This window comes from Engraulis encrasicolus, chromosome 4 (genome assembly GCF_034702125.1).
Source record: "Engraulis encrasicolus isolate BLACKSEA-1 chromosome 4, IST_EnEncr_1.0, whole genome shotgun sequence".
NCBI lineage: Eukaryota > Metazoa > Chordata > Actinopteri > Clupeiformes > Engraulidae > Engraulis > Engraulis encrasicolus.
In genome coordinates this window covers 26,806,444-26,949,752 of record NC_085860.1, presented here as the reverse complement: position 1 = coordinate 26,949,752, position 143,309 = coordinate 26,806,444, and the positions used below count along the sequence as shown (strand labels likewise).

At 43.5% G+C, this 143,309-nt stretch overlaps 8 protein-coding genes and 1 long non-coding RNA gene across 16 annotated transcripts in view; 4 read left to right on the top strand and 5 right to left on the bottom strand.

Annotated features, from left to right (window-relative positions):
* kif21a (kinesin family member 21A) overlaps nt 1–14,265 on the bottom strand; it is a 65,693-nt gene extending 51,428 nt beyond the window's left edge. For all 3 annotated transcript variants that reach the window (XM_063197036.1, XM_063197037.1, XM_063197038.1), the window contains exon 1: nt 13,837–14,265. In XM_063197036.1, coding sequence (XP_063053106.1) covers nt 13,837–13,883 — 47 coding nt within the window. In that variant the 5' untranslated portion in view covers nt 13,884–14,265. The remainder of the gene's footprint in view (nt 1–13,836) is intronic.
* A 1,140-nt stretch (nt 14,266–15,405) lies between these two features.
* Nucleotides 15,406–17,185, top strand: LOC134446796 (trichohyalin-like). The gene is made up of 2 exons (XM_063196091.1): nt 15,406–15,658; nt 15,952–17,185. Exons 1-2 carry the CDS (start codon nt 15,416–15,418, stop codon nt 16,789–16,791), a joined length of 1,083 nt encoding a protein of 360 aa, XP_063052161.1. The 5' UTR covers nt 15,406–15,415; the 3' UTR covers nt 16,792–17,185.
* Nucleotides 17,186–29,195: 12,010 nt separating this feature from the next.
* On the bottom strand, nt 29,196–30,026 carry LOC134446795 (uncharacterized). The gene is made up of 2 exons (XR_010034498.1): nt 29,875–30,026; nt 29,196–29,687 (listed from the first exon to the last, which is right to left on the bottom strand). It is a non-coding gene; the product is annotated as an uncharacterized LOC134446795 (long non-coding RNA).
* A 43-nt stretch (nt 30,027–30,069) lies between these two features.
* slc2a13b (solute carrier family 2 member 13b) lies at nt 30,070–44,861 on the bottom strand. 2 transcript variants are annotated; one of them, XM_063197035.1, is made up of 11 exons: nt 44,777–44,861; nt 43,610–44,091; nt 42,899–43,058; nt 41,583–41,788; nt 40,413–40,521; nt 38,944–39,107; nt 38,477–38,594; nt 37,432–37,557; nt 36,472–36,593; nt 35,891–36,043; nt 30,070–32,626 (listed from the first exon to the last, which is right to left on the bottom strand). In XM_063197035.1, the coding sequence occupies exons 2-11, from the start codon at nt 44,055–44,057 to the stop codon at nt 32,409–32,411; spliced, it is 1,824 nt and encodes a 607-aa protein (XP_063053105.1). In that variant the 5' UTR covers nt 44,058–44,091; nt 44,777–44,861; the 3' UTR covers nt 30,070–32,408. The 2 variants fall into 2 exon arrangements, with proteins under 2 accessions (XP_063053105.1, XP_063053104.1); XM_063197034.1 differs by lacking the exon at nt 44,777–44,861 and having other exon boundaries at nt 43,610–44,370.
* A 273-nt stretch (nt 44,862–45,134) lies between these two features.
* lrrk2 (leucine-rich repeat kinase 2) lies at nt 45,135–89,554 on the top strand. 2 transcript variants are annotated; one of them, XM_063197033.1, is made up of 52 exons: nt 45,135–45,306; nt 45,569–45,651; nt 46,080–46,189; nt 46,394–46,482; nt 47,824–47,958; nt 48,288–48,422; nt 50,426–50,557; nt 51,036–51,155; nt 52,435–52,655; nt 53,129–53,214; nt 53,764–53,870; nt 54,524–54,653; nt 56,085–56,209; nt 58,014–58,141; nt 58,571–58,715; nt 59,259–59,398; nt 60,358–60,486; nt 61,216–61,386; nt 62,143–62,407; nt 62,986–63,168; nt 64,112–64,221; nt 65,237–65,309; nt 65,606–65,814; nt 66,780–67,030; nt 67,575–67,723; nt 67,979–68,072; nt 68,259–68,445; nt 68,833–69,014; nt 69,901–70,127; nt 70,695–70,822; nt 71,505–71,723; nt 72,187–72,388; nt 73,026–73,114; nt 73,639–73,826; nt 74,243–74,397; nt 74,717–74,863; nt 75,987–76,181; nt 76,527–76,673; nt 77,059–77,171; nt 78,559–78,752; nt 79,138–79,298; nt 79,848–80,018; nt 80,298–80,398; nt 80,856–80,957; nt 81,746–81,847; nt 82,416–82,609; nt 82,766–82,838; nt 83,554–83,744; nt 83,855–84,010; nt 84,752–84,981; nt 85,371–85,451; nt 87,654–89,554. In XM_063197033.1, the coding sequence occupies exons 1-52, from the start codon at nt 45,147–45,149 to the stop codon at nt 87,773–87,775; spliced, it is 7,737 nt and encodes a 2,578-aa protein (XP_063053103.1). In that variant the 5' UTR covers nt 45,135–45,146; the 3' UTR covers nt 87,776–89,554. The 2 variants fall into 2 exon arrangements, with proteins under 2 accessions (XP_063053103.1, XP_063053102.1); XM_063197032.1 differs by having other exon boundaries at nt 45,566–45,651.
* Nucleotides 89,555–90,243: 689 nt separating this feature from the next.
* On the top strand, nt 90,244–105,537 carry clpxb (caseinolytic mitochondrial matrix peptidase chaperone subunit Xb). 3 transcript variants are annotated; one of them, XM_063197030.1, is made up of 16 exons: nt 90,247–90,353; nt 90,460–90,560; nt 90,959–91,029; nt 92,832–92,995; nt 93,358–93,475; nt 94,163–94,317; nt 94,803–94,962; nt 95,818–95,859; nt 98,860–99,036; nt 99,527–99,691; nt 101,969–102,057; nt 102,885–103,049; nt 103,643–103,948; nt 104,310–104,402; nt 104,721–104,827; nt 105,363–105,537. In XM_063197030.1, exons 3-16 carry the CDS (start codon nt 90,972–90,974, stop codon nt 105,451–105,453), a joined length of 1,890 nt encoding a protein of 629 aa, XP_063053100.1. In that variant the 5' UTR covers nt 90,247–90,353; nt 90,460–90,560; nt 90,959–90,971; the 3' UTR covers nt 105,454–105,537. The 3 variants fall into 3 exon arrangements, with proteins under 3 accessions (XP_063053101.1, XP_063053099.1, XP_063053100.1); XM_063197029.1 differs by having other exon boundaries at nt 90,245–90,560; XM_063197031.1 differs by lacking the exon at nt 95,818–95,859 and having other exon boundaries at nt 90,244–90,560.
* A 3,941-nt stretch (nt 105,538–109,478) lies between these two features.
* Nucleotides 109,479–115,849, top strand: LOC134448029 (ubiquitin-associated protein 1-like). Its single transcript, XM_063197787.1, has 5 exons — nt 109,479–109,610; nt 110,347–111,159; nt 114,131–114,310; nt 114,752–114,853; nt 115,310–115,849. Exons 1-5 carry the CDS (start codon nt 109,479–109,481, stop codon nt 115,439–115,441), a joined length of 1,359 nt encoding a protein of 452 aa, XP_063053857.1. The 3' UTR covers nt 115,442–115,849.
* An 895-nt stretch (nt 115,850–116,744) lies between these two features.
* On the bottom strand, nt 116,745–130,885 carry prc1a (protein regulator of cytokinesis 1a). Of its 2 annotated transcripts, XM_063197027.1 has the most exons (15): nt 130,726–130,885; nt 129,957–130,089; nt 129,438–129,560; nt 127,427–127,660; nt 126,969–127,139; nt 126,111–126,260; nt 125,595–125,742; nt 124,869–125,005; nt 124,308–124,403; nt 123,807–123,953; nt 123,073–123,183; nt 122,791–122,901; nt 119,837–119,986; nt 118,606–118,640; nt 116,745–117,389 (listed from the first exon to the last, which is right to left on the bottom strand). In XM_063197027.1, exons 1-15 carry the CDS (start codon nt 130,734–130,736, stop codon nt 117,341–117,343), a joined length of 1,806 nt encoding a protein of 601 aa, XP_063053097.1. In that variant the 5' UTR covers nt 130,737–130,885; the 3' UTR covers nt 116,745–117,340. The 2 variants fall into 2 exon arrangements, with proteins under 2 accessions (XP_063053097.1, XP_063053098.1); XM_063197028.1 differs by lacking the exon at nt 118,606–118,640 and having other exon boundaries at nt 130,726–130,883.
* A 5,572-nt stretch (nt 130,886–136,457) lies between these two features.
* spi1a (Spi-1 proto-oncogene a) lies at nt 136,458–141,065 on the bottom strand. Its single transcript, XM_063196090.1, has 5 exons — nt 140,896–141,065; nt 140,460–140,550; nt 139,853–140,028; nt 138,232–138,376; nt 136,458–137,727 (listed from the first exon to the last, which is right to left on the bottom strand). The coding sequence occupies exons 1-5, from the start codon at nt 140,917–140,919 to the stop codon at nt 137,420–137,422; spliced, it is 744 nt and encodes a 247-aa protein (XP_063052160.1). The 5' UTR covers nt 140,920–141,065; the 3' UTR covers nt 136,458–137,419.
* Between the last annotated feature and the right edge of the window lie 2,244 nt (nt 141,066–143,309).

Here is a 143,309-nt window from a genome sequence, read left to right as displayed (position 1 = left end):
ATACTGTCTAACATTGTACAGAAGAAAAATGTAAAATATCCATTAAGCCAATACGCAATGCAAAAAAAATAAAGTAACCCAAACCATTTCACATTAGAAGATTGACGTTTACCTTCTGAACATTTGAGAGATTTCATGGACTATTTAAGGACTTAATGTGCCAAACCAAATCTCACTTTGCGTAACATAGTTTTTTTCCAAGGGTTAAGCCTGAGTCTTCATGATTAGCTGATGGAGCAAAGAGAAATTAAAACTATTAGGGCATGGATTTCCCCATGTGAACCCATTTCCTCTCCTATCCATCTTCTCTTTTTAAATTCTCCTCTTCTTAATCTCCTCTCCAACCAAACTCTTGCACGTACAGTATCTTTGAATTTCCTCCTCCATATCTTCAGAAGAAGAGACCAAAGCTTTAAGGATGCAACATAAGACATTAACATTATGAGTGGTTGGCTGCGATAACCTTTAACGACTGCTGTAAGAGAGCCATCAGATGACACTTTGATGGCTTGGCAATATTTCCAAGCTCTGGCTATGAGGACACTCAACATCTGATATCAGTCATCAAGCAGAGGTGCCAAACCAGTGGTGCATTTCTCGAAAGTGTAGTTGTTAGCAGTTAGCAACTTGGGTAGTTGCCAATAGGACACTGCATTGCAAACAACAAAGTAGCTAACATACAAAAGTAGTAAGCAACTATCATTTCGAGAAATGCACCCCAGTCTTGTACATCTACCGATCATTACAATCACTCAGTCCGACCATTTCCTCTCCCAGCTAATCCCACTGTGAATACAAAACACACCAGGCAGGTCAAATCAGCTCATTAGTGGAGTCATCTGAATCTAATGTGCACTGCTCACGCCCCAGTGAAACATAGTATTGTCTGATGGTGGGATGGTGGGAGCACACCTGTCCATCAAATTATGAAGACGTTAGTCACAGTGGCTAATGTGTAGAGCCTTAGACTAGTGTTTCTCAACCATTTTTGTCTCACGTACCCCCTAAACCTCTTAGTTGTGCCATGAGTACCCCCTAATTCATGTTCTATATCGCTTTCTCTGTCCTTATGTGACTGCTACATACATTTGTTATAAAAATAACATTTTTCCAAGTACCCCCTGCAGTGTGCTCCCATACCCCCAGTGGTACACGTACCCCTGGTTGGGAAACACTGCCTTAGAGAGACCACTTTTGATGAATGGGTAGCACTCAGTGCACCACAATGGACCATTTACTTTCCTTGCTTAGAGGATGGAAAGATATTTAACAGTTACGATTTGAAGCAGACAACATATTATAAAAAACTGGGGATAAACTGCAGATAAGCTTGCTGTGCCCACTGTATTTGTTAGGACTATAATTGTGATGTCACACTGCTAGAGCTATTCTGAGAGTTTCAGGCATAGTACAAACTGACAGAGCATGGTAATCAACAAACCAAACTAAAAACAACTGCATAGCGTACGTGGTTGCCAAGATGTACCAGTAGAGTTATCATTTTGGCACTTGCTAAAAGGGTCCCTGATTGATGTGGAACGTGTGTGTGTGTGTGTGTGTGTGTGTGTGTGTATATGTGTGTGTGTGTGTGTGTGTGTGTGTGTGTGTGTGTGTGTGTGTGTGTGTGTGTGTGTGTGTGTGTGTGTGTGTGTGTGTGTGTGTGTGTGTGTGTGTGTGTGTGTGTGTGTGTGTGCGCACGTGCGTGTGTGTGTGTGTGTGTGCGCGTGCGTGTGTGTGTGTGTGTGCGCGCACGTGTGGTGTTTGGGGGCGTGGGAGTAGGTGTGTACCTCTACCTCATGGCACATTGATGAGCAGGCTATTTGTACCTCAGCCAATCGCACACCTCCATTTCCAGGCAGCAAGTCAAAGGTCAAACATGGCGGCTGGTTGGGCCGGTTCAGATAGACGGCAGCCCCTTCAGAGTGGCAGCTCTATTTCAGTGCCAAGCCCCTCCAGCACAAAGGTCAGCCACAGTAGCCAAGAGTTAACGCATCATGTAACGTAACGCGCCATGCTTCATGTACTCTACTCTACTCTACTCTACTCTACTCTACTCTACTCTACTCTACAGTAGCCAAGAGTTAACGCGTCATGTAAGGTGAAAGGGAAAAACAGCAGCCTATCACACGAGAAAAGATTAAGCCTCCCCAAAAAGGATAACATACTATACAGTACTACTACTATCAAGACTTTAAATGTGTTTTCCTGGCAATACTTTTGGTAAATAATTTCATAATTGAGCAGAGGGAGAATCCAAAAGCACAACAGACCTTATATTAGACAACCAGGGATTGACTAGGGATTGACCAAGATATTGAGCCAACAACGGCTTGAAAAATAATCCTGCCATATAATCATTCTTCTTGCACTCCTACCACAGGTTCAGTGACCTAATGGGCTCAAGCAAAAGTGGGGTAGGGCTTTATTCTGAACCCAGGATATCTGCCTCAGCAAAAGATGTCATGACTAGAAAGAACCGGTAGTTCCAAAAGGTCTATAGTATACCCTCCATCCGGAACTTTCACAAAGCTCATATTGGCTTGAGCGCTCCTAGCATAGCAGGATGAGCAGAATGATGTTCTGCAATTTAGCTGTATGGAGTATCTTTACTCTGCTACGCAGTCCAAATACTAATGCTACAAAGGGAAGCTGAACCAAGCTATTTACGTCACTTTCTCCATTTGCCAAGACGAGTCTATTTTTTGTTATCAAACATGTGACTACACACTGTGTTAAGCAATAGGCATGAGTGTGTCACTTGCCTTAACATAGAGCTGGCAACATGATGTCATACCATAGACATGAACTGTGTAGTAGTGTAGTGGCTAAATAGTATACACAATGGTGCTTTATTTCCTGCCATTAACGCTTCCCGGATAAGCCTCAAATGGCTCAGTGTGTTCAGCAACATTATACCGTAATATACTGGCATTGGCTCTAAAAACTCTCACTCAGCAGGTACCAACAAGTCCATATTGGTATACAGGCAAAACCTTAACTCTTCATCCCCTGCTCAGGAGCGCATTCGCAAAAGAAAGCATCTGATACACATCCTGAGTCATGGATTGCAAGCAAAAAGGATGAGTGAGATTAGGGTATCTGACCTAATCTATGTAGGCTACTCCCTACTACATATCTGCATCAAAATGTTGAATGAACTTCAAATGTCATACCTCTATTAAGCGACAATGCAACAATTTTGTCAAGAAAGAAAGATTACTTGTAGTAGAAACCAATTACACCATGTATTACCAGCATACTGTAGAACTACAGTAGCCAACAAAAATACTCCTCATAACCACTAACTCCCAAAACACATGTACTTTGACATGTAACTACCACAACAAAGCAATGGAGCTGTTGTACCCTGTTCCCCCACAGTGACATTCAGACACGGAAAATCTGCTTCGCTCCTTAGCTTGCGTGTTCAGTGATTCAAAATAGCTACAAAAACCATGCTGAGTGCGGACTGCTGTGCAATATTATTCAGATGGACCTTCTGTAATCTGCTCTTAATCCGGTTGGTGTGGTGCGGAGTATGGGGATGAGGTCAGCAGAGCTGCTCCCAGGAGAGGTCCTGGCTACAATGTCCTCTCTCAGTAGCTCTTCTCTGCTCAGCTCCACTCAGCATGCTTTTAGCGCTCATTCATTACATTACATTACATGACATTACACTTAGCTGACACTTTCATTTATTCAAAGCGACTTACAACTATTATTTTTCAGGGTATTGGTTACAGTCCCTGGAGCAATGTGGAGTTAGGTGCCTTGCTCAAGGGCACTTCAGTCATGGATGGAGATGTAGAGAGAGGTCAGGGGGGATTAGAACCGGCAACCCCTAGATTGAAAGACCAACATTCTAACCACTAGGCCACGGCTGCCCCAGTGCTCATTGTGCTCATTGTACTCATTCACAATACTGGCCAACAGCCAGATGTCAGCTGTTAGGGTTCAATATAAAACAACAACAAGCACATTTAAGACTCATCTTTTCCAATCATAAATTGGGTACTAAGTTTACAATACTAACTTTATGAAGGCCATATAAGGCCTTCCATATTACCAAATGTGTTAATAGAGTGGAATATAATCTTCATATACTATTTAAAAAACATAAATAGCATGTGATGTAAGGTGATCTGCGCCAAGAAACATACCTACACTGTGTGCAAAGGGGAAAATGAGATACCAGTACATATTAACTATGATTAAATCATTCAATCGATCAATTGACAAACTATTGTACAACTAATCAGTGAAATAAAGCCTTAATCGGTAGAATGTACAACACATTTGCTTCAACTTGATTGACATTTTTATTTTGTCATTTCCACTGATCGGTTGCATAATGCTAAGGTTATTAAATATAGTGAGCACATGGGTTAGCAGCTAAGTACTGAACATGTGAACAGTAGCAGGGGTATATCCAATTGCACTATTGACGTTTGGAGAAGGCGTTGTTATCAACCCAGGAAATCCACACATGTACTGTGGCCAGGGTGGCTTTCAGCTTTTGCTGGGCCCAGGACAAAGTAATCTGAAAGAGCCCCCCATACAATATATACAATGTACAGTAATGGAAACCCAATTTTGGGCCCCATCTCCACCTGGGCCCGGGACACATGACCCCTTTGTACCCCCATGTCAGCTTCCTTGACTGGGGCAAAAACAAAACAAAATCAAAGCCAAAAATATATCGGCTAAGTGTAACAAGTGGAAAAAAGCATTGTTTTTTCACTGGGAAAATGGCTACACATTAAACATACGTAGCTTTGAAGACACAATACTTTATATGTTGTTCATAGTATACACGTTATGAGGCTGTGATTGTTTTTCAAGCTGACATGCTTACATAACAATGTCAAGCTTGCCAATTTGTGTGTGTGTGTGTGTGTGTGTGTGTGTGTGTGTGTGTGTGTGTGTGTGTGTGTGTGTGTGTGTGTGTGTGTGTGCGTGCGCACGTGTGTGTGTGTGTGTGTGTGTGTGTGTGTGTGTGTGTGTGTGTGTGTGTGTGTGTGTGTGTGTGTGTGTGTGTGTTCTATTGTTTAAAGAGGGGCCCGCCATTAAAAGCTGGAGCCAATGACACATGACATTGGTGGGCACGGCCCCAACTCACACCCAATCCGAGACGGAAAAGTTCACTACATTCACCTCCTTCACTACTGACTGCACAACAACATAGACTGAGAATACAGTAGTTCACAACATACAGTAGTCGGCTATGTAGGCTAGAAAAGAAAAAGTGCACATATGAGGTACGCCAGTCTCACAGACACAGGCAGGCCCTCAGTTCACACATATGTTTTAATATATCTCCATGACACAGGGTGTGAATTACATTGCTTTGACATAGTGGGCCAGTAAAGTACAAGTACACATGTGGCATACACTCCAGTGTCACAGACAGGCCTAGGCCACAGCCCTCCAACCAACAGGCAGGCAGGCAGGCAAGGCCTTCAGTTCAGCCCTACTCAAGCATGTGCTGTTGACAGAGCACTCCCATCTCTGTGTCAACAAGAGCCCCTGACACACCAGAGCTGCAGCAAGACACACAACACATCATGATCACACACAAAGCCAGCCGCTACCACCACGGGGGGTGGGAACGCTGTCACTGTTTGAAGGTCTGAACTGAAGGGTGTTCTTCACAAGTAGATAGAGGGGTCAGCAGGGCCGGATGAAGATGGCCTGGGGCCCCTAGGCTACAGGTTGCTGTGGGCAAATTTTGCACCAAGTTTACATAAACAGTTTCATACTGAACACAGCAGATACATTTTCCAATATTGCATGTTGTCACAATTCTGCACCTTTTCACTTTTGGCCAATCTGGGGAACCCTGGCAGGTGTGGGGCCCTAGGCTGCAGCCATATCTAGCCTGTGGGGGCCCCTGGCAGGTGGGGGGCCCTAGGCTGCAGCCATATCTAGTGTGTGCATTAATCCAGCCCTGGGGGTCAGACAGAGTATAGTACAGGTTGATACCTACTAGAGAGTAAACTGCTAACAGAGATTGAAATCCAATATAGTCTTGATGGATCACAGAAATTTCATCAAGTTCAACTTCATCTCTGAAGATTGGGCTCTGCGCTGCACTTAAAGACAGTCTGATGAGTCTTGATTTCCAGAAAATAAAATATTGTTGTGGAGAAGAATGTAAACTGGATGGACTGAAAATATTTTTCATTTTAAGATTGTCTGAATAGGTGTTTTGCTATGCAAATATTGCCTTGCCTTACCTCAGTAAGTGGACAGGAGGTGAACATACAGTATTTATGCTTTCATGGTTCAGAATGAATCATGATCAGGCTCGCTTGGAATAATAATTTGTGTGTGCTCAAATCAAACACAGGGCTTTGGCCCACCTACAAAGCTACTTTAGGGTCTGCTCCAGCTTATCTGAAGGCTATCCTAAAGCCTTACAGTATGTCCCTTCCAGGATGCTGCCTTTCTCCAATACCAACTGTCTAGCTTTGCCCTCTGACACAAGGCAAATCCCGTCCAAACGGTTCTCAGTCATTGTGGTGAAATAAGTGACCAGCTGGATAGGGTTATCCCCATTAACCTGTAAGAAGCTTGGAAAGACTCCTCTTCCGAGAGGGCTACCTTTCACAACAAAACAAATCATACTACATACATACAATACACTACACTACAATGCAACCTGTATTTATAAGCATCTGCTAAATGTACTGTAGTGTAATGCAGTGCTTCCCATGAAGTAATCCTGAAGATCTTCAATGTCAACAGGGATACATCCACACAACTGAAATTCAGTGCATGATCAGTTAAATTAAGTACATGATCAGACAAACCAACAAAACAACACATTGAGCTGCCAAGGCCAACGGAACTGGAATTCAGATCAACCTCCAACTCCACATCAAATCCACATCCAAGCCTACAACTCAGTCCTGATCAAAACAACCACTGGAATTGGCTCTACTGTGATCATGCTCAGTGCAGATGACACAGTGCGAGTACTGTATGTGCATACAGTGTGTACACCCTAACCACTCATTCAAACCAGAAGCACCTAAAGCCAGTAGGTCCTCATGGGGTCTGAACAGGCTATTCGCCCTAGAAGGCTTTTCTGCTGTATTTGCTCATGACTTGACATTGGGATGTTTGATTGACACTTATCACAGGGCAGCTCTGGCTTGTCAATCTGGGTCATTCAAAAACGTGTACATACGTACACACATCACAACTGCTTTTTGCTTAACTGTGCCACACCTAACATAAAGTTAACAGACTTTAAACTTCTCCTTTTTTGCTCTCTTTGTTCACCCAATTCGCCAACTATCCGTAGACAAATAATTACTTCCTTCTCTCTGGACGCTTTGGTCGCATCTGGTGTGTGAACAGACATACAGTAAGGATGTAGACAGCGGGCATATGAAGGCTCTTAGGTGTGTACAGTGCTTGAAGTGGAACAAAAAGAGGTGCAGGAACCCTGATCGTCCGTAAATACCATCCAAAAAGAAGTGCAGGAACCCCGAATTTCCGACAATCCCATCAGTACCAAATAGAGTAACCATGTCTGTGACAGCAAAAACAAGGCTGTATTTCTGGAGGTGGGGGTTGGGGGGTCATCCCCCAAGAAAATTTGCGCTTCTTAAATGCAATTTAATGCATTTGAATGCATTTTAATCAATTAATCAATTAGGCATCCGGCCTAATGCTGTGCCTTATGCCGGACAAGGTGCAGGAGCTCTGATGATGAAAAATGAAGAGGTGGGGGAACTGAGTTCCCCTGAGTTCCCCCCCCCACTTCAAGCACTGGGTGTGTAGTCTACTGAAGTGGTAGCTCTAAAGAGAGGTCAAAAGTTGAGTGGCGGGCTTAAGCTGGAATGTAGCCCAGAGAATGTCGGAAGCAGGATGAGTTAGCTGACATGGCACTGAACATCGACACACCACACAACTAAATAGGGTTAAATTAGGATAAACCCACACACCTAAACACATAAAACAATTAAACCCCCGGTGATAGTAATAGTAATAAATAGTAATGTACAGTTACAGTACATCATTTTTTTCACACTGTTACACATTTCAACTGCACACACAGCCTTTCTTTTTTTATTATTATTTTTAGGGGCTTTTTTATACCTTTATTGACAGGATAGTATGATATGCTGACAGGAAGTGAGTGGGAGAGAGAGATGGGGGAGGATTGGGAAATGACCCCGTCCGGACTCGAACCGGGGTCCCCATGAGCATGAAAGCCTAAATGTGGGGGGCTTAGCGCATTGCGCGACAGCGCCCCGTCACACACACACACACAGCCTTTCTGATAGGTGCTGTGTGACATATCTATGGTGTATGATATTCTTCAAGGTTTTACTGTATGTCAGCTCTTATTGTACTAATGTAACATCTGCTGTATTTGTACTGTACAGACATGTGCTGATGGTGTTGTTGACCTCAATTTGCCTGTAGGTGCAACACTGCTACTGTCCAAACTGCAAACCAGAGAAATGGAAAACACAGGGGGAGGGAGAGAGAGAGAGGGATGGATGGAGGATGGGTGGAGAGAGGGATGGATGGAGGATGGGTGGGGCATGCATGCCAGACACTGTATAATTATCCCGATCCGTTCAGAGAGAGAGGGGGGGGGGGGGGTCAGTTGTCCCGGGCCCAGACAGAGTGAGGGCCCAGATTTGGGTAGTCATTACAGTGCATGTGTTGGGTTAAGGAGCCCTTCGGATGACTTTGTGCCGGACCTGCTGTTGAGAATCAACTCCTACTGTGGCCCTGTAAAGGCACAGAAGCACATAAAACACTAACTCACTTCCCTCTCTCCCTCTCTCTTTCTCTCTCGGCCCCCCTTTTAAGAAAATGAGAGGAGAGAGAGAGGGAGAGGAGAAAAAAGAGTGAGAAACTAAATGTGTGGTTGACTGACAGACTACACACAGCTGCATAGTTTTCACACCATTAAGGGAAGCAACTGTCAACGTGCGTCTTCCAGGCTGGGCTAAAGTCAGCGGCAGGCGGCCCCGTCCCGTAGCCCCAGCCCCAGCCCCAGCCCCAGCGTCTCGTTCGGCAGAGGACTGACATCTATTTTAGCCTCCGAGTTCCCAGTTTAACTGTAGCCTTTTACTTATAGGCCCGCATCATAAGAATACACACAACGCAGATTACACACCAAAGAAAGACACACTACAAAAAGGGTGGAGGAGAGGGGGTGGAGGAAAGGGTAGGGGGAGGACGTCTACAGCATGTTGCACTGTGATGGACCGTAACTGGAACAAGGCCTCCCACCACTACTCTGATATAGTGTGTTATAAACAGATTATACACAGTGACAAGCAATAACCATAATAACCACCAATGTAGTACTCAGATTTCAAACATACCGTAGCCTACTGCCGTTATTTTAGACAATGGAAAGCCCACAAACATATTTTAATTCGTCTCATACACCCCAGCCTGGTGCTGTTTGATCCAAATCAGGCCGAATGTACAGTATCCAATGCATCATCGCTTCATGTAGTCCACAGATGACGTTTACCTTATTGAAGTCATGTGTGATTGTGTGACGTGTGTTAATGTGTAATTTACAATCAGAACATTGTATTAACAGAACATTATATTAAATAGAGTGTAACAGCCAGCAGGATTTCCATATGCGTTTTGAATGACAAACTGGACTTGGTTCATATCCGATACAACCAGCCATATACGGTCCAGATGTGAAAAAGTGCTGTATCTTGCACTTCATGTGTGATGACAAACATAAGTGTTTTGTTGTTTTCTTTTGTCGACCGTATGATTCGTTATATGACAGTATGACTGTATGATTCGTTACAAGCCGTCTGGCTCTGCCACCTGCAAGCTCTACTGTAGGTACTCCCAGTGTTCTCTGTAGTTGTTCCCCAGTGGTGGAATGGTCTCCCAGAGGCGGCAAGACTAAGCACAACTCTTGCAGCCTTCAATAAGCAAGTAAAGACTCTCTTCTTTCGTGACTATCTACTACACTAATGCTTGAGCTGCCCTAGCCCCAGGCCAAACTCTTGACGTGTGTGTGTGTGTGTGTGTGTGTGTGTGTGTGTGTGTGTGTGTGTGTGTGTGTGTGTGTGTGTGTGTGTGTGTGTGTGTGTGTGTGTGTGTGTGTGTGTGTATGTGTGTGTGTGTGTGTGTGTGTGTGTGTGTGTGTGTGTGTATTCTACTTTTTTTTTAACTTCTTTTCATCTGCCCTTGTTGTTCTGTATATTTCCTGTGCACTTTGTATCTGCTAGTGATGTTGGTTATGATTATGTCCTCGTTTGTAAGTCGCTTTGGTTATAAAGTGTCAGCCAAATGCAATGTAATGTAATGTAATGTAATGTTGATGTAATGTAATGAAATGCAATGTAATTGTTTATTATTCAATATGCCTTGTTACCTTCTTATTATTTAATGTTGCTTCTTTTACCTTGTGTTGGACACTGCTGTCAGTGTTGCAACTGCACACTGCATCTTGATGTCTTTACTTTCTGCCACTTTTAATGCATCTTATTATTTGCTACGTCTTCTTCTTTACTCTGTGTAGGACAATGCTATCAGTGTTGCAACTGTACACTGTGCCTTACCCTGTTCTTGTTTAAATTTCTCCTTGTAAGTCACATTGGCCAAAGGCGTCTGCTAAATGCCATGTCATGCCATGTAAAGCAATGTAATGTAATGTAATGTAATGCCCCTGAATGCAAGATGTCTTGATTAGCTAAATCTTCCAGTGACAAGAGACGCTGAGTCATTCAGTGACAACAGCCACACTGGGCCTGGCTGTGTCACCATCACAACACAAACTGCACCGTCACACCAACCCCCTCTAGTCAGCTAAAAAAAATGATGACTTCCTGATCTGGCACAGAGGATGTGGCTGTCTTAAATTACATTTCATTACATTACATTGCCGTCCAGTCCACTATGTTTTAGCCAGTCAGTGGTGGCTGGGCAGGCTAGTAGCTGGCACCAGAGACTGCATATTCCACAGTGCCACGTATTTGTTCCAGGAAGGGAGAGTATGCACTACTGAACAGCATGTTTAGCTTCTACAATAGTGGGGATGAAAAACAATATTTCGCCCCTTAATGCACGCCGTACCTCAGTGGCACACTGTAATAATCACTGAACAGTTAAAGTGCCATGGTACTACAATACTATGACATAACACAGGGCATTTAGTAATGCACTATGACTTGGTCATCGCTATTCTAGCAAGGGCAAATTTATAACGCCGTGTCTTAACGGGTTAAATCTAAAAAGTGGCGGTGCAAAATCGTCATATGTATTGCATGTTGTATGTGGTGCTTGATTGTTTACAGCACTACTACAGTCATGACTCAGTGGCGGAACAATTGCACACAGGGCCCCAGGGCAAAACACTAATAGGGCCCCCCATACGGCCTGCAAAGGTCATAATAGTGCCCCCACCATCAACACAGGAGGGCCCTGGGCCCAGGGGCAAATGCCCTGCTAAACCCCCGCCTACATCTACGCCCCAATCATGGCTTCTGAATGGAGGTTGCTCATCGCCTTTTGCGGTTGAATGGGCACTAGAACTCTGAATGCTTTCACTATCTCGTCCATTCATTGAGTCTTTTGAGATCTGAAGCCTTAAACTAAGTACTTAATAACCCACACCAGCTGGTCCAACCAGTACTGTCAAAATATGGTATTTACTCCACCTACTGTGAGCATACAACTGCTATACATTCTGCTCATGTCAACTCATTGTGTCTGTGCTTGTTCAGCAAGGAACAATTTGAAATGTGTTCGACAAAAAAGAATAGTCTTACTTAATAAAAGAAATGGTATTTAGTTAGGTGGGCTATTATCTTGTTTTGCCAAAAGATGCATACAAACATTTGTAGACATTCAAAACATGTGACTACTTCAAGAGGCAAACTTTGGGGTTATTCAATTAAGAAGCATCTGGATAGAACAATGCATCTTCTCTGTTGCAAGATCTTCATTTGTTTGTTTTGATAGGAGATTGAAACTAGCCTGGCAAACCAGACTATAACATGAATTACAGTGTATGCATGTAGGCTACAGTAGCCTATAGTCTGGGCTTGCACTATAGGCAAAATGCATCCCAATGACAAAACTATTCCAAGAGTCAAAACTATACAGAGCACTGTAATCAGGGGTCAGACCCAGGAGGATTATTGGCCCATATATGATTATTCCCTATGGTGCGAGGCTAGACCAACCCACCAGGCAAAAAACCCATATTCTGCCGGTAGGGTTTGAAATAGTTTACTAGGCTAGAATGAAGCCATAAAGCATATCATGGGAAGCGTACTTAACTAGAGTGAACTTTTCAGCATTAGTCAGTAAACCAGCCTCTTAGGTTACCCTCCAGGTGGCGAGGCGAGCCTGTGCAAAGGCCTGTGTGTTGACAGCTTACAAGAGGCTGTGGGGCTCAATGTGGAGGTCAAACAGGCACCACTGACATCCCCACAACACCACTGTTTTAAAGGCTCTATGGCCCACAGTCTACACACTTACTACTGGGTTGACTAGCAAAGTCAGTCCAGACATTACAGAAACCATATGTAGGCCTACTCACTTTCAATAGATTAATATGTTAATCGTGTTTTGTTCAAATGACAATATTAGAGCATGCAAAAAAAAAGATTTGTGGATTCTGTCCCCAATTAAGGCTGAATGACATGTCTGTGACAGCCTACTGTGCTGAATCACAACATGCCAAGTTGTATTAGAGAGAATATAAAAAGAGGAATAGTAGAATGTACTATCTAGTTATCCATCAAGACAGGCCTACATGTAATATGGAGCCTTTTGGTCAAATTGCATATGGTCCCCAAATCTACATGGACCACAAGGCCTAGTATCAGCATAAGTGCATGCTGTCGAAGCTGACACCGACCAGTAGGCCTATAGAGCGGGTCAGGTAAGGAGAGCAGTGCGCAGCTTCGACCATACATTCGGCAACCAACACATGTTTTTCACTCGAGGCTCTGATCGAGAGTGACTTGAGGTGATGAATTATGAAACCCACCAAGAGATTCCCTGAGGTTACAGCAGTTGTTGACAATGAATGTCTTCCTGCTGAACTTACAGCAAAGTCACATAATCATTCAGGAAAAAAAACACCCTCGTCCATTCAGACACCACAAAGGCAACAGAAGGAACAGGACTGATTTTGAAAATTGGACAGTAGATGACGGTTTAAACCCAGTTGGTGCTCAGGACAAGGTCGATAAAGCCGTCCTTTCATTGATTACCGGTCTGTCAGTGTGCGGCCTCACTGCTGTCTGCTTGTATTCACATATCCACATGTACCACAGTGACTGCACAACAGCTGTGTAGCCTATGGAATAGAAGAACTGAACATAAAATACATCAGTTCCACATTCAACCGACATGGCTTATTTAATGCGGTGTTGCGCTATGAACAAACCGGGGCAGGGCCCAGCTCCTGCGCAGAAGAGCGTACAGTAGGCTAGACAGGATGTTGACAGTCAGTTAATTTCTGGGCTGTGATACTTGTCCTGATAGCAGTGTGATGGACAACGAAGTGATTGGACATCGAAGATGTCCAATTATATGAGAAGTTGAGCAGCAGAAAGCTGCAGGTATCTGGGGAAGGAAAACGACGAGCAAAATTCACCAGACCCACTTGGTCGAAAGAGGGCAGGGGCTGTAAACCAGGGCTACAATTTATATCAACTGGTTTTGATGGTGGGGAAAGCAAATTTAGATTTAAGGCATTGATAGCTGAAAGCCGTGTTTAGCAATCGCATGTAGCCTACCCGATGATCTAGATACTCTGAAATATGCTTGCTCACGTCGCAGCATCACTGTGCAAAGGTGACAACAGCATCTTACCGTAGAGCCACACGAACGGAGCTCTCGTCCTGTCCCACAGACATCATTTCGGCGTGTTATTGTTTCGCAGGTGGAAAAAATGACCAGTCTGTCTAGGACGGCAAGCTGTGCGCCTCCCTGGCGTCAGACTGGCGAGAGTGCGCAGTTTCTGAAACACGGAGAGGGCAAGCAACAGTCCGCGCTCTCACCTCCTTGTTCTCACCCCACACATTGTCGAAAAAACTATACGTCTGCATTTAGCTCAGCAAATACACGACTGCTGTATTCCTTTGCAGTGGACAACATTTTGCAGGTACACGTCTCCCACCCTTCTCGGCGAGCGGAGTGACTGGCACTGGCGGACCAGAGCGTCTCATTTCAGCATGGTGTGCACTGGGCACCGGGGCCATAAAGAAAAGTCCTCTTTCACACTCATACACTTTCACTGTCTCTCTCTCTCTCACACACACACACACACGTTGCACTGGCTATGGCAACTGAACTGAGCCGCAATGCATCACATAACCACGCCCTCCAAGCCGGAGCACGGTTCAGAGTTGACATCATAGTCTATGTAAATTATGCCATATCATGCTTTTTAATATAGCACAGTGTGCAATAAAATAGTATACACTGTTATTTTACATTTTGTTTATTTACAGTATTAATCAGTTAGTAGGCTAGACTATAGACTTAGCCTGGTTGTTGGTCAAATAGCCAGCTATGACATGAGTGAAACACGTGTTAGGAAATTGTAGGCTATGTGATAGGTTCAGGTTTTTTTTTTCTTTAAAAAAAAAAAAAGATATGGTCATATTAAGATTATTTGTTTACAGAAGCAAATGAGCGATGCCATTGTGGGGAAAATGGGTTATGGGGAGCCAAAACGCGCCACCATGTGGCCATTAAAATGGAATACAAATGGGCTTTTAAAAAAAGTTGGAGAAAAAAGTGGTGCCTCTACATTATGTTAACAGGAGCTACCTTTTTAAGTAATTAAAATGTATCAGGTCAAGGCCGACATATTGCCTGCATTGGATAGCTATGCAGAGGTGCCCAAACATGCCGTAGGCCCCCATTAGCGACGCGGTAACAGGTGCGTCATGAACATTTCACGGAATATGATATGGAATGCTTTCATTTCGTGACCGAACGTCGTGGACGGTCAATCGGACAAATTAATGACGCAACAATGGTCGCCATAGCGCACGTCTATTGTACACAGTCTGAAGAAGAGAAACGTTCACTTCTGATATGAAATAGGCCTACAAATATTTGCGCTGAATACCTGACCTGCTAAAGTATACAGGCAAGTGTTCATTCTAAATGAACAGGATACTGAAAAAATGTCACAATCATATATTGTGCATTAATAAATAGACTACTTTATGTATGAGTGGTGCCTGTTGGATACTGCGTAAGAGTTTTTAATGGTTGTATTGTTGAAGTATAGGATTAAGTTACTGCACTTTTAGGCAGGACCCATAAGCATATATGCATTTATTTACCCTTAAAGTATTCCCAAATTGATTAGTACTGCACTAGGCATATGAGTTCATGGAAATGATTAACTGACCCTTTTAAAGGAGATGCTGAGGATATGGAGAGGAGGGAAAGAGAAAGGATGACAGAGCGGCTGTGGACAGCAGAGAAGATTGAAGATGAGAAGAAATGGCTCGAGGAGATAATGAGGTCCGAGAAGGAAAAGGAGGAGCGGAGGAGAGCCGAGGAGGAGCCAGATTGGCTGAGGGAACTCCTGAGCGCTAAACGAGTTGAGGAGCAAAGACCAAGGAGGGCTGGGGAGGAGGAGAGGCAGAGAGAGGCAGAGAGATACCAGCACCATGTGAGTGACAAGACTGACATTACTATTTAATATTAAAAATGATGTTTATATAAAATCTATCTTGGTCTAAGTCAACACCAGCATTATGCTCCCCGAAAAGTTGTAATAGTGGCTGTAATAGGCCTACCTTGACATTCTGCACATTTGACAGTTTAGAGTTTTAGACCTTTATAACATCTGATTGAGGTTTTATTGGTATTTTTTTTAATTGGCTATAGAATTATTTGAATGTAAGTATTGCGTTGTTCAATGGTTGTAATGACCATGTCCCAAATTATATTGTTTTGTTTTAGCTGATGAGTTTGGAGCATGAAGCAGCTATGGAGAGAGAAGTGGCGAAAAAGAAGCACGATGCCAGAATTAAAGAATTAACAATAGAGGTAGAGGCAAACTATCAGGCAGCTGTTAGAAAACTGGAAGAAGAGAGAGCATTATCTCAGAGGCGGGAGGCAGAACTGCGCAAACTTCTTGAACTGGAGCAACAAGGGTTTCAAGGGGTTCAAGGGGTTCTGAGACACGCCGATGGCCCACCAACCTGGACCTGGGACCAGAGGTGGCGAAAATTAAAGCGCCAACTTAGAGAGATGGAGCAGAGGGTAGATATGGCGCATGAGACAGAGATGGCTTTGCAGAGGGAAAATGAGGAGAGGGCAGAGATGGCGCTTGAGAGAGAGATGGCTTTGCGGAGGGAAAATGAGGAGAGGGCAGAGAGGGAGAGAGTTCTTGAGAGAAAGCTTGAGGCAGCGCACCAAAGGGAACTGGAGCTGATGAAGAAGATGTCGACAATGGAAAAAGATATAAAGAAACTGAGAGAAAAGCTAGTGGAGGACAAAACACAAGAGGAAGAGCTGACAGACAGCAGCCTCAATGCAGTGTTGAAACAGAAGGAGAGCCCAAGAGGTGAGAGGAACGGACTTTTCAGCCGTTTGACGAGAACCGGCAGCAAATTCATGAAACAGAAGAAACAAAAGGTGGCAAAGATGGAGAAAGAAGCAGATTGTGACGCAGATGGCAATGAAATACAGGATCCAGTGGTGAGAAGGAAAGGCCCGAAAAAAAAGGACCAGACAGCAAAAAGGTCTGGAAATGAAGTTGGAAGAGGAGATTCCACCAGACATGAGCAATCAAGATGAGGATGAGAGTATGGCAGGGGAGGAGTGTGCGGCGCCTGCTAGTAGCCTGAGGTCGAAAATGAAAAGGAAGTTGGAAGAAGAGATTCCACCAGACATGAGCAATCAAGGTGAGGATAAGAGTATGGCAGGGGAGGAGCGTGCGGCGCCTGCTAGTAGTCCGAAGTGGGTGGGCTGGATGAAAAAGAAGGCCAATGAATGGGAGACCAAGAAGGCAGAGTGGGACGCTAAGCAAATAGCTGCGCTGAAGCAAAGACGGCTGGATAAAAAGAAGAATTGCAAGACATAGAGAACAAGTACCTTCGACAATTACAGAAAATGGAAACGCCTGCTAGCCTTAAGTGGGAAATGGAAATGAAGTTGGAAGAGGAAATTCCACCAGACATGAGCAAACAAGATGAGAATGAGAGTATGGCAGGGGAGGAGCGTGCAGCGCCTGCCAGGAGTCTGAGGTCGGAAATGGAAATGAAGTTGGAAGAAGAGACTCCAGCAGACATGAGCAATCAAGATAAGAATGACAGTATGGCAGGGGAGGAGCGTGCGGTGCCTACTAGTAGCCTGAAGTGGGTGGGCTGGATGAAAAAGAAGGCCAAAGAATGGGAGACCAAGAAGGTAGAGTGGGATGCTAAGCAAATAGCTGCGCTGAAGCAAAGACGGCTGGATAAAAAGAAGAAATTGCAAGACATAGAGAACAAGTACCTTCGACAATTACAGAAAATGGAAACAACTTCACAATGAATGTCATGAGCTCAATCCCCTGCCTCTTAACACTCTGGTTCTCTCTCTCTCTCTCTCTCTCTCTCTCTCTCTCTCTCTCTCTCTCTCTCTCTCTCTCTCTCTCTCTCTCTCTCTCTGCCTGGTTATGACTGCTACTTTCACTCACCTGCCACTCTGCTCTCTGCTCAGTCTGCTCTCTATGATTGACCCCACTTGTCTCTGCTCATTCCATCTCGTTTACCACCAAACTGTATGGCATCTCACTCTTGATTCTGTCTGTTTTCCTGCACCTGATTCTGATCCTGAACCCAAACCTGAACCTCGACCTGTGTCTGAACCCAAACCTGAACCTGCACCTGCACCTGCACCTGGACCTGTGCCTGAACCCAAACCTGAACCCAACTCTGCTCTGCTTGACTACCCGTCAATGACCTGTATCTGTCGGACTCTCTACTCTCCAGCCTCGATAACCTGACCAGCTTTCCGTCTTTCCGAATCCGATTCTGCCTACTCCTATCTGTGCCTCTGCCTGCTCGTCTCGTATGGTGTGCCCCCAGAACTCTGGACCCACAGCGAGTGACCCCTTTGCCACCATCACTGATTCTTCTGCCAGCTGGGATACACACACACACACAGTGCCTGACCTGGAGTCTGACGCGGTCGCTGGTGCTACTCCTGACTTTCTGGTGGTCGCCCCAGATGCGCCCGTAGCCACCGCCCCAGATGCGCTTGTGCTGGCCAGCCCCCGACCCGGAGCCCGACCCGGTGCCTGACCTGGAGTCTGACGCGGTCGCTCTGGGTCGGACCCCCAACACGGACGCCGTTGATTGCTGATCCCGCCCAAGATGCTACAGGTTCCGCCCCTGTCACTAGCCCTTCCCCTGGCCTTACCCAACCCTGCTCTGCTTGACTACCCGTGATTGACCTGTATCTGTCGGACTCTCTACTCTCCAGCCTCGATAACCTGACCAGCTTTCCGTCTTTCCGAATCCGATTCTGCCTACTCCTATCTGTGCCTCTGCCTGCTCGTCTCGTATGGTGTGCCCCCAGAACTCTGGACCCACAGCGAGTGACCCCTTTGCCACCATCACTGATTCTTCTGCCAGCTGGGATACACACACACACTCCACAATTCAATAAGCTGCTGAACGTGATGCACTTGGGTCGGACCCCCAACACGGACACTGTCGATTCGCCCAAGATGCCCGACACAGACGCCGTTGCTCCACCTGCCTGCCCTGACGCCACCCCACCTGATCTGTCTGACCCGTCTGACGCCACCCCCCTGATATGCCTGACCCACCTGACACCGGTCCACCTGCAGCTGTCTTCGCCCCTGAGCCTGGTGTTGGCCTTGAGGTCACGCCCATGGCTTGCGCAGCCTCAGAAGAACCCAAACCTGAACCCAACCCTGCTCTGCTTGACTACCCGTGATTGACCTGTATCTGTCGGACTCTCTACTCTCCAGCCTCGATAACCTGACCAGCTTTCCGTCTTTCCGAATCCGATTCTGCCTACTCCTATCTGTGCCTCTGCCTGCTCGTCTCGTATGGTGTGCCCCCAGAACTCTGGACCCACAGCGAGTGACCCCTTTGCCAACGTCACTGATTCTTCTGCCAGCTGGGATACACACACACACACAGTGCCTGACCTGGAGTCTGACGCGGTCGCTCTGGGTCGGACCCCTGACGCCACCCCCCTGATCTGTCTGACCCACCTGACACCGGCCCACCTGCAGCTGTCTTCGCCCCTGAACCTGGTGTTGGCCTTGAGGTCACGCCCATGGCTTGTGCAGCCTCACAAGAGGACGGCTGTCCTACCCAGCCAATCTGCACCTGTGAGGCCCTGCCCATCTGTGAAGACAGCGCCACCTCTGGTCTGCCTGGTGCTACTCCTGACTTTCTGGTGGTCGCCCCAGATGCGCCCGTAGCCACCGCCCCAGATGCGCTTGTGCTGGCCAGCCCCCAGATGGACACTGCTGCTGCAAAGCCAGCCCCCGACCCGGAGCCCGACCCGGTGCCTGACCTAGAGTCTGATGCGGTCGCTCTGGGTTGGAACCCCGACACGGACGCTGTCGATTGCTGGTCCCGCCCATGATCCTACTGGCTCCGCCCCCTGTCACTAGCCCTTCCCCTGGCCTTACCCAACCCTGCTCTGCTTGACTACCCGTGATTGACCTGTATCTGTCGGACTCTCTACTCTCCAGCCCCGGTAACCTGACCAGCCTTCCGTCTTTCCGAATCCGATTCTGCCTACTCCTATCTGTGCCTCTGCCTGCTCGTCTCGTATGGTGTGCCCCCAGAACTCTGGACCCACAGCGAGTGACCCCTTTGCCAACGTCACTGATTCTTCTACCAGCTGGGATACACACACACACACACACCTGGACCTGGAGTCCGATGCGGTCGTTCTGGGTCAGAGCCCTAACGCCGCCCCACCTGATCTGCCTGACCCACCTGACGCCGGCCCCCCTGATGGCATGATGATGATGCTTTGTACGCCCTGCCCCCAGACTGAGGTCAAATTTTGTGCACAGTGCCCTGGTGACGAATCCTGGCTATGTTCTGAGCCCGGTGATCCCCCAGCGCTCGGAGGGCGGCGACAACAGCAGTGGGGTGAAGGTCTCCATAGAGATCTCAGACTCCCAGGAACCGGTCACTTTCACATGCGATGGTGAGTTCATTATCACACACACACACACACACACACACACACACACACACACACACACACACACACACACACACACACACACACACACACACACCAGTCTCCATAGATATCTCAGACTCCAAGCACCTTAACATGTGATGGTGAGATCATTATTCACACACACACTCTAACAATACAGTATTAATAACAAACATATAACCCTATTTATATTAAAGATCTGCTTGCCAACATCCAGAGCAGAGCAGCCACCTTGGGCATTCATATAGAAAACTTTGACATGTATAATTTTCAAAATCGAACTCCTGCATTTGTGTGAAACATGATACATTCTCTGCCAAATGCTGGCCGAAACTATTATGATGCAATTATGAGCAAAAGTGTTAAAAGAACGCAGGAGAATTACCAGAAAGGTACACCCAGTTCTCTTTCACACATCCAATTGTTTCCTATCACTAGATTGTGTAAATGGTCATTATGTTGAAATCTCAGATTTGCTCTTGAGACCAGCTAGCACCAAAGCGTTTTAGTTAACAATTGTGTGAACATGGGGTGTTCAATTAGAGTGTGTGTGTGTGCGTGCGCATTGTGTGAGTGTGTGTGTGTGTGCGCATTTACGTGGATGCTTTTGTGTGTGCATGCGTGTCTGTGTATGTGTGTAGTTCCTCTTTGGCTGCGTGCGTGCCTTGATGCGCCTGACGCCACCCCACCTGATCTGTCTGACCCGCCTAACGCCACCCCCCTGATATGCCTGACCCACCTGACACCGGTCCACCTGCAGCTGTCTTCGCCCCTGAGCCTGGTGTTGGCCTTGAGGTCACGCCCATGGCTTGCGCAGCCAAGAAGACGGCCGTCATACCTGCGAGGCCCTGCAAGGCGCTTGCGAGGCCTATCTGTGAAGACAGCGCCACCTCTGGTCTGCCTGGTGCTACTCCTGGTTTTCTGGTGGTCACACCTCAGATGCGCCCGTGGCCGGCGCCCCAGATGCGCTTGTGCTGGCCAGCCCCCAGATGGACACTGCCACCACAAAGCCAGCCCCCAGATGGACACTGCCACCACAAAGCCAGCCCCCGACCCGCCTAATCTGGGCAAACCTCAGTCTCAACTGGCTAATCCCGAAACCGCACCTCCTGCCCTGGCTGATGTCACTCCTCCCGCTGGTCACAGCCCTGCCTGCCCTGAGGTCGGTGTCACCCTACAAGGCCAGGCTGGCGCCACCCCTGATCCCATTGGCTCCGCACCGTTCCATGTTGACTCCGCCCCCGATGTCTGCTCCGATGTTGGCTCTCTCCCGTGCCTTACGGGCCCCGCTCCCTTTCCATGCTGATCCCGTCCATGATCCTGCTGGCTCTGCCCCCTGTCTCACTAGCCCTGCCCCTGGTCTTGATGGCTCCACCATTGGTAAGGACAGCATTGGTCAACCTGCCTGACCCAGACCCGGAGCCCAACGTGCTGCCTGACCCAGACCCGGAGCCCACCACAGCGCCCGATGCGGTGCCTGACACGGCACCCGACGCGATGGCCAACCCGGAGCCTGGCGCGTCACCCGACCCGGAGGCTGACCTCTGGTCTGCCTGGTGCTACTCCTGGCTTTCTGGTGGTCACCCCAGATGCGCCCGTGACTGCTGCCCCAGATGCACCCGTGACCGCCGCCCCCAGATGGACATTACTGCTGCAAAGCCAGCCCCCGACCCGCCTAATCTGGGCAAACCTCAGTCTCAGCTTACTTATCCCGAAACCGCACCTCCTGCCCTGGCTGATGTCACTCCTCCTGCTGGTCACAGCTGTTAGGTTCAAACCCTTAACATTTGTAAATATGAAACACCTGAAATGAAAGACACAGAGAATCCTTAATTAAGTTTCAAACCGGCTTGGAGAGCGGATGGGGAGAACCGTCAGCTACCATTTTCCCCACTCGTTCTAAACGATGTAATAGCCATAAGTCATATTTATTGGAGGATTTTCCCTGATAACAATTATCTCTATCCGCTAAAGGGAAAAGGGGGCGTACCCGGATAGAGATTAATTCATTCACACTCACACACACACACACACAAACACACGAACACACTAGCCAGGCTGCGCCCTCCTAGTGACGCAACACCTTCGGCGGCGCTGCAGATCGGATCTCGATTGCAAGTCTATGATAATCAGGCAACGAACACACAGTCCTTGGCCTGCCATGTGGAGATGCAACTCTGTTGTGTTTGTGCATTCCATTGTTCTGGTACAGATAAAGTCCTCGCACAGTCCAGTAATCTTCTGCAGCCTTGAACAGGAATTCTTGAGTGTGAAAGGGCACATTTGTGCCAAGGCAACATGTTTGCTCTCCTAAAGAATAAATTACAGTTCCAACATTTCCCCCTGTTTATTCTATATAGAGGCAAACATTAACATCATCCAGTGATGACTTCAAAAGATTTTTTCTTTAAATAGGTACACTTAGAGGCCCTGAGCATAATCCCCTGGGTCAGGGAACAGATCAGGGACCTGGATGGAATCGTCAGATTGGTGTGGAGGCTCATGGTCTCCACCAACAACATCATCTAGTGTCATCGACATCACTATCCTGTCTAGTTAGAAGAGCATATAGGTTTGACATTTTTTCTTCCATTTGTGCAATGGCAGTGGTACTAAATCTGGTGCACAACACTCTAATACAAAGAATACAACAACATCCACATAACGTGAGGATCGCCGCAAATATTGCAATAGACATGATTATGGACGCTGCCAACTGTCTGTATTTGCCAACATTTCAGAGAAACCATCCCACACTGAAGTGTCGACCCTGGAGTGGTCTTTCATTTTCTTTTTGGTTGAGGGATCCCAGTCCCTCTATCGCCCTGGTGACACTTTCGTCAGCTGCCGTATTGTTCGGTATGAAGGAACAACATTGATAACCAAGAATAGAGCACACACTCCTATCGGCCAAAAGCATATCAACCGCAATACGAGATTGGAATGCCATTAGGCAGGTTGCCTTCAGTTGTTCATGGATGGCCCTGAACCCGAATTCAGTTTTGTTGCCCAGCGCCTGCACATTTATAGTGGATGTTGTTCATTCTGTCCATATTTTTGTTTATAGTACACCACCAACATACAAATGATTCAAACCCTGATGCAATTTGATTCCACATTGTAGCTCTCTTATGTTTGTTTTAGGTTAGGTTAAGGGGTGAAGTTTCAGAACAAGGTTTCATTTAACATGTGCCCTATACACATATTTGTTTAATGCACTGATTAATCCTAAAATATCTCTCCTGTTTGAGACATGTGCCATCCACATGACTCAATAAGACTTAAGTAATTTCCGAAACAGACTTTGAGCACAGGAAATGATGAGAAGTAAACATCTTCCAACACCCTCCAGTTCATAGGTGCATGAGTGATTCTACGATTCCCCTACGCTTTTGGCAAAAGCAAAAAGTCAAATATCAGTATTTTTCCCAACTAAATGACCTAGATGTTTACATAGTGCCAAACAAACAAATTGCCAAGCTTAATCTTAATAGTTAGTGGAATTGGCAAATCAAATCCACGGACTTAAAAGTGTAGCCGAATCAGAGAATCACTCGCATAGCCTACATCAAGGCAGGCTTTTTCAAACATTTGTTTTAAAAAAATAATAAGCTCTCAGAAGTCAACTCATCCACACACAGACATTAGTGTGGAGGAGGTGCGCCGTTGTAACAGATTAGAGAGCATTATAATAGAGAAGAAACAAAAAATGTTTTGTTAGTTTAGACAAAACAAATCCCAAAGCCGCCCAACCATTCTCTCATAATCTATAATCAAAATAAAATAGATAGCTCTACATTCCCGGGGAACAACAATCTATCAAGAGCAAAATTATGAAAAAGAAAATTACTCTGGTCAGTATCTGACTATTGTGGCTCACGTTTACATTACAGTTCCTTACAGAATAGGCGATAAACGCAAACTGACAAAATGTGGTGTTGACCACATAGTTCATCCAATATAGAATGTAGAAGAAAAATTAAGAAAAATTAAGCATGCCGTACAAAATGACTATACCCATAGTATTGGCTGTCTTTACATGATAGTTAGGCCTGCATAAATCACTTTGTAACAGAACTGAAATATATTGGCATGCAGTCCTCACTGTCCTTTTGTCATGAGGTCATGGTGATATAGGGGCCTAGCCCAACTCCTGCCAATAATGTCAGTACATTCAAAAATGTATTTTGTAAAAATAAAAAATTGAGTATGAGTAATATTTGAGAATCCAAAAATATTTGAGAATCCTACTTTCTCACACCATTCCAAAGTTTCACTGTCATCACCCAGACATACAGATCACTAGATCAACCAATCAAAATGTAAGAGATAAAAAGAAAGAAAACACAACTGCCATTGTAAAATACGCAACTTTAAAAGAAAAATGAAACAAACAACCGGACAGACCCTTTATCTAAGGTATAAAGGTAAGACCTTGTCTAACTTTAGGTCAAACTTTTCATGGTTTGAAAGAAAGAAAAAAATAACAGTTGTTATTTTATCAAGTGTTATAACTAAAATTATTACCCAATTGAAACAAAACAAACTCTGGGAAAATCTTGTGAAACTTATCAAATTTAAAAACAAAATTCACTTAACCTAGCGATCATTGGTATTGTCTAGGTTCCTTCCATTCACATCAGCTGTGTTTCAGCTCGTTTCCATAACACTGGGCCTGTTCCTCAAAGAACACAAAAAAAAAGTATTATAGGGAAAACAACTTTCTTTCATGTACACTCAAGCCAGATCAATTTGAAATCAAATCAGAGCAAAAAAAAATGATTGACTTCATGTATCGGCTACATAAAACATTTGTAACGGAACTAAAACCTTATTGGCAATCAGTTTTCACTTTGATTGCAAGTTGACGACTGAAATGAAAAGACAGAGTTAGACAACTGTCTCTTTGTTTATAAATCAAACAAATGAAAATATAAGGATCCCAACGTCATCAAATTCAAACTTTTAAAAGCAAATAGAGAACATTGACATGTCTCATCACACACCATGTGAAGCAATGCTCACACTTACAGTAGGCCCTATTAAACTAATGAACATGATAGATATTTAACATATCTTTAAGCTTTGGTATTGTTTATCTAGGTCGGTGTTCAGATTTTTTTTAATTTTTTTTTTTTTTTTTTTTTTTTTTTAGTTCTTATTGTATTTTCAGTGACAAACAGGTGGTTTAGCATACACTGTTGGAGGTTTCAAAATTAAGTGTCTTTCTGTCTCTGCCACAGAAATTTGCATGTTGATGGCTGGGCCTGCTGTGTCTGATAAGGGTTGCCTGCAGAAGACCTTGGGCTACTTAGAGAGAGCCTCTGAGCCTTTTAATATCTATCCGAGCTAATGTAAACATCTACACATAGGACACTGTTATCTTTGCTGGGGTGATTTTGTCAAGCGCCTCTGTGTATTCAGAGTCTAGTTTTTTCTGGTTTATCAGAGTCAACATTGTCATTAAAATAAAGTTCCAGATCATAATTGCATTGGAAATGTATTTGAGTACTACTACCCAACTTTTAGGGGTTTTTTATTTTTTATTTTTTAAACCAAACCCATGATCCATTGATCAATAACTCATCAAAATAGAACATAATAAGGCAAGAAATTCGATGAAATAAAACAAAGAAATAAGTCATAGTTAAACGTCAATAAAAACAAAATGACAACCTAAATTTCTAGAAACGTTCAGCACATGTGACCTAACTCTCAGACCAGGTCCAAATTGGGTTTACTCACAGCACCTTTGGGCCATCAAATAACGCCTGCGTTATTTCAAGATCTCAAACCCACTGTTCTTTCAAAAAAAATAAGAACAAGGAGAAAGCTTCATCTATTCTTTAGAAGAAACAAAGACTTTTTTGTACAGTAAATCATGAAAGCAAACTCTTTTGCAACTACACTACACTACCATGACAGTGCACGGGGCCTTTAGTAATACATTATGACTTGGTCATTGCCATTCTGGTAACAGCTAATTTATAATGCCGTGTCTTAAAGGCTTAAACATTAACATGTTAACTTTCAATTGAAAATAGTAAAGAAACAACATAACTCCACAACCCCGTTTTCTCCTAATCAAAAATAAATGGGTAAGAATGTGTGGAAAAACAAAATCATGACAAAATCCTACACCTCAAAGTTGAATTGTAGAATAAAATAAAAGGCTTATTCTTATTTTAAAAATGTTGTTTCAACATGTGCACTCCCAAGCTCCAGCTAACTCTGAACACAATAGAGTACCTTCACTAAACACTCAAAAAAAATTCTTCCACTCTCAGACATATTTAGGCACTCACTCCACAGATACACACGTACACTCCACAGACACATATACAATCTTTCTCACACACACAGTGGGGTGTCCCACTAGGACAATTCATACAACAAATAGGGCCCACACAGACAGACAAACAGATATCCATATTACTTGCCTTGTATGACACAGTGTTATAAAATACAATTATTATTATTATTATTATTATTATTACTATTATTATTATTATTATTATTATTATTATATGGTAGGCTATCTGAGACATTAACTGCTCAGTGAGTAATCCAAATGGCTGTCATTTTCACACTAGTTTTGCTATTTTTGCTATTTCCTGCATTGCAGTGCGGCTAGCACCAGAGTCACAGAGGAAACGTACGGGGGTCCCTTTGACCAGAAGGGTAATTTCAGGTCTAATTTTTTTCTTGGTAAAACCAATCCCTCTAAGTTTAGAACGACGTCTACCTCTTCCACATCCCCGTCCGTTTCCTCATTATCATCAAACCAGTCATCGGCCGAGGGGCCATGCCCGTACGGTCGATACTGGTGCTCTCGGTCTAGTCAGGAATTTTGGTGTTGGCCTCGACGTTGGCCGTGATAGTTTTGGTGTTCATTGTAGTGTTCCTGTTGGCCCTGCTGGCCAGGCCATAAATGTTAGGTTTGTTGTAGACAAATTTCCATTAAACCCATAGTTTTTTACCGAGTAACACAGCGGTGCTACTGCACTAGGATTTTCTCTATGCACAATTTTCCAGTCCTTGCATTGCATTTCAGCAAGGAACTTTTCACTTATTTTGCTGTTACTGCCCCCCATTTTGTCTCTATGAATTTAGTCCAACGTCACAACACCTACAGTGCCTCTATTGTTGGATACACTTTTCAACAAGATAGCGATCAACGATCGTTTGTGGTAAGATTCACTTCAACCTCACAGGTGGAATCTTCTTGCATACAGGCTTCCACAAAGACTCGCTATTTGAACCTTGTTGTATTGGTATGAAACGTATTACCGAGTGGTAATACGAATCCTTTCACGCACGCTTTCTCTCAACGCAGAGAACACAGAATTTAAACTAGTTTCTCGTACTAGGGGAGTCTGCCCTCCCTTTACGTTTACCTGATAGAGTCTAGAATTGTCAGGGTTTTGTCTTCTCTTATTTTACCGTCTTTTCATTCAATCCTTTTTAAATAAAAATAAAAATGTAGGCCTACTCACGATTCTCTGGTCTTTTCAAGATTCCCGTCAACCGTCGGATCCCAGCCTGCGAGGGAGAGACCAGTCCCGGAAACGGGTCTTAGTGCTGTGGCCACAGACTTTCCTGGTTCCCTCCTCGCGTGCTGGAATCGTCGGGTATCTTGGGATACGGCTCTGAAGGACCAAGTAAATGTTAGGTTCAAACCCTTAACATTTGTAAATATGAAACACCTGAAATGAAAGACACAGAGAATCCTTAATTAAGTTTCAAACCGGCTTGGAGAGCGGATGGGGAGAACCGTCAGCTACCATTTTCCCCACTCGTTCTAAACGATGTAATAGCCATAAGTCATATTTATTGGAGGATTTTCCCTGATAACAATTATCTCTATCCGCTAAAGGGAAAAGGGGGCGTACCCGGATAGAGATTAATTCATTCACACTCACACACACACACACACAAACACACGAACACACTAGCCAGGCTGCGCCCTCCTAGTGACGCAACACCTTCGGCGGCGCTGCAGATCGGATCTCGATTGCAAGTCTATGATAATCAGGCAACGAACACACAGTCCTTGGCCTGCCATGTGGAGATGCAACTCTGTTGTGTTTGTGCATTCCATTGTTCTGGTACAGATAAAGTCCTCGCACAGTCCAGTAATCTTCTGCAGCCTTGAACAGGAATTCTTGAATGTGAAAGGGCACATTTGTGCCAAGGCAACATGTTTGCTCTCATAAAGAATAAATTACAGTTCCAACAACAGCCCTGCCTGCCCTGAGGTCGGTGTCACCCTACAAGGCCAGGCTGGCGCCACCCCTGATGTCTGGTCCAGTGTCGGCTCGCACCCGTGCCTTTCTGGCTCTGTCCCATGCTGATCCCGTCCATGATCCTGCTGGCTCTGCCCCCTGTCTCACTAGCCCTGCCCCTGGTCTTGATGGCTCCACCCTTGTTAAGGTCAGCATTGGCCAACCTGCCTGACCTAGAGCCGGAGCCAGTTACCACACCTAACCCAGACCCGGAGCCTGACGCACCGTCCGACCCAGACCCGCAATGCAAATGAAAGATAATGAAATAATACAAATAAATAAACAAATAAATAAACAAATGAATGGTGTTGTTACTCCAACAGCTTGCACCCTCGGCAATAAGATGCCTAAATCCAGAAGACTGTTGACAGTATCTGAAGTGCTAGTTAATCTAGTTAAATGTTTACACTGGGTAATTTTATTCATGGGGACTATGGGGGTCAAGCAATGGTAGCTTTTTTGGCTTTTCTTATAAAAACACTTTAAACCTAAAATCAAACTACCGAGTGCTGTTCTTGGTCTACACATTTCCATTGCCTTGTACAAAGTATAACTGACAAAAACACTGTTGAATCTTGAGTCTTCTGTTAAAAGTTTTTTTAAACGGTGAAAATGCTGTGCATATTGAATGAAATATGATCATGAAGCATAATGGATCATACGGTATCTCTCTCACACATGCAACCAAAACAATTCCCAAACAGCATCAATCTCGAATTCATTATGTTTATTGCAACTCATTTGGTCATCTTAACACAAATCATACAAAAAGTTGTACCATTACACATTACTGTAGTCACAACATATAATAATTGAAAAACAGTCATTTTCATCTCTACACATACAAACTTTCCCTTTGACATACAAGCTCAGAGCTTCCCAAATCTTGAGATGACACATTTACATGACGTTGATTGTACTGCACAATATGGTCCCTGATTGATAGACCATGAGAAGCCTATTTTCATGTTGATGGTCTGGAGATGTTGAGTCAACTTCATGTCGTGAAATAATGAATATAAATTCAAGGGAGGAAAACAAAACTATGGGCATTCCATCAAGCCAGCCAGCAAGTCTTAAATTAACAAACACTGTCTACATAGCTGACTAATGCGAAAAAAGTCATATCTTTAGATGAAGCCAAGTTGATTGTATGGTTTCCTCCGTAAAGCATTCCATGGAGATTAGTCTGTCTCGTTATGGCAACTGAAGACAGATTATGGTGTGAAACAGGACAAACAGAGTAGTTAAAATGCAAGTCAGCATGTCACATTTTGCTGTTATTATTCCATTTCATTACTGCAGTTATCAACCCAATTCAATTCCAACTGTTCCAAATCTAAACAAAACAACAAACCAATGTCTCCCCAAAAAATGTGCTCACAATACTCACTGTTATGTATGAAACTGTAGTACTCGCTCCCAATGATCCATAGTGCATTTGGACCAGCTCCATTCGAGACTGGAAAATGTAAGAAACATGAGCGGTGTACGCATTCTTCACACACACACACACACACACACACACACACACACACACACACACACACACACACACACACACACACACACACACACACACACACACACACACACACACACACACACACACCAGCGGAGTGAAGGTGTCCATAGAGATCTCAGACTCTCAACACCTTGTGAACATGTTAATATGTGAACCAGTGGAAGCACTTTTACACATGTACAGTGCTTGATTATGGTACAGGTAGACCTCATAATAGAAGTTGTGGCCTCATATTCATATTATTTCTCTGTTCTGTTAGGAGATGTATACAGTAGCTTATTTTCAAGTAGCTTGACCCAAAGTCATAGAGATGGCTAGAGTGCCCTCTGGCACCCACCAACTTAGCCTCAGCCCGTCAGTAGGGAAGTACAGATCAAAGCTTCTACGATTGATACCAATTGTAGAAATGTTTAGGATGACGCTACTGGAGCTACTTCTACAGTATTTTGAGGACTGTTTGTGAATACAGGCATCAATTTGGGTCAGTAAGTAAACCAGAAACATCCCGCCAGAGGTGTAGGTTTGGCTTGGAAAGTGGTGGGGACATTAATATTGTAAATTCTCCCGGTGTGCTATTTTTTGCATTATATTTATGAAAAAGTGGTGGGGACAAGCTCGGTTTACCTCAAACTGGTATGGACATGTCCCCACCATCCACACCTAAAATTACGCCCATTGGTCCCATGACTACGTCCTTTCATCTCTCAAAAATGTCACATTGTTCACTTGCCGTAGAACATTGGTGAGCAGCTCTTGCTTATTCAGTTCAAGTAAAAATACAGGAGACATAAATACCAGATACCTAGATCTGCACTCCAGAGACCAGCCATTTTGTGTTGCCATTTCTTTCTGTATTCTTTATAAAAGCAGGAGCAACATGAACGTTGATTGTTATCAGGAACCCATGATGCATAAAAAAACAGACACAGGCATGATCATGTGGCATTACCACTGGATAATGTCTTGAATTCTCTTTCAGAGATTCATGGACATTTACTGAGATTTTACATGTTGTGTGCTCATGTGACCAAAGGTGCTGATTGTGTAACAACTTGTGCGTGAGAAAAAGGTGCTGATTCTCTGGAATGCATATACAGTAGTTCAAAGGTCAGTAGAAAGGACAGCAGAGTCTTTGGTCACTCGCATGAGCCAAACCCGAGTTCTACCAATACCCACTCTTACCAGGCGAATACATCGGCCGCGACGCGATTGAAGCGACAGAGAATCGCTTCTGTGCAGCAAGAGCGATACGAGCGATTGAAGCGACTAGAGTTTGTTGGTTGAAAGCAGAACGCAAGCATTCCAACATTCCAATTGGCTGTGGTTACTGACCTCTATACAGTCATTGGCTGTGGCGCCTTGTCGCCGAACCGCATCATAGCTCATTTCCATTTTCCATAACATTCCCAGGAGTTCAACCAGAGATACTGTTGCTCCTTTAGAAACCATCTCTGGTTCAACTACAAACTGTTGCTCCTCTAGTCTCCAGAATCGCTTTTGTCGCGCGACTAAATACAAAGTCAATTACTTCCGTCGCTCGCCTCGTTCATGTCGCGCCCGGTCTATTCGCCCGGTTAAGGGGCGTTCATACATAAAATAAGATGCTCCGTAAATAAAATAACACATTATGGTTTGAATAGGAAAAAAAGATGAGCATTCCGCTAGACCAGGGGTTGGGAACCTATGTCTCGAGGGCCATTTATGGCCCCCAAGGCTGTTTTATCCGGCCCCCCATATAATTTTAATGTTATGCAGCCTCACATGAAATATGAAATATTTTGTAAAGGACTCATAGAAATTACATTTTCAATACAATTAAGTTATATTCAGGGGGTCTAGAGAAGATGGGGTCTGTTTTGAAGGTGGATGCCTTCAATATACAGGGGAAAATCTTGGTTTGTGTGCATTGTATGGCCCTTGGAGGACTTTTATGGCCCTTGGGAGGAATCTGAAGTGACCCCTCGAATGAAAAAGGTTCCCCACCCCTGTGCTAGACTAACAAGATAGACAATGGGAATGTATTGCCTAGTTTGAATCTACTAGTAGTGTGTGCCTGGAGCAGTCACACTCACAGAGTGGCAGTTTAGGAATGCACCCTAAATCACCCATTCACACCAACAGAACCCAGTTAGAACCATGGCCCATTCTATAAGGGAGCGTCTCAAGGTCCCCCACACCAGAACCACCTCCTCTACCATCCACGTGCCCTCCAGAGTGTCCAAGGAGGACAGAGGAGTGAAGACCAGCCACCAAGCCAGCCAGCCACCAAGCCAGCCCTTCTCAAGGCAACTAGACATCCGAATCTTCCAAGAGTCACCCAGAGTGTCCAAAAGAAAAAGGACAGAAGAAGAGTGAAGACCAGCCACCAAGCCAGCCAGCCAGCCCTTCTCTGACAAGGCCAACTAGTCATCCGATTCTTCATCACTCTCAGAGTTGAAGTTGCCGCCGTTTACCCTGGTATAGTGTGTGTGCGCGGAGGCCGCGGCGTCTCCACAGGTACACAGCTGCTGGCTGAACAAGCCCTCCATGTCCTCCAGACGCAGCCCTTTGGTCTCCGGCAGGCAGCAGAGGATGAAGACGAAGCCCAGCAAGGCCAACCCAGAGTACAGGAAGAACGCTCCTGATGAGGCAAATTACAGTACATTACAGGTTAACGCTTTACTTTACGGTACAGTTACCATACCATACCATTGTTTCTGACTATGCAGCACATAGGCTACTTTTTATCTCATAATACGTTTTATGTAAACATATTCTTCTTAATGTGTTTTTTGTACATTCATTTTCCTTCTTGTCTACGTGTTTGTCTGTGTCTGTGACTTAATGTATGCTGCTGTTTTAACCAGGACTTCCTGGCAGAAGAGACTAGTCTCAATGGGATAATCCTGGCTAAATTAAGGATAAATGAAATGAAATTAAAAAATACGTAATTGCTGTGTACTCTCTGGGTAACAACAGGGTAACTGAGCGAGGTTACATGCTATCTAACAGGTAAAAGGGGGTAATTACAATTTAAGTACCATTAATTGGGTAACAACAGGGTAACACAGAGAAGTTAGATTATTAGATGGTTAGGAAATATGCTGTAGTTTCATAGTAATTCTTGAGATATGTGTATTACACAGTTTTTACTTTGTAATTTCCACCTTTTTACCCATTACCTACCATGTAACTTCTCTCTGTTACCCTGTTGTTACGCAGAAAGTACACAGTAATTACTGTACCGTAAAGTAAACTATTACAGTAGTTAGGGAATGGATCACACTCAGTTTTTTCTTCTTTTTTTAAAAATTCAGACAGACGTTTCGGCTGCAAGAGCCTTCATCAGTGTGAAAAATCTCTGTCTACTTCCTGAACTTTTTAAAGCAACAGCCTCCTTGCCCACTGTTGTTAAATTTACAGTACATTACATTACATTATACTTTGCTGATGCTTTTATCCAAAGTACATACAATAATGGAGTAATTTGAGGTTGGGTGACTTCCTCAAAGACCCTTCAGTCATTACCTATCAGTAAGGCTGGTATTTGAACCTGCAAATCCTCTCACTCATACACCAACTCCCTAACCCAGGGATGTCAAACAGGCCCAGGGGCCAAATCTGGCCCGCACAGTCATTTTCTTCGGCCCGCAACATCATTTCAGATGTGTATTACAGTTGCCCACATACACCATTATTGCATAGTGAAGACAGGAAGATGGAATTTGATATGGAACAGGAATATGAGTGAACCCAGGCCAATAAAACATCTCACACTCATAACAGAATATGTGCAAGCACATTTTAACGATTATATACGATGGAAAAAAGTATGTGTAAAATTTAATGACGAGTGTTAAGTACATTCGCACACAATTTGTCCATTTTTTAAAATAAATATTGAGTTCGGCCCACAACTTCATTCCAGATTTAAATTTTGGTCCTCGGTCAATTTGAGTTTGACACCCCTGCCCTAACAATTACGTCACGGCTGTCTGCATTACACTACATTACAATCAGACACAACGGGATATACAGTGAGGAGAATAAGTATTTGATCCCTTGCTGATTTTGTTGGTTTGCCCACTAATAAAGACGTGATCAGTCTTTAATGTTAATGATAATATGTATTCTAATATGGAGAGACAGAATATCAAAAAGAAAATCCAGAAATTAACTGTAAAGAATATATAATAATTGATGTATATGTAATTGAGGGAAATAAGTATTTGATCCCCTGCCAACCATTAAGAGTTCTGATCCTGCAGATCAAATGGTACTTCCAATCAACTTGTTCACTGAATTGAACACACCTGTTAATAGTAACCTGCACAAAAGACACATTGAATCTGCAGAATCAGTCCATACAATCAGTCAATCAATCAAACTAAACTCGCCAACATGGGACAGACCAAAAAGCTGTCAAAGGATGTCAGGAACAAGATTTTAGAACTCAACAAGGCTGAAACGGGCACCTGGATATTAAAGAGCAAACTGTTGGTGCATTTCTTCCTAATATTAGGACATACAAAATGATCATCACTCATCAATGTTAGGCCTGTCTCTGGTTCCATACAAGATTTGACCTTGTGGGAATTTAATAACCAGAAAAAAAGGAGATAAAGCACCTTAAAACTGTATGGGAGGAGCTAGGACATGATCTCAAGGCAGCTGGGACCTCAATCACTAAGAAAACTATTGGAAACACTTGATACCACAACGGATTAAAATCCTGCAGTGCATGTATGGTACCCCGGCTTCAGAAGGAACCTGTTCAGGCTCACCTGAGGTTTGCCAATGAACATCAAACTGGATTAGGATATGATTGGGAGGTGCTGGAATCAGGTGACACCAAAATCAAACTGTTTGGCATTAACACAACTCGATGTGTTTGGAGGAAGAGAAATGCTGCCTATGATCCCAAGAACAACACCTTCTCCAACATCATAAATGAAAGTGGTAACATTATGTTTTGAGGTTGTTTGTCTGGCCAAGACACAGGACAACTTCACATTGTCAAGAAATGGATGGAGGGAGACATGTAAACGACATGCTGCATGCCAACCTCTTTCCCACCACCACTAGACTGAAGGTGGGTCATGGATTGGCCTCCCAATATGATAATAATCCATAACATACAGCCCAAGCAACGAAGGAGTAGCTCAAGCAGAAGCACATTAAGGCCATGAAGTGGCCTAGACAGTTTCCAAACATTAACCCTATAATAATCCTGTGAAGGGAACAGAAGCTCCCATTTGGCAAGCTACAGTCATACAACTTAAGTCATTTAGAGATGATCTGCAAAGAAAAGTGGACACAAATCCTTTCTAATATATCCACAAACGTTGTCATTAACTGAAAGAAACATCTGACCTCTGTATGAGAAAACAAGGGCTTTGCCACCAAGTATTTTGTCTTCTTTGACTAGAGGGGTCAAATACTTATTTTCCTCAATGGAATACAAATCAATTAAAATATATTCTTCAAAGTTATTTTCTGGATTTTCTTTTTGATATTCTGTCACTCCATATTAGAATACATTTTATCATTAATATTATAGAATGATCATGTCTTTATTAGTGGGCAAACCGACAAAATCAGCAAGGGATCAAATACTTATTCTCCTCACTGTATTGTGTAGAAAAACACTTTCTGCATTCAATACTCTTGAAGATTGTGTTATAGAGAATAAATCAGAGATGAATGTAAAAGGGAGCGTTATCACTTAACCCCTTTGCACAGAACTATGTAATAACCTTATCGTCGTCACCAAAATTGTAATGACCAAGGCGATGTTATAGCAGTGTTGATATGATTTAGTTGAGTCTTTTCAGCAGTGAACGGGCCCTCCAGCAGGCACATCTGCACAAAGACACTACATGGAGTAGTAGATTAAAAAACTCACCGTAGTATGTGAGGTATTCAGCCACGTGCAAGAACGTCAGAGACACCAAGACGTTGCAGGTCCAGTTGACCCCTGCGGAGCAGGCGTTTCCAGTACTCCTTGCCCACAGAGGGTAGATCTCAGAGTTGACGGTCCATGGCATGGGTCCCATACCTAACAGAGGATGAACCATGGAGACATCACAGTTACAGCACAGTCTGAATCTCCCCGTCATAGCTGGGGAGGGGTTGCCTTGTTACCACCAGACCTCTTCACTAATGAGATGTCTTTCGGATCGGGACGACTGTGCAAGGCAGCATGGGATTTCCCAGGCTAGGGGAGGTGGGTGGGGGGTGTAACATTGAACAGTGTTGGCACACTCTCCAACCCTGCAAATGGTGTCTCTTTTCAGAACTTGAATTATATTAATTATAATTTCAATATTTAGTACACATTTCCAAATCTGAAAACATATATACATAATAAAGTATATAACATACAGAGCTAGAAATGTGGCGAATAAGAACAAATGATCACGTAAATGAACGATAAGTGGAAAACTAATAATCAGATTATCACTAATTAATTGTAGGAGGCCTCACCTGGAGCAAAGAAGGCCAGGTACAGAATGAGTCCAAACAGGACAATCCAAGAGTAGCGAGTAGGACAATAATTATACGCCCAAAACATCCCCGAATTCTGCTCCTGAGACACATTAGAACACCTGTAGACAAAACAACATGACACAAACATCACAGCACAAAGCAATTAGATTGGTGGGAATGTTGATCAAGATACATATAAAAAAAGTTAACAGTACCACATTTTGTGGCCAGCGTAAAATCTAGGCACAGTGAAATGTCATTTAGCCATATTATTACAGCCAAATGCAAAACCAGCTGTGTTAAAATTAGAAATACCCCAAAAGGGGCTCGCTTTATTCACATCTCCATTTGATGAACTTGTAGAAGGTAGAAGGGGGAAACTTTATTGTTTTCTCCACTGAGGCGGGTCATCAGCGAACAACAAGGCCACAAATACAAGTCGAGGATTGGAGTTTGGATAATGGAAAGGACCCATTGACTACAGCACTCTAAGAGAAAGACAATCAATGCCTTAAGCTAGGTTTAGACTTTTCCTGCACCGAAGTTGACATAACAAGAACCACACTACCAGAGGTGGAGGGTGTTCATAGATCTGCCTTCAAGTCCGCACTCCCAGGACATTAGAACGCGTGACGCTTTTTTCGCGGTGAGAATTCAAGGACGCCGATGACGTCAATTCAAGGCCAATCAGGACCTTGCCCTGTGTATGGGCCGACGATGGACATTTCAGCCTGGGAGAACAATACATTCCGCTCCGCAAGGTGTCTGTTCACCTCTGCAGAGGGGGGCGAGGTGGCTCGTTTCTGTACGGTCACGGCCAGCTCAGTGCCAGTATAAACCCTGCTTTATCTTGATTGACAAATTGATGTGAGGTGTCTGGACTGTAGATACGTAATCGATTTAGCCCATCATTACACACTGGACAAGGTGTTAAGAGAAACTCTCTCAGCTTCCTACCTTCCCATAGCGGCTTCCTCTGGCTTGGCTTGATTGACAGGTATGCAAGACGTATCAAACACAGACGTGCCGTTCTCAACGTAGCAAAACCCACAGTCTGGGTCAAGCATGCAGGGTTCACAGAACCTGGAGGAAAATAAATAATGTACAAACTGAAATTATAACTAGAAATGCACTAAGGGAGTGAGAATATGTTACACCCACCCAATTTGACCATCCCGCAACGGTGAAAATTCTTTAAAAAAATTCCTGGATCCGGATTGTGATCCGAATTTTAATCATGGTCTTGTTCCTTTTGTCATTTCCAACAACGCCACAAAGTTTCACTAAAATCCATTCATGACTTTTTTAGTTATCCTGCTGACAAACAGACAAACAAACAGACAAACAACCGCGACCGAAAACAACCTCCTTGACGGAAGTAATAATGTACTGTATGTTCGTCAAAACAGTCCTTATCAGTAGGCTGACAGTTTTGTGTTTTTTGTTGATGAGAACAACCTGTTGTTTTTCAACTCGTGCCTGTGTCTATAGGCCGACGCTCTGACCAATCAGCGATGTTTCTCGTTGATGTGCTTTCCCAACGTTGCGAGCTTCGCCGCCACTCCCTCAAAACCCCGCCCGCTTTGATTCAAAACAAATCTCTGCGTTGAGATTGGTTTCGCCAGAGTCAGGGCACAGTGTTCAAAATGTTCGACGATACGAGGCTAAACGACCACTCGCAGCCGAAAAATGTCGGCGTCCAGCGGGTGGCGTTGGTTTACTAGGCTATACTTATTTGTCACATTCAGTAGAACTCTATAACCAGGTTTCATCTTCCTCAGAAGTAGTGCAACAGGGGGCGCTGTGGCGCAGCATGCCCACGGGGACCCCGATTCGTGTCCGGCCTGGGTAATTTCCCGATCCCACCCCATCTCTCTGTCCCACTCGTTTCCTGTCACCATCTCAAACTGTCCTATCAAATAAAGGCATAAAAGCCCCTAAAAATATTTAAAAGAAAACAAACAAAAAAACATGTTGTACAACAACTCTCTGTCTGTGGCACCTGTACTGTGTGCAGGAGGAGTTCAGGGCAGGGTCCACAGGATGCAGCGTGACCGGCGGAGACGTCTGGGCAGACAGTAGAAACCCAACAGCCAGCACGCCCAAACTCAAAGCAGTACCTTAAAAACACACACACACACGCACACACACACATTAAAATAAACACTACATAGTATATTCAATTCAAAATCCTGATTACGTTGACAAACAAAAGACTGTACAGCAAGGATTTTCAAATGTAAAAACATTGTGCAAATTCACTGTTTGGCTTTTTTTGGTATTTTCCCTCGGAAGGAGGAACAACACTTTTTAGCGTTATGAATTTGGTTACAGTGCCAGTTTTGACCACAATCTTACACATCAACTACAGTGTGCTACTCTAAAAGACCCCATATTATCCTCTCATTCTAGCCATGACATTTAATTTTCAATTAATTCATTTTCAGAAACTGGACAATATTGCCTTACCAACAATACTGCCCAACGTCAGCTTCCGACGCCCTACCCTCTCCACAAGCCACACCCCCACCAGCGTGAACAGGAAGTTAGTGCCTGCTGTGCCGGCCGCCAGCCAGATTGCCATCTTGTCATCGCGCACGCCAGCCATCTGCAGAATGGTGGCACTGTAATACCTGAGGGGAGATGATGAGATCGTGTCACTTCTTTTAGTCCACATTTACGCATGCTTGCATAAAACCCACATTTACAAGGGGGGTGCTGTGGGACAGCGCGCTAAGCCCCCCACATTTGGACTTACATTGCCCATGGGGACCCCGGTTCGAGTCTGGCCGGGTTCATTTCCCAGCCCTACCCCATCTCTCTCACACAACCGTTTCCTGTCTCCTCTCATACTGTCCTGTCCTGGTAAAGGCCAAAAAGCCCCAAAAAATACATTGAAAAAAGCCCACATTTACAAACGTACAAAACATGCATGGATGTCTGTACTGTATACATGCATGTTCTGTACGTTTGTAAATGTGGGTTTTTTTCAATGTATTTTTGGGGCTTTTTGGCCTTTACTCTGACAGGACTGTATGCAAGTGTTCAAACACCTAGACAGTTATAGTCACAGATAGTGGGCAACCCTCTGTTTACTCTACTGTACCAAGCTATCTGTCTATAAAAGGGGTGGGGAACCACTTGAGGCAATCTTATCCGGCCTCCGGCCGCTGACATAATTTAAATGTTGAGCAGTTTCACATGAAATATGACATGCTTTGTAAAGAAGTGTTTGAAATTACATTTGCAATACAATTCAGTTATATTTTCAGGGGACCTTGTAAAGGCGGGGTCTTTTGTAAAGGTGGTCGCCTTCGATATAGGCCTAAAGTGTCGGGGAAACCCTAGTTTGTGTTCATAGTAAGTCCCTTGGACTTATTAAAAATGTAAATGGCCCCTCGAATGAGAAGGTTTCCCACCCCTGGTCTATACAGTATTATATCACCGTATTGACTATAAGGTGATATCTGTATGCTCCCTGCATGCTAATTGAGCAACTTCCTGTTTGCTCTAAAATCTATACATTCTTGCAGCACTGCAATGATTCCCAGGAGAATATTCACATAACGGTTCTGATTCCCCAGGGATTCTTGCATATAAAAACTGTATGACCTTATTGACACTCACAAGATTTCAGCTGCACATTCTGTCACTTTGATCATAAGGAGGATACGCCTGCTGCTTACTCATACAACCATACTGTATACACCCTAAGCAGACTCACACACACACACACACACACACACACTCCATACACTTGCACTGTAAACAAAATGAATTCTCAAGGGCCTACACTACAAAGCTGGTTCAGGAGCTGATCAGGAGTCTTGAAGACTCCAGGGTCTTCTATTGGATGCTTTACCTCTTAACCTGGTTTACTCCTGAGCCAGCTTTTGTAGTATAGGCCCCAGGAGTTCTCCCAATACTCCAATACTCACATCACTGTATTGATGCCAGAGAGCTGTTGGATCATTTGAAGACCACATCCCACTATCAGGGCCCGGCGTGCAGGGGGACTGCTGAGGATCCGACACAGGACTGGACCATCTGCAGAAAAAGAGAGTCCATTAGACCAAATGTAACGGAGGCCAACTAGCAGAGTTCGGCGTGGAACGTTAGTAAACCTCCCTCCCGAAGCCTCAATACGGTGCAGTTGCGTTGGGCTACCAGACCGGCCCTTTAGCTCAGCGCGCTCGTACTGTGACTCCCATTGCCGGACCGATGCAGTTGACGAGGTGGCAGGTTCGCGCCCCGAACTGTGCAGGAACACCTCCGTCACACAAAGTTATATGCTTTAAAGTTATATAGTTAAACTCACAGTAAAAAAGTTGGTTGTAATGGCTTGTTATGTTGGCTGAAAAAATAAAGCTTCTAAAGTCACATTTGTTGTGGGTTAGCATCAATCAGCATGGGATTGGTCGAAACGCTGTGTACAATAAACTGGGAGCAGCAACAGTGTGCGGATCTTCTTTCTTTGTTGTCTGATCATGTTTAGTTCGGCACCTCTTTACTTGGATGTGCGTCCACTCCAAACGCATACTGTCAGCATCAAGCAGCTCAAAATAAGTTTTTAGAACACACTTTTCCTACAGGTTACCTCTAGTCAGTATCAAATGAGCCTGGTGGAGTGCACCTAGCCGTCCCCTTTTGTTTCTGGACATTCTCTAAAGCCATACGACTACAATACACTGTAGGCCTATTGGATGGGCACATTGTTGGATCTGTCGTCCATATCAGGTCAAAGGTTTAATTTCCCTGCATCTGTAATTGAATGAAATTACTGATTATATAACAAACCTGTTCCACCACCACTTATATTCAGGAATTCAAAAATACAACCTTACATTGTGGATGCATCTTGGCATTTACCATTGTCCAATCTCAACATTGTCTGAAATAGTGACTTATTGAGTGCCTTTAACAAACCTGATCAAGCAAAGTCTACCCAGTGGTCAATAAAGTGCAGAGTTCACTATTTATCTATTTTGCAATTTCTTTTTTGGTCTTTTTTTCGACTTTTATTTGATAGGACAGTGTGAGAGGTGGACAGGAAGCGAATTGGGAGAGAGACCGGTTGGCCACGGCAGGGCCCTATTTTGCTATTTCACCTCCTGCTGAAGCCATCTCCTCTTCGACGGTGGTCATAATGGCGTTGTATTCCTCGTCCACGTCCATCGTTCCGCGGATCTGGCCCAGCACCTGCAAGGCCTTCTGGGATTGCCCCTTCTGGAGGAGCCAGCGAGGACTCTCCGGCAGGAAAAGGAAGCCCACGAACTGAATCACCGCCGGCAACACAGACAGGCCCAACATGTACCTACAGTAAGACGGTTACACAAACTGCATCACTGCCGGTGTAACGCATTCCAACTAGCACAGTTCAGCATCATACAGTATCGGATTCGGTTAGCCTAGCGAGCCAGACCCGTACAGCAAAAAGCTGTCCCCGGGAGCAAATTCAATTTGTGGTCGCTAGGGGCGTCTAGATTTCTAGGCTAGGATTCGGTAGCACTGAGCTTTAGCGCAGTGGTATCATACTGGGCCTCCCATGCCGAACTGCAGTAACTCCAGATGGTTGTTGTGAAGCAAGGCGGGACCCAACTAGTATCTGGCGAGAGTCAGGTTCGGTCCATAGGCCTGCAAACGTCAATATTCCCAAAAACACAGAGAGATCTACACTATGCCTCAAAGAGTCAAAACAAAGATCTAGATTAGAAGATGCCCATAACATAAGCCTAAGAGATCTCTGCAGTACCACATGGGCCATATTGGCAGTCTTAGCATGTATTGTACCTAAGGAAGTCACGAATAACACATCACATCTTCAGTGCGTTATAGTCTAAATATAGAAAAAGGTTGATGGAAAAAGATGGTGGGAGTATTCAGGTGTTATCAAAGCCACACATCGCATCATAGCAGAGAAAGTAGCATGACAGTCGTCTGGTCTGACTCAGGGTCTTATGAACTAGCCATGTACTGTATGGACTATGTAATGGCAAAAATATATATTCAGCATCGTCACATGATGCAATCAGCATTTATTAAGCCTTGGCCCCTGTCTGGGTTATGATGTATGTATAGGAATGCAAGTGAAAAGAGAAGTCCGCGACACTGCTTGTCTATTTATGATTTAATCGAGCAACGTTTCGACCTTCAGGTCTTCATCAGGCAAAGACTTTGCCTGATGAAGACCTGAAGGTCGAAACGTTGCTCGGCATTTTTTTCCACTTTTGGGCAGTCAGGGGCCCCTTGGGCTCCAGCCATATCTAGCCTGTGTGTTAATCTGACCCTGCATATCATTGTAATACAAGGTGATGTGAATAACAACTCGGTAATACATTCAAGGTTGACACAGGAAAAAAGAGATCACTATCAGATGATGACTCTGCACGACCCAGTTTAGGTCCAAAGATTATTTTGTGAATACCTCCAGCCATCGTGGTGCAGGTAGCTGAAAGCCCCGTCTACGAGGCTGGCGATAAACTGGCCGCCAGTGATGAACAGGGTGTTGAGGGTGACAAGCTCTCCCCTGAGATGTGGTGGAGACACCTCAGCGATGTACACAGGTACAGTCATTGAGGCAATACCTAGGAAAACACAGAGGATACTCTCTGCCAGTCTTTCCCAACCAGGGGTACGTGTACCACTAGGGGGTACGCAAGCACACCTCAGGGGGTACTTGTAATAATAAATACAAATTGAATAATAACAAATATATGGAATGTAGTGACATTTGGATAGAGGAACAGATATAGAGCATGAGTGAGAGGGGTTCTCATCATATGACAAAATTGCTTAGGGGGTACGCACTACACAGGAAAGGTAAAAAGGTAAGGGAAAGGTAAAAAAAGGAAAGGTAAAAAAGGCTGGGAAACACTGTTCTAGGCTACTGACATTGTGTGTTTTGCAGTTTGATGCATCACTGTGTCACAAATTAACATCCTGATAAAATGGGAATCTTTGTCCCACCATCATGGGTGGGGTGAGGGGATGGTGCTCCATACTGACATGGGCTATTTGCTTAGGCCTACCTATATTTGTTATTCAATTATGTGGACAAGGTAGGCCTAAATAAACAAATTGATCTCCCCACCTCAGTAAGCAAAGCTGTGTAAAAATAAATAAAAAATAAACCTACCTATTCCAAGTCCAACAGTCAGCCTCCCAAGAAGAATCACCTCTTTGTTGGGACCTACACTTAATACAAGGCCACCGACAGCGAAAATAAAACTTGCCAGCAAGATGCACACTCTTCTCCCGTACAGTCCATTCAGGTAGCCGCCAGCCAGCGCCGACAGCGCCGCGGCGCCCACTGTGCTAGAGACAAGCAATTCTTGCCATAGCGCATTAAGGTTCATCTCTTTCTTGAGTAGGAGCATCGCCCCTGACACCACCCCGGTGTCATATCCAAACAGAAAGCCACCCAGTGCAGAGAAGAATGCCAACACGTAGACAAAAGAGTGAGTTTCACCCTTACATCCATCTACTGCGTCAGTAGGTTCTTCAGCCGTTTCTGGACTGTTGGTGTTCGAGTGCGCAGAGACTCGGATGAGACTCCGCTCGTCGGTGGTCTCGCTTGGCTCCATTGGTTTGCTCGTGTCAGCTTGTGTCCATTTTCACCTGCTTTGAGAAAGGCTTGTCAGCCAGTCTGTCTGACCGCCACAGCGAACACCAAACCAAACACCACTTGTCCTACTTTTCAGCACAAAAGGCATGCATGCAAGGCGGTGCAAAACACAAGACGGACACGCACACACAGCAAGAAGACGCTGAATGATCTAACTAGTCTCCTATCTGTTTTTCTACTAGTCCATTGATGAAACCTAAACTGTTTATATACGTCGAGGTGGGAGTGTCTACAGACTTGCGGAAATTGATATTTAAAGGCGCAAAGTATCCAAACCATGTGAACGCATCGCGCACTTTTCGCGTCTATGAACAGTCAGCTGACCACCTGTCAGTGCTTTTAGAAAATTGCAGAATGCACGAAGTTCCTACGCTGCTTAGACTGTCCAGTCAGCATGTTTTGCCAAATTTGTCAATCTGTAAAGGTTTTCTTATCTTTCATGTTTTAACCTTATCATATTTGAATGCATAGCCTACTACATACATTGTAGTCTATAACATTTCTATTAACCCCCTAGGCTACGTTCAGGCGGCATCAGTGTAGGCTATTTTAGCAGCAGGGGTAGTGCTAACCGTGGCTTCTGCATGTTCAGTGTACAAAGTAGCTTTGACATAAATACAGTAGCAAAATAAAACGCAACTTTAGGCTAGATGTTTGGGCTAGCAACATGTTTCTTACCTCTCGGCTCTCCCAAACAGGAAGTTCCGAAGTTACAGGAGTCATATGATTCATCTGGCGATAGATTCGGGCACGCCTGTCGTCTTCAGGGGCTGTGATTTTCGAAACGAAACCCCCAGACTGCTTCTAACAAACAGGAACTATGGCTTAAATGAATGTCCAAATATGTTACCATATGTTGTTTCCATTTGTGGAACTGCCGCGTTGAGTGGATTGTCATGTGGCGTTGAAGAAAACTTTCTGGAATGTTTTCCACATCTGTGTGTACATTCTGTAACAGTTTAGCATCGCCGCTGCTGCTGCAACAATGTTGCAAGGCGACCTGATTTAATCTAAACGGGGTTGTACATGCATTCAAAAACAACAAAGCATGAGCTCGACGAAGAGGAATATGGTGAATAAGGAGGACTTGGAGGAGAGACTCAAAAAGCTCCTCGTGAGACTAGGCAATCTACAGGAGGGGAAACAGCTAGGTACCATGGTTCAAATCATGGAGGATCTACTCTCCCTGGCACAGACAGATGGTTGTGGTAAGCTGTGGTTGTAGTAACATGATCTGTTTTCTGATGTTGTGGTTGCAACTCTCCCCTTCAAATTATGGAGCTTTATGTTTCAGTTGTTTACAGTTGAAATTGGCTTTGCAAGACATGCCACTGGTGACAACCAAGAGGCTCTGTAAAACTTTTCTATATCTGACCACGCTTTCGTTTCCAAAATGGGCTGAGCGTATGGTCTATTTTTTACTCGGTGAGAGCATGAGGCTTACAGTATGAATGGATTTATTTCCAGCAGCTGAACTTTTCGAGGATAAAGAAGCGCACATGCCACTGATGATTGTACTGACATCCTACTCCAGCAGCAAGGGAGTCCAACAGGTAAGCAGGCCGCATCATCACACCTGTCATTCATGTGGAGTGGTGTAGGGGGATTCCAAAAAGATGCTTCAGTAATCCAGGTTATAACCAGGCTAAGTAGTAGTCCCTAATCCAGGTTAAATTAACCTTGAGGTAGTGGGAAATCACCTAATAGAAGAGCCTTTGTCCTTATTTCCTTAGCTAAATGACACCTGTGGGCTATCTCTTATCAATTTTACTTACCACTGCATGGGGATTAATTTAGCCAAATAAATGGTAAATGAGATAATAAACCAGCCTCGAATCCTCATTTTTTATAAGCTGTATGACACTTGTAGGCTGTCTATTAGCAGGTTTACTAAACATCTTCTTGGGATTCCCAGTTGGGTAGCTGCCAGCAATAGCTCCGAAGACACTTTAGGGAAACTCTGACTTTCACATTTTTGCAGGTGGGTTGGTCGTTGCTTTGCCGGCTAGTGGAAATATGCCCGACCACCTTGGACAAGTTGGCCCGGCCTATGGCTCTATCCAAGGACTGGGAAGTCCTGGGAGTTCACCAGTAAGTTTGAGATTGATCCAAGTAGTCCTGGTAGTTCAGTAATTTACCCAACTCAGTTAAGTGTAATAGATGGGTAAAAAGCCAAAAAGTCAGGTGGAGTGGGAAATTACACAATGTGTAGTCATTACTGCAATTTATGAATAAATGTAAAACTAGCATTTTTTGGTGACTGTGTGTGTGTGTGTGCGTGTGTGTGTACGACAGGCAGGTCCTCAAGGTGCTGGCCATGCACATCACTGAATGTGGGATCGTCACAGTCACCTTGCGAGCTCTGACTGGCCTGCTGCGATCACGTAAGTGGGCTAGATCTACCACGTTTTTGCCGCATTGAGACGGCGGGCGCTCATCTCTCTACATGTGCTGAATCACATGTCCAAAAACAATTCGCCATACATACAACAACACAATACAGCTCAGTCAGCAGATATGTGGTTCTGCTTTGTTGGTCTGGTTCTGCTGGAGCAGGGCCATCCCTCTGCTCTTAACCCTCTCAAAGCTCTTGAAGAACCAACTTTTCCTGGGAACACTTTTCCGTCCTATCGCCAACCACTTAACGTCCACTTACGAGTTCTTTCCTGTACTTTGCACATTCTCTGTTAGGCACTTGGCTATGTTACACTCTTGTCCACTGCATATCTTCAGCTGTTTTTTTTGTCCACTGGCTTTAGTCACTGTAGACAAAAATCATTTGCAAAGTGTAAAACGGTATTTCATATTTTATTTCTCCTTATGTCAGTTTTGCCTGTAACAGTAAGGAATTGTTTAACCATGTTTTTGGTGTACTACTGCTAAAGGATGAATGGGAGCCTACACAGACTGGCTGCGTCCACTTAAGGAGACGTTCAGTAGTAGTAGTCTCATGTAGGTCAGATTTTGGTTCCTGGGATTTAATTTATCAACTGAGGCCATTAGATTACATGGACTAAACTAGCAGGGTACACATACAGATCCCGTATTGCATAATGCAGCAGCGTGCTGCACACTACAGCTATTCACTAGCTCATCCGAGCCCCAGACTCGCTGGCTATTAACTGCTGTGCCAGCGTACAATGAAAGACTTTGAGGCTGGCCAACACAAATCACTGACTAGTGCCCCAATGCATCCATCCCCCCTTGGCTGCACGATAAATAACACATTGCCATACAATACTGTAGCCTACGCATGAGGAAATGTAAACAGATTATTATTTTGGTTGCATTTTACATCTGTGAGGTACAGTGTAATTATGCATTTGTAACTACGTATTAGTGTTTGATTGTAGCCTAGAGTGTAATTGTACAATACTATATGTTGTTACATGTAGATGTACTAAACATGTTCAATCCCTTTTTGTCCAGCTGACATGATGCTGATTTCAGGGCCGGCAACTCAAATCACTGACTAGTGCCTCAATGCACCTCCCTTGGCTTCAAGATAAACAAACACGTTGTCATATGCTGGTGGAAATGTAAACAGATTATATTGTGGTTTGGATTATATTTCAGTTGCAGCACTTGGATTAAGGGTAATTGAATGTGTGTGAATATGAAACGTTATGTAGATACACTTTATCTTAGTAGTAGCGTTTGATAGGCTAAGTACAGGGTACACAGTGCTCTACAGTGTAAAAAATGTACTCTTCTTCTTTCACCAGCTGACATAATGCTTCAGGTGCTGGAGGAAGATGTGGATGTGTTTGACCTGGTCGTGGAAGGGTTGAAGACTTTCCCAGACAGTGAAGATGTGCAACTCTGGGGCTGTCGGGCACTGCAAGTGCTCCTTGAAAGAGGTTTGCTACTGCGACACTGCAAACATTAACAACATTCAAAACTAACAAAAAAAACATTTAAAAGACATGTTTGTTTTGTTGTGCTTGCTCAACTAATGATACATGCAAAGTGTGATACATGATATAATTCTGCCCTGTCGTGACCATAGCAATGTGATAGGCAATTGCAACTGTGTTACTAGCAATATTGATCTATTATGATATTTTTCATGTATAATGTGTTTAAACTTTGTGTTTGGATATTAGTAAATACGGTCTAATTCGCTTTAACCTATGTATATCTGGCTGATGGTGTGGCAACTTCATGTCTTTATGTCCTTCCTACACAGTGTCTGAGGAGCACCTGGTGGACTTTGTGGACCGCCAGGACCACAGTGTCATCCTGAGAGCAGCCCACACCTTCAGACACAACCAGGAGCTCCTGCTGCACGCCTTCAGGGCCCTGCTGCCACTCGCTGGACCACGTAAGCAGCATTGGAATTCGGGGAATAAGTACTGTTTGTTAAGGTTTTCTGTGTAGATTGTACGTAGGGCTTCATGGGTAAGCGGTTAGGGCGTCAGACTTGTAGCCCAAAGGTTGCTGGTTCGACCCGCCAGGTTGGTGGGGGGAGTAATTAACCAGTGCTCTCCTCCATCCTTCTCCATGACTGAGGTACCATCCCGCCGCACTGCTCCCTTGGGGCGCCATTGGGGGCTGCTCCCTTGCACAAGTGATGCATAAAATGCAATTTCGTTGAGTGTGGTGTGCAGTGAACACTTGTGTGTTGTGGAGTGCTGTGTCACAATGACAATGGGAATTGGAGTTTCCCAGGTGGGCTTTCATGCTTTCTCTTTCACATTTGTAGGTTCTCTGTGTCCTTGGTCGCTTGCAGCACAGTTCTGGGGGCCAGGCGTTTCAGCTGATTTGAGTTGTGTCAACATGGTATTAGAGCAGTGTTTCTCAACAGGGGTGCCGGGGCACCCTGGGGTGCCGCGGGGCCCCCTCTGGGGTGCCTTGGGAACGTGGCTGATGAATAAAGTATGTAATATGATACATATTTGTCTAAATTGATAAGTTAATGCTAGTCAGTGGAATCTTTCATCTGCCATTTACGCACAATAAAGTAAATATAGGTCGCCCCAGTCAGCTGCAACTTTGAATGTAGGTTGTGTGACGTCTACAAATGTGTTTGGGGTGCCTTGAAATTTTTCATGAATTGAAAGGGTGCCTCGCCTAAAAAAAGGTTGAGAAACACTGTATTAGAGGAGCCCTCAGAGGTAGTCCGTTAGCCAGCAGCTTGGCCCATAAAAGCTTATAGACTCATTTGCAACTCCTGTGGTGCTTTAACAAGCCATCCTACCCATGCTGTGAGCGAGTGCTACAGTGGCAGACAGTACAGAAGCTTGGTCATACTTAATGATTTTAGCAGTGTTTGGGGTTTTTATGTCAACTTGTAAATTAAGTTGGCTGTGAAGCTGCTTAATTGACTGTAGTTTGTGTAATTGTGTGCTTTGACATGAAAATGTTTCCATGTTTATAATCTGATATTTATAGTGTTTAGGGCTGTGTTGGAGGACAGTGGCTACCCAATGCTATGGCTGTCAGACATACAGCACAGCCTGGTTTTAAAGACAGAGCACCAGTTTCACTGGAAACCAGATTGCTTGCCCGTGTGTGGCCCGTATTCATACCATTTTACGAGCCAATGACGTGTCACTGACAGAGGACATTGCTGCTGAGGAAAAACACATGTTCATGGTTTAGTCAGAGAAACAAGTTTAACTTGTTGCTACCATTGATTTGTCATGTGCATTCATACATCGACCGGCTCAAGATTAAATGTGGGAGTTAGCATGGGCATGGTTCTCTGTCAGTCTCAACGTTGAGACAAGAAAGCTCCCGCACACTGTTCACATTTGCAGTGTTTTACCAGAGATTCTTTAAGTATATAGAGATATGCCATTGTAATAGGTTGCTATGGGCACCTAACGTGACCAGGTTCCGGTCTGCCTAAAGGGGCGTGTCATAATACTCCTAGCATTGAATAGAACAGTCCTTAGGTCTGCCTAGGTCTGCCTAAAGGGGGATTTCCCCCCCTCCCCCTTGCAACAATAGAACCCGGAAACAATGGGCCAGTGGAACCTCTCTCTCTCTACTCTCTCTGGTTTTACTGTACTTGCGACGTTATGCTCAATAGAATGTGAACAGTGTGCGGTAGCTTTCTTGTCTCAACGTCAGTGACCCAGTGGTTCCACTCCTACGCACCTGGTCTAAGGAGCTGTGCAAGAATCCTAAAAATAGCTCTCTGTCAGTCTCAAAAAGCTTCTACTGGTCTACAACTACAGCATTATGCCAGGCTTTAACTACAGCATTATGTCTGTGTCTGTGTCTGTGTCTGTGTCTGTGTCTGTGTCTGTGTCTGTGTGTGCATGTTTGTGCACATGTGTGTGTGTGTTCATGTGTGTACCCATGTTTTTGTCATTACAGCCAGCAATGTGGAGATCCTCATGTCCAAGAAGGAGAAGTGCTACTGTTTAGTCAGCCAGGCCATGCTGGCCTTCCCACACTCAGAGCCCCTGCAGCAGGTCGGATGCTGCCTCCTAAAGAAGTTCACTTCTGGTGGGTAGAACTCACTGCAGACATCACTCAAGCTCTTTTTTAAGATATTTAGGCTTTTTCTGCCTTTATTGTGACAGGACAGTTACAGAGGGACAGGAAATGAGTGGGGAGACAGAGACGGGGAAGGTTCGGCAAATAGCCCGGGCCGGAATCGAACCTGGGTTGGCAGCTTAGTTACCCAGTGAATTGGTTAATAGCATGACTATTTAATAGCGGTATAGTTACTAGAGGAAAGTAACTTTATTGATCCCGAAGCTAGTTAAAGTTACAGTACAGTAGAATACTTTTTACTATGAAATGATTTTTTAATCTAGTCAATGATTTTTTTACTTTCAAATTTTGAATTGAAGATGCGTTTCAATGATGTGGAGTCAAAAGATTCATTTGAAGGCCAATAGGCTAGTGACTGCCCGCTGTTCATGCACTCCAAGCTGCTGGTACTGTATTGTTTGCTCCAATCACGGTGTTTGATTCACAGAGAGTTACTACAATATCCTGGTGCTGAATGGAGTGCACGGGGTCACAGTGAAGGCGTGCCTCACGTACCCTGAAAATGCCACTTTACAAGCATCGGCCCTCACCTGTCTAGCCGCTCTCAGTAAGTACATCTACTTTCTGCCTGTCTGTCTTGTCTGTCTGTCGATCGTGGTTCTCAGTCTTCTGCTAAACTGTTTTTTAGTACATTATATTCATGCACACATTCAGAGACGGTAATGGTGCAGATATTCCCCTCTCAGTGTTTACCACAGATATGCTGTATACTGTATATTGTCATATAAGTTGGAGGGGTGTTGGGGGGGGGGGGGTGGTCTCTGGTATCCAAGACATGGGGGGGGGGGGGGGGGGGTCTCTGGTGTCCAAGACATGACTACCATGATTGAGAAGGCTATGCTGTATCATTTCATATGAGATATGAAATGCCACACAAAAAATAAAATAAATAAATAAGCGAGCAGGCTTATGAGAATTCTAGCTAGCCAGCTTATGCAATTCTCGTAAAGCAACTTTTGCAATGCATTCTTGTCATGAGAGCTTGTCAAGGTGGGAGGCGTTTTTTTGCCCAGATGGCTGCTTAAACTCCTGAACTATGAACTGCTGGGGGAAACCCTGGGTGCATTCCAATATGCAGACTTCTGTCCTCCACTTGTGCTTGTGGCCTCGCATTTTGCTGACACCCCGTCTCTGTGGAGAAAACAATAAAGTTTCCCCGCTGTCAGCCTAGCCAAAACATTTTTTGGGGGACTGTTCTTCATTCACCACCCTGATTCGGTGACGTCATCATGAGGTCACAAACAGGCAAGTGAGCAAGGGAGGACGGAAGTCCGCATATTGGAATCCAGTCCCTGCCTCTACACACACGCCCATAGTGCACTATGGCCTACTAGTACAGACGACGGCAATTGAAAGAAGCCTGTTGATCCCTCTTCAGATAACTACCAGTTTATGGGAAGCTTGGCAGACCACCACACATTCCCTCAAGGAGTTTGGTGTGACAGCCAAGCAAACAAATCCCAAAATCTGCACATAAATAACAAGTCTGACAATCTGTCTGACACCTAATCAAATCCTATTACTGCATTACTCACTCTCTCATCAGCAGCAACAATTGTGCTGAACAAAGCTCTGAAGTATTAGGGGCGTGAAGGAGAGGCTATATGTAGCAAATCCCAAATCTGAACATGAATTGAAGTTTATAGAACTAAGAACAAAAAAATACACATTCATCTTAAAATTGCGTGCTGTTCTTGGTGAAGTGAATTGAAGGAACGAAAAATAAAGACAGGTGTGGCGAACTTTATTTTTCATTCCTTCATGATTTGAAGTTTGTCTGACAAATCACATCCCATGACTTCTGAATCTCCCTGCTCTCTCTCCAGCAAAAACGATAGTGCTGAACAAAGCGCTGGAGAGTGAGAGAAGCGAGGAGGAGGAGGAGGAGGAGGTGGAGGAGGAGAAGGAGCAGGAGTTGGTGGCAGGAGAGAGGCAGCCCCATGTGGAGAGGCGGCCTCAGGCGAGGGTGGAGGAGGGCCCGGGGCTGTGTTGGATGGAGGCCACCTGTACAGCACTGGAGCTGCACACTGCAGACGCTGCCGTGCAGGTCACTTTATGTTTTATGTCTTTGGAAATTATGCTCATATCATTTACAGTTACACTCTGTTACAGGTATTTAACTGTCCCTGTTACATTGACTAGGCACAATCAGTTCAATATAGTATGTAAAGGCATGTAGCATTATTTCACAGTATCTTAGGGGTAGGGATAGGTAGACATACAGTGTTATTACATTCTAGTAAAAAAAAAATCTTAAAGAGTTTGTTGTATTTTATAGATTTAGTAGCATATGCTTGATATGCTTGATGTATAGTTGTACTAGTATTTGTAAATGGCTTAAAAATATGGCTGTCCATGAAATGACAAAAATAAAAAATTCAAGGGAATAGAACAGAAATGAATCAGAAGTATAAGTACATAAAAGACAAACTCAACTAGCATAGGAATGAGGCAGAAAAGGTCCCTAAATCTGACCTGGGAACAGCACTAACACCTGCTATGCTGTGCTGTATTGTGCAGGAGGCAGCATGTTTGGCACTTGACAGCCTGTTGCTGCACGGCGGTGGGCACATTTGGAACAGCGTTTGCGAAGAGCAGGAGGGGAGGTATACTTTTACTTACACGCGCACCCAAGCACGCACGCACGAACGCACACACACACACACACACACACACACACACACACACACACAAACTGAATACATTTGCTGTATGTTCTCTCACTTTCTCTTTGAGTTCCTCTCTCCCTCTCTCTCTCATTTGCTCCCTTTTTCACAAGCACACAAACACAGACAGCATTTCAATATGTTTGTCATTTACCAACCTAGTGTCTGTGTGTGGTCTTTTCTTTTCTTTTCTTTTCTTTTACTTTTTATTATTTCAGGACATTGCACATGAATAAACATATACATACTGTACATGTAAATGTGCCAGATTTTAGCATAGAGGCATAGTGGACCATCTGGTGTCCAGAAATAGGCAGGTGTATACAAGCATAGCAATGAAAATCACAGCATTTTACATAAAATCACGTGCATTTTATACAAAAACATTGTTGGTAAGAAAATAAATGGTACAAATACAGTCTTTATGCGTCTTTGTGCCTTTATGACTCTGTGTGTGTGTGTGTGTGTGTGTACATGTGTGTGTGTTAGGGGTCCGGTCCACAGGAAGATCATGGCGGCGATGCTGCTCCACTCCAGCTGTATAGGCGTCTTCCAGGCCTCCGCCGCCGCACTCTGCACACTCATACAGCGCAGTGGTGAGACACACACACACACACACACACACACACACACACACACACACACACACACACACACACACACACACACACACACACACACACACACACACACACACACACACACACACACACACACCAACCCCTGCCCCCCAACACACACACACACACACACACACACACACACACACACACACACACACACACACACACACACACCAACCCCTGCCCCTGCCCCCCCAACACACACACACACACACACACACACACACACACACACACACACACACACACACACACACACACACACACACACACACACACACATACCAACCCCTGCCCCCCCAACACACACACACACACACACACACACACACACACCAATAAAACACAATGAACATATTCCCATGAGTTGTAAATTGGTTGCCATTATCAAGATTATTTACATGACATGAACAGCAGTCTGGTTCACCAGACTTAAGGGCAGAATTCATGGTGTGGGCCTGTGACTTTAAGTGTGTGTGTGTGTGTGTGTGTGTGTGTGTGTGTGTGTGTGTGTGTGTGTGTGTGTGTGTGTGTGTGTGTGTGTGTGTGTGTGTGTGTGTGTGTGTGTGTGTGTGTGTGTGTGTGTGTGTGTTTGTGTGTACATGCATATGCGTGTTTGCGTGTAGGTAAGGTGAGGGGCCAGCTGCTGTCCCATGGGATCCATTTCAACATTGTGGAGATCATCAAGAGGCACATGAAGTCCCGCAAGGTCTCCAGCAGCGGCCTCAGGCTCCTCCACAAGCTCTTCCACGGATGGTGAGCCAGCCAGCTGCTCTACACACCACTCTTTTAACCCACTAAAACACAGCGTTATAAATTTGCTTTTACCAGAATGGCAATGACCAAGTCGTAGTGCATTACTAAAGGCTCTGTCTTATGTCATAGTAGAGTAGTACTATGGTAATTAACCTTTCAATGACTATTAGAACGTGCCTCAGACGGTACAGCGTGCCTCAGATGTTACGGCGTGCATTATGGGGCTACAGCCATACTATGCAATATTTCAGGTGAAGTCTCTTGAAATCCATACTGCCACGATGAAACATCGGGATTCGTCTTCCATGGTTGTAATAAGTCTAAACTACTGAACAAAGTTCAATCTTCAAAATAAAAATGCCTCAAACCAAAAGTTGCATGGTGTCCAGGGCCACCAGCCAAAATGGCAAGTAGATGTTAATCGTACTAGCCAAACACACTCTCACTAATAGGTCAAAGTGGCTAGCTAGTTGGGTTTTTTTTCTACCAGCCGAATGGAAATTTCAACAGAATTTGGCTGGTTGGCTGGTGTAAATGTAGAGCCCTGACAGAGTCACTTTGACATCACAACCACTTCATTACATTGTTATTGATTATTAGACATCTTATTTTAGCCTATATGATTGAAGTGCAGCCTGACCAAGACAACAATGTAGAAGACAGTGCTTGGTCTCATGAACCTGAGATCAACGGGCAGTGTTGCGGACAGATTCTAGTTTAGGAATGTGTTTTGCATGCTGGGGTGGTGACGTGCTTAGATTGGGTCACGTGGTGATTTAGATTTTGTATATCACCTGGCGCTGGGAATATGGCGGCTAAGTTGTAGATTGAGTGGGTATCTGGGGAGTGCTCACCTTTTGTTGACCGCACTTTAAATGCTTAGAACCGCTCCTTGACCACGCTACACCCCTTGGTTTTATGCTCATGAACCGCTCTTTGACCACGCTACTCTGTGCACACTTTGAACTTAAATTGCACAGCGCATTAACACTTTTCCTGCAAGTTTGCACACTTGGCTTCGTTACTTCAAACGTCTGGATTTTAACTGTCATGAATGGAACACTGTTTAACCCTCGAAGATAAGTAAATAAAGCAAACGGAAACGTGGAAGATCTTGAAAGCTTCTTTGCATTAATAGCGTGTCGGGCAAATACTTCTCCCCAGTATAGCTGCTCGGCGGCTAAAACATTTGTTGGATCAGCCGCCACTTCAGGCAGCTTCCAAATGGCTCTATGACTATGTACTACTGGGCAGAGTTACATCCAATCAGAGTTACTGATTCTGATGACATATGAATAGCATTTGTTTTTCATTGGTTCAGTGGTTTGCCAGACTCAGAAAAACAAAGCTGGCTTCTCAGACAGGCTCAAATATTACATTTAATGCAGTGTTACAAGCACACCTCTCAGGGTTGTTTGGTTTTTTTAACAGGAGGGCAAGTTTAGACGAGGCCGCCATGGCCATGGAACAGATCCTGAAAGTTATGGTCAAGCACAACTTCAATCCTCAGATTCAGTTAGATGGCCTGCAAGCTAGCCTAACCTTCCTCAGCCCAGGTAAGTGACTTTTAACACAACATGTTTTTGAGATTTCCAGCAAAACCCTTCAGCTTACAGCACAAAAGTACAAAGCGGATTCCAAAAAAGTTGGGACACTTTGTATTTGGTGAATAAAATCAAAATTGTGGCATTTTCAAAACATTCAATATGTTAACAAGGTAGAACATCATATACAGACAACATATCAGTTGTTAAAGTCAAACAGAATTATTGTTTTGAGGTAATTATGTGGTCATTTAAAATTTCACCCTTGCAACAAATCCCAAAAAAGTTGGGACAGGGCCAATAAAATGCTTTTTATATTGGATAAGACTAAACACAACGCAAGGGATGAGACTGAACAGTTAAATATTTTGACTGATGGCATAATTGTATTCAAAAATTAAATCTTTTGATGTGCGAGACATGATTTCAGCAGCTCAACTGATAGGTGTGTTCTTCAACTTGTTTACCTTTTTGTTATGCTTAATATGTGGCATATCCTGACTGCAAGAAAACAATTTTGTGACCTGTTTACTCTTATGATGGAACCACACTGTTGGAACATAGAAGAGATTGACATTTGCCACCGTTATGGGGCAATATCTAAAGGCGGTGCTCCAAAATATAATGCCTTGGTAGCTATGCATGCTGTTTAAAGTCTGTATTTATCATTCAACATTCATTTGAATGCTCTACATGAGCAAGAAGACCATAACCAAGGCACCTCTGCCCCCATTTACCATCATATATGCTCTCTTTAAGACTGAAAACTAAATCAAGCTGAAGTATGCACTTTCTATAAAACCTGGAGGGTGCATGACTCCTAGATTTTAAAAAAGGATGAAATATTTTCCATTCTGTAATCAGAGGACAGTTTCACACGTCTCAAAGGTCCATCTAGAATTAGCTTTCTGCATGCAACACTGTTTAATGTCTGCATCATGTGCATTAATCAAGTGTTGTGTTTATGGTCATTTTTTCGAGAGCTGTCATTGTTGGAGTGTCATAGTTTGCTTATTGACGATGAGTATGTCATGATCTCATAACTCATGCAATGATTACACAGAACTCTATATTACGGAAATAGGCCTTATATGCCTGCAATTTTGATAATTCAATCTTTCTGTGTAATAGATAAATAATTAGCCCCTCAAAATCTTCGCTTCTGAGTGCCACAGCCTCTCTGTGATGGTATTTTATTTGTGCATTCATGTTGGCAGTCAATATAGTTCATTTTAAAATATTCTTCCTTGTGTTATTTTTAGAATTATCCAACTATTACAACATGTTTTGGCCCTGTCCCAACTTTTTTGAGATTTGTTGCATGGGTCAAATTTGAAATGATAACATAATTACCTCAAAACAATAATTCTGCTTGACTTTAACAACTGATATGTTGTCGGTACATAATGCTCTACCTTATTAACATATTGGATGTTTTGAAAATGCCAGCATTTTTATTTTATTCACAACATACAAAGTGTCCCAACTTTTTTGGAATCCGCTTTGTATTATGATATACAGATATACAGGCAAATCATGAATTGAAATACACTAATACATGGAGATAAACTGAGTGGAATAAGCTTTTAAGTGGCTTTCAACAGGTTTGAGATTAGCAACAAAACACACTTTGCTATGCTTACAGCAATAAAATATTTTGATGTGCAGAGATGCAAATCATGACATACATTCTAATAATGGAGTGGAATAAGCATTTATCCAGAAAGCGAAACTCTTAAAATAAAAAAAAATACCTAGTTATTATACTTTGTAAATGAATGTATTTCTGTTTCTGTTGATTCACTGTGTTGAGCAGACAGGAGTCTGCAGGAGCATGGCCAATCCGTGGCCGACCCAGACACAGAGGACGTGTCCCTCAGGGTGCTGAAGAACCAGTGTGTTCTGGAAGGGGCTCACACCACCTACCTAGAGGCCCTCAACAGGGTAACCACTCCAAACCATCCGTATAACATATGTATTGTTTGTCAGAGTGACACAGTACTACAAACAGGCCCTTGAACAACATTACATTACACTTATCTGATGCTTTGTCCAAAGCGACCCACATGTATTACAGGGTATTGGGTACAGTCCCTGGAACAATTGAGGATTAGGTGCCTTGCTCAAGGGCTTACCCCATGGCTGCCCACACTACACTTGCATTGAGCGGCCATTTTGGGTTAACAAGACCATGCCCTATCAAAATGACTGAGGAAGCAATAGCACAAATGCACCCTCCAACTGACAATTTTGACGGGACGGCAATTGCTAATATCCTGTGCTACCAGAACCATAGACTGTGCCCATTTCCATAAAACATATAAAATGTGGTGTCTGTGTGTGTGTGCGTGTGTGTTTGTGTTATGCGTCCAGTTCATCAGCAATAAGGACATTCAGGAGCATGGCCTGCGTGTGCTGTCGGAGCTGGCCGAGTGCTCGGGGGCCGTGGACTTGATGTGTCAGCAGGGGGCCATAGACACCGTGCTGCACACACTACAGATGTTTCCCAGGAAACGTGGTGAGCTGGACAAACACTGTGATGAACTCTGCACACAATGAGGACTAAAACTTCAAACGGAAATGGAAGCAACAGGAAGCCACATGCATGCTCTAATTATTATCGAACAGGAAGTAACAGATCCTGTTTCTACGTTGCCTGGTAACCTCAGCTCAGACAGTTACCCCAAAATCATCTTTGTTGAGATATGGAGGGATATGATGAATATACTATATACGGGATGATGGCTCCTGAAGTAATATGCAGAAATAAAAGAAATATAAGAAATCCTTCATCCCCTCAGCTGTAGCCCTACTTAACAAAAGATGAACAATGACCAGCTATCCAGTCTCAGCATGCATGTATTGTCTTGTCTTGTTTTGTCCTGTTTTGTCAAGTCTTGTCTGATGTCTGTGAGAATGACTGGAGCCACGCCAACGATAATTTTCTGTTTCATGTGTAACAGACAATGAAGTTTTATGTAATCTAATCTAATCTAGTTAGGTGGAGCCAGAACTAGAAGTATTATTTCCTTTCCTAATTATTATTTTCTTTTCTCCTCAGAAATCCACTATTGGGGGTTAAGCCTCCTGTTCTACCTCATCAGTAAGAAGAAGCTCTCACGCACTATTGTCCCTGTCCTGGCCTCTGTGCTGGCCCAGTCTGTACGGCAGTACAGCGAAGACATGGAGATGCGCAAGAAAGTGAGTAACACCTCGCCAGATAGAGTAGAGAGAGGTTCCATTGGCCCATTGTTTCCGGGTTCTACTATTGCAAGGGGGAGGGGGGGGAAATCCCCCTTTAGGCAGACCTAAGGACTGTTCTATTCAATGCTAGGAGTATTATGACACGCCCCTTTAGGCAGACCGGAACCTGGTCATGTTAGGTGCCCATAGCAACCTATTACATTGGCATATCTCTATATACTTAAAGAATCTCTGACCTCGCTACACTAGAGCCCGCTTCGGACGGGATAAATATTACCTATGGACCCCTGGTAATTCGCAATTACCCCCGGACCCCTGTGATTTTTCGGGGCGCATTCGGACGGGATAAATAAACGTCTGTTATTTGCTCAATTCACAGACATTACAAGGGGGTGCAGACGGCGTGCCTATGTGAAATTACCCCAGGACGTCTGTGTTTCGCTGAATTACAGTAGGTAATTCGCGGCGGAATTATTACCTCTCAATCGCGGACATGGCACATTTGCACATGACTAAAAACTCTGTAGTTATTCTCTGTAGTTATTCCGAATTACCGGGGGTCCATAGGTATTAAAAGTCCCGTCCGAATCGGGCTTAGAAGGGGAATAGAAGGCTGTAAAGGTGTAATGTGAAGCATGGTAGCCAAAACTGGTAGGCTACCACAGTCAAATCCAAGTGAGTGTGAAGCATTTTTTCTTTCTACTTGCAGAGGCAAGAGGTAAACACAATATATAAATGGAAGTTTTGGGCTGTCTCCACTATTTTGCGAAAACTTTCCTACACCAATTTGGTGTACATGGAATATTTAAAATGCCTGTCAAGTGTCTCCTTCTATCATGCTGTGAAGCGTGATGTTAATGACATCTCTCTCTCTCTCTCTCTCTCTCTCTCTCTCTCTCTCTCTCTCTCTCTCTCTCTCTCTCTCTCTCTCTCCCTCTCTCTCTCTCTCTCTCTAGGGCTTCCTGGCTGCATGGAAGTTGATGGATACCTCTAGTGATGCTGCCTTTGCTCTGGAGAGCGAAAACTTTGCTAAGGAGATCTTCGAGCAACTCCGACAACACGCCATAGAACACCGAAACGATGCCGTAAGATATGAGCAGACTATACTTAGTTTAGTTTAGTTTATTTGATAGGGACAGATACATAACATGTAGGTTGCTAATTTCCAATGCCCGTCCCTAACTTCTCAGAATCATGAAACGCTACTCTTATGTTGAGCTGCTACCTACACAGTAGCGTTTCTATTTTACAGTATTCATTTATTTAGGCTACCTAATCCCCTTATCGTGAAGCACTTTGGTGCAGCTAAGTTGCCTTAAAATGTGCTGTAAAAATACAAATGACTTGACATCAGCAAGTCAGGAACACACATTTGCCACAAACTCTAACGCTGGAGACACATGGAGGCAGGTTTCAGGGTTACCTTCTGGCAGATCAATGGTCAACAGGTCAAAGCAGCGAATCAGATTGATTAAAACATTTGTTGTATGTTGGTGTGATTCTGGCTGTACCAGTGACTGACAACTGCCCATTGACTTGTGGACGGTGGTGGCTCAGCTGGTAGAGGTGCCAAAGTTTGAGCCCCGTTTGGCCTGACCCCATCTTTGTGTCCTTGCGCAAGATACTTAACCCCAAGTTGCTCCTGGTGGCAGGGTGGTACCCTGGGTGGCAGCCACGGCCACCGGTGTATGAGTGTGAGAGTGAATGGGTGAATGTGAGGCATAAGTAAATGTAAAGCGCTTTGAGTCGTGGAAGGAGTGGAAAGGCGCTATATAAATGCAGTCCATTTACCATTTACCATTTGTGTTCTGCAGCTGCACAGGTTAAGCTGTCTGTGCTTGTCCAAGATGGCGGCCGATGTTGAGATCAGATACAGCATGCTGGAGAAGGCCTGCGAGGCCGGCGACCTGCTCATGGCTGAGTGTTTGATACAGCTGGGCGCTGACATCAACAAGAAGACCAAAACAGACTCCCTCATTTACCAGGCAAGAGATGACTCCAGTTCTCATTTGATTGATTTGATTTTTTTTCTACCATACAATTATTGGGTACAGGGTGCTATGAAATATAGGCTATTGCCTACAGAAGACTTAGCCATGCTGTGCCCTCCTAGTGACACAACACCTTGAGCATTGCTGCTAGTCAGGTCAAGAGCAATGCAAGTACTTTCTGAGCTCCCGAATTAATGGGAACTCCTCCCACTTTTGTCAGGAAGCAAACAACCATTAGCAAACCAAGGGAGGTGGGTCAACCATGCAATTTGGGAAATGTTAATTGTTATGCTCTTGGTCAGACCAAGTCTCAAAGAGATTTTAAAGTCGATGATAGTCAGGCTACAGAAGACTAGGGGTAATTATTTTGTGATGGACTATGCATGCGTGTGTGCGTGCGTGCATGTAGCCGTGCACCCACTGTGCGTACGTATGCATATAGTCTGTGTCTGTGCACATGCATGTGTGAATCTGTGTGTGTCTACGTATATATGTTTGCTTGGCATATCCTGTAAGGACATGACCTAGTCCTTACCTGTGCGCCTGCGTTTCTACCATACACCCTGGGTACAGGGTGACATGACATGTGGGCTATTGCCTACAGAAGACTAGTTCTGTTCTGATGGACTGTGCATGCAATGTGGCTACATATGCATATGCATGTTGTCTGTGCTCGTGCATGTGTGAGTCTCTGTGTCTGCATATATCTTTGTTTGCATTACATATACCTGTGCGCCTGTGCTTTGGCAGGTGTGTGAGAGGGGCGGTCCCCTGGCCCTGGTGGAGCTCCTCCTGAGTGCAGGTGTGCATGAGCAGCACCTGCGCGGGGCCCTGGGCGCGTGCGTGAGGCGGGGGGACGGGCCCGTGGCCATCCTGCTGCTGGGCCGCCTGGGTCTGGACCTGAACAACAGCGCCCTCTGCCTGGGGGGCTTCAGGCTGGGACGCATGGAGGCCGCCTGGCTCAGCCCACTGCTGGCGGAGCGCAGGGTGCCCCCTAGTGCACACAGGAGGAACTGTGAGTCTCTTCCCTCTTCTAGCTTCTTGATTTTCTGCACATTCTCTTGATTGATTGATTGATTGATTGATTGATTGATGGTAGAATCCCCTTAATTGTGCACCGTTCCACCAGTGGAACACTATAATAGTCACAAATAACCTTATACTAACACAGTGCTTCACCACTATGACAGTACACAGCTGTTGGTAATACATTACAATTTGGTCATTGTCATTCTGGTACCAGCAAATTTACAACAGGCGTGTGTACCGTCTCTTACTGGGTTAAAAACTTGTAGCTTTGCTGTCATGACTACAAAGTTTGGGCGAGCTTAGTTTGGACAAGCTGACACAACCAGGAGGACGGGCTTATCCCACGTCTATCTATCCCTCTGAAAGTACTTTTCAATTGAAGCAATAACCAGCTTGGCCAGACTGACTTCGTCGCAGAAGTGTTGTGTCACAGAAAGTATAGGCTAACACACTTGTAACATTGCATCTCGTGTCGTAAATGCACACAGGTGCTGTAAAGTTAATATAAGTGTGTGTGTGTGTGTGTGTGTGTGTCTGTGTCTGTGTGTCTGTGCTCATTCCTAGGTAAAGGCTATACTTTAGCACGGCAGATCCAGGCCCTCCAGAAGAAGAGAGGAGCCGCGGGGTCCCAAAGCATCCTGAATGACCTCACCGCCGGGTACTTCTCTGGGGAGGAGAGTGATGACTCCAGCCACATCTCCCTGGAGGACAGCCTCGTCTTCACGTTCGAGGACATCGAGAGTGATAGTGGGTCTTTACATGTTCTGCATTTGGGATGTCATGTTTTGAAGATTTTTAATATACAATCATATACGTAGTTTACTGTTAGTGAGTGGGATGTGACACTGATGTATACTGTTAGTGAGTGTGATGTGACACTGATTATGATGACTTCCCCCATGGGATTTATAGTAGTATGAATTGAGCTTTTACTTGTTTCCCCCCCATAGCCTACTGTTTTTAACCCCTTAGCACAGCACAATGGCTCTCTGTAATGTCATAGCAATGTTGTTATGATGTAGCTAAGCATTTTCAGCAAGTGAATAGGCTCGCCGGCGACCCTTGCTGCTGTAAGAGGCTACATGGTCCTCTGATGTTCTTAGATGTCACTGTGGTTGGTTGTGTGTGTGTAGTAGTAGTGCTGCACCGCAGCACCGATACCGATACCAGTATCGCGCGGGGCCCCGATCGGCACTAAAATGGTTGTATCGGTATCGGCAAGTACCAACAAATGGGCCACCAATACCATTGTATTTACAGATGCTTGTTTGACACTTGAACGCAGCCTAAGTTATTTTATATTAGAGGTATTACTTAGTTGTTTTATATCAGAGGTATTTAAGAAGTATAAAAAGTTCTACTGGATTCATTTTTTGTCTTTTTCCTGTTTCACAAAGATAGGCAGCAGCCGGACAAACCCATGATAGCAATGATTTTATACATCCAAGTAGTATGCTCTTCATATATGTATACATATTTCAAACAGAGTGGTATCCGTAAGGTATCGGCATCGGCTGATACTGCACAGCCAGGTATCGGTATCTGGGCCAAAAATGGTATCGGTGCAACACTAGTGTGTGGACGAGTATGCAGCTTCTGCCCACATGAAGTCATTACCGGATGAAAATCAAGTGCATGGAATTGAATATGAATGTGAGTTCTGAGTGTGAGTTGCCTTTGGTGTGAGCAGGTAGTGAGGGAGCCCAGGGTATGCTGAGGCGCTACTGTGACTCTCCTGAGGAGCAGAGGGCCAGGTCAGCCTCCAGACAAAATGGACGCCGCAGGCACAGCAGCACTGAGGTAACCCATAGAATGTATCATATTGGATTACATAGAAAATCTGTCTAAAATTCTGAAAGTCCAGATAATCCCTGATCCTGTTTTTATTATTTTGGGAATATCCGATCAGCTCTTAAAGCTTAATGTTGCACAACAGTGTCTCCTGTCATATGCACCTTTTTACCAGAACACAAAGGCAGCAGCATCTACGCTGTAACAGCTATACTTGTAACTCTGTACTGGATCCCTATCTGTCACAAGATTAATTTCATAATTTTTATTTATTTATTTATTTACTTACATACGTTATATGATTGTGCATCTACTTATATGTTTGGCTTTCATTTGTCAGTTTGTTCAATATCAAGTTCATTCAAGTTCATGAATGTTCTAGGGCTCCTCCTAGTTCTCCTTCTAGGCTAAAAAGCAGAGATGAACAGGCTTTGACTTGACTTGACTTTTGCACTTGGCATTTCCTTCATTCAAAAGCTGTGAGGTGTGAACAAGACATTACTGTGTGCAGTGTGTGCATTGGTGTTGTTACATCTGCTCAGAATATGGATGGAATCCGACTCAGAGAGAGGAATTAGTTTTGAACTATTTAATGCTAACATAGTTGACAATGGAATTGACAGAGGGTAGACGGTCTTTGGCATATATCCAATCGTCAGCCCGGGCGTTGCGCCAGCGGATACAGTAGAGCCTGGCGTAGCCGTGCAGCAGGAACCGGTCCTTTAACTCCCCGGACAGGTAGACTGGACCACTTGAACTGCCCACACCTTGTCCAGCAAGAAAGGAGAGTTAGACATGTCACTTTAAAAGAAATGGTGGCCGCTGATTGGCTCTGCAAAATGTGCACGTGACATTTGAGTCTTCCTGGCAGAACTACCACAGGCTACATTTGTATTCTCGGAAACATAATTAGAGGCAGTCGTCTTTTTCAATCTAACCGTCTCAAGCATTTAGGAAAGTATTTTTACTGCACTGTAGTTGTCGACAGTCACTTCACCACCCTGCACGTTTTTTTTCCACACAGGGTGGCCAAGGAGATTCAGATCTTCATGATTCCATACAAAAGAAGTTCAACAGACACATGCAGAATCACAGAGGTAGGACATTTCGAAAAAATATGTCTAACTTCTGCAGTAACGGATAATTCTGCTTGTTGAATGTATGGTGACTTGACACAAAAAGCCACTAAAAAAACTACCAAAGGGTTTGATGGTTATTCGTCTGACTATCCTGAAGAAAGGGAAGGTTCTGTTTTCTGTAGGGGGACCAAACCAAAACTACTCCTACTGAAATCCTGAAATGACTACTACTACTAACTCTGTTACTGCTACTACAATTGGATTGTAGACTGGAGTTGAGATGAGCTGATGTTGTTTGTGTATGTTGTTGTCAGTGCTGAGCCCGGGGGACAGTCCGTCCCCGTCGCTGTCTGGAAGTGACAGGGAGAGGGAGCGCATCCGTCTGCTGGACCTGTCTGGTAACGAGCTGGACAGCCTGAGCTGCCTGACGGACAGCCCCACAGTGCAGCAGCAGCTGGAGCACCTGCACAGGCTAGACCTGAGCCAGAACGCCCTGACCCACTTCCCCAGCTCCCTCTGCGAGGTAGACCGCCACACACAGTCTGGCTGTCAGACTTGGCCCAGACCAGAGCATGATGAACTAAATGCAGTGTGGAAGTTTTTATGGTGTTACCGTCCCGCTTACCGTACATCAAGTGCATAGTGTAAGGTCGCGGACATGATTCAACATTCAAAACGGTTTATTGTCTAATATGTTGACATATTAGAAAATTGTCTTTTGATCAAAGGCGTGTGTGTGTGTCGTGTGCATGTGCATGTGTGTGTGTGTGTGTGTGAATGAAGGAGTTCATGCTTGCGTGCGACTGAGTGAAGTTCGCAAGATCGCACCTCACGGTTCTATCAATATTGCATCATATGTAGCGTCTCCATACCTTGTGTGTGGGGCTCCACAGCGTGCAATATCAATATAAAATACACATGGCAGCATGTTCATGCATGAAAAGTAGAAAAGTGAAAGTATACTCTAGAGTATACACTCTACCATATATTCTTTATATGCGTATGTCTTAATGTATGGGTGTCTGCGGTGACCTTCAGATGAGGAAGGAAAAGGAAGGAAGGCAATTAAATATGGGGTACACTTTGTACTTAATTTATCAAAGGCAATGTGGAACAGTGTAACACATATTTAATACCATGTTTTCAAAATGTAGGATTAGTGTTATGTATGGTATGTACCAGAGTTGTACAAAGTAGAAGTAGAAGTACTCTCATAGATGTACAGTAATTACAACACTAGAAATATCATATTAGATGGTTTTCGACTATGTAATATCATAATAATAGTGTTGTAACTACTACATCTGTAAGAATACTTCTACTTTATACCACCCTGGTGTGTACAGTGTGGTATGTACAGTGTAAGTACTGGTAGATAGTCTTGGATGTTGATACTGTATGTGTTACAAGTTTTAACTGAAAGTAGTGACCACCTTTTTCACTGTTGCTTAACACCATCCATCCATGTCTGTTCAATGTGTCGTTAAGTGTCTGAGGAGGCTAACTCGTCTGGATCTCCAAGGCAACCAGTTGCACTCCCTGCCGGCCGAGATCCTGGGCCTGCCCGCACTGAGCACGCTCAACGTCTCCCGGAACTGCGTGGGCCCTGAGCTGACCTTTGACCCTGCGGTCTGCTCTCCAACGCTGAGGCAGCTCAACCTCTCCTTCAACCACATCACCACCTTCCCCAGCACACTAGGGGGCGCCATGGAGAGGCTGGAGGAGTTCTCACTAGAGGGGTGGGTTAATCAATGGAGTCTTCATTAATAGTATTTTACATATCTATGTGGACAGTTGCATTCATAAAAACGTATAGATTGTAATCAACTCACGTGGAATTGCGTTGTTTTAAATGGAAGTCTCATAAAGAATGCTTAAAAGCAATTATTGAAACACCTTGACTTTGTCTATGAAATTTAAAGAATGAAAGAAAGAATGAAAGCCCAACTGGGAAATTCCAACTCCCATTGTCATTGTAACACAGCCCTCCACAGCACACAAGTTTTCACTGCACACGGCACACAACGAAATTGCATTTATGCTTCACCCGTGCAAGGGGGCAGCCCCAACTTGGCATAAATATAATTTGATTAATTAGCTCATCCTTGGCTTAGGTAGAGTTAAGTTTAGAGTAGTGCTATGTACAATGTGATCACAGTAAAATAGTATAGCAACTTTCACATTTAGAGACAAGGTAAAAGAGAAGCACTAAAAGCATCTGAAGCCAGGTTGCCCATTACTAACCTACCCAACTACTTACATGTACCTGTGATCTCCTTCCAGAAACCAGATCAGTGCCCTGTCTGATCCTCTGTGTTTGAGGGAACTAAAGGTTCTGGATGTGAGCAAGAACTGCATCGAGCACATCTCCAGTGACTGCCTGTCAGACTGCCCCAAACTGGAGACGCTAAATGCCTCAGTGAACAAACTCAGTAAGTTAATATACAGTGGCCATAGCTTACTGTAAGTCATTGATAATGCACGATACATACACGTGAATTTCTGTGTGAAGCATTTGAGAATGTGTTCAGCTTTAGCTTGTTGTGGTAAAAAGAAAATCAAATTTGTTTTATGCCGTCCTGTAATACCACTGTGATTAATTAGTGAGTAAGTACACCACACATAAATATATGGGAATTGCTTTGTAACATTAATTCAATTAATTTATTTACTTAATTGTTTGCCAGATTCCCTGTCACATCTTCCCTCAAAAATAACTACTCTGAAGTTATCGAACAATGACTTCACATCTATACCAGATGTAATTGTGAACTTGCCAATGTAAGTACAGTATAAAACCTGTTGCAAAAGGGAGATTAAAAGTCTCTCCTAAAAAATCTACTTAATCCATTTATAATTTATTGCCTTTAATTATTTCTTACACTTCTTTTGTCTTTAATTCTTTAGAGAACTATGAAATAGGAAAGTTGGAAATATTGAAGAAATGTTCATTATGTATCTCACTAGTTTGCAGTCTGTGGACATGAAGAACAATCGGATATCCATTTTGCCCGGCCCCTCTGCCTGGACGTCCACCAACCTCCGAGAGCTCATGTTCAGTCACAACCAAATCTGCGCTCTGGACCTGAGCGGGCCGGTCTACAAATGGGCTCGGCTCGAAAAGCTTCACCTGTGCAATAACAAGCTGAGTGGGGTAAGGAATGAGTTTTACCTCTACTATAACTTGCACTTCTTGTCGCCCCACATGACTACAGCTTGATTTGTATGCTCTGTGTACACTAAATAATGTAAGAAGTTGTTCTGTATTTTGTTCCATCCATACTATTGCATATCATGCTGTAAAATAATGAGCGATATGAGATTGTATTTAAAAAATATATTTTTGGGGGCTTTTTCTGCCAGTGAAGACATTGACAGGAAGGGAGTGGGGAGAGAGAGACGGAGAAGGGTCGGCAAAGGATCCAGTCTGGAATCGAACCCGGGTCGGCCGCATAGCAAACGAGTGCCCTACCGCTAGCGCCACGGTAGAGCCATGAGAGTGTATTTTGATGATCATGCGCTTTTCTTTTCATTGCAAAAGATCCCCCCTCAGATTGGCCTGCTAGAGGAGCTGACGTCTCTGGATGTGAGCCGGAACGAGGGCGTGCGCTCCTTCCCCGATGAGATGGGGAAGTTGGGAAGGCTGTGGGATCTGCCCCTGGAAGGCCTGAAACTCCAGTTGGACCTGAAACACATCGGCAACAAGACCAAAGACATCGTCAGGTCAGCATTGGGTCCCGTCTAGTTCTCATAGCCTTAAAATTTTGTTTTTTCCCCACCAAATCGATATCATGTCATTCGTTCATCAACTTGTAACCAAATGAAAGGCACTTTGCTATCCTCTATGGGCTAGGACCATTCATGTAATTTCAATGGAACAGGCAGTCTGGGTGTGCAGCTTGAATTACTACCCTGATTATCATCGACTTTCAAATCTCGTACCGAGATTCTGGTCTGACCAAGAAGATAATGAATAGCGTTTCCAAATGGCATGGTTAACCCACCTCCCTCGGTTTGCAACTGGTCAATGCCAGAAAAGGGCTGCGCCGAAGTTTAAACCAAACATTTGCTTAGTCCCAGTAGAACGTCTCTGCTTAAACCATGTCACTGCCTTGAACACGCCTCTACCCATGGCCATTGGTGCTACTCAATTTTTATTGCTTCCCGACAAAGTGGGTGGAGTTTCCCAGCCCGGCAGAGCTCAGAAAGTACTGGAACAAGCTCTTGTCCTGATTAATTTAGCAACGTCGAAGGTGTTGCGTCATTAGGAGGGCGTAGCCTGGCCATGAATTACAACCGTTAGAGCTGGATGCCAAAGCAAATGTGCCCCGTTAACCAGATCCATCAGAAAGTTCTTTGCATCACTTTAAAGTGTATATCGCAGGTTAACCACTACTTTGGATCAATGTGTACACACTGTATTCAATAAATGATCCACACATATAAGTCCCTCCAAAAACGATTTTTGTTGTTTGTTGTGGCAAATGTGGGTTTAACCGTAACCTGGCGACTACGTCAGGCGAGGCCATCTGTGAACGTTCTAATTTTATTTGCCTGGAATTTTACATAGGCGAGGTGACGATCACTAATGATATAACTGCCTCTGCAGGTTTCTCCAGCAGCGTCTGAAGAAGGCAGTGCCCTACCACCGCATGAAGCTGATCGTGGTGGGCAATGGGCAGAGCGGCAAGACCTCGCTCCTCCAGCAGCTGATGAGGACCAAGAGGGTGCCGGAGCGACAGGGGCGCAGCCCCGCCGGAATCGACGTCCGGGACTGGAGCATCCGCGAGCCGCGCGACAAGAAGAACATGGTGCTCAACGTCTGGGACTTCTCAGGTGCAGTACAGTAGGGGGTGCTTGAGAGCTGGTAATGTGGACATGGTTTGGATATGCTCATCGCCACTACGCTAATACGCTAATACACTTACACACGATAAGCAAGTGTGATGGAGTAATAAATTGTGTTGAGGGTGTGTGTGCTCTAACCGTCATGCCAAGTAGCCTGGCTCTTGGGTGTTGTGGTCAGTCCCAATTTTGCACCCCAGCAGGCCTGAGTTTTGCTAATTGGAGCAATTCTGCTCTTAGCGTGTCTTGTACACCAAGATAGAGTAGGGGGGGGTGAAGGTAACAGAAGTGAAGCTTTTACACTTGTTGTTCACATATTATGGGATTAGTATAGTTATGTCACTCATTCCACCATTTCCATGACTATATTCAGTGTTTCACGTCTTTTGTATTGGCGATTGATATTAGCAGTAATATACCAAAGTACATCATTGTTTTTCACAGCAAGTTTTTCTCAGCTGCTTAAACAAATGCTTCTGTTCTTTTTTTGTACTATTGTGTTCAAGACAACTGGTACATATGTCACCATTGATAACATCGGTCTGTTTTACTATACAGGTGGAGAGGAGTTCAGCGAGTCCCATCCCCACTTCATGGGGCCTCGAACCCTCTACCTGGTGGTGTATGACCTCAGCAAGGGGGCCAGGGAGGTGGACGCCATAAAGCCATGGCTCTTCAACATCAAAGTATGTGCATTTAGACTTCATCAACACTACACTGGGCAGCCGTGGCCTAATGGTTAGGGAAGTGTTCTTAAGATCAGAGGGTGACAGGTTCAAATCCCACTGTTACCTCTCTCTACCCATCCATGCATGACTGAAGTAGCCTTGAGCAAGGCACCTAACTCGTCATCGCTTCAAGGACTGTAATGAATACATTGTAAAATAACTGTAAGTCAGCTAAGTGTAGTATAAACTATATACTGGCATTATGTTGAGTATGAAATTGAGCAATTGTTTAGGCTTTTTCTAATAGGAGGTTTATAAAGGAGACTTGATTGAAATTCTTGACCTTTGAATGGAAGTTTGTTTCAGTGAGTGAGTTATTTTTAGTTCGGTCTCAGACTGGATTACATTGGGCTGAACTGTTGAAATCTTATTTCTGCAACACATTTTTCCGCTCATTCATCCAGATTTGACCTATTCATCCAGATTTGGCTGTTATTGTCCTTTACTTATTTCTTCACACTATTTTACCTGGGTATGTTTTGTTGTACAGAATGTACACCTCTTTGGACAAAAGGCTCTATTGCAGCCTTGTGATGTGTGTGTGTTGTGTGTAATGTGTGTGCATGCGTCCGTGCGTGCGTCCGTGCGTGCGTGTATGCACATGTGCACGCGTGTTCACACGTGTGTGTTTGTTTGGCAGGCTGTTGCTCCCCTGTCTCCCGTGATCCTGGTGGGCACTCACACAGACGAGTGTGACGATGCCCAGAAGGAGGAGTGCATCCGCAAGGTCCGAGAGGATCTGCTGGGCCAGCCGGCCTTCCCCACCATCAGAGATTACCACATGCTCTCCGTGCACGATGACCCTGATGCCGTCAGCAGCCTCCGCAAAGCCATCGTCAGGGAAGTCATTGGCTTCAAGGTAACTTAAAACAATACTAGTAACATACATAATCCACATAATCCACTTTCCACTTTTGAGAATGTTTCCAACATTGCTTCAGCGCTTCATCAACTTGTGTAACAATAACATTGTTTTCTACTCCTTCAACGATCGAGTTGTTTTATTTTGTTCAGAATGAAGAAGCAGAACCACTGTTTGACAATTGTCCAAGGTTGCTATGGTATTTTCAAAATGGCTTCTTTCAAATTCTAATTAAGACTGGATGAAACGGACTACTCAAGCATTGAAGTTCAAGTCGGTTCAGACTGTTGCAACCCGGTTTAGACCAGTTTAGACCTGTTCAAACTGATCCAAAGACTTTGATCCAGAAAGCAAGTGGTGTGGGAACCAGCACTGGCACTGCTCTGGTCGCCCTGAAAATAGCTACAGCTGGTGTAGTGATGTGTGGTGATGTCCTTCCTCTCTCTCCCTGTCCGTGTAGATCCAGGGCCAGCCGGTGATGGGCCAGCTGGTGCCGGAGTCCTACGTGGAGCTGGAGAGGCGTCTGCTGCGGGAGAGGGAGCGCGTGGCGGCCGACTTCCCCGTGCTGACCCACCGCCACCTGCTCCAGCTCATCCAGGAGAGCCAGCTGCAGCTGGAGGAGGCCGAGCTGCCCCACGCCATCAGCTTCCTGGCCGAGACCGGTGAGGCCCAGGGCCACAGAATTAGCACTGGAGGACGTTAAAGCGATACTGTGCCATTTCTGGAAATTAGCTCATTTTACATCTCCCTTGGAGTTAAATTACTGAGTTTGACCTTTCTCCTGTTCTTTCTCCGTTTTCTTAATCTGGTGATGTTATTTCTAGTTCAAAGCTAGCAACTATCATTGAACATTATGGTACAGTGTGGCTGTAAGATGCTGTTTCCATGTACATGGATATTTTTGTAAAGTACATCGGTTTCTGCCTCTGGTTTCCATGCAGAGTTTTAGAAATCTCATTTTTAAAGTTAGGATTTAAAAATATCACTTTGAGGGGCCTAAATTGCCCCTGTCACAATAGTGTTTTGTTATTCACTCACATGCCATGATTATTTGTAAAGGGCAAACAAATCTATCCATGTTTCAAAAATATCTGTGTACGAGTTTAATAGTGGATGAAAAAACATATTCCAGACATGCTGCATTGTGGGATACTGCCGTTCATGGATATACTGTACGTAATCAGTGTTTATCTTCTGGGCATTCAGGCTGGTCAGATTGAAATCTGTTTGGTCTGTATACATTCACCCTCGTCATGCACCAGCACAGGGGATTACAGCAACCTTCTCTGTGAATTATAGGGGTGCTCCTTCACTTTGATGACCCTGCCCTGCAGCTGAGTGAGCTATACTTCATTGATCCCCAGTGGCTTTGCAACATTATCTCACAGGTAAAAAAATGCCACTCAGGCAATTATTCCCACCCTGTTGCATTTGTATTCATAAGTGAATACCTGTTTTGTGTGTTAATGAAAAAAAAATATTTGAGTGCACAGTTTAAATTTATGCAACAGAATTTACGTAGTCAGAATTAGCTTCTGTAAAGCTGAACATGTTGCACACATCACATGTGCATTGACATCATGGGTCCATCATCATCTCATTATCTTACCTCCTGTCCTTGCCTTGTGCTTATGATCTCGTGCTTTGCTGACGCCCTGCCTCTCGTTTCCCGTGCTGTCAGCCTAGCCACAACAACTTTTGAGGGACTTTTCCCCCATTCAATATCCTGCTTTGCAAATGAGAAAAAAATATTGAATAAAACTTCTATCGTCAATGACGTCTTGCCTTGCATCTCGAGGCCACAAGCACTACAAGGCGAGTAAGGGAGCTTAGATATCATAATGAGATGGACCCCATGTGTCCGTAAACAGCATTGTCCATTCCAATGTCCTCACTCGTGCTGTCCCTTCAGACTCTGGGCCTGAAGATCTGGAGTGGCGGCGAGCACCTGAGGGGTGTGGTGCAGCGCGCCGTGCTAGAGGTCTTCCTCAGCGAGAGTCGCTGCTTCCCCAAGAGCCTCCTCACGCAGAACCTCAAGCTGCTGGAAAAGTTCCAGATTGTTCTTCCCCTCGGACAAGACCAGTTCCTGGTTCCGAATAGGTAGTGTGAAATGACTTGATAATTGATATTCATCTCAAAATGTTATTTAAAAAATGTTTTTTTTGTTGTGACAGAACTAGTGAATCATAGCCTTAAACCTGCCCTATCGAGACATTGGAAATGTCACACTTTTACTAGCTTCAATGGTTTACTGGTTTGAATTTCAGACGGTTAGCTTGGCCGGACTGACTTTGTCAAAGATTTTAGTGCAGTGTTCACAGTACGTCCTAGACTACCATGTGCCATTCAGGAGCCTAAAACACCACAATTTCAACAACAAAAAATATCTAAAGGAAGGGGCTATTATTGTGGACTTAACCTCTGTTGTTTCTTGTTTGACTTTCCTGCTTTGGTGTAGCATACAATGTGGGTACTGTAGCCTTATACGGAGTCTGTGCACTGTGTTGTCTCTTCAGTCTCTATGAGCAGAAGCCGTCCTTTGACCTTCCCCACTGTGAGCACTCGGAGGTGATTGTGCGCGTGTACGAGATGCCCTATTTCCCCATGGGCTTCTGGTCCCGCCTGATCAACCGACTCCTGGAGGTCTCCCCATTCATACTCTGTGGAAGAGGTGTGGCCATTGCAAACATATTTGTCATTTTTGTCATTGAATGTGTAATGAAAGAACCGCACACCGGTGAGCTCTCATTAACTCCATTTTTATTCTTGTGACGTCTCGGGCCATCACGGCCCTTCCTCAGACTAATCATCTAGTCAACTAGTTCTTTCACTACCTTACATGAACTTCATGCTTTGGGCCTGCATCCAACAAAAATAATTTGGTTGTGCGTGAGATTGGACTTGGTGTGGTTGAATGTAATGCTATGAATGTGTACAGTAATGATATAAAACAGAAGCAAATGTCCTCCCCCCACTTCTTTTTGGAGCAGAGAGGGCTCTGAAGCCCAGCCGGCTGTACTGGAGGAGGGGCATCTACCTGAGCTGGTCTCCAGAGGCCTACTGTCTAGTGGAGGCTGACACAGTAGAGAACAGTCCAGCCAGCGTCATCAGCATTACCGTACCCTGCTCCCGGAAAGGTAACTCCGCTTTTTAACCCGTTAAGACACGGCATTATGCATTTGCTGTTATGTCATAGTATTGTAGTACTATGGTAGTTCCTGTTAGATTTTGGACGTTTCCAACATTCTCTTCTCCAATAAAAATTGAAGGATTACCTTTCAATTATTTATTGAATAATAATATACCATACATAATATACAATTATTATATAATATTATATTATGTACTATATAATATATAATATACAATTATTATAACTTTTCACTATTACTGTGTGCCACTGGATATGCAGCGTGCATTAAGGGGCTGTGAACCGAGATCTTTCTGTTCCAAAGATGTTTGATGAAGTTCTTGTAAGTTTTCTTCCACACACTACACATGGGAGAAGGTTGGTAAATCTCCCCTTTAGTGTGAAGGCAGCTGTGGCTTCATGGAGTTGAATTCAGGTCATATCTGATCTTGAGATCAGAAGGTTATAATCCCATACCAGGAAAAAAAATGTGCTCTGCAGTGATATGATATTCATGGCTGAAGTGCTCTTGAACAAGGCATCTGATGCCACATTGCTCCAGGAACTTTAACCCTAGCCATGTACCGATAAAAAACCCAGCAAGTCACTTTGGATAAAGCATCAGCTAAAGTAATGCAATGTAATGCAAAAAAAAAACCAATTGACATCACATCTACAATGTCTGGTTGTTTTTAGATGCGTCCTAGCATCTCTATAAGAGGGTATGTCCGTCCGTCGATCTGTCTGTCCGTCTGAAACGCATTCTTTAAATCGTCCAAAACACAATCTTTGCCGCCATTTTTCATGCTACCTTGAATTTGTATTTATTCATTTACATTAGTAGGCAACAAGTGGACGTATCTTTGTCCTCCTGGCGGTGGCAGCCGTGGCCTAGTGGTTAGAGAGTTGGTCTTTCAATCTATTGGTTGCCGGTTCTAATCCCCCCTGACCTCTCCCTACACCTCCATCCATGGCTGGGGTGCAACTGGGCAAGGCACCTAACACCACATTGCTCCAGGGACTGTAACCAATACCCTGAAAAATAATTGCTGTAAATCGCTTTGAATAAAAATGAAAGCGTCAGCTAAGTGAAATGTAATGTAATGTAATGTCGGACTTGTCTACCGCAGGTCGTGTACTGCTAGGTCAGGTGGTGGACCACATTGACTCCCTGCTGGAGGAGTGGTTTCCCGGCCTGTTGACCACGGCCATCCATGGCAACGAGGAGACGCTGCTGAAGCGGTGGGCCCTGTACAGCTTCGACGACGGCCAAGACGCATGCAACAGGATGCAGCTGGAGGACGTGCTGAGCCACATCGATGAAGGTCTGCTCTGCATGGGTTAACATCAGCAGTGTTTGTCTGTGGTCATCTGCTGGTGACCTGCATGGGTTAACATGAGCAGTGTTTGCCTGTGTCATCTGCTAGTGACCGGCAAGAAATCCTTTAGTGATTTGTTGAGTTAATTTTACGGTAACACTTCCAAGGGGGCACAATTAATAGTATTTGTAGTATGTTAGATTGCACCGCTATGGAGAATAGTGTGACGTCGTGTAAATAACGCTCATCATACTCTAAACTACTACTCTACTACTCTAAATATCTAACTACTCTAAATATCCCCTCCGCCCCTCCAAAGAAAATGTGCTATTTTTGTTTGGGTGGTTTCAGACTGTCTGCTGGTGAACCCAGAGGATCCTCGCTGCACTGTGCCCATTGCCCAGATCTCTCCCGACCTGACCCTTAGCGATCAGCCGGCCAGCACCATGCTCAACAGCGAAGAGCTGGAGATGGACCTCTCCAAACAGTACCTGCTGGGTGAGCGGTTTATGAGCATATCCCATTTCTTATTCTTCAGCGCTAACATTGTGATATTACACCATCAAACATTATATAAGCAACAAGAACCACAGAGGACTAGCAAGATAACACCCTGGAGCCAAAAAAAGGAATACAATCTTTCATGCATCTTTTTAGCTTATACCATTGCCCGCTTAGCAATTACTCATTTTACAATTAACAATTAGTCACTTAAATAAATAATTTAATTAGTCATTTAAATAAATACAATGGCCATGAACAATTAACGTTTGCTCAGTGTTACTAAAACATGTTTTTATTGTGACAATGACGTTAGATGGGATTCTGCTGAAATGTGTGAAGATAAAGCGTTATGGTTATGGTTGTGATTTTATACCTGTAGGTGATGGAGGGTTTGGCTCAGTGTACAGAGCCATATACAAGAATGAAGACGTCGCTGTCAAGATCTTCAACAAGCACGCGTCAGAGCTGTATGTCCATCGACTGGTCAGACAGGTGGGCTCTTTATCAAAAAAAGGAGGGGGTTATATTTTTGGATTTTGTTGCAGATGTTTGTGCAAGGTAACTAAACCAGGTGAGCTGTTAAGTCAGTCATGAAGTGCATGTTCAGTGTTTGAGTAGGCTTCACAAACGACGACGTCTTAGACTCATGGGGGTATCCCTGTTATGCAGGACGAATCTCAGCTGCCGTCTTGTGTGTGTTACATCAGTAGCCCTGTTTACAGCGGTTCCCAAACTTATCCCCCTGCGCACCCCCTTGTACATTTCAGTTTGGTTCGCGCACCCCCTAAGCGAATATTTTGATGTGCTGATGGCCCCGCAAGTATGATTCACTGCGCATTCACTGCACATTATGCACAGTTGTTTTGGGCAATCCTCTTTTCCAATAAAAACTCACATATCCACCATTGCTCTATTTAGCTCGCGCACCCCCTTATGGCATACTGCGCACCCCCAGGGGTGCACGCACCACAGTTTGGGAAACCCTGGCGTATGGCAAATGTCATGGTGGCATAACAAATCAACTGTTCAGGTACATGCCTAAGGCATGCAATTAAACTTGACCCACTTGTGTCAGTCATAGGGAGTGCTTGAACTTGAGACTGTTTCAGTCCCTGGAAAACTGCAGAAAGAGTGTGGCTTAAAAGTTGAAATATGTATTGTGCAAGGGCCTAGCATTTCAGCACTAATGGAAATAATTTTTAAGTCTTACAATACTAATCACACTCTCCCCTCCCTTGTGATACCCACTCAACATATGCGCTTTTCTCCAATCGTGTGCGAGTTTGTATGTGAATGATGTGGATTAAGAAATTGATTTCGTTGCTGTGGGAAAATGTGAGTAAATACTGTAGTCTGTGTAAACAGACCGTTGAACTCAATTATGTTGATCCTAGCTGAATTTGAGGAATGTTTGATTTCCAGGAGAAGTGTAGACGGCTTAGAGCAGCTTAGTTAGAGGCCTGTTAGCAGCTGGCATGTTGACGATAAAACACATTCTACTCTATTATATTCTCTTGTGTAGTAGCACCATAAAGTGCTTTGGAAACCCCTGACCTCCAGTGCCCCCTGTTGCTTCAGGAACTGGCGGTGCTGGGCTGCCTGTACCACCCTAGCCTGGTTGGGCTGTTGGCGCCAGTGTAGTAACCTAGTGTGGGCATATGTGTATTTGTGTATTCATGTAAGCTACTGGACACCTGAATTTCGCCCTGGGGATCAATAAAGTTACTCTACTCTACTCTATTCTACTCTACTAGTGCCTTACCGTTAGGCCACGATAGGGCCTATTCTATTCTACATGTATTCTATTCTATTCTATTCTATTCTATTCTATTCTATTCTATTCTATTCTGAAGTGCTTTCAATACCTTCTCATCATCAGGAGTTGGCAGTGCTGGGCCGCCTGCACCACCCGAGCCTGGTGGGGCTGTTAGCGGCGGGCATCTTGCCGCGCCACGTGCTGGTGATGGAGCTGGCGCCTCTGGGCTCTCTCGACACCCTCTTCGAGCACGAGCAGGGCAGCCTCAACCGCAAGCTGCAGCACAGGATCGCCCTGCAGGTGGCCGATGGACTCAGGTAGTTTTTGTTTCTTTTTCCCATAGTGAAGTTTGCTTTTATTTTACCAATTTGGGTCTCCTTGAGACTACAGATCTTAGGTCATAACTTGGCAAATGTAAGGAAGATGCCGCACTAAACGTACCCTCCTGCACCATTCAAATGCTGTACTACCAAAATGCAAAAAATGCCTTTTAGACAGGTTTTAAGGTTGTCACGGTCAAAAAATCAAATAAGATTTATCTTGATAGTTGTTAATGATCTCATGTACATCTTATCCCTGTATCCCTAGCCTCAGATCTCAAATTAGTGTATGTCTTTTCCCTGCGCCAGATTAGGACACAATTTCAAATGGACTTTGAAACCATCAGAGCTCATGAAAACACTTTTGGAAATGTCTCCCCAGATACCTGCACTCCTCCATGATCATCTACCGTGACCTGAAGCCCCACAACGTGCTGCTGTTCAACCTGAAGACCGACTCGGAGATCATCGCCAAGATAACCGACTACGGCATCTCCCAGTACTGCTGCAGCATGGGCGTGCGGAGCTCAGAGGGAACACCAGGTACCATCACGTCTCACTCGCCATGCAAGGGGTTAGCCCTGAGGCCTGAGGCCACGCACTGATGATCGCTTGATCACTTGACCAAACACTTTTGCAATCGACACGGTCTAAATACAGATGAGCATAAGCTTGTGAGTGCGGTTTCTTATGCTTTAATTAGCCCTTAGGCCTGGACCACTGGCTAAGCAGGGGTAAATGGATGTTGTCCTTTCTTTATTGTGACTGGACAGTTGCAGAGGGACAGGAAATGAGCGGGGAGACAGAAAGGAGGAAGGTTTTGCAAATGACTTGGGCCTGAATCGAACCCAGGTCGCTGGCGTAGGAGCCCAGTGCCCTACAGTTAGGCCACGGCAGGACCAGATGGATGTTGCCCTGATGGAAAATGTGTTGTGTGCCATACACAACAAAGTGCTTACATAAAACACACACTCAAAGCAAAGGACTTCGGGGTCGTAATCGAACCTGGGTTGTGGACACCATGGCAGCCTACGGCGTATTCGCCCATTGAGCCACCGTGTCCCCTCTTTGTGCGATTCTTGTCCATTTCAGGGTTCCGTGCCCCGGAGGTGGCGCGTGGCGGGGTGATCTACAACCAGCAGGCTGACGTCTTCTCCTTCGGCCTGCTGCTGTACGACCTGCTGACGTGTGGAGAGCGCATCGTCGACGGCATGAAGTTCCCCAGCGAGTTTGATGAGATCGCAGTTCAGGGCAAACTCCCAGGTAATGCGGTAACTAACTGCCTGATGCGTGTATAAACATGTTTCTCCACCCTTGGGCATTAGAGTTAATGTTAATGTCACTTTGTAACTGTTAGAAATGAAATGTCTGTCCCATTTCTGCTGTACATTTCCATTAAAAATGTAAGTTATGTGTACATCAGAGTTTCTCTGAACTGTTACTTCGATAACTTTACATTTTTAATGTAAAATGGCCTGTGAAATATAATCTGAGTGTAAGAGAGTGGAGATTCATAGTGAATGTGTTGCTGTGTGTCTGCAGACCCCGTGAAGCACTACGGCTGCTCCCCTTGGCCCGGCTTCCAGAGTCTGATGAGAGACTGCCTGAGGGAGACGCCGCACGACAGACCTACCTCAAGTCAGGTAAGGCCAAGTCAGGCACACCACTAGCCAGGTAGCACCCTCCTAGTGATGCAACTTCTTCGGCATTGCTAATAGTCAGGTCAAGAGCAATGCAAGTACGTTCTGAGCTCCTGGAGAATTGGGGAACTCCACACACTTTGTCGGGAATCAATTTTGAGCAACTCCAATGGCCCTGGGTAGAGGCATTTTCAAAGCATTGACATGGTTTAAGCAGAGTACAGATATCTTCACAGGTCAGCCATGCCCCGAAGATCAGAAGGTCTCTCTCCCTAAGCAGTAGTTACCTCTGTATTGGACTACTGTATTTATCTGTCAGCAGACCTTTAGCCCTTCTTATGCAATGTATTACTCTTGTATGTTGCAAAGATCAAAGACCCACTATGCTGCAAAATCTTTTTTCGCAAAACATTACTACTCTTATGTTCTCCCCATCCTATCCTTGCTTTTCTGTTGGTAGGTGTTTGACCGGCTGAACTCTGGTGAGATGCTGTGTTTGATGACAGAGCTGACGGTGTGTGGGATCCCCTCTGAGTGTTTCACACTGTCCTGTGGAGGAGAGGTAAGGCATGCGGATAGCAATGGCAGTTGTTATTTAGGGAGATGTGCTATTTTGTTTTCAATGGGGTCCAAGGGTTTTCAAAGGAGTCCTGAGATTTTGATGTAGCTTCTTCATCATGCCCACTGTTCTAGGGTGATCAAAGTGACGCAACACCTTCAGCGTTGCTTCTAGTCAGGCCAGGAGCAATACAAATATCGTTTCTGAGCTCCAGAAAAACGGGAACTCCTCCCACTTTGTCGGGAAGCAAACAACCAGTAGCAAACCAAGGGAGGCGGGTCAACCATGCTGTTTGGGAAATGTTAATTGTCATGCTCTTGGTCAGACCAAGTCTCGAAGAGATTTGAAAGTCATGATAATCAGGCTAGTGAGAACCTGGACCCCATTTCTCGAAAGCATTGTTGCTAACCAGTTACCAACTTACTAGGTTTCCAATGGGAAATTACATTGCAACCAACCAAGTTGCTAACATATTTAGCAACAATGTTGTCGAGAAACACACCCCAGGCTAGTTGCCTACAGCATTGGTTCTCAAAGTGGACTCTGCTATGTAATGCCAGGGGGTCTGGGGTACTGTGAGTGAAATGTTTACACATCAGGCGCATTCTAAATATATGATTAAATCGTTTGCATTCAAGTGGCTATCTAAAAAATATGACTATCTCTGTAACTGTATTTTTTAGTGCAATTATGAGTGCCTCAGCCCAAAAAAGCTTGAGAATTACCCTTGGATTACTGTGTTTATACATACTGCGTTCATGCATACTATTCATACTGCCGACCGTCTCTAGGCCGAAGGCTCTCGCATGGTGTGGCTGGGTGGAGGAAGCTGTACTCACAGAACCGGCTGTGTCACCTCGTTGGATTTGAAATCAGAGAAGACCTCATCTCAGGTAAGGTACCCCGGGTTCCGGGCGATATGACGATATAGCACAACACTGAGGGTGTGACTTGTGCTATACTAATACTAGTGCAGTAAAGAAGAAATCTGGTGTGACTCGATATGTTTTCAAGCATACACACTACAAACATTTGATACAACCTTGGCTGAATAGGGAACCAGTGATCAAGAGATTTTTGATAATGATCCAATGATCGTTAATGAGTGATTGTTATCTTACTTGAACCACTGTATTGGAAGAAACAATCCAGGTTCCATTTAAAAAATCTAGGCTTGTGTTAAACTGTGAACTAATGCTTTGATGCTGAATGGGGTTCTGCCGGTGTTGCCAGATTGGGCGGTTTCCTGCCCAATTGGGCGGCTTAGGATGTCCATCTGCAGATAAAAAAAAGGCTGAAAAGGGCATTTGGGCGGGTTTTTCTGCAGATTTATGGCCATTGAAATCAATAGAACTTAGTACAAATTGGCATGTTTTGAGCTTTTTTGGGGGGGCTGGAAATCATCAGTCTCATCTGGCAACCCTGGGTCCTACAGTAATTGTATTGCATTGTATTTTACAGGTGGTGGATAGCAGCCCTGTGTTATGTGTAGTGAGTGTAAAGGTGCCTGGCGAGTCTTATGATTGGCTCGTGGCAGGTACACAATCGGGCTCCCTTGTAGTCATGGATACTAGAAATCCTTCCAGTTACCATCATCTCCAGAAGGTGTCGGATGCTGTGACGTCATTGTTCTTTCACACACACACACCACGCAGGTGAGAAAGTCTCGAACTGCAAACCATTCCTGGAGCGTTCTGTCTTTGTTCTGTCTTCAAACTTCATCTGCTTTATGTTTTACATTTTGAAATACTCAATATTAATTCATGCACATTTTACTTACTTTTATGTGTCTTTCTTATGTATTATGCTAGCTGCTTGAAGAACTACCTGTTGGTTGGAACAGCAGACGGAACGTTGGTTATTTATGAAGATTCTGTCTTGAAGGTACATCCACCATGCATGCAGGGTATCCATCCTTGGCTACTCTGAAACCACTCAATTAGTTATCGTATTATGCTACAAACACTCAACCTTCTCTCTTCAACTAGATTTTTCTCCTTTCTGAAATCTGCATTCACAGCATTGTACTGCTATATCAATCTAATGTCTAATGTAACATTGTCAAATGTTCAGCTCATTATCTTGAAGTTAACTGACTTTTAACTTCTCTTTTTTGCTCTGGTCAACCCTCTGTAGCAGAGATTCTCAAATTGTAGAACAGGGCTCACTGGTAGTGGGCCTTGAATTAATTTTCTAAAAGCCAAAATTGTGTGTGTGTGTGTGTGTGTGTGTGTGTGTGTGTGTGTGTGTGTGTGTGTGTGTGTGTGTGTGTGTGTGTGTGTGTGTGTGTGTGTGTGTGTGTGTGTGTGTGTGTGTGTGTGTGTGTGTGTGTGTGTGTGTGTGTGTGTGTGCGTGCGTGTGCGTGTGCGTGTGCGTGTGCGTGTGTGTGTTGCTGTTGCTGTTGACGATTTGAGTTATATTGTTCATTGGGTCAGAGGTGGGTCCCGAACATTTGTGAACATGTCAAGTGGGCCCCCAGTTGGGAAAGGTTGGAACCCCCTGCTCCATACATAAATAATGACTTGCATTACTCTAGTTGCTTTGGTCACTTCTGATGAGGACCCCTTCAAAGAACACCTTTCTATCTGTCTGTCCACAGCAGAAGGATGGGATGCCAGTCAAGGCGGTGCAGGTGGGCACGGTGACGTCCCCCCTGGTGTGTTTGTGCCAGTCCACCTACCCCCAGGACCGCAGCACCGTCTGGGCAGGCTGCGGCACCAAGGTCTTCTCCCTCACCACGGACTACGATGTCTGGAAAACCATAGACACCAAGCACAAGCCACTCACCCAGTAAGTGCAGACTGTCAAAAACCAAGGTATACATGTAAATAACATTAACACAATTCTTATCGCCCAGATTCTACCTTAAATAGTATTCCTATCCATACTCATTCTCTCAGGAAGCTGAATTGTACCCTGGGCAGTGACACAAATGTATCCAGACTGGTGGTGGACAAGCATGTGTTCCTGAGTAAAGTCGGGGGGCAGATGGTGGAGGTTTGGGACAAGAAGAGTGACAAAGTAATCGACTTCCTCGACTGTGCTCAGTTGCTGAGGTGGGTTCATGAATTTGGGCATACACACAAAAAATGCACATACACAGAGTATTTCAAAAATAGCCGTATACCTGGAAACAGCTTGCAAAAACCCTTCCATGGATCCGTTTTATCTCTAAACTTAACACAGGTGATTTCACTAAGTAGGTGATTTAGTTATCTACTACGTATATGCTGACTAGGATCAGCTGTTTCAGAAAATCTAAACCCTGACACATGCCCTCAAAATCACTAGGCCCACTACACTAATCAGTTTATCCAGTTTATGTAGTTCTACTATTGCTGATGGTTGTTTTGACTTGGTGCCCATCAGCAGCCATTTCAGCCCCTAAAGATGAATGCACATTACAACAATTTCTCTGAGTTTCAAAAGTGTTTGTTACATAGTTACTCAGTTTTTGCCATATAGCAGCTGTTGTTTATGGATATTTTTCATAACCGCATGGGTTTTGGCCTCTAGTTTATACATAAACTAAGTTCCGGTTTTAAAAACATCCCTATTAGGGGGCTAAAACGCACGTTACAATGCTGTTTTCATTTTTATCCATGTCATGTTTTAAAAATATATGTATTTAAAAATATCTGCATCTGCATGTGTATAATCAGCACGTTACAAATGTGTTGATATAGGCGATCACTGTCAATACCTACAGGAGGTTGGATCAAATTTCAGGCTTTTGTTCCAACAATTAACTCATTAATCTCATGCTTACTGTGAATGTGTGCTCCATCCACCAACAGGCCCAACTCGTGCCGTAAGCCCAGGAGAGCCAGTGGCAGCACGGAGGCGTTTGGGGAGATGGAGCCGTCGTGGGCCACGGTGAAGGCCCTGCTAGTGCAGCACAGCAGCACGCTGTGGATCGGGACCCGGGCCGGACACATCCTGCTGGTGGAGCTGTCCAACCGCACGCTGCTGCAGGCCATCAGCCTCCACTGCCACTCCGTCAGGAGCATGGCCTCCGTGCTCATCGGTACGTCTCCCACACAACTACATCGCAATTAGGGCTGGGTATCGATTCAAATTCCAAGAATCGGCCTGATTCCGATTCTGAAGATTAAGAATCGATTAAATTTGATTAAATTAGATTCGATTAGATCCAAATTCGGTCCAATTCGATTATTTTTGGACGTACGAATTGATCTTCATTCATTCATATGCGAAGCGATTCTGAATCGAAAAATTGAGGTACACCCTCATAATGGCAAGATCCTAAATATGGATATGTAAATAAATATAAATATATATCAATATAATAGAAAAAACTAATAAGGAAAGCCTACAATAGGTCTACTGTTTTGACTTTGCTGTACACCATATCTTTGTCTGAGTAATGATAATGTGTTTCCTCTGACACCCTAGAAACGATCAACAGGAAGAGTGTCATTATGGTACTGGGAAAACGGCTACGACTGGCCCAAGACCAAATCCGCAGTCAATGTGGTAGGTTGGATGTTTCAAACTTTTCATCCACATGGAAAAGAAAAGATTTTGTTCTTGTATGGTTACAGCATTATGTATACAGTGGACAGAACAAGTATGTGAACTCTTTGGAATCAGTCTTAAAGGGACACTGTGTGAGATTTTTTGTTGTTTATTTCCAGAATTCATGCTGCCCATTCACTAATGTTACCTTTTTCATGAATACTTACCACCAGCATCAAATTCTAAGTATTCATTATGACTGGAAAAATTGCACTTTTCATACATGAAAAGGGGGATCTTCTCAATGGTCCGCCATTTTGAATTTCCAAAAATAGCCATTTTTAGCTGCAAAAAAGACTGTACTTGGGCCATACTAGAAAATATTTGTTTATTACTTAGTAAACGTTCATATAAAGATCCAATTGGGCAATAGGCAGCCCAGTTTCAATGAGCAGCATAGTTGCAGTACCTTTTTTGATCATTTCCTGCACAGTGTCCCTTTAACAAAATATAAACACATTCTTTTCTCACTAATACAGCACACATATATACACAAATATGTTTTTTATTTTTTTTGAACAAGACATTGTTCAAACATTCATCATCCAAGGTGGGGAAAAGTATGAGAACCCCTAATTTAAGCTAATGACTTCTCCTGTAACTAATTGGACCCAGGGCTAACCCAAACTTGGGTCAAATTAATGTGATGAGGTTACAGGTGTTGGTTAAAGTTGCCCTTCCCTGTTAAAATGCTCATTTGGAGTTATCTGTTCTTGAGAAGCATAGTTTGATGTGAATGATGCCTTGCACCAAAAGAGCCCTCAAAAGATCTAGCCAGATGTCTAGCCACTGTACAGTGTGTACAATGAATGTACATGAAACTCTACACCAGAGGCGATTCCTCTTTGAGTACAAGGGAGGCGCCGCCTCCTGTCCAAAATCACGGAGAATAGTATGTAAACTAATGCTTTACACAACTTAATAACATTGCTATTTCAGACCCAGCTCCATAGAAAATGCATGTGCTCAACTTAGAGATGAAACCAATCTGTTATAAGATCCCGAGGCTCGCACGAGTTTTTTTTTCCGCTCATGACAACGCAAGCGAGTCGAGTCTCAATGGACTTCAATGGCATGTGGGATTGTACGATTTTTCAATGGCAAAATGCTAAACGGTCATTGGCTATTGCCGTGAAATTTTTTTGATTTTGAGACTGAGCCTCACTGGGAGTGAATGGAGAAGAGAGAGAGGAGGGGAGGGACCGGAGACTGGAGCTCCGACTTGTGATTGGGTGAACCCCGTGTCAGTAGGCTACAGTAGTTGATTTCATTTCGAAATGCGGATATGTTATTAATTTGACTGAGAAGTTTCGTCGTGGTAACCAGTGGGGAAGCTATTCATTGCGGTGTACTCCAGTTTTGTGTACATATTCTTGTAAACCTAGTGACACTGGTGTTGCGAATAAAGTCTTAATAGTGGCATGTCCTTATCCTTTTTAATCTCCCAATTCAAAAGTTGAAGTTGCCTACTTTTCGTTAGGGCTAGCTTGCAAGAAAGCTAGAGAGCTATGCAAAATGCCAAGCAATTTTGAGCTTTCGTGGTGTCTTCAACTGGTTAACTGCCAAGTCCCGTGAGTGGCGAGTCCTTGTTTCCTACTGTGTTGGCAATGTCTGGTAAATAATTAAAGATTTTGCGACCTCTAGTGGTAAGTTAAGCCGTGCACCCAGTAATGAACAAAGACAACGAAGGCAAACTAAATCACATCATTATGTGGCGGAGGTAGGCCTAATGATAATAATAATAATAATAAAAACATTTCCCTATGAATAGGCTACAAGGGGGATAATGATTAATGATTAACAAATTTGTTTCAACAAGAGTCCTTTAGTGTGTGAGGCCATATGTGGCTCAGGACCAATGTAAGATGTGTGTCAAAATCCCCCCCCCCCCCCCCCCCCTTTATTTTTGCGTTCTGGACATATTGTAATTGAACAGCCTCCCCTGTTTGACAGACTACCAGCCGCCACTGCTCTACACATAGTACACTAACCCTGTAGCTAATCATTACCCAGATCTGGTACAGAATAGATGACATGACGTTGCCTGATTTTTACATGTTCTGCAAAACAGTTGTTCTCACTGTAATGGACAATGAACATAAATAAAATAAAATATAAATGAAATATTCATATATTTTTTGTCTTTGTTTTGTGTGGTAGATGAGGATTCTGTTTTGATGGTGTGGAACAGCACGCTGCCCCTTGAGGTGAAGGACTTGATTCGCCACTGTGAACTGAGGGAGGAGATCACCGCTAAGATGAGAGAACAGCTCTTCGACTGAGCCTGCTTTGCACTACATTTCCCACCACCAGCCCCACCCCCCTTCCCCAACTTCACTACATAGTGGCCCTATACACTCTAGGGCAGTCTCTAGCAAAGAACGTAAAGGGAAGAAAGCTTATTTACGTCAAAATGTGTAGTGTATGGCCAAACGCCATTTCTGCTGCCTTTCATTAGGACTAAGGGAATTTCCACTTTTAGAGTGAAAAGCATCCTCTTTCCCATAGCTCATGAATGAACCATTAGACTTTCGCAGGGCCGAAATGAAGCCTTATTTCAACCTATGACGGCTGCCATTTTAACGCATATTGGCATCATTTTCGATAAGCGTTCTCACGTCCAGTTTCAAATATGGGTGCAATTATTGTACAAGGCACTGAAAATCCCACCTCCCAGGTGTTCCAAGCACTGGAGGAACAGGTCGCTACTGTCAATCATGCCAGCTCTGCCAACCATGTTTGTAAAACGTACAATTAGTGATGTGTACTACAATGAGCATGTAAAAATAACAGTCATATATATATATATGGTCGTCGTGGATATCAACACAATTGTCTGGTTAACATCAGAGTCTATGGTATTTTCAAACTTCAGGAGCCTGGAAGTCTAAATCCGTTGTCAGCCCCAGCCATAACAGGAGACAATCTGGCTTCATAGTAATTGACCGGAAAGTTGCCACTTGCTTACACTCCACTATTTTGTATGAAAACCGATCGTCATTTTTCCTGCTTCGCTTCAAAAACGGAATGTGTCTAACACATTCCGTTTTTGAAGCGAAGCTGGAAAAATGAAAAAGTGAAAAAGGTCAATTTACATGCACTGTCCCCCAAACAATGGTGCCACTGCCAACCAAGTATACTAAGTACGGCAACAAGTATGCCAATGCCCATGGAGCAGTGCTTCCGGACTTCAATATTGTCAAAGTATTTTTCAGGGTGAAAGCCTTCCTCCCTTTACGGTCTTTATTTTCAGGATAAGCACACCGGTAAATATATTTATCTTTCAGTTTTTTTAAACATCACTCCCTTTAATCAGTGGCACTGTATATAATGACAGGTTGAACAATACCATTCATTGGGATCACGTAGTCATTTTATTGACTAAAAACATTCACCATTGTGAGACATGACCTGGATTTTAGCCAATCGTAAATCATTTGAATTTATAGGTTGTGATGAGTTGTTTACAAATGCATCATAAAATGTTTGTAATTACTTGCTTTCTTAGAGCAAGTGGAAAACCTTCCCTAAAATTGAGAGCCATGTGGATTTATTTTACTAGAGGAATGAAGCCATAGAAGACACTGATTTGGTTAGATTTCTTGTCCTGTCTGGAATAATCACTTAACCATTTTTTTTGTCTTGGAATATCCCCTGATGGTCAGGGAAAGATGCTTATATACACTACAAAATAATGTATCCAAAGTTTTATGTGGGTGGGGGAAGGAAAGGGACTGGACACACATAACCAAGGGAAATGATCTGGTATTGTCTTTATTTGGAAGACTTTATTTTCCTGGATTGATAATAGCCTACCAATTCTGAAGCGTATATCTTCTCCCATTTTGTCCTCTGTGCAAAAATATGTTTGTCCACATTTTGTGAATGTATAGTTTTGAATGCATGTTTTGTATGATCGTTGAAAAGGGATGACAGATTTTAACTGATTATTTATGCTGGATTCTCCTAGCACTTAGAATCAAACTGAAACCCCTTTTGATATCCTTGTCAAGTATTATTTATTAAAATGTCTGTATCATCTGAGTACAGACTTAATGTGAGATGCCTGTTGCATGTGTGTTTATTGGATTGACCTTTATTGTGTTTTTTCGTTCGATGTCAACCTCCAAAAGCACTTGGAGCCTCGCGTCAGTGAAAGAAAAAGCGAAAGTGAAAGCCCCAACTGGGAAACAACAACTCCCGTTGTCATTGTGACACAGCACTCCACAGCACAAGTGAACACTGCACACAATGAAATTGCATTCATGCCTCACCCGTGCAAGTGGGCAGCCTCCAATTGCGCCCCAAGGGAGCACTGCGGCATGACGGTACCATGCTCAGGGTACCTCAGTCATGGAGGAGGTTGGGGGAGAGCACAGGTAAATTTCTTTCTGGGTCGGGAGTCGAACAGGCAACCTTTGGGCGCTACAAGTCTGACGCCCTAACCGCTTTTGACAGCTGTTTCGACAACATATTTAGTAGGCTACTGTCTTCACTTCTATAATACATTTTTAAAAATATTTTTTATTTTATTATTTTCGGCATGACTTGATCAACAACACAAAAAAAGCTTGATACATTTTTGGTGAACTAGGGCCCAAGGTCCAGGTGGCCAGCATGGAACGAGGTCAGCCGGCACAGTAGGCGGCATCATCAATATTGCCTACGTGTGGTTTGTCAGTAGAAGAAACGCATTGCCCTCCCCCTTTGTACCATGTGATACAAACAGTCATTCAGAGCTCGCCCTACGCAACTTGCACTAAACGCAATGGTTGGTAACTAGCCTCTGGTTCTAGGGTTTGGCCGACCTAGTTCAACACAGCAGAGGTTACATCACGAAAGTCGGCCCTTGACAGACAGGTGACATACACAGAGAGAGAAAGTGGCAAACTTGCGAACTGCCTACTACCATATTGGCATGACATACATAATATCTGCGTGCTTCTAACGAGATATCCATCCACAGAGTGACTCGACGGAATTATAAAGCTACTTGCTACCTATTAGCGAGCTAACGTGCTGGTGGGGAAAACAATCTGCCAATTGGTCCTATCTCGGACAAAACTAGTAAGTGACATTACTTGTGAAACTCGTTAAAAGTTCGCCATCAGTATTTGCTCATTTTTCATATATGGAACTTTGCATTGGATTTGCCAGCGTTGAGAATTATGTGACATAATGGTTTGATGATGTTTTGTAACCTATAGCTGCGCCTGCTAATGTTAGCCATTTTGTAAGGTTAGCCAGTGGTTTTCCATTCGACTTTTCTCACTGTCGTCCATAGGCTGGGATTACCTAAAGCTAACAGATCTCCCCCTCCCACTTGTTGAGTTTGGAGGAATAGACTTGATGAGTTTGCACTGAATTTGTCAAGTTGCGTGTCGTTTATGATACTGCCAGCCTGCACAAACAACGCACAAATCCATAGCTCTAGCGTCATAATGTGCTTTTGAAATTTCCCCCAGACCTTGACATAAGATGTCCTGCTGCACATGCACAGCTGCTGCGAGGGTACTATTTCACACAGCACAGAAAGGTATGTACGCAACTGTTTTCCTAAAATGATATTAATGCTAATGATACTGAAATTATATATGCAAAACTGGGATATCATGGATTGCCCTCTTGTTTTCCGTCTGATGAAGTTGCATTAGCCTATTACGTCACTTCTTGACAATATCAAAAACTTCTGGAAGACTTGTATTGTTACCTGTTTTTGTTTTGTCATAACTAAGATACGAACACTGCTTACCACTTAACGCTTTTCTTAATATACCCTCATTTCAAAGTTGTGTAATAAAGTTTCTGTGTGACATAATAAGGTCAGGGGGGTGTTGTGAAATGACTCCAATGGAGCGAGATCTTCTTATAACACCCCCAGCCAATGCCTTTCGATTGAGCAGGCTTTCTGTCAAGGTATCCTTATGTGAATAGCTATGGTAATCTAAATGTGCAAAACCCACAATTTACTTATTTTTACAGTTAAAAGACCCAAAACAACACGAAGAAAGTAAAATTAACATGTCCCTAAGTTGTACAGGATGGCATGCTAGGTTGTACACCTGTCCTTTTAAAAGCCCTAAAGCCTGAAATTTGTCATCGTGACACAGCACACAAGTGAACACTGCACACAACAAAATTGCATTTATGCCTCACCCATGCAAGGAGGCAGGCCTTCCATATATAGCATATGGCACAGCTGTGCGTTTTTGTCTCTGCCTCTTTCTGTTGATGCTGATTGATATCTTGTTTCGTATGTGCTTTGACTATATGGCTATAATCACTGGTTGGGTTTTTGCCTTCAAATGACCCTGTTTGAAGGTGTCAAATTTTATGTTTAGTAGTACAAATATTTTTGTGTTCTACACTGAATTTCAATAACTGCACCTGCAGAGATGAATGGAGTTTGAAATGTACTCTATTCCTCAAACTGTAAAAAGTACATTTTAAGCCATAGCTCATAATCATCTAACATGGGAAATACTGTACTTCAGGCATGGCCACGGACTGTTGACATCTCCAGATACAACGTGATCATAATTGTTTATGTAATCTAGTCGTCTCTAGTTGTTAACATGCTGTACGCAAAGTCAAACAAAAGCTGAAGAATGTAACTTAAACCCTATGGTGAATTACCGTAGATGGCACAAGAGTGAACACCACAGACACTCTTGGTTTAGGTCAAGTACACCGTGTTCCTGAGAAGTAGTCTTCGTCTTCTCTTGTAATAAAGCAGCCGAATGATATAAATTCTGTTTTAACCTCTTGCAGCTTTAATACCTGAATTTGTATAATTTTTCCTGAAAAGTAGTCTTGGTGTAAGGAGTTTTTCTCTTGTCAAAAAGAAAACACGCACATCCGTCTCCAAAAAAATGGGTGCTGGACTAGCAAAAATACCATGAAAAATGAAAGAAAAGTCTGCGACACCAAGCTCCCGTTTCTCTTATTTAATGTGACGTTTCGGGCAGCATGCCCTTCATCAGACATCAGTTCTTCTCTTGTTATAAAGCAGACGAATAATGTAAATTGTATTTGACCATATTTCAGCTTTAATATCAGAATTTATAAAATAAGATGAGACAAATAAAAACGTAACTGTCCGTTATAGCTGTGTCACAGAAAATGGTCTTTTGGCGTGGCTCCAGTCACCATCACACAGACTTTAAATAAAGACTTTTCATTTTTCAGTCCCATGCACGTACTGTACCATTTCATGTAGCCCCTTTGAGGACTGTGATGTTGCAATATCTCGTGTTATGTATTCTGCATAACTATGGTGTTTTGGCATCCTCATGTGTGCAGTTTTGAGTAAGTGGAACTCTAAATGGTCTCTTGCAGCGGGACTCTCCAGCACGCGGCTGCAGCTGTATGCGCTGAGCAGGCCGGCGTCTCGGGAACTCCACCTACCTCCCCACGTGCGCGTCAGGTCCTTTTCCGAAACAGTTGTGTGTTACGCATCAAAAGATGGCACAACCAAGGATGGCTCAAGTGATGGGGGAAAGGTTCGTGTTTCTGTCTCGTCATCACATGTATCCACATTACATGTCTTGTCTATTTGAGCCATCCATACAATATGTCTTGTCTGCCTTTCTGTATGTCCAGGGTGGGTGGTGGAGCTAAGGACCCAGTAAAGGTATTTATTGGCTCTTTTCCACTGACTGTTTTCTGGTAGGCCTACGGCACAACTCGGCCTCCATTTTTTTGCGTTTCTATTGAGCTGTGTCGTGCCCAATTGAAAAGCAAAAAGTGTCAGCCGAGTCGCGCTGTGTCAAGCTGTATGCCTTTCAGAAAACTGGCAGTGGAAAAGAGCCTTATGGCGTTACTTTGATTCTCAAATTCCACCTGCCGTTTTCTTCACCTGCAGAAAAGCATAACCGAGGGGGGTAAAAGGCTGTCCGGCTCGGGCGGTACTGGCAAAGGAGGCAATCAGCTGCGATGCCCAAAATGTGGAGATCCCTGCACTCATGTGGAGACCTTTGTTTGTAAGTCACTCTGACGTTTCTGTATATATTAATTATTACATTGCAAAGTGGCAACAAAAAACGAAAACTATGTGCCACGGACAATAAAGGAGGGAGGGGAAGCTGTTTCCTGGTGCTGTTATTGTCCTGGAGGTGTATTCCTTCAAAACAGGACCCCGTTTCTTGAAAGCATAGTTGCTAACCAGTTAGCAACTTACTAAATTTCCAATTTGAAATTACATTGCAACCAAGTAGGTGGCTAACTTGGTTAGCAACGACGTTGTCGAGAAACTCACCCCAGGTTTGGTCACTGTATTGAGTTTATTAACATTGGGCTGAGGGTGAACCTTCTGATGATTCTGCTTCATAGCCCCATAATGAAGTCAAGCATATGCAATTCATCATCTACTATGAAGTTGCATTCTCTTGGTCTGTTGGTAAACCACATACTTGAAATGCTCATCAAGAGAGGTGACCACCACAACTGTCAAATGATAGCCAAAATGATAACGATGTCTGTATTGCCATTGTCATTCACCACTAATGTGTCATAGTAAAAGGAATAACACCAACAATGTTAATTAATAATAAGCTAAAGTAACTCCTGTTTGGTTCCGTGATGGACAGTTGGTTTCCACCATGCTATTCATCATAATTACAGCATATTTTTTGGCTAAATGGATTTTGTTCTTTTCCTTCTCTCGTCAGCTTCAACACGGTTTGTAAAATGTGAAAAATGCCACCACTTCTTTGTGGTGCTCTCGGAGACCGACTCCAAGAAAGGTCTGAACAAGGAGGCAGAGTCTGCTGCTGAGGCTGTTAAGCTGGCCTTTGCACAGAAACCCCCGCCTCCCCCCAAGAAGGTAAGCTGTGGACTCACTCACACATTCAGAATCACGCTCAGGTTTATTGGCCAAACGCATTTGTGTGAATGCAAGGGATGTACCACTTCATTCACGTTTTATTATTTCCTCCGCCAATGTTTTTGGCTAAGGTTTTTGCATGCATGTGCTTTTTTGTTGGTTTGGAAAATATTTGTAAATATTTGCTGGTTTGGAAAAACAAAAAAAATGTGTTTGTTGGGCTGTTGTGTTTGTTAGTGCGGAGCTGAGCTGTCTTGGCGGAGGTGCACCCTCCATGAGTGCTTGTTTTAGGATGTTAAATTTGCACAGGATTTATCGATCTAATTTCATCACAGAAGCTTTCTTTCTTTCTTATTTCTTCTTAATTGTTCCTGAAGGTCCATATCCCAATGTGTCCAACCTAGATACAGTTCAGTCACAGGGCTCATCACCTCAACCATCTATCACAGCTCAGTTTTCTACATTTCTTGTTCATTTTCCACCAGATCTATGCCTACCTGGATAAGTATGTAGTTGGCCAGTCGTATGCCAAGAAGGTGCTGGCGGTGGCTGTGTACAACCACTACAAGAGGATCTACAACAACATCCCGGCGGGCGGCCGGCAGCAGGTGGAGGTGGAGAAACAGAACTCCCTCACTCCCCGGGGTGAGTAGAGCTAGCAGTAGCACGCTGTTTCACATGTAAACACACCTGCGCTGACAGAGGTGGACATCCCAGCCCGTCAAAGTAAACATATTCTCTGACCCGACTAGCTCTAGCTCATGCATTGATGATTAGTGGAGCACAATCATAATATTTGAGGCTAGATTTGTTAGTTAGTTAAAGAGCACAAGCAGAAGAATTTGTTTTCCCTTTCTGGTTTGTCCATCTCTAGTTACGACATTGTTGTTGGCCTGTTTTATGCTCTTCTTGAAGCAGTTTATCTGGTGTGAAATGAACTTGCGGTGGATTTCAGCAGAAGTGAGCCTGAATATTTGTTGGGGATCGACATGTTGGGGGAGTCTTAATCGTTATTGTTTTGTGTAATTGGCATCATTTAAGAAAACCCTTCAAAAATGCTGGATGTTGCCCCACATATCATTGGCAACTTGCATCCAAACTGTAAAGTTTAAAGTTTATTGAAAAGAAAATGCCTTGTACAAATAATACTTTGGGGGTAATATTACAGTCTTTTTTTGCTCCACAATGGAACTTCCAACCCCTTAAGTTGCAATACACCCCAAGGTCTTCAGTCACACCAGAATGATCCTAGGCAGCTGTTAAGCTTCCCCACATGTTCACGTGCTAAAATGTGATTGGTCTGTAGCGTTTGGCATTTGTCCAACATGGTAATGCCAGGTAGCCCCTGTTAACTGTGTAAAGGCATTTAGCTTATTAATGAGCACTTGCACCCACCTGTTCGGCCTGCTCTGATCTCACATTGGTTGTTGATGGGTTTTTGGTGTCCATCTGTAGCCCCCACTAGTCATGATAAAGATAACTCTCATCCTCTCTCTGTAGAGCTAGAGATAAGAAGACGGGAGGATGAATACAGGTTCACAAGTAAGTGTTACGCTAATTACACCACACATACCTTGTTTTCTTTTCATATCCCTTGTATTCTTGTTTATACTTCACATTTTTAATAGTCATTAGTCTGTTGACCATTCCCATTTCAGTTTTCCATCCTATTTTCGTTTCCCTCCCGACCGTTGGTGTCCCATTTCAATACCAGTCTTATTTTGATTCTCTTTTGTCGTTATATTACAAATGCCAAATATTACAGACATCGAGAATGTACAGTCTCAAATACAGTTTGAGTTCAAATGATTTCAGGATTGCATGCAGTGTGGCAAGATTCCAATGTTCTCTGTCAAGTATTTTTAAGTCAACAAAACATGATTATTACACAAATATTACAGCTATATCTGCAAGCATGTACTTTGGCAAACATGGGCACAAAGTTCAGATGATATACTGCGATGTTTCAGGTAAATGCTGAGCTAAATGGCCCTGGGCAATAGTAGGATTGAAAGTTTTGCTCTTGTATTCCTGTGTGAGTTTTCATTGATTTTTAAGGTGTTTTACGTGAGCAATTTCCGTATATAAAGGAGACAATCCGCACACTTCGGGTCTTTTTTTGTGCAAAGAAGCTTTACTTGACTTGCAAGCTTTCGGTCCTTAGACCTTCATCAGGCAGAAGGATGGTGTGTGTGGGGATTGTGTGTGCGGATTGTCTCCTTTTTTATATAGAAATTTCAACTGAATCCTGCACCTTTTAAACAGATGAGCGGTGTCCTATCACAACTGAAGTGAGCAATTTAAAAACTACTGCATAGTCCAAAACAGTTAATAATTATTATTTTTTTAATCATTAAAATATAAGTAGAATATTTTCACACGTCTACTGTGAACTGTTTCCCAGGGTTTTAAATGTGCTTAAATGTAAAGCAAGATCCATATTAGATACGGATTTGTCTTCTGGAGACTTGACCTAATGTCTGCACCTCTGGATCTGGGGCGGTACAGAAAGAAGGACGTCGTGTCGTAGGGGGTAAACTATCACTTCACATAGGAAAGGTAAAGTGACAGGGCCACTCATGTTCTCATGTTCTGACCTACTGAACGTATGGAAACTTACACGTCTCCCAGTGACCTAGATAGAGCAGTCTGGAGTTGAGGCGTCTGTCTTCCACCTGGTAGCTCTCCCATGGAGCACTCTCTCTCGCTCTGGCACTCTCTCTTTCTCTCTCTCTCTCTCTCTCTCTCTCGCTCTCTCGCTCTTTATCTCTCTCTCTCTCGCTCTTTATCTCTCTCTCTCCCGCTCTTGCGCTCTCTCTCTCTCTCTCCCGCTCTCTCTCGCTCTCTCCCTCCCGCTCTCTATCGCTCTCTCTTGCTTTCTCTCTCGCTCTCGCTCTCGCTCTCTCTCTCGATCTCTCTTGTTGGGGGGCGGGGGGGTGTATATATAAAACTTGGACTTGGACCCAGTGGACTCCATACGTTGTGACTCCCTGGCAACTCGGCCGACAGTAGAAAACTAAATTAGGTTGCCCTCATGACATAATAGCAGACAGACACACCACATTGCATCAGAGTCCTTCTAACGACTGTTATTCGATGCATCTGAAAGAAGCTGGAGCTGCACTTTATGCTATGGCCACTGTTATGTATCTACGTAATGACGTACAGTGTCGTTATGTAAATGGCAATATGTAACAAATGTGCTTGCACGTTAGGGTTAAGGGTAAGTGTTTCGGATGTTCTGAGCATGTGTACAGTACATTGTTGATGGAACACCCTAAAGTAGCAATAAGCTGAATCTATAACCAATCAAATTACAGTATGTCGATACACTTCTCTCAGTTTCTTCCAATAGCAAGTCTTGAAAATACTGAAAACGTGCACTTGCCTAAAAAATTGCAAGGTTTTTCTTATGCAAATGTTGTTAGGCCTTATTAATATGCACATAATTAATGCACATAATAAATGTCATGGAAAGACTTAGTCTGACGTGCCTAAATCCTACCCATATGGCGCGAAGCTCTCTGTGCATATGCAAGCTGAGGAATGTGTTGTGGAGTGTTTTGCTGAGCCCATGTGGAACAGTGCACTTGTGTTGCTGGGAAGATAGCCAGCTGATTAGTGAATTTTATCAGCTGTGCTGTAATGACGACCTGACCTACTTCTAGAGTGGCATAGCGATGGACCTAATGACATCAATGAACCCAGAAATATTCTGACAAGGCAGGTGTTTCGCAACGGTGTGTAGGGTTTGTGTTTTACCGTAATACTTGAGAGATATTTATCAGCGATTATTTGTTCATAGTTGGACTTTAAACATAGCCTAAAAATCTAGACGCCCCTAGCGAGCGCAGGGGTTTGGCTCGCCAGGCTACTTTAAACAGGCTTTTTGAACTGAAACGGGGAGGGGAAAAAAAAGTCACGCAATGTCGTCGTTCCAATAATGTCTTAGATGAGGCCCTTTCAGTTGCCACACACACACACACACACACACACACACACACACACACACACACACACACACACACACACACACACACACACACACACACACACACACACACACAGAAGTTAATGCAGTTACTCCCAAGAGATGTCAGCGTGGCACCTTTTATTATGGGAGTCTGTTCTAACTAAATCTTCACCCGCGGTCATTATGTTTGTGCTCACAACCAACTCAAAATCGGATCAGACCAGATCCAGTCTGTAGCTGTGATGTATTAAAGTCTTGTTTTAATCATAAAAGACTGATCTAATTGGTGGGCCTGTGGCCAGTTTAATCGGCACCCTGTTCCGTTCCTCCTTACATTGTTCCTCTCTGCATACCTATGGCTTGATTTGTCTCCACTATTGTGGGTTACTTTGGATAAAAATATGGCTGGTAAGTGTGATGTAATGCAACGGTAAACTTGGCATAAAGTCAAAAGCACACGCACACCACCCTAGTGAGGGGTCTGTCCACCACAGTGATGTGGTGTAACATTTAATTCCTCCCCTAACGTACTTGAGTGTTTGTAATGTGTTGACTCTCTCCTCTCCCAGAGCTGCTTCAGATCGCGGGCATCAGTCCCCATGGCAACGCGCTGGGCGCCTCGGTGCAGCAGCAGGCCGCTCAGCAGGGTCCCCAGGAGAAGAGGGGCGGCGAGGTGCTCGACTCTGCACACGCCGACATCAAGCTGGAGAAGAGCAACATCGTACTGCTCGGACCCACCGGCTCAGGTCAGTGGAGACTTTGAGATGGATAGATACACTTTTCAGACATAGACTTCAAACTGCTCGGCCCCACCCAGTCTGGTGAATAGGGGGTTTTGCTAGATAGATACATACAGTGTACACACACAGATTTCCAGTGGTGGTTTCCACATACTTTCCTCACACTTCCACATGCCTTTGCAAATGGGAAATTCCATAACTTGGAGTACAATGGCTTGCTATACAGTTCCTGGAATTTCAATTTTGACTTGTAGAGCCCTGCTGATGAAGTTGATCAAATGTTTTGTTGAAAGGGGGATTGGCAGATAGAAACCTGCTTAAAGTTACAGACGAACAAACTTCTCATTTTTGTTGATTTAAGCTGCCTACGCTGTTCTCTACTATTGATGGTCATTGATAAACAGTTGCTCTGACAACATACCAATGCAACGGTGTGACTCCATCCAAGTCCCTTGTCATCATTACCTTGTTATGAACGGCCCGGTCTTATCTGCAGGTAAAACTCTGCTGGCCCAGACGCTGGCCAAATGCCTGGACGTGCCCTTTGCCATCTGCGACTGCACAACTCTGACTCAGGCCGGCTACGTGGGCGAGGACATCGAGTCGGTCATCGCCAAGCTGCTGCAGGATGCCAACTACTCTGTGGACAAAGCCCAGCAAGGTAAACACCAGTGGCAAGAGAGACAATGACAAAGTGCTTTTAAGGGTTTTTTTTTTACATTTTACATTAACATGTCCTTACCTCCAGTCCAACGTCTGCCTTTTTTGTCCATTTTGGGGTGATTTGAGTGTACTGTCCTCCCTTTGTTTTCTTAAAGATATTTTTTTAGGGCTTTTGTACCTTTTATTTGTGAGGGGACAGTGATAGAGGGACAGGAACGAGTGGGGAGAGGGAGATTGGGAAGGATCGGCAAATGACCCTGGCCGGAATCGAACCCGGGTCACTGGTGTAGTATCCCAGTGCCCTACCCGTTAGGCCACGGTATGGCTGTACCCCCTTTGTTTTAAACTATGGCAACAGTGAGTGTTTCATGCATACTGTAATATGAACCATGCATACTCTTGTTCAGCTATGAATTGAAGAATTATCGCTAGATTATGTAAATTCATCATGGCTTCAAACAAAAAAAAGTGTATGTCCTGTGTATTTTCCTTCATCTGTGCACACAACACAGGTGATTTGACTTCTTAGCTGATTAAGGTGCCCGATAATTAGTTTGTTCATTAGGGTCAGCTGGCTGCTGGCTTACACAGCCAGGGTTTTCACATGTACTGTGCTTATCATGGAGGTAGTATAAGAACTGGAGAGAGTGAATAAGTCCCTCCTCCAGTCATTTCAATGGGAAATGCTAGGCTAGTGAATTCAGCCAAAATTGAACAAATTTTTCAGCTTCAAAGATGGAGTCGTTTCCACCACCAGTTTACTCAGCCAATTACGTGCCACGTTAATGACTGACTTACGATTGACCAGAAAGATATATGGAAGACGGGCATTGGATGCATGGAGGTGCCCAACCACACACCTGTATAGGTATGTGTGCCCAACACTAAACTCGCGCACCCACCAATCGCGTCCACCCTCTTTGAGCGAAGTGGTGGTGGAATTGCGACGAGGAAGTCCCTTGCTAATCGGCGAAGCTAATCAGCCAAATCCTGACGCCCTGGTGCTTATCATCTTAGATCATATCATTCTCTCTCTCTCTCTCTCTCTCTCTCTCTCTCTCTCTCTCTCTCTCTCTCTCTCTCTCTCTCTCTCTCTTTCACTCACTCATAAACACACACACACCTCATATCATACATCATCTGTCACACAATGTTCCACACATTATCTTTCATTCACACCTCTATTTTGGCGGTAACTCTGAACTCTGCTGTGGGTTCATGGGAGGGTTTTTCTAAGTCATGAAGTCCCATTCAATTTTAGCTGACGATACAACCATGTAAGCAGTGTCACTGGACAATGTTCATAACTGAGGAATATTTCCACTTAAGAGTCTGACGATGCATGTGGCGTCAAGGCGTCAGTTTATAATTCACCTGTAAATAATAGAAAAAAAGAAAAAAATAGACATCCATGCTGCACCAGTTTCCTTTTCTGATTTATGTCCACTTTGCCTTTGATTCATTGCAACACACATTACTATCAGAAAACCCTTAAAACCTTAATCGGTAGCACTTGGCACCAGTGTCACACATGACATGGTAGTGTGAAAACAGTGTCATGCCACAGCCACGGCCAAGTCATTGGCATACTGTCAATGTCAAACGTTTTATGGTCATAAGAAGTTGACATTGTTTGGGCTGCCTTAACCATTACCGAATGTCACTCAATGACAACAGTCATGAAAGTTAATGAGAGTGACAATGTTAATGACACGTCCATGACTGTGTCAAGACTCGAATTACATTTTTACCCCTCAATCGCTTACTTGGCTAACCGTTACGTAGTACTTAAGCCTAAGAAGCATATAAGTATTGGCAATATATCAGAAATACGTCTCACATCATTACTAAAAGCTTATATTATTTAACCTTACTTACATTTGCACTTTGCAGAAGCCTTTTATTTGCATGTGGGATAAAAAATATTTTGCATATAGGCCTATAAAATTATTGTATTTATTGTATGCTTATAACCACCACACACCTCTATTTTGGAGGTAAACTGACCTCTGCTGTGTGTTGATTCATGGAAGTATGAGATAGTCGAAGTCATGTACTCTCATAAAATCTTTAACCTCAATGGCTTACTTGGCTCTGTTATTCAATCAGAGCAGTACAGTTAGCCGTGTGTCATGTTGTTTGGCAAGAGCTGCTGAAAAGGTTGCCACACGTATCCCTATCTTGAAGCAGCAGATTCCACACATCCTCATGACTCCTGCCTCTCTCTCTCTCTCTCTCTCTCTCTCCCCCTCCCCCTCTCTCTCCCTCTTGGCAGGCATCGTCTTCCTGGACGAGGTGGACAAGATCGGCAGCGTTCCTGGGATCCACCAGCTGAGGGACGTGGGAGGCGAAGGAGTCCAGCAGGTGAGGAGGAGAGGAGAGGACAGGAGAGGAGAGGAGAGGAGAGGAGAGGAGAGGACAGGAGAGGACAGGAGAGGAGAGGAGAGAAGCTCAGCTGGCTCTAGAGCTGACTCTTCATTGGCTCATGGCCATTAGCCTGATTGTCATCGACTTTGAAATCTCTTCGAGACTTGGTCTGACCAAGAGCATAACAATTAGCATTTCCCAAACGGCATGGTTGACAAGCCTCCCTTGATTTGCTAATGGTTGTTTGCTTCATGACAAAGTGGGAGTTCCTGATTTTTTTTTCTTCGAGAGCTCAGAAAGTACTTGCATTGCTCTTGACTTGACTAGTAGCAACGCTGAAGGTGTTGTGTCACTAGGAGGGCACAGCCTGGTTACATGGCCATAGCCAGAGTCATGAGTAGGCAACCAACTTCTGGGAAGTCCTCAGTCACTTGAGATCTCTTGAACTTGAACGCACCCCACTAGCTCCCCCTCTTGTTAGGCTGCCACTACTGCACATGTCATGTACTCTTGTAGTTATGATAAGATTAAATAGTTTGAGGTGGATTTGAGTACTGATTATGATCTGTTCATATCCTGCACATTGTTTTCCAGTTACGTCCAATCTTGCTCGGTTTGCATTCATAAGAAAACACGCCCACATGCACATTTGTAGACAAGAGAATTCCTAGAGTCAGACTGCACACATTTTTGTTCCAGATGTCATGTTCTCTCTCTCTCTCTCTCTCTCTCTCTCTCTCTCTCTCTCTCTCTCTCTCTCTCTCTCTCTCTCTCTCTCTCTCTCTCTCTCTCTCTCTCTCTCTCTCTCTCTCTCTCCTCTACAGGGTTTGTTGAAGCTGCTGGAGGGCACGATAGTGAACGTGCCAGAGAAGAACTCCAGGAAGTTGCGTGGGGAGACGGTACAGGTGGACACCACCAACATCCTGTTTGTGGCCTCAGGAGCCTTCAACGGCCTCGACCGCATCATCAGCAGAAGGAAAAATGAAAAGGTGAAGGAGGAATCTTCAATATCGTAATGTAGTAGACACATTGTTTAATTGCTCAACTTGCACACCGGTGTTGTCCCCTCAGCAGTACCTGGTGGTTAACAGTTATGATCAATTTCAATTACAAAACACTTTAAAATTTAAGGTGACTACATGAAGAGAGCATAAAATCCCACTGTTGTCCCATTAAACTTGCTCAACTTGCACCCAACACCCCTGAGTTGTTCCTTTCGCAGTACCTGGTACCTAATAATTGTAAAACACTGAATAAAATCTAAGCTCACAACATAAGTAGACCTTACAAAATCCCACGATTGACCCATTATTCAGACATACTCATAGTGTAAGAATATTCAAATTGTACCCAAGTGTCCCAGCCGTGTCTCTTGTGGCTGAGCACTGGACTGCTATGTGGGCGACCCGGGTTCGATTCCCGGCCCGGATCATTTCCCGATCCTTCCCCGTCTCTCTCTCCCAGTCGCTTCCTGTCTACCTCTCATACTGTCCTGTCCATAACAGTCCACAAAAGACCAATAAAAAAAGAATGCTCAAATTTCCCCCAAGTAACACCCCGTGTTGTGTTTTTCCCTCTGCAGTATCTGGGTTTCGGCACGCCCTCCAACCTGGGCAAGGGGCGTCGGGCGGCAGCGGCGGCCGACCTGGCCAACACCACGGGCGGCGCCGAGCAGGACGCGGTGGCCGAGATGGAGGAGAAGGACCGGCTGCTGCGGCACGTGGAGGCCCGCGACCTCATCGAGTTCGGCATGATCCCCGAGTTTGTGGGCCGACTGCCCGTGGTGGTGCCCCTGCACAGCCTGGACGAGGACACGCTGGTGCGCATCCTCACTGAGCCCCGCAACGCCGTCGTGCCACAGTATCAGGCACTCTTCAGCATGGACAAGGTAACTATTCAAGCCCTGATTAATATGGCCACGGGTAACCAACACTGTCTTGTGATGAGAAGGTTTCAAAGTTGAGTCCCATGACATCCGTGGCTGCAGTACCATTGAGTAAGGCACATAACCCCACATTGCTCCAGGGGCTGTAACCAATACCCTGTACCTGAATATCTATCACGTTGGATAAATGTGGCATCTAAGTGCAATATAATTTCAAATAATAATAACTACGGTAGACATGGTAGGCAAGCCCTGTTTTAAGCCTGGACGAGGTAGCCAACCCCAGGCCACAAGTTAGGTACAGTATAAAATGGTCTGTGAAAGGGACTGACAAATGAAATTTGTATCCAATATTTGTCCACAGTGTGATCTGAACGTGACGCCAGACGCCCTAAGAGCTATTGCCCGACTCGCTCTGGAGAGGAAGACAGGAGCCAGAGGCCTCAGATCCATCATGGTAAACAACATCTGCCTCACATATGCCACACATGCATTAGGAGAGAGGTCTATATCACCAGTCTACAAATGTCATATTATCTTCTCATTTGGTAGCTGTTAAACTATCAAATATGTTAATCATCTATTTAATCTGTAGTTAGTTTTGTTATTAAGCATTTCTTTAGTCTGTATTTAAAATAGCTATTCTGTCATTTTATAAGGAATGTACTTGAATTATATTTATTCAACAGTTGCATTCTTTGTAAATCCTATTCAAAATTGTATAGGCAATGACTTCGTAGGAACATGTCACCAATCTGAACTTTTCACATTTCAGGAGAAACTGTTGCTGGAGCCCATGTTTGAAGTTCCCCATTCTGACATCATTACAGTGGAGCTCAACAAGGAAGTTGTTCAAGGAAAGATCGATCCACTCTACATCAGGCAAGACTCTCAAATATGCCTTTATGGACATGGGTGGATGGGAGTTGACGCTTCAAATGAAAATAGATAATCTAAGATAAAAGAGAAAATATCTAGACTTAATCGTTCAAACACAGCCACATATGGTTTGTAGGAAGCCAAGTAATTTACAGAGTAGAAATCGGAACACAACTAGGGGTGTACATAATAATTGATCTTTGATATAATTGATCTTCCTATGGCTGATAATCAAATCGTATCGTATCATGGGCCGTTCTTCAGTATTGAAAATAATCGAATTGCTGGCCCCTGCCCAGTGCCCTAGCTGTTAATTGTGCAACATAATAGAGGAAAAAAAGTAATTAGAAAAAAATTTAATTGAATCATATCGTATCGTGAACCATTCTTGAGTATCGATAATAATCGAAACGCTGCCTTATCGTATCGCCATGGAAGCTGTGATTTGCACCCCTAAACACATGTAGTTTGATACAATAAGAAAAGAAGCAGAAGTCCAGTTTAGGAATAATGTGAAGTGTTTTTTTTCCTTCTCCAGGGCGCCAGCTAAGGAGTCTGCAGAAGAGGAGTACGACTCGGGGATAGAGGAGGACAACTGGCCTAGGCAGGCAGACGCTGCCAAGAACTGAACAACCCACCCCACCCTGTCAGTCACTTACTTCCAGAACATTCAGTCAAATTAAACACAGTCAGTTGTAGTACACTGTCCTGGAGACAGGGTCTGGATATATTTTTATTTCCTGATCCTTGTCTTGCTGACCCTCAGCAGGTAGGCTTGAGGAAGATCTAATATGACTACGCTAGGTATTGAGTCCCATATTACTGGATCATTGGACTGGTATCATTGGTAAGAAAACCACCACCAACAACAGCAAACATATTGACTATACTCTGTTCAATCTTTTGGGGATTGTTGACATTTTTTTATCTGTGTAAAGATAATTTTCTTTGTGGGTATTTTGATCCTTTCCTGTCTGGTGTGGTTTTGGACAGCAGTAAAGGAAAGAAATCACTCTGAATGGGGATCATACGATGCATTGCGTACACTTGAAGGCATAGGGTAGGAAAGGAATGTTTTAACCGTAGTGTTTTCCTCTTTAAATGAGTAACATAACTACTACCATGTTCCTGTTTTTTTTTTAACTGGGGACGTATGTAATATTCCAGAATCACATCCTAATTGTGATGTTTATACTTCCCTATACCATTTTAAAAATGGTTTAATGGAATCTAAAGCTGTGCTGCTCAGTTAATTGCTGTTGTCCAGTCGATCTTGTGAGAAACATATCACCACCAAAACCAGCAAGGATATAATGAATAAATAAAATAATGGATAACTCTGTTTTTTTTTATTGATTGAGAGAGAAAAAACATGGAGTTTGTTTGAAATGTAACCGTATATAAGTCTCTGGGTTCCATCTGAGGAGCGGAATGTGTGAGTTTCGCTACACTGTTAAATGACTGCTGCGTAGAGAACCATCATCTAAGGGCAAGGAGCAGTATGGATCCATGTTGGTGTAAAGAACCAATGTCATGAGGTGAATGTTATAAAATGGCATTGTTAATGGCAGAGTATGTACTTTTTTAGTAGCTTATTTCCAGAATTTATGCTGTCCATTCACAAATACTGTCTTTTTCATGAATATTTACCACCACCATCAATTTCTAGACTTAGAAATGTACATTTTTCATACATGAAAAGGTGGTTCTTCTCCATGTCGCCATTTTTACTAGTAATGAGCATCTTTGGATGCAAAATGTAGTGTACTTGGTTCAGACCAGTTAATATGGGCTTATTACTTAGTTAATATTCATGAAAAAATGAATGTACTGAATGGGCAGAATAAATCTTGAAAATAAACAACTGATATTACATACTGGACCGTTAAGTTTGACCAATGTGAAAAGATTCATATGCTTTTTCCCTTTCATTTCATTTCATTCTTTTTTAGTTTTTAAGCTCTGCGCAGCACTTTTTGAGTGTAGATTCATAAGGAGCCTCACCAGTAACCCAACACTGTACGTGATAAGAGATTTTAACTGCATTTTGTCATGAAAAACAGCAACTCAGCAGATTAATTCATTTAAATGTGCAGTACATTATGTTTTATTTCCTCTGCTCTTTCTTGTTTTTTTGTTTTGTTTTTTTTTGTTTTTTTAATAGATCCTGCTGCTTTTTCTTCTCACTCAGAGGTCAACACAACCTATAAGCCCTTAAGTTTGAAAATGCAAAGAATTTATAGATATGATTGTTTAAATACCTAAATAAAAAATGTATATCTGTAGCCATTGTCTCTCTTTCTGTGTGACAGGAGATTTTACACTCTAATCTTACTCCATCATCCTGATACTGAAACATCACTTCAGTTATAATCTCGTATGCCAGCGATGTGGGCCAAAATCTGGAACGGAGTCACGGGTCAAACTTGAAAAAAATTATAAAAAAGAACAGGCTAAAATTGTGCATACACACACTATAAACTGATATTTAAATTTCACAGTTTCCCATTATAGTTACAATGTGCCTTCACAATTCCTACGCTATATTGCTAGGATGGTGTATGTTGGTCAACTGCAATACACATTTTAAATTATTTCGCAAGCCAAAAATAATGGCTCTGTAGGCCAGATTTGGCCCCTGTGCCTGAGTTTGACATCCTTGACTTGTGCAAAGGGTCGGGGAAATGAATGTACCAGTAGGTATTTAATTTAATTAACTCTGTGATGTAAACAAAGTACTTTAGGAAATGAAGTGCTCTAATATTAAATTCCCGGTGAATTCATATTGGTATGCACATGAAATTGCTAGAGGAGCTATTCGTGTTGTCAACATGCATCATATGAGATGCACTGTGAGAATGTGAGAAAACTGAAATTGTTGCTAAATGAAGAGGCTAATGGGCAATTTGGAGCACCTTTGTGTGGCAACTAATAATAGCTAAGTTATTAAAAGTTACTTTTTATTTTATTTTTCTCAATTCTGCATAAATGGAAGGCACTGGTGTTGTACTGGAGCTGTATTTGTAAACAGGTTTCATTAATCATGCATGAGTCACAGTGTGTAATCTGGGGATCATGGGAGCTTTGTGTCCAGTCAGACTGAGCCTGAGACATTGCACCGTCAATACAGACCATCCAGCAGACAAAACACACACACAGAGACACAACGCTGTATCCACTCTGAGTGGCAACTATCTCAACCCTGCTCAGCTTCAGTGCATTACAAAGGAACCATCACATCAGTGTTTGTAAGTATATTGTGTGCAGTGTGTGTGTGTGTGTAACTATGAATGTTTTGTGTAGAATGCTTGAAAAACTTCAAGTCAACAGTTTGATAAAAACAAGTCGTCCAGATGTTGACAGTATGTATGTTGGCATTTTAGGCCAGGGATACTGTTGGTCTATTTACACTTCATTGTGTTGACTGTGATTCAAATGTGTTGGGTTTTAGACTTTCATCTTTCTATGACACTTGAATAGTGTTATGAATAACAATGTACGCCATGTGCTCTGAACACGTGAAAGATTAGCTGGGCCCGATTATAGTAGGATAAAGCTACAACTCATGCTATGACAGTGAGGGTGAACTTTAACTCATCAGTGATGATGACAACTGTCAATCCACATTATGACGACAAACAGACGAGCTGATTGTTGTCCACTGTGCTCATCAGTGACGCAATTAGTGACCTTGGGGGAGATAATTGGTAGGGCAAGAAGAACTCCAGGTTCCCCATGATGATCAGGCCAAAATTGAAGGTGAGACAGGTTCCAAGCTCCAAATCGGGCATCCGGTTGCTTACAGCTTATCTCCTTTGACAGTAATATCACAGATTTTCTAGAAAGATGGGGCTGTGGTAATATGCAGGGGTATATTGGGACTGAGTCATCAGGGCCACATGTAGTATAGGGATGTATGTGACTGCGGGGGTCCATTGGAGCTGATTGTTCATAGGGCCCACAATTTGCTGCTACGCCCCTGGTAATATGTCTTGGCAACATGATCTCCAAAAATGTTGTGCTCCTGGACACAGATGTTAAGGGCACACAATCTGTGTTCAGGATTTTGCCAGAGAAGTGCTCTCTCTATAGGCTACTCCCACAGCTCTATGTTTCCACAGTCTTGTGTTTTCTCAGGATTTTTCTAATTTCAAATATTTTTTCTCAAAAAAACATTTCCTACTGACAGGTGTTTTGGTCTGGGCACAGCTACTTTTCTTTCATTCATTATATGAATTTGATAGCCTAGCAACCAACTGGAAAAGGTATTTCTCAAAAATATGTCTTTAATGACAGGTTAAGGTTAGGGAATGTTTTGGTCAGGGCACAACTGAAATTGCTATAACATTATTTTGTTTAGGATTAGCATTTGGTATGTATTTTCTAATGATAGAGTTACACAGTGCTGTGGTAATAGCCTATAGAAAGCACTTCCGTGTGCCCATCACGGAAAACAATTCTGTGTCCAGGAGCACGGAAAACAATTCCGTGTCCAGGAGCACGGAATTTTGGCAAAATCCGTGCTCCTGGACACGGATTTTGTGTCCTTAACATCCGTGTCCAGGAGCACTGAATTGGAGATCAGGCTGGTCTTGTAGTAGTATACTACTTCCTGGCTGACCAGCTCATTAACAGGAGGTGTTGTGTTGACAGCATGAGTAGCTTTGAGGACCTTCCCTTCAGGATACCCATGGGTGCCCTCGACAAGCCACTGGAGAAGTTCCCAGAGATCACTGCTCCAGAAGTAAACATCCCAGATTGTCTCCAGCTACTGAACGACACAAGGGTGAGATCTAATGATGGATATCATGTTTTACGTGAGCTTTTTTTAAAACATTTTTATTTCAATGGCCATGTTATGTTCATACAGTGATGTGAAGGATAAATGTGGTGTGTAAGACAAATATCTTTCAGCCTTTTACTCTACATGGGCAATTTTGATCATATCAATATTAATGACAGTTTGATTAAAAAAATATATATATTCTGCTATTATAGCATCCATATAGCATCCGACCTGTGTGTTCTCAAAGTACATGTTTTAAAGCAAAGTAGATATGGCCTGGAGATGCCCTACTGTACATGTTCCACTTGCATTTGGTCACACTGTAGTGCAATCAATGATAATGATTGGTGGGCCTTGGGACTAGACACCCCATCTCTCTAGTGACTACTATTTAGTAAATACCTGTAGGTCATCAATTTTGAAGAGAATTTCCTTTGGTTCTTTTGGTTTGGTTTGATTACGTACATCACCTTGGGCAGGACAGAACTATACAAAGGCTACATGTGTTTGGACATCAGTTCCATGGCCATTCTTATACAGTCTTACGTAGGCCTATGTGTTACAGTCTTGTGTATTCTAGTCATACTGTATAGTTTAACTGCACATTGGAGACTGGTCAAACGCAATTTCAAACTTCTATGCCAACCCTGTTACATAGATTTTTGACAATAAAATACACTTGGCTTGACTTGACTTGACATTCACCAGCACATGCACTGTGTTTGTGTTCCCACAGTACGAATTCACTCTGGAGCACTGGGTGCTGAGCCACTACTGTAGCCCGGCTTCAGAGGAGTCATCGTCAGGCAGCCCTCTTCCCTCCTGCCCTCCTCTCAGCCTCATGTTCACCAGCCCGCAGGAGAGCCGCAGGTCCAGGCTCCGTCACGGCGAGAGGTGGGAGTCGCCAGGGTCAGGGCGGCGGCCCCGTAGCCTCAGTCAGGGCGCTACCTCGGACACCAACCAGAAATACCCGCCGTCCCAGCATCACCATCAACCCCTCCTGCTTCGCCATCGCTCTGTCAAGTTCCTCATGGCCTCCGAGTGTGACGCGGGCGGGTACTCCGAAGACGACGAGAGCTCGTCCTCAGACGAGAGCGCCTCGGTTTTTGCTTACCTACCCTGCCAGTGCGGCAGCAGTAGCGAGAGACCCCGAAGTTCAGGCTGCAGACGTCAGGCCGGAGGAGGGTCCAGCAGCAACAGCAGCAACAGGCTGAAGGACGTCCAGCATCAGATCTCCTCTCCGCAGGTATCCAGGCAGGCCTCGCCGCGGAACATGGCTCGCCCCCCCCGGAGGTCCACGTCCATGGGCCAGGACATCCAGCTGGTGTTCTCTCCTCAGCGCGTGGCCAGCCCGCAGAGCCCTCGCACTCACACTCCTCACGGCCCTCCTCGGGTCTCCAAGAAAAGGAGCAGCACCCCAACCTTGGGAGGTGGGAGGAGGCACTCGCTCACCCAGCAGTCGCCCACCATGGTGAAGGCCACCTTCACTCTGGTGCCACCCAGGCCTTCCTCTGCTGGGACCGCCAGAGGTCAGAGATCCACTTCACAGGTACGCACTGAATGTGGTTGGGTTTTTAGGGGCCAAGCAGCGAAGCTGGCGAAGACCCCTTGAGAGTTAGTAGGTTTTCTCATTATTATTATTATTATTATTATTATTACGGTTCTCCCTCTGCAAGTCTATGGCAGCCCATAGAACCGTACATAGGAAAGTTATGAAAATGGCACACATATTAGGGCCAGCCTCAGCATTACCCACAGCGATTTATAGGTCCCCAGCCCCAACGCTCTAGCGCCACCAGCAGGTCAAAGTTGCAGGTACATTTCTGCCTGTACATTTTGAACCGCTGGACCAATTTTCAAAATCTGTGGTATCCCTGGAATCCTTGGGCCAAGACGAATCCAACGCACCATATGACGTCATTTTCCGCCAGGATAATTTGTGAAATTCAATAAAATCGCTACCCCTCCCTCAATTTTTGACCAATTGGTCCGGTATTTAGCATCTCTGGACTGAGCTACATATGGGATCTCAAGGAATATTGGATATCTCTTATCATTTAGCCGTGACAGCCAATCAAAATTTCCGTAAAAGTGCCAAAACAGGAAATGAGGTCATATCTCAGCAACCGTTTCTTGGGTTCGGCTAGGATTTCACACACATAGTAGTTTATCCCATGACCTTCCACAAAAAAATCTGATCCCCAGCTCAAACCCTGTAGCGCCACCAGCAGGTCAAAGTTTTTGCTACATATCTGCCTGTAGCTTTTGAAACGTACTCACAATTTTCTAAATATTACAGTACACAGTACGGTACACAGGTCATCTTCATACTATGGTGCATCCAGGTATGGATTTTCATAGTGATTGAAAAAACTATGAGCTCACAGCAGCCATTCAAAATTGTGAAGAGAATTGAGGGATTTTTTCCTCATCTCTCTGTCCTCTTTGGCTCTGGCTCCGGTGTCCTGTCGATATGAGCGACCCGTCGAGATGTGATTCTTTTCGCTACTGAGCAGGCGCACGCATGCGCACACCCTCGCGGCGGTTTTCGCGGGTGATTGCCCATCGAATTGTGAGACCGCAGTTTACGATAGGATCCCCTGAGACAGTCAACTTTAGTGACTCAATCTGTATGAAATAGCGTGGATCATCCAGCAGACACCCGTGTAGACTCAGACTTAACTTGGTTCTCCAACCCAGCAGCGCTTTTTGTAGCCTACCCTTATATCAGGCATACTACATATTCTCAATTTGGAAAATCTGCGAAATAGCTTGGCCTCGAACATTTGCTACTTTGTTGCCTAACCGTAATCGCTCACACACGCAGCCTCGAACATTGTAACATCGATCAGAAAATAGGCCTACTATTTATGTTGAGAGGCGTTCTCATTGCAAAATGGAAAAAAATCGCCACCTCTGATTGAGCTGTCAAAATGTTCCCTCCACCCTTTTCACTCAAGAATTTGAATCGACTGCATTGTAAAATGCCTGAACATGATAATAAGAAATGCACTGGTGGGGATGTTTAGAAAATGATCCCGGTCATTAAAAGAGGTGTTGGCCATAAATTGACAGACATCTGCCAAAACAAAGCCTCTATCTGCTTACGCTATCTGCTATCTGGGAATCTCTAACCGCGCTTGTTTATCCCCATAGCACATCATTTCATATGGCGTTGCCTTGCGAGCCCACGTCGCATTGAAACCAAACTAACAGCAAATGGCTGCATTAAACAACCCGTAACCAGGCCCTGATCCCAAACACTTTCTCCAGTATTTGCGCAAACTCAACTCACTCTTTCATATGGCACGTTTCTTAACTTGCTCAAACGAGAGGCTCACGGTTTTTTAGTGGTCAGCAGCCGCACGTTCTTATTAAACTCCGCACGAACGATTGCACACCCCTGTCCGTGAAATAAACAAAGTAATGGTTATTAAAACAGTCCTACTTGGACCGATTGAAACGCCTTCCGCGGAAAATCAAGGTCGCTCATTTAGATGAGGCATCGCAAATCGATAGAACACCACTATCGAATAGGGCGACCGGTCGCTCATCTCGACGAGGCAACACATCTCGACAGAACACCGGCAAGTCTGAGCACGTTCACACACTCACAGGCACAGCAGGGGCTCTGGAGACACGCGCGAGACACAAGCTTGTGTGTGTGCGTGTGTGTGTGTGTGTGTGTGTGTGTGTGTGTGTGTGTGTGTGTGTGTGTGTGTGCGTAGTTCAACTATTGCTCTACAGCTGTCAACCACACACACACAGCCACACGGTTATCATGATCACCTTCCCCTCCAAGGAATGCACACCAACATGAGTGAGATTTGGACCAAAGGGGGCGCTGCAGTTCTTTATGTTGCAGTGGCGACTTGGGCAGGTTTACTGCTTGGACCCGCATTGCTGCTTGCAGCTTTATTCTTTCTTTTCTTTTTTTAAGTATTTTTTGGGGGGGCTTTTTGGGCTTTATTATTACAGGACACTGTGAGAGTAGACAGGAAATGACTGGAAGAGAGACGGGGCAAGGTCGGGAAATGACCCCGGCCAGACTCGAACCGGGGTCCCCGTGGGCAATGTAAGCCCAAATGTGGGGGGCTTAGCGCGCTCTGCAACAGCACCCCCCATGGTTGGGTTTTCTTTGCAGTGCAGTTCCATTCTAATGCAAAGGGGAGAAGAGCTTCCAGGTTTTGCTGACAGGTTTGGCTGGGTCTGGGACAGGTGACGCGTTTGACCGTTGACCTCCCTGCCTTCCCATCAGGCTTTGAGTCCAGGCCTGATCTACACAAAAGAGACCATCTCCTTAGCATTTCAGTTAGTTTGCCTCCAGCTATTTTTAGTCTTGAGGAAGGGCCGTGTTGGCCCAGAACGTCACTACAATAAAAATGGATTTAAAGGGAGCTAATCAGTGTGGGGTTCATCTTTGCCTTATCTTGAACTATACGGTTTGACCCTGCACACCTATACAATGGCTGTGCATGAGATCTGACTGTGAATAATGACAGATTATGATTTCTTTTTAGAGGAATCAGCGATGCAAAACATCACATGGCCGCAGCTCGGGGCCGGACTCGTCAGCAGAGCTGATGTCTGCCCTGAGTCAGGACGAGAAGGAGTTGCTGGACGCGGTGACTGAGCGGGGCTATTCGCTACGCACGGCCATCATCGCCATGCAGAGAACTGGCCTTCGCAAGCCAGAGCAGGTCAGGACCGTGTTAGACTATTACGCAGTGATGTTGAGTGGCAACTCTAGCTGCAGTGTACTGTAACACAAGTTTGTTCAGTGCAGTCATAGTGTATACCACCAAGATGATACTTACCAGTTTGGATTTGGGATGATATACAATACAATACAATACAATACAACATGTATTTCTATAGTGCAGTATCACAACTATGAAGTTGACTCAAAGCTCTTTCAAATACATACAGTGTACAACAAATGCCCAGGCCGAATTCTTCACCCAGGCCAGCCCTGCACACACACACACACACACATTCCCACACCAATATGTTGCACTGCACTGCAGCCTCTGGATCATCACTGCTGACTGCCTTTTTTGTAGCTATTCACTCAAACTAATTATTGTAGTAAGGTTGTTGTGGTTATGGGCATTTAACACTGTAATTAACTTTTCTTCTAGATTCTGAGGTACCTAGTGGCCTGCAAACGCCTGTGTGGCATGGGGTACGAACAGAACCACGTGGAGGAGGCCTTGGAGATGTTTGAAAACAGTGAAACCAAGGTGACATGAAGTGGAAAGTTGACATCAGAAAGTCAGAAAATAATACTGCATCATTTGTGTTGAGTGCAAAAGCAGGTTGAATACAACTGGGATTTTTTTTATCTTGAGGTCAACGCTACAGCATATTTTAAGGTGTTTTGTGTCTTTATTGGTGATAGGGCAGTTGAGAGTATGTCACGAAGAGAGAGGGGGAGAGAGATGGCGGCAGAATGGAACCTGGGTCACCATGGGCATGCAAGCCCATTTTTAGGGGGTTCAACACGCTGCACCACAGCATCTCCTACATACATTTTGTTTATACTGGTACCACAATGTGTGACCCTCAATTCCCAAGTCCTTCAGGTCACAGCTGTCTCACAAAGATCCCACAGCTGGATAACAAAATCCTGCAGAAAGCTGTTTTAACGTGACCATTCTTTTTTTTCCCGTTTGTTTATGTTTTGGTACCCTCTCCAGGCAACAGAGTTCTTGCGACTCCTAACCCAGTTCAGGGAGATGGGCTTCCAGCAGAACGCTATCAAGGAGGTTCTCCTGGTGCACGGCAACCACCGGGAGAGGGCCCTAGAGGAGCTCATGATGGGCACCTAGTAGGAGCAGAGCGCCCCCCACAGGACATCAGTATCTCTACCAGTGGTTCCCAAACTTTTGGGACGCCTTTTGGGACCTAAAGCTATTTTCGCATTCCTACATATTGCAAATACTGTTACTAACCAATTTGTGGAATGGCTATATCACATGAAATCAGACATATTCAAGGTTTTTTTTTAAATAATGCAAATCCCCTTCTCTCTGCTCTGCGATCCCCGATAGGGGTCAGGACTCCCAGTTTTGGAACCACTTTTACAGATCTCTGCAACATGTTCTTCACCTACAATGTACAGTATAGTACAGGACAGCACAGTATGGCTTCCTACACGTCATCTTAACCTCTCAGATTCAGATCTTACATCTTTAGAAGACACACCTTCTACAACCCCCTTTCAGCAATGGTTAAACATCAACATACTGTAGGCAGGGCTGTAGTCAAGTCCACCTTTGTAGAGTCCAAGACAAGTCCAAGACCAGTACTAGTCAAGTCCGAGACAAGTCCGAGTCCAAAGAGGTTCGAGTCCGAGACAAGACCGAGTCCAAAAAGATTAGAGTCCAAGTCAAGTCCGAGTCACATGTCGGTCAGTGTTAAACAATGAAAAGGATGAATGTCAATAATGTGAACCTTGGAAGGTAACCTATATGCCATGGATGTGAAGACAAACTTGTTTGTTATTGGATTTCAAGCTCCACTTTACAATCTATGATGGCCAGTGTTCTAAACAAAACTTAATGACAGACCCGGCGAGTCCAAAAGCCTAATTTGGCAAGACCATTGTCAGAGTCCAAGACAAGTCTGAGTCCAAACAATACCAAGTCCGAAACAAGTCCAAGTCCATAAAAAAACGGACTTGAGACCGGACTCGGGCCGAGTCCGGACTCGAGTACTACAGCCCTGGCTGTAGGTATACGCAGATGCAACTGCAGGTATATACATTCATTAGTCAGTACACTTTAGAAGTCTGGGATATGGATGCTCACTTGGAAGAAAATACAGTAAATACACCAGGCAATAAAACTTGTGTGCTTGTTTCCCCCCGATAAAACAGCTGAAGTGATACATAGAATATCATTCATCCTCCATGTTTAGTGCTTAATACAATATGAGATTTCATCTTTTCAATGTTGGTGGTGGAAACGTGAACTTGGAAATGGAAATTTGCAACTCTTGGACTCTTGGAAATGTGACAAATAAACCCAACACTGGCTACTACAGAAAGCATGCTGTTGAATTGATATAACTTTGATTTACAGTATGACAATGATGTGGTGGGTGGGAAATAATAACAGTAAGAATTCCATATGACTGAAACTAAAACATTTATTGCAAGTTGTTTCTCCCTGTATTTCCAAGATTACAACCCAACTGTCATGGTTCAAGTAAGGTAACCCTCTCAAAACAACATTGCAGACTCCTATAGGCGTTCTCGGTGTATCCACTCAAAGGGATATAAAATATGGCTTTGTTCATTCATAGCCTCGACAGTAGAGGGCACTGTTTTTGGTCTTTTAAAATATACAGTACGATTCTGGTGGAGCACAAAATACAAATAATATACACAAGGCTGTGCAGAAAGGCCACCATCATAATTCCCTCCCTAAAACACTCACTCACATACATACAGACAAACAGGTGCAAAAATGGTAAAAGACAAACTCAACAGCAATGGCTGGAGTGATTAAATAACTAAAACATATAAAAGAAAAACAATGAATTTAGAGTTCTGAACAAAGAAGATTGGTAGTGATATACATACACATATACACGCACCATTTTAAGTAGTAGATATACATTCAGCAGAATCACAGATAGCTTTCATTGTCCTTCAAAGGTGTGCAGATGATTACAAAATGGCAGTCAGAGAGAGGTGTCTCTTCAGCTGTGTGTGATGGTGGAGTTCAGGGATCCTTTCTTGTGGTTTGACTTGGAGGCACTGGAGAGTTCGCGCTGAACAAAAAAAATGGAAAGGAGGAAAGTAAGGAACATTCTAGAAGAAAAAAATGCATTCTACAACAAAAGATTCTCAAAGTTCACGCTGAACAATTATGAAATTGACGTTCAACAACAGAAGATTGTCGAGTCCAACATTTCTTGAGCAATTTTATCCTGTGGCAAGATCAGGGGGTACGATATGGAGCATCCTGTGTGGTTAGGAGTTCTTAACGTAATGTAAACGAAAACAAAAAACTATGCCTTTCTAAAGGATAGGAAGCCATAGATGGGGATAAATAAAGCAGCATTTAACCAGTTCCAACAGTGCACTTTAAAAACACGTTTTACTTGGATTTTAAAACTGACTTTGTAAGTGTATCCCAACTTCCTCCACGATGTATTTGATCTATAACAGTTGGGCATTATTTACAACACATTTATTCTCGAAGAAAAAAAAAGGAAAATGAAAAAAGACAAAAATCACATTCAAACGGGGGAATTTATGAAGCTCAGGTGAAGTTAGATCGTTAAAGGCAGGTTTCCAAAACAGCCAGGAGGGGGAAAAATAAATAAATAAATAATTCGCCAACATTTCAAACACCAGTATGCTAATGCTACTAAGGTGGTTAAAGTGATGAGCATGATTAGTATAAGAGGCAGTGTTGAGTGGTTATGAAGGAGGCTGTAGGCATTTATTTACTGAGGAGAATAAAGCCCTGGGCCCTTCTTACCACAGGGGGTGTATTCCATCAAACTGGTTCAGTAGTGAACCGAGTGTTCATCTTGAGGTAGTGGGAAATCAGCTAATAGAAGAGGCCGGAGTCCTCATTTTCTTAACTAAATGTCAACTAAATGTCCTGGGGGGCTGTAACGCCCCTGTTGAGAAACACTTTATTAGCAGGTTTACCTCTTCCTATAGCTTAACTTCACCAGGTTTATCACTCAACCATTTTCTTGGAAAGCCCCCAGTTGTACAGCCAACTCTAGATTCACTAATCTACACTCATCACTTAACCATCTTTGTAGTAGATCCTCATATACCCTCATATAATCTCATAATATAACCCCATATACCCTAACATTCATGTTTCTGATATTCCCTTTTGTAAAACAAACCGAAAGAAAGCGCAAACGGAGCAGGGGCCATGTCATGTGGAAAGAGTTACGAGAGTCAAGTCTATGTGGTGTTAGTGTTGATCATGCAGTAACCTGACAGACACAGTATACAAACCTGATCATGGTAGACTCAAGGTTGATACAATCCCTCTAGAAACAGAATGTCAACTGTCACTTACCATGTTCAAGACCGCTTAACCACAGTCAAGCTCCAAATAACATTCACCTACACAACGAAACTGTAACAGTGCACCAACTACTCTTATGCCTCTTTTCCACTGCTGGTTTTCTGGTAAGCCTACAGCTCGACACAGCGCGACTCGGCCGCCACTTTTTGCTTTTCGAATAGGCACGACACAGCTCAATCGTAAAGCAAAAAGTGGCGGCCGAGTCGCGCTGTGTCGAGTTGTAGGCCTACCAGAAAACAGGCAGTGAAATAGAGGCAATACTTACTGATATTTTATTGGAAGGGGAAAGGACAATAGGAGGAGAGACATTTCATTATTCATTTATGTATAAAAAACAACTTATACCAACTATACCAACGCCAAAACTTGAACACACAACATATATTTATGTTGCAGAGTCCAACGATAATGGTTTTTGCAAGGAGTTTTTAAGGTGCAGTTACTCTGTAAAGATCCAGTTTCCATGGAGAGAGGCTAACTAGCCACCACAACCAGCTTCCACAGCCATGTAAGCAGCAGACACTAGCAGCTAAAAGGGGAAGTTAGTTGGCTGACACAGCAGTGCTGTCCCATATGTTTGCTTTTATTTTGGGCCTGTTATTATTACTGCAAAATGTCTGCATATATTGCAGCAGTATTTCTTACAGCAAAGGAAAAGGTTGACACTTCTTATACTCTCAATGGGTTGAGAGCATTCAAATTTGCATCCGATTCTGCAAGGCAACTTTGAATTGTTGATTACTCCAGATCAGCCTGACCAAAGGTGAGAAGGATCTGCAGAGACAACTAACTGTATCCAATACAGGATATAATTACTTGATCCAGTTTTTAGAACTGGCCTTTGAGTCCTCCTGCTTGCCTACTCCTCCAAAGTTTATGCATGTAACTTGTAAACATCTACACTACGGCGGCCTGCTTTCAGAAGCTATAATCCAGCTGCATGCACAGTATTTTTCCCAGCCGTCCACAAAATTGGCTGTTATTAAAAGTAATTTGGTATTTAGTTATAGAGTTTATCTTCTAAATCCAGGTTGCTGATTAGAAAAACCTGCGGGTGCACTACTGCCAACTTGGTTCAATCACTGCCATTGCAAACAACAAACTGCACAAGTGACTCGAGAAATTGATCACCACATCTCTTTGGAAAGCCACACTTACCGCAAATTCAGAGTAGGTGCTTGCTACGGAGTTAATGCTGTAGTTCTTCTGTGGGCTGGGAGCCATGTTCCTGAGAGACATGTTCTCCTTGTTCCTCTCCAGGCCCAGGGGAGTGCGGCCTCGGCCGGGGGTGCGCACCCCGAGACCCACCTGTGGTCCACACAGACAAATCCCATCAAGACACAAAGGCCTAGCACTGACACATAGAAGGCTGTTTACACGCATTATGGATACTTTTGAAAACGTTTTGGCCTGTTGTTTACACGTAAACAGAGTTTTCCGAACCTCATTTCAAAATTCCGGTGAAAAAAATATCCCTTTTAGGGGGCTAAACACTAGCCTCGCGAGCCATCCTACGTACTTCCGCCAAAGGATTGGCTCCACTACTGTAGTCTGGCCGTGCTTCTCTGTGGAGTGTCTGGAGCAGTAGAATTTTGATCGCAACGCCCCCCCAGAAAACAGCCAATAATCGAATACGCCCCCCACGTGGGGGCGAAAGGGGGAGGACGCTCGTGACAATGACGTACACATCTGCGCCAGAGCCATTGGTCTGCGCGATGTTGTTGTTGAGTAACTGCCAGCGATTGGGTGAGAGGTGTCCAATAATTTCAAACCATAACTGAGTGCAAACTTCCTGCTTCCTACAATCGCTTCAGAGCAAACAAATGCCAGACCATAAATACGAAATGAAATGGTAGTATAATGGGATGGTCAGGACCAGGCTAGCTAAACACACCTGTCTGGATGGAGTTGTTATTTTTTATCCATGTCCTATGTATACATAAACGGATAAAAACAAGGAGCTGTGCATGGAACTTTGAACTGTTGGATAAAAACAATACTCGCATTTAAACATATCCGCATACCTGTCACCAGAGCCTTAAACCTTAAACCAAATTTGGTGACACTTGTGATGACGATGATGATGCGATTCATGACAACTTGGGGGTAAACTAAAGCAAGGCTAAAACTATGCGACTATCTGCCCGATTCTCGGCCGAAAGCCACCCTTACGACAATCTGTGGAACGTTACACCCCCCAACCCCCCCATGACCATTGCAAGTTAGAATTTTGGCAGCTCAAAGTGTCGCCGATAGCAAATCGTAGAAATCAAACACTGTTTGATATTTGCGACTCCAAATAGAATGCCGGGCATTGTCTCTGTGTTTACGATCAGGGATAAGATTGACAGTTGCGATTCTCTTCTAGTGTGCGGCGCACCCCAACAACAACATCGGGAGTCGTGTAGTTTGAGCTTGGCTTAATGACATTAGTCAGCTGACAAAACAGCGATGGATAATTACAGTGCCCTCCATAATTATTGGCACCCCTGGTTGAGATGTGTTAAAAGCCTTAAAATAAATTCAGTGTTTATTGCAGAAGAATACTGTCACACTGAAAATTGTAGGAAAATGTAGCCTTCAACTCAAATGAATTGTAAGAAAATAAAAAAATCCCTGACTAAAAAATAATTATTTTTCATTAAATCACCTGTTCCACAATTATTGGCACCCTTAACAATTCCCAGGAAATAAATATAATTGAAGCATTTCTGTCATTTCTACAGTAGTTTACAAAGTTTACCAGAGTATGTAGGAACATTTAATTAGTAATTCATCACTTCCTGTTTCCCTGGGGTATAAATATGACGTGACACCGAGGCCATTTCTCTTATCCACTCTTAAACATGGGAAAGACAAAGGAACACAGCATACAAGTGAGGCAGATGTGCGTCGACCTTCACAGGTCAGGCAGAGGCTACAAGAAGATTGCCACTCAACTGCAGCTGCCCATATCCACTGTGAGATGAATAATTAAGAAGTTCAAAACAACTGGAACAGTGGTAAACAAGCCTGGACGAGGACCCAAGTTTATTTTGCCACCACGCACAGTTAGGAGGATGGTAAGAGAAATCAAAAGATCTCCAAAGCTCACTGTTACAGAATTACAACAAATGGTAGCATCCTGGGGTCACAAAGTCTCCAAATCAACCATCAGGCGCTGTCTACACGCCAACAAGCTGTTTGGGAGGCATGCACGGAGAAAACCTTTCCTCACTCACAATCATAAACGCAAGCGTCTGGAGTTCGCCAAGCGGTATTGGGGCTTCAACTGGGACCGTGTGCTTTGGTCAGATGAGACCAAGATTGAGCTTTTTGGCAACAAACACTCTAAGTGGGTCTGGCGTACCACGAAAGATGCGCATGCTGAAAAGCACCTCATACCCACTGTGAAGTATGGGGATGGGTCAGTGATGCTGTGGGGCTGTTTCGCTTCCAAAGGCCCTGGGAACCTTGTTAGGGTGCATGGCATCATGAATGCTTTGAAATACCAGGACATTTTAAATCAAAATCTGTTGCCCTCTGCCCTAAAGCTGAAGCTGGGTCGTCACTGGGTCTTTCAGCAAGACAATGACCCTAAACATATGGCCAAATCTACACAGAAATGGTTCACCAGACACAAAATCAAGCTCCTCCTATGGCCATCTCAGTCCCCTGACCTCAACCAGAGTACAGAGTACAGAGTACAGAGGAGAGGACCCAGGTCTCTGGATGATTTAGAGAGATTCTGCAAAGAGGAATGGCTGAAGATCCCTCTTTCTGTCTTTTCCCATCTTGTGAAACATTATAGGAGAAGATTAGGTGCTGTTTTGTTGGCAAAAGGGGGTTGTACAAAATATTAACACCAGGGGTGCTAATAATTGTGACACACATTATTTGATGTCAAATAATTATTTCTTTATGTGGGATTTTTTCCCCACTGAATAAATGCAATTGTATTGAAGGTTGGATTTTTCTCTTTTTTTCCATTAAGGTCCCATATTATTTAGAAAAAAAATAAAATAATTGGAAGCTAAAAAACACATCTCAACCAGGGGTGCCAATAATTATGGAGGGCACTGTATACCATTGAAGAGAGTGTTGCTTCTGCTAACTAGCTAGCAGTGACCTACCTTGTTTGCTGACAAAGGCGGTCTCAGAACTGGCGAATGGCAGAGAGGCACTCCATTAGCGGAGCGAAGTGTAGAGTTGGGAGTGGACATGGTGGATGTAGTGTTGTTCATCTATATGGATTACAGACACAGACACAGGCACAGACACGTATTGCAACATCTAAATGAATATCTGAATGAATATCTGAATGAATGAATGAATGAATGAATGAATGAGAGTGAGTGTGGCCTCGTTGCTACATGATCCCAAGCAGGAGTAGGTGTTGTTGATGGTTGCCTTACTCTGCGTGTTTTTCCTGGCGTGGGTGTGGCCGCCATTCTTCTCTTGCTGGGCGTCCTCACGATCGTTCCGTAAAGCATATCCTCCTCCGTCTGTTTGCTCTTCTTCATTTGCTGCATTATGACAGAACAAGAACCAACAGTTAGTATAAATACATTTTTAAATGTAAATGGCAGTTGGCCCTACCGTAGCACTAACGGTAGGGCACTCATCTGCTTACGCGGCCGACCCAGGTTCGATTGCGACTCTGGTCCTTTGACAGCCCTTCACCCTATCTCTCTCCCAACTCGCTTCCTGTCTCTCCTCCACTCCTGTCTCATAGAAACATAATAAAAAAGGCTTGAAAAGCCCCCCCAAAAAATATATATATATTTTTTAAAGTAAATGGCAGTAACGGCTCTTGCATTAGGGTGTCAATCCGGCACAGAATATCTGTTCTAGCCAATATGACAACATCCCTTCCAGGCTCACAGATGGACGTGAAGTAAAGTGTGCTAGCATAAGCATTGATTTGGCGTATGTGGTATGGTGTTGTAAGATATTGCAACTGTACAATATGTGATGTGTGGCACTGAGACTGTATATTGGTAGATAGAAGGTCAAAACCTGTCATGAAATGTTCACCATGTACTACATCGTGTAGGATCCAATCCCCATACTACCCATGTAGGGCAATGTGTAAACATTTCAGATTCAGCTCAGTAATGTTTTTTTTTTTTTTTCAAATTAATCGTACCCGCTCCAGCTTCTCCCGTTCCCTCTCCTCGCGATACACCTCCCACTGCTCCTGCACGTACTCCATGAACTTCTGCCCGTTCACCAGGAAGTCACGCCCCTGCTCCTGCTCCCATTGGTCAATCTGGCCTTTGAGGCTTTTCTCCAACTAGGGTAAGGAAAAAACAGTCACAGTTGTAAGTATACATAGATATACATTTTAGATAGCACGCTGGCCACTCCTTTGTATTAGAACGAATGACTCAAGTCAGATCACCACCATTTGATTTGGTATACTGCTGCCATAAATCGTGCACTATAGTGTCGGTGGCAATAACATCTATGGGAAATGTATACGGGCCTAAGAGGGCAGCGTGTAGGGTTAGGCCATGCCAAAAGGCTGAACATACATGGCATCCAGTGTTCATACAGTATCTATGATCAGTATATAGCAGATGATTTTCTTCATTTTGAAGTATAGCTATAAAAGAATATTTCGTTGACAAGTAACGTAAAAGCTAACCTTAGGGAGACTCTTCTGCAGATCTGCACGCTGTTTCTCCTCCTTCAGAAGATTTCCACCTCGGTTATTAAATCTGCCTGGATCAGTAGCCTTTTTCTGTGGAGAGAAGAAAGAAAGAAAGAAGGAAAGAAAATACATAAATACACTGATGCCACTGTGCATGAGTGTTGTTTTTAACCTGCCCACGTAGGTCGGTTGGAACATTGAACGCCATATCAACACAATGCTATTGCTGTCAACACCTTAGCGATAAAACAAAACTGTACACTGAGCATTAGAAACTTCTTGACAGTGACAATATGCAAGCTCTTATACAGTAGCCTAGACCAGGCAGGACCAGGGCTAGACTTGCCATCTGGCATAGCAGGCATTTTCCGGTGAGCCCTTCAGCCTCGTGGGCACCTATTTTCAGAAATGTAAAAAAAATAAATGTAAAAAAATTAACATTTCTGAAAATAGGGGCCCACTAGGGTACGGGGGCCCACCAGTGAGTCAATTCTGCGCCGCTAATCATGAGGGGCCCCTTTAAGCCACAAGTGCCCAGGCCGGTGCAGGCCTCACCTCCAGTGCCTGGTACAGTGTCCAGTTCTGTTCCCACTGCTCCACTCCGGTGAACAGCTCCTTGTGGCCATCGAAGTGTTTCTTCAAGTTCTCCAGCTCTGCTTCATGCTGACCCAAAAGCTCCTCGCTGAAATCCTCTGCAGAGGAATAACAACCCAGACGCAGTTTAGTCACCTATAGCCTGCGTTTTTCTTATGAGACGTTTTCCCCCACGACACTCGTTAAGGTCCCTCAGCCAAAAATTACATGTGGGCATCACTTTAATATTAAAGGGACAGTTTGGTCAATTTCAACATGCAGTTGTAATGCTCACACTACCCTGGACTTGTCAGTGCCTGAGATTTTTTTTTCTTCTTCTTCAGCCGTTTCCGAGATCCAGGTCATTGTAATGGGGGCAGCTCTTTGTTTACATTTCAAAAAAACATTTTTATTTATTCCCAAAAACATCCAAAAGGTTATAAAACATCAGCAGACAACTAGCAAACAGCAGTACCTTTTGGGAAAATATTTGGAGTTGGCCTATGTTTCATTTTTTAAAAATGTAAACAAACGCTGCCCCCATTAGAATTGCTCATATCTCGGAAAGGGCCGAGCCGAAAAATGTGGCATCACCAGGTACTGACAAGTCAAAGGTAGCGTGAGCAATACAACTGCATGTTGAAATTGACCAAACTGTCCCTTTAAGCAATATTGCAAATTAAGCAATATTGCAGCCTGGCTGCTCACCACTGAAGTATGGGCCGAAGGCTTGTCTCTGCTGGTGGCTGTAGAAACACATATTCCAGTACTGGACGATCTCCTCTCGGATGGACTGGATGAAGTTCTGGATGTTCTGAATCTTCAGCTCCTCCAGGCGCTGAACCTCTGTCAATAACTGGTATGCAAATCATAGATTAAAATGATCAATGTCATCATTATGTGCTACTCCTCCAATTAACAAAATCACTCAAGGATGTTCAACATATCAAGACCATTTGAATCGTAATCTGTAATAAAAGCATGCAGAGGTAATACTTGTATACTGTTGTTTAATAGCCAATTCTTCATGTTTGCATGTTTCTCTGTCCTCTGTTCACGAAAACACTGTCGCAAATCCCTAGCAAATTGCAGATGTTGCATGGCAATGAAGTATTTAAACTGAAATCATTGTCTTTTTCCACATGGGAGGCAACTTGGTTGTGATACTCATGCTTGGTTAGGAATACACTGTGTTGTGTTGTGTTGTGGCCAGACTGCACTCACAGCTTCTCTGTTCCTCTTCCTGGATGCGGTCATGTGCTCCTGAAGCTCCTCCCTCTCCTCGGCGGGGGTCTGCAGGCGGTCCCACAGCTCCTGGATGCGAGTGCGGTAGGAAGTGCAAAGGGCCTCGTTCTCCGCCCTGCGGCTCTCCAACTGTACAACCAGACAAAAAGGATAACCAGAGTGAATGAAAAATGTATTACACAGATTTTTCCCTGTCAAAGACTATTTTCTATGAAAATGTACAATACACAATCGGTGCAGTAAGTGTAAAAGCATAATTCTTTGTAGAGAAATAACAGGATAGTGGGTTTGGATAAAATACAAAACAAAACACACACACACACACACTTTTAAAATGCCACTCTTACTCTGAAGAATCAATGAAACTTAAGTTTACCTAAGGAGGCATACTTCGCACTTAACCTTTGTCCTTCAAATATTGCCACAAATCAGGTGTGGCCATATCTAATGATTCAACTTTTTATAGCATGAATCATGAAAGCACGACTTGATAGGAGATGGAATGTCCCATTGTGATACACCATCTTCTTATTCAGGGAGTCCCAGACAAATGTGTGCATAAAGCATTCATACATCCACAGATGTATGAACAGATACAGGTGAATTTCATTACTCACCACTTAGACGCAGGTTAAGCCAACCTCTGAAATATTGTTGAGCATGTGAGCTTTGCCTGACTAAGATTACATGAGCTTTTTTGTTGTGCAAGCCAGGCCAAAACACCTACCTACCCCGTCTCTCTCTCCCCGCTCATTTCCTGTCCCTTTGTAACTGTCCTGTCACAATAAAGGCGTAAAAAGCCTAAAAAATATTAAGTAAGTATTTCTTGCGTCCTACCTGGCTGAGCAGAAGCTGCAGGGCGGCGATGTTGTCTGTGGAGAGGCAGAAGGCGTCCTCGTCCTCGTGCACCACGTCCCTCTCGAAGCTGCCGTCCGGCTCCTGCTCCAGCTCCTCCATGCAGCAGATGATCTGCTTCTTGATGCCCACAAACTCTGCATGCCGCCGATTCTGGAGGACGCAAACGAAGCAAGGAAGTTTTAAGCAAAGCAAAACAGATTTCAGCACAGTCATGCAGCTTCACTTTAGTCACTGTATGCAGTGTTTTTTCTTGTAGTATGCAGTTTCTTTTGCTTGTTTGTTTTTTACATGTATTTTTGGAAAGAAATTGACATTCTTTGAATTAAAATACCTCTGCCAAACATTACAACCTGAAGCACAATCATCACAAATCCTATGAACTGAATCCAGTGGCATGAACTGCACTGGAAATAAATATTTTCAATATAAACTTTTACCCTTTCTTCTCTGAGGGTGGCGAGGTGAGCACGATATGCGTCCAGGTCTTGTGCGGAGGGAACAGAGTCCATGTCGATGGCGTGCAGGCTGGAGCACAGGATGTCACACAGGTCCTTGTCCTGCTCGCGGAGCTCTGTCAGGTCTTTGATTCTCTGGGTCTTCTCCTGGATCATGTCCTTCAGCCGGGTCCTCATGTCTTTCTCCAACTGCAGCATCGTACAGCCGTCCTCTGGCTAAATACACACACACACACACATTTTAGAGGAGGAGTACTCAACTCTGGCTTAACTGAAATTGAGTTCAGCATCACTTTGTGAACAAACCCCAACCTACATCTTCTCTTGGAAGCTTACACTATAGTACATGATCCAGTGAGCAAAACAATATAACCTGTCCCGCACCCGATATTTTGTATAGAAAATAAATGAGAGATCATTCTCTCATGGCAGTTGTGGTCTAATGGTTAAGGAGATGGACTTCAGATCATAGCGTTGCCTGTTCGAATCCCACTCCCTATCTCACTCCATGGCTGAACTGCCCTTCAGAAGGCACATAAGCCCACAATGCTCCAGGGACTGTAACCAATACCCTGTACTGATAACTGTAGTATGTACGATACCCCCCCCCTTTTTTTTTTAACGAATACATCAATGTCTGTACTTGCCGATAAAGACTACTGATACGATACTTTTACCTCCAGCATACGATGGAAATAAATGTACAGCCTTGTTTTTTTTCCACCTGTGGTATTTGTTTTATTGTCAATTTCCATGTAAATGTAAATCGTAGTAAATGTATAAGGCAGCACTTTTTCCCCATGCCGCTTTCAAGTCAATAGAAAGTGATGAGATGTTGCGTTGTTTCGTGCCAATAGCAGTTTGGTGCTTGCTATTGGCAAAGGTTTGAGGAGTACGAGTATGACTACAGCAAGTATCGGGGCCAATGCTGTTGCTGATACCAGAATCAGTATTGGTGCATCCCTAAATAACTGTTCCGCACACCGGCTCCGACAAAGTGCTGAGCACTGCTCAGCTAAAATTCGATTCCATTGTTTTCAATAGAACCATGCACACTGGCGCCGATGTCCGCGGACATTTGCCGATGTCGGATAGCAATTAGAGACAAGTTCTATTTTGTCGGCGCCGCCCATTGACTATCAATGTAATGTTCGTGTGAAATTGGATTTGGGGGTCCGAATTCTGTCGGAAGCAAAAGTGCGCCGCAGTGCTGTTGGAGCCAGTGTGCGGCCGGCCTAGTCGCTTAGGAGAAAAGCATCATCTAAGCGTAATGTAACGTAACCATTCAGTGACTGATCAAAAGACACACACTCAACAGTCAGCAAACACACACTCAACAGTAAACATACAATCAGGTTTTTTTACCCTTCACATGTGTACAGTAAAATGAAGGCAGTCACCTTAATCTACAGGGCAACGGATACAGCATTGTGTTCAACTTCAAGCTAAAAAAAGAGCCATCAAGTTGGTAAAGGGCGATACTGTCTGTGCTTGAATGACTTAGGTCAAGGGTTTCAGCTCAAAGCACAGCAGTAACTGTCCATACTATACTGTACTGAATACTAATTAGCATTAAGTAAACAGGATGTGCTTCAGCCCCGCCCAAACTATACCACCCGTGAAAAACTGATGAAACGGACCTCAGATCCGTTCAAGCCCCCCGATACCACCCGTGAAAAACTGTAAAAAGCCTTCAAATTGGTGTAAAGGCTACCTTGCATTTCTTATGTACTAGGTCTGAATTAGTATTAAAAGTAACTGGGGGGGACGACACCTTGTGCTGGTTTCAACCAGCTGACAGATAAACACGGATAGTACACGGTAACGTTGAAGTAGGTTGTCAAAAATTTTTTGTATAAATAAGTAATTACACAGTAAACTGAACACTACACCCAACAAGCTATTCCCTAGATGGAGGGAATTACTTACCATGTTTATGATAGCATTATAAATGATGGCAGTGTGTGAAAGCAGAGATGCCAGCAGGGCTTACCTGGAACGCTTCCAGCCTGAGCTCCTTGCACAGCACATCCAGGTCTTTCTGGCACGTTTCAATGCTGGCCAGCACCCTCTTACGCAGTCCTTCCTCCTCTGAAATCATCATATCCAACAGATTCTGCAAGCAACAGATTCGCAACTCGCATCAAACTTTGTCAACAGAACCTTTTTCCTCTGAGAGAGACACAAGAGCTCTGCTCTAACTTGAGTACTGCCAAATCTACACAGTTGATGACAAGCCATATCAACTTAGTATGCTTGCTGCTGACATACACAAATTTGTGAAGTCATTGATAAGATTGTCATCATATTTCAAAAGAGGCTAAATGTCTGATTTTATGTTAACACACGTCAATTCTTAGCCAGGCCACAATGCTGACAGATCTCTGAATGTTACATCAGGATGAAGACAACTCCTTGCATGACAATCACATCTGCTCGGTATCCACAAAATAAACAATCACCTTGTTGTGCAGATACACAGTTTGGTTGACATGTGCGGTACATTACTCACCTTGACGTGCATATGAACCGCCTCAACTCTCTGCAGTCGTTGGTCTTCGGGAATACCTATCTCCTCCCAGATATCCTTCAAGTGGTTCAGAGCCTTATTCAGGCATGCCACCGATTCTGATGCATGCACCTCACTGAAAACCAACCAAACCAGTTTAGGAAAGGACACTTTTATATATATATATATAGTCCAGAGGCTTTGCAGAAAACTTACAGCAGTTCGTTAATTTCCCCTCGTATGCACATGGCCGTACGTACATAATGTTATCTTATCTGTAATCTCAGCATGTATCCACACCCCAACTCAACAGCAGACTACATCAACTGAGCTAGGCATCATAATAATCTCACAGTCTTATAGTCGACTACGCTAATCTCATATCAAATAACAACATAACGTACAGTAACAGATAGTGTGGGCAAAGTAAGTCAAATTAAATTAGTCGTCTACTAGCCAAGTACTGCAGCTGGCGAATTAAGTTTCACAACAGACAGGGCTAACGTTTCGCAAAATGTGAGCCCTTGCTGACAGATCGTTGCACAGAGACCAAAAATAACCAATACTCAGACGTGACATCGCTTGTTTACTTAACAGCAGCACTCCTAAAGCAAATTCGCAAAACATTAGCTGTCTGTACGATATCAAAGCGTGCTGTTGATAGCTATTTAACTGTGGTTGTGCTAGGTTAGCAGAGAGATTAGCTTAACTACCGATGTTAGATTATAATGTAACAGCAGGTCGTGCTATTCAAATTAATCTGTTTACTTACCTCTTCCTCATGTTTCAAAAATGAAATATTTTCCTCGTATCTTTTACAAATTGATTATAAAGCAATGAATTAAGTTAATGTCTATGTGCTCGTAGATGTTCACAATCCAAATGAAAACGACGAGCAGTCTGCTTCCAGTTCCTACAGATTCAAATTTTGCACTGTTAGCTGCCGGCACTCCTGATTGGCTAAACTCGCTGTAGTTCAGGTTCTTTGATTGGTTAAATCTACCAAATGGGGCGGTTCTAGGTGACGCCACATAAACAGTCTTTGTTCAATGAAATGATTGGCTCCCCTGGAATGTTTTGGTAAATTTAAGTGACGCCAGAGAATACTTTTTTGAAATAATTGATGAAAATCATAATGCGATTGAGCATTTTTAATTTATTGCCTGACATGCACTTTTCTCGTGAACTGTGTAATGCAGTCTTAGACCAGAGGCAGTCTGACACGAAAGTTGTATTTTGAGGCACGAAACCAGTTCGTAGTTGGTTGCGAGCGTGGTTCGGCTCACCAAAATGAAATGAGCCATGCTAAAACCTAGCTCGCTATGTTGCTCAGCAGGCTTGCTGCTGCGTGGAGTGTCACAAACGGTGGCATATACTCGCACAGCTGAAAAACAAGCATTCACAAAAAGAAGCATGAGAGTCCAATTTAAATACAGGAGAGTAGTACCCCATGTGACCAGAGTGATCAGCCATGTGGCAGGTGCGTGCAAGCAGCACCCCCACCCCCCAAACCAGTCGATGGTTTTCGACTGGTTGGGATGGGGGTCAGAGAGCCCTATGTAGAAGTTACTTCTAGGGCTCTGATGGGTTGCTTCATGTTGGCAGGGGTGTTACACGTTTCAACCATTATCAAAAGTCACGTGCAAAGTGATATTCTTGCTGTCTGCATCAACCAATTTAGTTGTTTTGGCTTTCCTTACAAATGGTTTCATGATTCACAGGGTAGGTAGGTATATAGCCTATAGCTATCTTCAATTAATTGATCAGGCAGTGGAGAACCAGAGAGTTAACTTAAACTTCAATTTCTGCTGATTAGACGAGTGCATTTATGAGAAAAATACACCTAACCCCAAAAAAATTCTAACAAAAGGTTTCTCAGTGGTTTACAGTACTATCAGATGTACTTAACAACATACTAAAAATCTGCCAAAATCTGACTTCAGGAAAGGCCTCATTTTCAAGATGGCCGCCGCAGGGCCCTTAAATTGACTCTGGCCTTAAAATTGCATTGAAATGAGCAGGAATAGTGGTGTTTGATGCATGTTTCAACCTTGTAATGTTGTAATTAGACTATGTCCTTGATATATATATGATTATTAGTGCAGTTTGCAGTTAAAAAATCAATTTACAACTGTATGGTACTGTAATATTAGACAAATTTGGCCTGGCGGCTAGGCTAAATACCGCTAACCTCTTCTTTGTGTGCATTTCAGTTTTTTTTTTTCAATTAGGATTATGTTTTACATTAATATTACATGTTTTGCATTTGCATGTTTTGAAATGTATTTATTTATTTTATTTTGTCACTGATGATCAATGGTAAAAAGCAAGGAATCCATACGAAGGATTCAAAATTTCACTTTTCACTGCGTCCTGTATGGATAGACAAGAGATTACTGTGGCCATAAAATGACATTGAAATGCCCAGGAATAGAGGTCTTTGATATGTTTTTTTCACCATGTAATGTTGTTAGAATATTTCCCTGATATTATGAATGGTTATAAATGCATTTTGATTTTGTTTTGATTGATGGCAGCCTACTGTGATATTAGCCAGATCTGCTCTGGCATACTGTATGTAGGCTAAGTACTGCTATCCTGTTTGTTTGTGATTATGATTATTTTTCACTTTACTTTAGAAAAAAATATTTGTATGTTTTTACATATTTTATTTATTTATTATATATTTATTTATTGATGTATTTTTTATACTGTATGTAGGTCCAATGACCGTAGCCTTATAAAGACCTTGAAATGACCAGGAAGGGATGGTTCATATTTGTTTTGACCAAGTAAAATTAAAATAACATTTTGGGGATTAACTTAGAATTATCCACATCATACTGATCCCAATAATATTAAACTCTGAACTCTTCAGTTGTGCTGAAGAATTTGAATTTGGAACAAAATGTGTTAATTTCTTAAATTTAAATATAATACAACATCAAACAGGAAATTCATCCATGACTTCCATCGTGACTCTGGCCAAGCTGAAGTGTGAGCCATGTTCTTAATGGTGTCTGTCACAACCAAAACAGACTGCTCACTACAGGCATTGAGTTATTGTCAAGCAAAGTGCATTGAGTTTCCAAAATTTGGGCAGCACTGACATGGCACAGACGAGCAGCTTGACCAGATTGACTTTATCTTGAAATATTGTGCAGCATCATGGTAACAGACTAAATCACAGTAGCTGGCTAAACATGATGCCAGAGAATTCCCCATCCTGCTAAAATGAATGTGACCTGTGGCCATCATTATGAAGTACTTTGAATTGCTAGTTATGTCATACTTCCAGTGAAAGGCACTCAAGCTATGATGCTACCAATGCACGTATAACTCTGGCAAGAATCTGCTTCATCTTCCAGTTAAGTCTGTAGGACTTGGATACAAGCAAGAGAAGGCCAGGCTAGTATTAGAGTGGATGGAGCCAGGGATCACAAAGTAAAAGTAGCTGCTGTAGCTGTACAAACAGGGCGCAAGTGGAGTGGCCTTGCAAGATGTCCAACCAATTCCTGACCCCATGGATGCTGTCCTCCCATGAGGTCCATGCCCCTTACTTGCCCTGGGATACAGGCAGAGCAGGAGCACCACCTTGTCAAGACTGAGTCACTGCTTGCACAATCATGCTCAGCCTTCTGCTTTTCACCCTGCTAATAAATGACTGGACGTCAACCTACAGTACCACTCCAATAGTTCACAGACGATCAAGAGGGACAAGGCACACTACAGGAAAGAGGTAGACCATTTGAGCAGCACAAACATGAGATGTGGGTTTGGCCTGATTATCATTGACTTTCAAATTTCTTCAAGACTTGGTCTGACTAAGAGCATAACAATCAATATTTCCATGGTTGCATGCTTCCCACCAACCAGGAGGAGTGCCCGTTTTTTCCGGAGCTCAGAAATTATATGTGTATTGCTCTTGGCCTGACTAGGATCAATGCTGAAGGTGTTGCGTCATCAGGAGGGCATGGCCTGGCTAGGTTTGGACATCAATGATGACCTATTCTGGACCAACACTGCATGTCAAGAAGTGTCTCAACTTCCTGAACAGTCGAGGCAAGTGCTTCGCCATCATGACCACATTTCTAAGACAAACCATTAAGTGCAACCAAGATCATTTGTGTACCTGTCCATGCACAACACACTGGAGACAATTGATAAGGTATACATGGTTCATGTATTTCTTCCGGAATCCATGTGATCCATGTGAGGTTTTAAGCTGAAATCCTATGGCATACCCCTTTAGGAAACAAGGAGAATGAGTGGAGTTGAAAGGAAATTCACGCCCATTTAGGAAACTGTACTTGATCCCACTTTTTTTGCATTGGTGGCACAGGATATGATTTAGCTTGGTTACCATTGTGATGGAGTGACCATCACTAGGGTTGTGGGTGTGTTCTCACTCTCACGCCAATGAGTTTGGCTCTTTGGTGTAGCAGTCTTAGCCCCTGTTTAATACCCCAGAAGGTCTGGGTTCGATTTCTCGGCTGGGCAACTCTACTCCCCTTCACCACAACCATATTGAATGGGTTTGGATACACCACCCACAAAGTGATCACAATAGTGATGCAAGCCACTCAACAAGCTTCTCTTCTGGCACCACCAGAGTCTCAAACAGACTGTAAGGATGCTGAGTTCTTCTCTGCACCCAACAGGCTGCCGGACAAATCTGCATCTTTCCAAAGAACAATTGCACTCAGACCCCCCAGAAAAGACTTTTCCCACCTACAACTGTACTATGTATGCCTGTTGCTCTAAACAAATACATAATAAACTGTCTTGTACTCACAATCTCTTGCTTTTTACTGGTGCTAATACCTGATCTGACTACTGTGCGCATATGTACAATTTACTGTACTGTACAGTTACTGTAATGTTTTGATATTTTGTGTGTTGTGGCTGTGTACTTAGGATAGGTTAAGATAAGTTAAGATGTATTATTGGTTGTGCCTGTGCATATAGATGTTATAATGTCATGCACTTTTAATGTTTGTCATGTCTTGTCTACACGGGAGGCAGTGAAAAGTGACATTTTGAATCCTTCGTATGGATTCCTTGCTTTTTACCATTGATCATCACTGTCAAAATAAAATAAATACATATATTTTAAAACATGCACATACAAAACATGTATATTAATGTAAGAAATAATCATAATTGAAAAAAAGAATTGTGAATAAAATCCACAAAAAGAAGAGGTTAGCAGTATTTAGCCTAACCGCTAGGCCAAATTAGCCTAATATTACAGTACCATACAGTTGTAAATTGATTTTTTAACTGCAAACTGCACAAATAACCATATATATATCAAGGACATAGTCTAATTACAACATTACAAGGTTGAAACATGCATCAAACACCACTATCCTGCTCATTTCAATGCAATTTTAAGGCCAGAGTCAATTTAAGGGCCCTGCGGTGGCCATCTTGAAAATGAGGCCTTTCCTGGAGTCAGATTTTGGCAGATTTTTAGTGTGTTGTTAGGTACATCAGATAGTACTGTAAACCACTGAGAAACCTTTTGTTAGAATTTTTTTGGGGTTAAGTCATAACTGCACTTGCCTATGACAAGAACAATCCAGCTGTGTGAACTACTTATTAATGACTAACAGCAGTTCAATTTTCATCTCTCTAGAGGACCTTTTGCACCCCATGGCCTACTGCTGAGCTAACTCATAATGATCTAAAGAGGACATTTATGAACTTTTAAAGGTGCACTGTGTACGATTTTTAGATGTTTATTTCCAGAATTCATGCTGCCCATTCACAAATGTTACCCTTTTCAAGAATAGACCCTATAGGGCCTAGTCTACCATCATCGTCAAATTCTAAGCAGTCATTATGACCCGGAAAATTGCACTTTTCATACACGGAAAGGGATCTTCTCCATTGTCAGCCATTTAGAATTTCCAGAAATTCACATTTTTAGCTGCAAAAAGTATTGTTCTTTGGTCATACTAGTCTAGTAAATTTTAGTCCATTATTTCGCAAATATTCGTGAAAAGGTTCAATTTGATAGTAGACAGCTCCATTTCAATGAGCAGCATATTTGCAATTCTTACTCAGTCTGACCAGACCACCAGTAGGGATGGGATTTTGGGAACTTCCCGTTTCTTTGCAAGGCAAATGGTGTCCATATTCTTTGTTAAAAATATGGTGTACAACATATTTTTGGTTAAAGGAAAAGTAACTGCATAATACTTTTAAGTGAGCAAATATTGTCTTCAAAATTCATCTGAATACTTAAGTTGAATCTCTTAGCACAATAAAACAATTTCTAAATATTTTTTATTATATTTTTTTATTAAAATAATAATTTGTTTAATTCCCATATTCAGGTGTCAAAGGAATGTCATCCAAAATGGACATAGTGAAATATTCAGTTTTATTACTATTCTGCATGAATGAGAATGGTCACAGATACATTCAATTTCAGACATAAACCAATAAAACATTTTAAAAGTATATATTTTTTATTAATTATTGATTATTATGCATTTTCATCCAGATTGATTGAGAGCAATTCAGGTAAAATTTCAACATATGACGTTCCAGTGTCCCCTGTAATCGACACATTTCTTTCACACATATCTTTAAAATAAAAACTTTTCTAACAACATTTTTTTGGGAATATCTTCAGTACCCCTCAAAGAATTGGGGAAGTTAAAAAATCTAAATTATGTACACAAACATTCAGGGCAGTCAGATATTTGAGTTATCTCAACAAAAAGGCTGTGTTAAAAAAAACAAAAAAAACTTTTCAGCTGCAGTTCACTCAACCTAAATCCAGAAGTTGAGACAACAAAATGGGAAATATTTTTTATAAAGTATAGGTCGACCCCCACAAACCAGGCAGCAATTTATTGTAGGGCTACATACATACACCCAACATTGGCCTATATACGTACCTACATAGGCTATGTGAAATACTGTAACATGTCCTTCCCAATGCACACTGGATGCATATTTTTGCGGCCTCAAAATTGTGACAGACCCATACCCAAAAAAGATTTTACCCAATAGCCATTTCATTACTAATGTGTTTAATGAGGCTATGTATGTAAAGCTGGGTTATATGGTTGTGTGTATGCACTTGGATATAAGGTGTGTGAGGTTTTATGCACTTTTTACATTTCCCTGAGGGATACAATCAGATTTTTTGTTAAAAATCTATTGCTACCTTGGCCCTGAACAAGGCCGTCATCAGAGATAGTAAGATTCTCTCTGCCGTTATACCTGGTGTTATGACAAGTAAAGCTTTTCTATACTAGTCCATTTCATTTTCATGGATGGTTCCAAATTTAGTCAACTGGTGCTGTTTTTTTATTGACGTATTTATCCGTTTTTGACATTTCATTTTAACCCCCTCCAGTGTAAAAATTCAGATAGGTTGAGATCACAAATAGACACAGTCCAGTGTGTATATAAAGTTCAGTTTAAAACAAATGTCCCTGTGGTCCTCAGGGCCTTCTTCTGACAGACGTTCTCTGTAGCACCTCTCCACTGAACTGATAGGTCAGCTTTTTCTTGATCTTCTGAATCTCCCCTGTTTTCCCATAATTCCTCAGTGCGCGGGCCATCTTCTGGTACGTCATGGTCTTGCGGTTGCCCTTCTGGACGCCCCAGTGGTACGCCAGCGTGTCCTTGTGCTTGGAGGAGAACTGGAAGACCCCTTGCTCCTGGTCCACCCACCAGATGCTGTCCTTCATGTCGCCCGTCCGCAGCAAGTCCAGCAGGAACTGGTACAGACGCACTTTCTTGTTGTTACCTGCAAGAGAAAATATATTAATGATTTTTTAGCTTTTCAAATTCTTGCAAATCGTAGGTTCTTAGCACAGACTCTTTGCTGTAAAGTATCAACTACGCCATAACAACGTTGCTGTGACATACTGAGAGTAATAGATTAAAACTCGGTCATTATCATTGAGCTGATAATAAGGGTATAATAGGCTCTGTGCAATGGACTGTTTCACTGTTTTTATTTTCTTTTTTTTGACTGAATTGTGTATTTCACCACATAAGGAAGAAAAAATGGCAGAGCTTTCTGTCTTTGCTTAAAACACAGGTTATATATCCACAATAGACGATCACTTTTGTGCATGCAATCTGTGTGTTCAGGATTGGAATATGTAACCTGCAGGGCTTTTACTTTTTGAATCTGTGATTGTCCACCTCTGTTCTGCTCTCACAGTTTCACTGTATCATAATAATCCCCACGTTTATCAACCATCAACCTTTTCAGAACGGTTTCCAGTGCAGTTTGAGGACTTACTGTATCGAGACTGGTAGTGTTGGGCATGGTGAGGATCCAGATGATCTTCCTCTGCATCCGACACTTCTAATGGCGGGCTTTGGTCACCCGTGTCCTCCTCATGGGAGCTGTACTGGGCTGCAGGTGAGCACTGGTAGTAAAAGCACTGTCAAAAGAAACAGCACAAACACCCCATTGGTTACACCTATAACAGTGTGCAGTGCTACCTGTTCCTTGGTACACTGTATTTTGTTTGTAACCATGTGATGCCTTCGCTGTAATGTTTACACTAAGGTAAGGTTCATTATTAAACTTGCAAATTTTTGCCATAAAAATATCATATTTTGCTATTAAAACAACTAATTAATATGAATCTTGTATTATTTGAAAGAGGTATGAAAGCAAAAACAATTGCAGACATCTATACTAAAACAGTAAAGTCAAAGGATTCTTCACAGCAAGCCAAGATAACTTTTTAACCCAAAGAAGCACAAAGAAGTATTCTCATAAATGACGGTGCATGTCCATGCCCTTCTTGTAAACACCCAGATCTCCATAAGTGGTTTCCAGAAAAGAGGAAGTACTATGTTGTTTGTGATCACTGGATGCTGTAACAAATACATTTATATCTCAAATCAAAACTAAATAGATTTTGTGCTGTGAGCGAAACTAATCGAAGTTATCACAGAATAATCAAAGTTTTCGGCAGAATGTGCAAGTTGCATGCTACTTAATGATTCAGAAAACAGTATTGGTTTATCTAAAAGCTAACATTTAGTCTTTAAAGGGGATAACTTCATAATCTATGATTAACTTAATATGCCCCCAGGTCTACTTGTGGCCTGTTTTCTTGTAGGTAGCCACACATTTCTCTCCAACAGAGATGACTTGCCCATTCAAAATGACTTAGTATGGTGGTTACAGTACATGCTACAAATTGTAAAATGACCTCCAAAAGTTAAATGATGGAAACATATCATATACACATAATTTCAAGGTTAATGGATTTTTTTTGTTACGATAATTGTTGATTGGACTCAGATTTGTTGTCTTTACTATTTATTTGCTGTTGTATACTGTATGTCCTTATTTGGCCCTCTGATGTTGTCCAATGAGTCAAATCAAAGTCGATAGTGAAAGGAAATCTCAGTGGCCCCTGTGGTCAAGCTAGTATGGAGCCCAAAGCCAGTTCTGGATATAGCATGTGAACAACATGTGCTTCCATTCTTTGAACTGCACTTGCTCTTAATCTGCTATGCAATATTTGGGTTGCAACTGCTTAATTAGCTTTAATCATCACACTGTACTTGAATAGCCCCTCCCTAGTAGTGACACCCAACACTAGTACATCTGCCCTAACCACAGCCTACTCAATCTAACCTAATCATATTATCAGTGACTGTTAAGTATAATGAGAATGATTGTTTCTCTTATACACCATGATGAGCATCAGGGCTTCAGAATTTCAATGCATGCATACAGTACGGCCAGGTACTAAATCCAATGAGCAGAATTCTTCATTTTTACGTTTTCCTCCCAATGCTTTCTCAGTGATTTAGAATTCAGATTAGACAATTGACGCCTTCGTATATATAGCAGGTGCTGCTTATGCGGTAACCATCTGTTGCTTAGGAGGTCTTACCTGTGAAGAAACGTCCACAGAATGTCTATCAAACACAGGGTCTACGGAGTGGTGTGGAGATTTAACCTCGCCATAATAAATCGGAGCAGTGCTGAGCTCAGTCAGGTAGCTGCCATTGGGAACCTCACCCTCATGGTGGTGGAGGAGAGCAGGGTGGCACTCCCACCCATTCTGGACTGAGAGAGAGAGAGAGAGAGAGGGAGGGAGGGAACTCGATGAGAGATCTTGAGTGTATATGATCCTTAGCAATGGTGGGGTGGCATCCACGCCAATGTCTTTTTCTGAGCGTTTTGCTCGATGCGTAATTCCAAAAACAGTATGGCGAAAAGGAAGAAAGGAGTCATACACAAGAGCTGAATGCAAAATCAAAACTGTTTTAAACAAAGCTGAATAAAGTAAATAACACCGAGAGGCAAGGGACAAACGTTTCAGGTCTAGCCCATCATGAGTGTTCCCAGTTTGGATTTTGCATTCAGCTCTTGTGTGTACATGATCCTTAACCATACCTGCCTTTATGCCTTTATGCTTACATATGAAGATGTATAACACATGTCAAATATATAATAAATATTGATTTGTAGCTTATTTTTCTGTGGCGTGGACCTACCTCCATGGCTGTATTCCTCTGGGATGAGGTAGGAATAAAACTCATTGGTGGGATTATAAGTATCAGGGTCATAGGACAGGATGCCTGAAGTCTACAAGAACAACACACACACACACACACACACACACACACACACACACACACACACACACACACACACACACACACACACACACACACACACACACACACACACACACACACACACACTGCACCATTAACAGTCACCGCAAACCCACTGATTGATCGTTTTAGTTTTAACCGTGAAGCTGCCACTGGATGTCAAGAGAGCAATAAATATAACAATAAATAAACAATATAATGGATATAACAATGACACCATATGAGCACTAACAGTGCAGTATATTATTAAATGAAAGATAGGAATTAAACACTTTAAAATTGTTTTCGTATTGTAACAGCTTAAGGCACTTACAGATGTGATAACACTGCTTTCCATTGTGTTCTTCAAAGATGCTTGTTCTTCAATGGGTGTAAAAATCCTTCAAAATAATGAGTGTGTCTTGCTGATATCATGAGCATAAAGACTTAGAGCACGGTCACACAGGAAGACCACATAGTTTCTGTGCTGAGCTGACACGCCAGTTGTCAGAAGGGCTGGGGTGTTAAGTGGTGACGCCGCAGCGGTCATGTCACTTTGGTGATGGCCCAGGTCATGTGATCAATCTATCAGACTACTACACGACGGAGTCAGATAGTCCAAGTGTCTTGGACAACTTTGCAAAACATGGTTGATATATCCATATTCATTCATAGCACAGCATGTGTAAGTTTAGCCTATAATTAAGCATCAGATGTAATGGCCATTATATTAGTAATTCAGTACACAAAGTGAAGTGAAGTACACAAACACTAGTGCTATTACTATACCTGTAATGATATTTTTTAAAAAAAAAACTTTGTAGAGCTACCCTAAATCTATTATGTGGAACTCAAGTATAAAGACTTTAACTGTCATGCAAACAATTCAGAAATCCATCATTGTTGGCGGGGGACAAAGAACCTTGCAAAAGTGAAGTATGGAAAGTGCCTTGTTCCTGTTTTTCATCTAACCAAAGGTCTGGGTCATCACCATTAGGGAAGTGCTCAGTTTCAGTATCCATGTGGCTACATGACCCTACAAACAAAAGCAGTCTCGGAAAGTTCTCCTGTATTAAATTCAAATTATTTTATTAAAGGGATATAAGCCTTTGAGATGGGACAACACATTCTTGAGGGGGTCCCAACACCAAAACACATACACTCTCTCTCTCACACACACACACACACACACACACACACACACACACACACACACACACACACACACACACACACACACACACACACACACACACACACACACACACACACACACACACACACGCACACACAAAACATCTCTACTACCAAGTACCCTTACCTGTCCCATCTGTACCTAAATAGATTCACATTGTAAATAAAAACACAACATTCTGTAGCACAATATATAGCCTATTAAATAATACAGGACAAAACCACAATTACAAAGTAGTGAATAAAAAAGTGAATGAAAAAGTATGCATGTACAGTCTGCAAGCCCACATGCACATTCTGTGCAAATTCATTTCAGCTTTGTAAAATGAAATAAAAAATAAAATTCAAAGAAAAAGATACACCAGAAAAACATTTGCAATGATCGCACGCGCACACACACACTCACTCACACACACACACACACACACACACACACACACACACACACACACACACACACACACACACACACACACACACACACACACACACACACACACACACACACACACACACACCAGATTCCAGATTCCAGATTCCAATTCCTGATAGATCAAATGGTCATGTCTCGTGCACATTCACAGCGACAGGGCTCATTAGCATGTTTACTGGTCAATGTCAAATATGCATTTTAAATAGGTCAATGTCCAATCCGATTTCTTAGAGTATTTTTTTTTACACCTAGTCCTCTTTAAGTGAGCCAAACTCAGTCAGTCCAAGAGGACCAGAAAGTGAACCGACAGCAAAAGGACTCAGTTCTGTTTTTGTTCATGTTGTGAGTGTAGGACGGAAAGAAGCGTCTTCTCTGGTCCCGTTATGCTTTTATGGTGTGTCAGTCCTCTTTATGATTACACCCGATCCTCTAGAGCAGTGGATCTTAACCTTTTTTTCTTAATGCACCCCTTTACCTGTGCCGAAGAGAAGTTGCGCACCCCCAACCCAAACTTCTACATGTGTATACATACTAAAAATGATTTTAAGTGATTAATTGCAATAAGTCTTGCTTGGTACATTAATCAATACCTTAATGACTTCAAATGGGGACCAAACATGTTTTAATTTTGTCTTAAATTGGACTAAATATGATGTGCTCAACCAAAAATTTGGTCGCAACCTCAACATAATCAAAATCCCGCGCACCCCATGAAATCTCAGGCGCACCCCCAGGGGGTGCCCGCACCCCAGGTTAAGAACCACTGCTCTAGAGTTCTCCTCAAATGATTACACCTAGTCAGGGGTGTGTTTTTCTCGAAAGTGTAGTTGTTAGCCAGTTAGCAACTTCGGTAGTTGCAAATGGGAAATTGCATTGCAAACAGCAAAGTAGCTAATGAAGTTAGCAACTATGGTTTCAAGAAATGCACCCTAGAATTGTAACCCCTGCTACAGTATGTGTGCGTTATTGTGCAGGAATCTGATGTGACATGATATATACTCCACCCCTTTTCAATCTTATCATTTTCACATTTTCTGTGAGGCATCCTTGCTCAGAATGAAACCAGGAGCCATATCCATTTATAGTTCACTCTGATACTATAGTCAGCAGACAGTTACTGT

Coding starts and splice junctions, on each gene's coding strand:
- LOC134446796 (XM_063196091.1), top strand. CDS start 15,416: ATGGAGAGGAGGGAAAGAGAAAGGATGACAGAGCGGCTGTGGACAGCA. Junction 15,659..15,951: donor CAGAGAGATACCAGCACCAT/GTGAGTGACAAG, acceptor GTTTTGTTTTAG/CTGATGAGTTTGGAGCATGA.
- slc2a13b (XM_063197035.1), bottom strand. CDS start 44,057: ATGGAGCCAAGCGAGACCACCGACGAGCGGAGTCTCATCCGAGTCTCT. Junction 39,108..40,412: donor TCTGGCATCAATACAGTGAT/GTGAGTATTGGA, acceptor ATCTCCCCTCAG/GTATTACAGTGCCACCATTC. Junction 38,595..38,943: donor GACGTTGGGCAGTATTGTTG/GTAAGGCAATAT, acceptor TGTGTTTTTAAG/GTACTGCTTTGAGTTTGGGC.
- lrrk2 (XM_063197032.1), top strand. CDS start 45,147: ATGAGCTCGACGAAGAGGAATATGGTGAATAAGGAGGACTTGGAGGAG. Junction 62,408..62,985: donor TAGTGCACACAGGAGGAACT/GTGAGTCTCTTC, acceptor GCTCATTCCTAG/GTAAAGGCTATACTTTAGCA. Junction 73,115..73,638: donor TTTGCAACATTATCTCACAG/GTAAAAAAATGC, acceptor CTGTCCCTTCAG/ACTCTGGGCCTGAAGATCTG.
- clpxb (XM_063197029.1), top strand. CDS start 90,972: ATGTCCTGCTGCACATGCACAGCTGCTGCGAGGGTACTATTTCACACA. Junction 99,037..99,526: donor GCTCGGACCCACCGGCTCAG/GTCAGTGGAGAC, acceptor TCTTATCTGCAG/GTAAAACTCTGCTGGCCCAG. Junction 99,692..101,968: donor TGTGGACAAAGCCCAGCAAG/GTAAACACCAGT, acceptor CCCTCTTGGCAG/GCATCGTCTTCCTGGACGAG.
- LOC134448029 (XM_063197787.1), top strand. CDS start 109,479: ATGAGTAGCTTTGAGGACCTTCCCTTCAGGATACCCATGGGTGCCCTC. Junction 114,311..114,751: donor GCCTTCGCAAGCCAGAGCAG/GTCAGGACCGTG, acceptor CTTTTCTTCTAG/ATTCTGAGGTACCTAGTGGC. Junction 114,854..115,309: donor TTGAAAACAGTGAAACCAAG/GTGACATGAAGT, acceptor TACCCTCTCCAG/GCAACAGAGTTCTTGCGACT.
- prc1a (XM_063197027.1), bottom strand. Junction 125,743..126,110: donor GGAAGAGGAACAGAGAAGCT/GTGAGTGCAGTC, acceptor TTTGCATACCAG/TTATTGACAGAGGTTCAGCG. Junction 123,954..124,307: donor TGCAGAAGAGTCTCCCTAAG/GTTAGCTTTTAC, acceptor TCCTTACCCTAG/TTGGAGAAAAGCCTCAAAGG.
- spi1a (XM_063196090.1), bottom strand. CDS start 140,919: ATGGAAAGCAGTGTTATCACATCT. Junction 140,029..140,459: donor AGAGGAATACAGCCATGGAG/GTAGGTCCACGC, acceptor TCTCTCTCTCAG/TCCAGAATGGGTGGGAGTGC. Junction 137,728..138,231: donor ACACTACCAGTCTCGATACA/GTAAGTCCTCAA, acceptor TTTCTCTTGCAG/GTAACAACAAGAAAGTGCGT.